The 144012-nt window shown below is 42.3% G+C and overlaps 2 protein-coding genes across 8 annotated transcripts; both read right to left on the minus strand.

Moving 5' to 3' along the window:
- Positions 1 to 12450: 12450 nt before the first annotated feature.
- Positions 12451 to 46551, minus strand: Il18r1 (interleukin 18 receptor 1). Of its 7 annotated transcripts, none has more exons than XM_052745005.1 (11): positions 46154 to 46550; positions 40025 to 40110; positions 37042 to 37288; positions 33244 to 33409; positions 30671 to 30815; positions 27313 to 27375; positions 24777 to 24894; positions 23198 to 23337; positions 21234 to 21392; positions 16960 to 17118; positions 12451 to 15154 (listed from the first exon to the last, which is right to left on the minus strand). In XM_052745005.1, exons 1-11 carry the CDS (start codon positions 46291 to 46293, stop codon positions 14799 to 14801), a joined length of 1779 nt encoding a protein of 592 aa, XP_052600965.1. In that variant the 5' UTR covers positions 46294 to 46550; the 3' UTR covers positions 12451 to 14798. The 7 variants fall into 7 exon arrangements, with proteins under 7 accessions (XP_052600965.1, XP_052600966.1, XP_052600967.1 ...); XM_052745006.1 differs by lacking the exon at positions 46154 to 46550 and adding an exon at positions 45683 to 45872; XM_052745007.1 differs by lacking the exon at positions 46154 to 46550 and adding an exon at positions 40675 to 41753.
- Positions 46552 to 48085: 1534 nt separating this feature from the next.
- Il1rl1 (interleukin 1 receptor like 1) lies at positions 48086 to 86713 on the minus strand. Its single transcript, XM_052743947.1, has 12 exons — positions 86595 to 86713; positions 82545 to 82755; positions 65199 to 65402; positions 64474 to 64684; positions 63317 to 63491; positions 63043 to 63205; positions 61510 to 61578; positions 60023 to 60164; positions 59378 to 59523; positions 55744 to 55890; positions 54088 to 54255; positions 48086 to 50410 (listed from the first exon to the last, which is right to left on the minus strand). The coding sequence occupies exons 3-12, from the start codon at positions 65257 to 65259 to the stop codon at positions 50007 to 50009; spliced, it is 1686 nt and encodes a 561-aa protein (XP_052599907.1). The 5' UTR covers positions 65260 to 65402; positions 82545 to 82755; positions 86595 to 86713; the 3' UTR covers positions 48086 to 50006.
- Between the last annotated feature and the right edge of the window lie 57299 nt (positions 86714 to 144012).

Genomic DNA, 144012 nt, shown 5'->3' on the forward strand with positions numbered 1-144012 from the left:
CATCTGAGCCTCTTTTTCCTTTCCTATAGACTCTGATTTCAGAAGTTGTTCCAACACGTCATCATTTTTTATGCCACTCATGATCCATTTTTTCTTTTTATTAAACTTTTAGTAGTATTTTAACTCTATTTCTTAAAGAGTTTTAATATTTCTATCCTCCTCATAATTACCTAAATCTATTCATGCATTATTCCTTTACTGTGTGATCAAATTCATTTTTTACTCACTTGTACTTTCCTCTCCTTTTGCATAATGTTCTCAGATCTTTTTGTTTAACTTTGTATAACTTTCTTCCCCTTTCTTCTCACTCTTTCCTTGCTGTCTTGCCTTACTTCTTTCATTTGCTATTTTTACTTTTGTGTAAAATAATAATTGGCTTCATACCATATTCTACATTAATATTGTGCCATTTTGTGTTCTATGGTTATTGCTGGTGTAGTAATTTGTTTTCATTGATTTTAAGTGTATGGCTACACTTTTCTCTGCTTTGTGGTTTGTTTACTCCTCTTTGAATGGTCCTAGGGAGACTTCACCTCAGGAGATCCTCAAATAAAACCAAAAGAGAGATCTAAACCAAAAAATTAGCAAATTACAACAGAGAAACTCAATAAACATGACTAGGTATTATTACACACCCGAGTAATGATAACATCTCAGTTACTAAACATAAGACCAATGAAATGATTGACATGCTGGACAAATAATTCAAAAGTCAGTGTGTAAAAATAATCAATTACTTCAAAGAGGAAACAAACACTAAAATGAAGTAATAAATTCAGAATGCAGACAAGAAAGTGAACCTTGCAAAAAGAGAAAGTGGAGATAGGTAAGACATTCAGAAAAAAATCAAGGTTTTGGGAAAAAATACAGAAATGAAAAACTCAGTAAAATTTTGGTAGTAGAAATCATAGCCAGTAGACCAAATGAAGCAGAATATCAGAGGTAGAAGACAAGGAAATACGGCACTCAGGCATTAGCAGAGTAGAAATATATAGTGTACAACAAGATACAGAAAACATTCACAAAAATTGGAAAAAAACAGTTGCTAATTACTATAAAGGAAAGGACATGTAAGTCCAAGACATATTTAGAACCCCAGACAGACCGAAGAATGAGTCACAACATTGGATACACTGGAGTCAAAATGGCAAAGTTCAAAAGAAAGAAACAATATTAAAAGCTGCAAAAGAAAAGTTACCAACTTGTTATTAAGGCAAATATACCAGAAAAATATTGAATCTCAGTATAAACTCTGAAGGAAAGTATGTGATGATGTATCACAAGCAGTGAAAGGGGGTACATGGCAATAGAAATTACCACTTTCAGTACATTTATCTTAAAATCAGGAAGAAATAAAACAAGCCAAGAGAAGCACACTGGAAAGTAACTCGTGACTTCTAGATCATCATTGTGGAAGACACTTAGAGGGATCCTACATGTTAGAAGGAACAATGAGTCTTAATAATGAAAACACACACAGGAAAGAATAAATTTCATGAGAAGAACAAATAGACAAAGGAGAATTAGGAATGGCTCAGCTGATAGCTCAGCAGTTAAGAACACTGACTGCTCTTCTAGAGGACCCGGGTTCAATTCCCAGCATCTATATGGCAGCTCACAACTGTCTGTAACTCCAGTTCAAGAGAATCTGGCACCCTCACACAGTCATACATGCAGGCAAAACATCAATGCATATAAAATAAAAATAAATCTGAGAGAGAGAGAGAGAGAGAGAGAGAGAGAGAGAAATGGCTCAGTCATTTCCAGTTCAGCAAACCAACTAATCTCTAACACAAAAGAGGAGAAAAACAATTAAATCAACAGGAAAACAATCAACAATAGCATAAGAGTCAACAAATCATTTTCAATAATAACCCTAAGTGAAAATGGTTTTAATTTGCTAATTAAATCACTCAAACTGGATGAAGAGATTAAAAAGTAGGAGCCAATTATTTGTTATCTCAAAAAACACTCCTGTATTAGCTGGGTTTTTTTGTTTTAGTTTTTGTTTGTTTTTTTTTTTTTCTGTGATAAAACACCATGACCAAGGCAATATACAGAAGAGTTTATTTGAGCTTATGGCCCCAGAGGGTTAGAGTCCACAGTGGCAGAGTGAAATATGATGGCAGGAACAGGAAGCTGGGGGCCCACATCTTAAACTATAAGCACAAAGCAGAGAACATAAACTGGGAATGGCACAAATCTTCAAACACTCAACGACATACTTCCTCCAACAAGACCACATCTCCTAAACCTACCAGAGCACCACCATCAACTGAGGATCAAAGAGTCAAATGTCTGAGTTGGTATCTCATGCAAACCACCTCACTGGCAAAGACCACACACAGACTGAAGGTGAGACAATAAAAGTCAATGTTTCAGGCCAATTGAAGCCAAAAACAAACGGGAGTAGTTACATCTGATGAAGTAGGCACCATTGCCATAATGAGAAAATATAAAGAAAGTTAATGCACATTAATAAAGAAAGTGATTCATCATGAAAATAGAATTACTGTAGATGTGCAGAACATTGGGGTACCAAATTTCATTTTAAAAAATTACTGGACATACAGAAACAGACTCAATTACAAGAAAAGAGAATTATTTGAACATCCCATTTTCATCAATACTAGATCATCCAGTATTGGATGATATAAAACATCAACAAACAAACCTTGGCATTAACCTGCAAGGGCTTAGTAGACATCTATAGATTATTCCATCTAAAAGCTTCAGAATATACAGTATTCTCAGCAGTTATAGTAGTTACCACCATTGCTGTTGGCCACATAACAACACCAGAACAAACCCATTTTGAATGGTCCATTTACATGGAACAACACTACAAGCTCTTATCTCCTAATGTCTACTTTTTTTTTTTTTTTTTTTTTTTTGGTTTTTCGAGACAGGGTTTCTCTGTGTAGCTTTGCGCCTTTCCTGGGACTCACTTGGTAGCCCAGGCTGGCCTCGAACTCACAGAGATCCGCCTGGCTCTGCCTCCCGAGTGCTGGGATTAAAGGCGTGCGCCACCACCGCCCGGCCCAATGTCTACTTTTAAAAGACCTCCTAATATCTAAGTATTACTTTTCATTGTACCATCACCCAAACACTTCAGGGATTCAGAAGAAATCATTCAAGTGTAAAGTATCTTACTTGTTGAGCATTGGCCAACTTAAACCAAACAAGGCTGCAGATTCTGATCCTGGGAGTAAAATGATTGACAGGTGGCACTGAACGTATCACTTATTTACATTTGCCATTCTGGAAAACACATGTGATGTATTTCTCCTTTCCCAGTGGATAACCAAAGGTCTCATCACTCATAGCAATGGTGCCCATTATTAAATGAAGACCACATACCTGTGCAGTAGTGGAAGAGAGAGTCATATCTAGATGGAGAGGCTTTCAAAACTTCTCATTTCCATCCTTATATGCCATCCTCCATGGAAGGAGGCAGGAGGCCAATGGGATGATCTGGAAATCTATAAGGTCTCTTTCCTAAAAATTTCCAGGAGAGCTTTATTTAAAAAAAAAAAAAAAAACGAAACTATCTTTTTCTCAGAGGCATAAGATCTACCCTGAAGTCATTCAAAGACACACACTCAACCATATTTTACAGTAATAGTATACTAAGTCTTTCAAAGACCAAAGCTATTGCTGAGAGGAGAAAAGTGAAAATGCTCAATAAATCACCAGGAAAAGACACTCAATCCTGTTCACACCCTCACAACACAAACTTAAAAAAAAGAGATGTGGACTAGTCAAATAGTTCCAGTATTCAAAGAATATTAGGATGATGCTCACATGGTCCACGGTAGCTTGTTCAGCACTTGCCTTCAAGGGTAGACAAGTGAGAGTGGTCATTCAAATTTGGCATGCATTTTGAATCCCTCTACTTATAACCCTTCCAGTAAAATGCATTGTAATTAATCATTTTTTTCAAGTGAAGATTCAAAAATACACCAAGACACAAATGTTGCACATTTGTTATTAAAAATATTCCATAAAACAGCAATTTATTTTTAAAGTCATTTTAAAAATTATTTGAGGTCAGGAAATCTAGCGAAAGAATGTTCTATTGTCTTACCTTTATTTCCTGTTCTTATAAACACAAAAACAAGGAACTTCATGTCTTTATGTCAGTGACTGCCGGCTTGTGCATCTGAAGAAAAGTGTGAAAAACAGCCATTTTCAAAGAATTCTACTATATATTTTTTTCTTAGCAAGAGAGTGAGTCGGAGAAGATGGAAGAATTATCCAACTCATACAATCTGGAAATAATGAGTTACCTGGACAGAAAAAAGAAAACCCTTGTAGTTTGTAAAGGACCACTGGCATTGGAAAAAGCACGGTCATAATAAAGGAAAATCAAGTAAACTACCTCTGTCCACAGAAGAAAAGCCCCTGAAATGAAACATTTAAAGCTGTTCTCTGGCCAGCCTCCTTGACAAGAAAAGAAAAGGCTTGTGGTTAGGTTTAGTTGAAATGATGAGTAAGCCTGCTTCCTTTACGGGAATTTCCTGTACAGAATCTTAACTAACACTCAACACCGCTTCTCAACAGGGGAGTTCTCTTTTTCTCTCTCTCTCTTTCTCTCCTTCATCTTATAAAATTAGGATCACCATCATTGCCTTTACTTTCAAACTTAAAGGCTTTCTTCTAACAAACTTTTAAGTGTCTGTCTCACCAATATTGCTTATATAAAGCAACAATTCACTAATAAAGAAAGTGAAATAATCTTAAAATTGAAAGTCATTAGAGCTAATTTATGTACTTGTGCATTAAAAGGAAACCTTGGAATGCGTAATTAAGAACTCCACTATAATTAGAACAATTTGGAGCACCAAGAGACCACACTAGTCACAAGGAATACTATCTGTAAAGCATCTTAATTAACCACATTATCATCCTCCCTCAAGAGACTACTATTGCCATGAAGATAAAGCTGAAGCAGCTGAACACAGCAAGGCACAAGGGCTATGTCTGTACAAGACTGGAGGAGAGCGTTGAACATAAACAGAGACGAAGCTCGTGTCAGAGTGAGGGCAAAGAGAGTGCTTACCTGCAGTGAAAGTGGAAGGCTTCAAGAGGAACCTGCAACTGAAAACAGGTCTAAGCCATCAAAGACATGTGTCCATGTTAGTCATGGACCTATCTAGAATTCCATGAGGATGTGAGATTTTCTTACAGCCTACTGCAGTGTGTAACAGTTTCAGCAGAAAAGACATGAGGGCACATGAGCTCTAGGCTCACAGGGTTCTGCAGAGACAGTACTGGGAATAAAAACCTAGAAGGGCTTGAAAGAGGAATAGAGAGGATAAAGGGAAGAGGAAAAAATAGGACATTGTTCATGATGGGTGTTTAGTAAATGTTGAAGAACATTAGAGATACCCGGGGATTGGGGAGTGTCCTCATCAAATCTCAGAGACCCTGACATAGACCTTAAAGCTGAGTCTGAAGTTATTGTCCAGAGGGTCTTCTAAAGTGAATCTATCAACAGCTCTTTTCCCAAAGTTTAACATATCATTCATAAATTGCATTTGGAAGAGAAAAGCAGGAAATCACTAACAAGAGATTTGAGAAGAGATGAAGGGTTAGTCACTACAGGAAATTTAAATATGTTTAACACATTGTACAATTGAAACATTGTGGTGCTATCTCATGGGTAGAAAAATGCCATTGGAACAGAATAGGTGATGCAGAAACACCTAACTATACATGGAAATTTAGTAAAAATAGAAAAGGGCATCACAAATTAGATGACCTTTGATAGCTATAGTGTGGGTAATGGGGCAGCCATATGGAAAACTAAGCAATGAATCTTTTCCTCACACTATACAACAGACTGTGTTCCAAATGGACTGGGATTTAAAGTGTGAAAAAGTTAATCTACACAACTATTAGAAGCGTAGTTTAATTCTTTATGACCTGGGAATAAGTAAATACAAAAATAAAGTAAAAGGATAAATGATAAACTCTGGAAAAGATTTGTAATTTACATTACGAAATCTTGTCATCTCTAATGTGGTAAGATCTTCCAGCAGTGGAAATAAGATCGAACATCTCCAAAAAATGTTGGCAGAAGGCATAGAACCTGTTCATTACATTGCTGTCGGGGATGGGAGATGGCACAGTCTCTGCAGGGAGAAATAAGGCAATATGGACCCAAATCACATATGCGTGTTTGCTGACACAGCAATCCTGCATCTTGGACATGACCTCAAAAATATTCAAGCAAAAAAATGTGAAGAGGTGTTTGGATAATATTGTCTTTCATAATGTCCCATGTAAAAGCAAAATACTGGGAACACTTAGTACTGGTTGAATAAACAATAACATAAGAATGTTCCAGGTACTTGCATGAAGTAGTGAGAACTAGTTTCATATATTATTATGGAGTAGTTACTAAAATAGTTTCAAGAAAATTAAGTTGGAAAACTGGTTGTTATCATTACCATTTATCTGTGAGAGATGAAATATATAAATATCCATGCATATTTATTTATATTAAAATATGGAAATGTAAGTCAATGTCAGTTTTTTAAATGTTTACTATCAGGTGCAGAATAAACAGGTAATAGAGAGAGGACAAAGCTCCACAGAGAAACCCTGTCTCGAAAAACCAAAAAAAAAAAATTAAGAAACAATCTCTACAAATAAAAATATGAAGAATGAACTAAAACATGGAGTCAACAAAACACTATCTAAAGATAATTTCAAATGACTTGAGAACACAACACTTGACTTTATCTTTTAATGAAATCTTCTCAAGGGGGAAAACATCTTTAAAAAAAATCTCAAATTGCTTTTAGTTAAAAAAAACTATTGTTGAATTATTAAGTTGAAGTATTGAAATTATTCTGAGGCTATTATATCTACTCTACATTAAAGGAAATTAATAATTATATTAATATCGTCAAGAACTGGAATCTTCTGCATGCAAATGATACCAATATAAAATTGATGACTAAAACTTTCAGTCTTGAATGAAATTGTCCTTTCAGTGTTGATTCGAGATTCAAAAATTCATTTCTCTCTCTCTTTCTCATTCACTCTCTCTCTTGCTCTCTCGCTCCCCTCTCTCTCTCTCTCTCTCTCTCTCTCTCTCTCTCTCTCTCGTGTGTGTGTGTGTGTGTGTGTGTGTGTGTGTGTGTGTGTGTGTGTGTGTGTGTCCTTGCTCTGTCTACTTTAGAAAAACTTGGTAAACTAAGACTCACTAAATCTAAGGCTGGTTCGTGGACTCTGAATATGATTTTCCCCCTGGAAAGAGATTACAGCTTCACAGAGAGCTGTCTAAGAAAAAGGCTAAAACAACTTAAGCCCAGAGCGTCTTCTGGTGTCAGTAAACCACAATAACAGAAAAAGGAAGTGATTGAAACCCAGCAGCAATCAATACCAAAGGACACAGACATCAACTTGAAAATGGTCGAAGATGGACAATTTGAGTGTCAGCAGACTATTGTCAATTTGTAAAGTGCTGTATGTAGATAAACACTCATTTCTTATGATGCATGTTGTGGTGTGCATGGTGATATCATAATATAAAAAGACAGAGCAAAAACAGCCCAGGATACACTGCGAGACAGGCTAAGCACAGGAAGTTATTTACATTTTGAATCTGGATTTTAGATATTTGGGTATTTGTTGCATGTTCCTCCTGCTATCTATGTTTGAACTGTTTTGTTATCAACCTTTAATAAATAAAGGTAAAAGCTAGGTTCCTTTTGTTGCTCTTCTTTAATCTAAGTATGGGTTTCATTTTTGCCATATTTTACTTTGCTAATTTCATGATTTGAATGAATTGCAATAACAGTGAATACAAAGAGAAATACTTTAGAAAATGTAACAGGCTTTTTCCTTTTTGGACTACCAACCAGCTCCCAAATCATGACACGGAGACTTCTTATTAGTTATGAATATTCGGCTTTATCTTATGCTTGTCCCAGCAGCTCTTATAAGTTAATCGGTTTCTCTTCGTCTACATTTTGCCTCAGGGCTTTTTACCTTTCTTTCCTTCCATATACTTTGCTTCCACTGCTTCTTGTGTCTGGCTGGATGGCAGCTGCCTGGCTTCTCACCCTGGACATGTTCCTTCCTTTCTCCCTTGTTCTCGCCTCTTCTCCTCATCCTCTCCTATTTATTTTCTCCGCCCACCAGCCCCGCCTATCCCTCTCCTACCTAGCTATTGGTCATCCAGCTTTTTATTAGACCAATCAGGCTCCTTAAGCAAGGAGGTAAAAACAAATGCAGGACGTCTTTACATAGCAAATGCAACACATCTTTACCTCCTGAACCAAGGCAACAGAAACAAATGACACTCCCTCCCATCGTTAAAGTAATATTCCACAGCACAAACCAACGTAACACATCTTTGCCTACTTAAAGTAATAGTCCACACCAAGAAACCATTTTAGAAACTGGGTGATCTGCTTAGGCAGGTAGTTTGAAGGAGACAGCCCCTACCCAAAAATACATTTTGTGTGTGTTTGTCGAAAACTCAGCTTAGGATGTCCACATGAAGGTGACTAGAGCAGCTACCTTAACCAGCATGGAATTCATGTGGTGATATTGTGTTCCCCAATATACTGTGCACCTTAATAAATTTATCTGGGGTCAGAGAACAGAGCAGCAGCTAGACAGACATAGAGGCCAGAAAATGGTGGCACTCACACACCTTTAATCCTAGCATTCTGGAAGCAGAGATCCATCCAGATCTCTGAGTTCAAAGCCACACTGGAAATAGCCAGGCATGGTGACATATGCCTCTAATCCCAGGAAGTGATTACAGGAAGCAGAAAAGCAGAAAGGTATATAAGGTGTGGAAACCAGGAACTAGAGTCTGTTAAGCTTCTAGACTTTTGAGCAGCAGTTCAGCTGAGATCCATTCTGATGAGGACACAGAGGCTTCCAGTTTGAGGAAACGAAATCAGCTGAGGAATTGGCGAGGTGAGGTTAGCTGTGGCTTGTTCTGCTTCTCTGATCTTTTCAGCATTCACCCCTATACCTGGCTCCAGGTTTGTTTTTATTAATAAGACCTTTTAAGATTTGTGCTACAACTTCAGCTTTTCCTGGTGATGGTATTCAGGTTGGTCCACAGTGAGGACTCTGCAGGCCTGCTGGCATGCACAGCAAGAAATTAAAGATGCAGAGTACCACAGGGCTGCTGCTCAGCTTTCAGACTTTGTATATCCTGAGGGTATTGGCAGGTGTTTTAGGAGTTCATCCTGATTACTGGTCAGTGTTATTTAGATATCTACATTGAAGGAAAGGACTACCTCCCTCATCCAATGTACAGCAGCATAGTCTCTTCCCGATCAATCTTCAAGCTAGTGTTAATAGGCTTAATCATTGCTGTCTAAGATCCCTTTGCTTTCTCCAGCATGGAAGCTCCTAGCATCTGGCAGTGGGTCCAAGCAAGTAAGGTCTGGGCCTTTATATGATACTTTTCTTTCTGAGTAACACAATTAAGAATCAGTGTAATGTCATCAGGTGCAAATTGAGATCACTTTAAATGATGTACCCATGTGGCTTTAGGTGGCTGTAGGTGGAGTCTGGTCATCTTTCATCATGGAACAATGGTTTGACGAGCATGTGGTGCACTTGCATGGGTGAGTGTGTGTGTGTGTGTGTGTGTGTGTGTGTGTGTGTGTGTGTGTGTGTGTTCACAGATACCTATGCATGTGTATATGGTTAACATCAGGTGTCTCCTACAATCAAAGCCTATTGACATGTATATGATCCATTACTGAGTTCACACACACCAAGTTGTAGGAATTATATAAGCAAGGAGCGGTATTCTCTGAGTATACATGTCAGCCACAAGAGACAGCAAAAATATATTACAAAAAAAACCATAGGTGTTGGCTGAAAGCTCCCAGCCCAGGTGTTCTGATTGCTATCACTGTGGCATGCAGATGCAGCAGAAGGGGCCCCTGTCCTTCACACAGAACACACATATATCATTTCCTGTTAGCTCTGTGGCTTGGTCACTCTGAAGAATCCCCCTCCCTCAGCCTGCCCTGCTGCGCTAGAGATCTCACACTCAGGGCAGTTTCTTCCTGAAAATATGACTTTTTCCAGCTTTGGTCTCTTCTTCAGAGACACACTTCAGGAGACAGTGATAGGTCTTCCTTACCACCCTCTGCACTGGAACATTTAAAAGTACAATTCAACTCGGCTTTGTTAACGTTCCTGTTCTGACAACATGTCAGTGCCTGCCCCTTCTCACACTTTTTCAAAGCACCTTAGCCAGTCCACCTGGCTTGCCACTGAGCATCTGCACAGAACCTCTCTGGTCTTCCCTCCTTTTATCTTGGAGAAGCTATATATATGGTCATGCCTCAGCCAAAGGTGTATTTCCATCTGGCTTTGTCTTTTTGTCCCAGTCTGAATGGCTTAGAAGGCATCCTGAATACTCTCTTGCTCTTCCCCAACTCTGGGCCTTTCCTAAGCAGCCAGCTTCCTATTTGTGAAGCCTACTTTGTGCATTTGTGGTATATGCTGCCTTCCCAGAAAAGTGCCCAAAGCCTTCAAAATGTTTACCTACAGCCTCACTTTCCAACAAGCAATGCTGAAGCATAAACATGTCCCTTTCTGTCTTGGCCTCATGGGAGAGTCAGGCATGGTACTGTGATAATGTTCCTGGACATAACAGGTCTCAAGTTCCATGAAATATGTGGATCATGGAACTTCAGGATTCTTTGAGTGACTGTCATTCTAATTTAATAAATACTTCTAATAGAGCAATAGATGAAGAGTTCCTTGTATCCTTGAAAGAGAGGGTCATTTTGATAGTTTAAAATTGATTTCCCAGATTAAGGACATCAGAAATTATAGAAGAGAAAGATGCTCAAATACCTAAATTAATTTTAAAAGATGAACACTTGTTAACTGGCATGTGAGGGTCAACTATGTTTAAGTTCTTGAATTTAATATTGTGTGGCCTGGGGAGGAATGGGATAGAATTCTGTCCTTACTCTGCATGAAAGTTAAAAGTAAAAGTTATACACTTACATTCCACATTATAGGTATAGAAATGTCAAAGATTTGAATCCAAGATCTATATATAAGAAAAAACATGAAGCATTTATCTTTCTAGATTTGAGGTACCTTATTCTTCCTCCCTAATGACCAGTGTTCATGGTGAATGGTGCTATGCAGACTGCTGTAGAAGAAAAGACATAAATACCCTTACCCAGTACTGGAACCTACATGCTAAAATACTGACATACCACGCAAAGTCTGACTACTGATGCATTAGTGGCATAAGTGTATGGAGTAACCAACCACTTTCAGAATGTATGTGAAGATCACTCCACAAGAGGGAATTCATACCTGGTATTACCAGCATGGTCAAAAGCCCATGGCAGGGGAGGACATAGTACTTGAGTAGAACCAATTATTGTCATTGCTAAATGGCTATATTGTCAAAATTTCTTCTAAATATCTGTGTTTATGCTTATAGATCTGGGCTTCTCTCAACCTTGATCAAAGAAGGTTGTTTTTGTTGTTGTTGTTGTTTGTTTGTTTTGTGTTTTTTGTTTTAGTGAGTGACAGTCAATTCAAAGATTCATAATGGTCCTTAGAATAGGTGACTAAAAGTGCTCAGCCCTAAATAAGACATCTTTAACTCCTCCCTGCCTCTTGCCAAGGCCCAGGGGACATACTGGAAGAGGAAGCAGAAATAATGTAAGAGGTGGAGGATGGGAGAGGAGAGCTATGCAATGCTGTCTTCTGGACATGACATGGCCATTGCACTCTGAATCCACTGCAGCTGTGGATACTTGCACAAGACATGCATAAGATCGAACCAGTGAAAATTCCAGCATGGATCATGGAGGAGGTCGTGAGGATTTAGCCCTAACTGAAGAGCTGTTGGCAGTTGATAGCTGCTAGAGGAGAAAGAATCGTTCTTCTTTGGGGATGTGGTTACTAGTAAGCTTGCACACATTCTAGTAGATGGCCCAATCCATGTATATATGGGTAGCATTAACTGAACTTAGTGAGTTATTTTTAAAATGAGGACAAGAATTGCATGAGAAATGTGCTGGAGAATAGGAGGAGGTAGAGGAAACAAATTATATTTCATTGTGTACACATATGAAACTCTCAAAGAATAAATTTTTCAAAAAGATACACACAACATAACTGGCATTAAAACATGATAGCTGGCCAGGTGGTGGTGGTGCACACCTTTAATCCCAGCACTCGGGAGGGAGAGGCAGGCAGATTTTTCTGAGTTTGAGGCCAGCTTGGTCTACAGAGTGAGTTCCAAGACAGCCAGGGCTACACAGAGAAACCCTGTGCTAAAAAAAAAAAAAAAAAGATAGCTGTGGGAGGGCCATGTTGAATTTCCCTTGTCTCCTTAAAACCAGTGGGAATCTATGTTGTGCATGAAGGAGTGGAGTCTTAAAATAAATGAAAAGGAGTCAAGAGACATTTCACATCTAATGAATGCATTTAGCAGATTTAATGTAAAATATATTTCATATAAAATATACTTCATGTGTCAGAGCATGAGTAATAAAAAAAATGAAGCAAAGCAATTTTATTTACCAGAAATTCTCAAAACAACAAAATTGTTTCTGATTCTGTACTTTCACACATAGGACATTAAAGCATTTGTTGAATTTATCCTTTTTTTGCCAGCCAATTAGCATGTGAAGTCATGAGATACAAATTACTTGAGAATCCCCATTCTTTTTGGGGTTTTTTTCCCCTTTATTTCAAAATCTACTATGTCTATTCTAAACAGTCTTTGCTCTAGACTTTTCTAGAACATTCCTGCTGTACTTGCAAGCTTGCAAACAGACAGCTTTGGACTTCCCTGAATCTTCTTTGTATCTGCCCACGCAAGGTCAGCCAGCATCCACACACAAACACACACACACACACACACACAAATAATTCCCACAGACACCCATTGTTTTGAACCACAAGAAGGCCCCAGGGTGACAGCTCCCTTTAGAGAGAAATGTCTTCCAGTGCCCAAGAGATGTGCATTCCAATAGAGAGATGGGGTGTGTGTGTGTGTGTGTGTGTGTGTGTGTGTGTGTGTGTGTGTGTTGTTGTTGTTGTTGCTGTTGTTGTTGTTTTGCTATGTCTCTACTGTGCCCTTCTCTCAATTTGCTACTCAAGCCAAAGAGTCCTCAGTCCTGGTTTCCCACCTTAACTCGGGCTCCCAGTTGCTCCAATGTTAAGTCACAGAGTCAAGCATGAATGAGGGCAGTTACTGCCACCAACAGGAAGAGCCACACTCTGGAAAAACATGAACTGTGAACCAATAGTTGAGGAGCCCCCAGCTGGATCAGGCCCTCTGGATAAGTGAGATAGTTGATTAGTTTGAACTGCTTGGGAGGCCCCCAGGCAGTGGGACTGGGACCTGTCCTTGGTGTATGGGCTGGCTTTTTGGAGCCTGGGGCCTATGCAGGGACACTTTGCTCAGACTTGGTGTAGGGAGGAGGGGACTAGACCTGCCTCGACTGAATCTACCAGGCTGAGCTGAATCCCCAGGGGAGTCCTTGCCCTGGAGGAGATGGGAATGGGGGGTTGGATTGGAGGGAAGGCAGGGGTGGGTGGGAGGAGGGAGGACAGGGGAATCCGTGGCTGATATGTGAAATTAAATTAAATTATAAAATTAAAAAAAAAAGAAGAGCCACATTCACAGAGTGCTCGTTAGTCCCCTTGTGAAGTAGGAATACTTACTTTCAGCTCTGATTTTAGAGATGAGGAAACTCAAGTATGAGAAGTTGGGTAAAAGTCCAGAACTCATAAAGGAAGCAGAAAACCCAAGATTGTCACTAAAATTTGACTGAACAGGCCAGGTCACACTCTCAACCACCATGCTGAACTGCCCGCATTTGAAAGAGCTAATAAAAACAACAAGCAATTGTTGTTTGTCTGTTTCAGTTTAGTAGCTTATATGGTCCTATATATAAAGACCTACATAAAGTCAACAGAAGCCTTAGGCCACTAAAGTTGAACATCCCACTGAGTTCCCTGAATTGAAATCTTTGTCTGACATGGATGATACAAAGGTGTTTAGGGTTCCCCTTTCAAAGGTTTCATGAAAGGTCTAAATAAGAAGTGAGACATCTTGCCTGATGTCTCTCACTGAACTTCTAAGAAATACCTTGCAACACTAAACTCATCCTGAAGCCAAGGCCCTAGGTTCCACCTTGTTTCCCTGTGTCTACATACGGCTCTTCCACCACCTCCGTCCACCTCCCAAGCCCGGTAGAGAGCTATGTACCCTTGAGATGTAAAAAAGACTGGTTCATTGAAAATGCCTTGTTCTGGGCATAAATCAGTTTGAGTGTCTAGCCCCACCCTTGCTGAATATGGGGTTAAGTGTGTAGATAGCTCTAGGGCAGTGGTTCTTAACCTTCCTAAAGCTGCGACCTTTTAATATAGTTCCTCATCTTGTGGCAACCTCGAACCATAAAATTATTTTCATTGCTACTTCATAACTGAAAATTTGCCACTGCTATGAATCATAATGTAAATATTTTTGAAGACAGAGGTTTGCTAAAGGGTTCTGGACCCACAGGTTGAGAACCACTGCTCTAGGGGAAGGAAGAACAACAGAATGTTTTCGTGCGAATCCCAAGGTCTTCTGGGAGTTTAGGTTTTATTTCATCTATGATGACCCAGTGACAAATCTTATCTTCTAACTGCAAATGGGAGAGATGATCATGGAATTCAGTATTTTGCACAACAGCCCCTGTTGTAAACAGGCACACACACACACGGCCTCAAGCGGTGCCTCCGTTCCTTTTGACACCCAGCTTTGCTGAAGATCAAGGTTCCGAAAGAACTGGTAATGCTTCGGACTCTTCTCTCCATGGCTTGATGGCCTTGGCCGGCATCAAGTAAAGAAGATTCTTCCAGAACCTCGAGTTGTAAGAACGGGACTTGTCAGCTTTCCATTTCAGAACTCTGTAAGGCTTCAGGAGCTTCAGCGATGGGGGCAGGAAAGTGCAGCTGCTGGTTGGAGTAAACTCGATTAAGATGATTTTAATCTTCCTCTCCACCAGCGCTTCGTGGAGTCCACTCTCAAGTTCGAGCCTGGTCTCGTTAGTCAGGTAGCTTTTGCTGAGGATGATGATGAGCCTCCGACTTTTCTCTATCAGTGAATGGATCTCATCAACAACAGCTGGAAGAGCAAGATTGGCGTCAGTTCAGCCAACTACAGGTTGGGCATGGAGGAAAAACTATCACACACTCTTATTTAACAATGTTTATCTTTTGGCTGCACTAACGGTTTTCTTTAAAATAAGCCATTTTTTGTCTGTTATAGACACCCAGCAAAATAACCATCTAAATAGCAATAATAGTGAGCACCCGCTTAGCACTTACTGACACTATAACGTCTTTAAAGTTTTGTGTATGTTGATTCATTTCACCATTACAACCACCTCATAGAAAGGTATTGTTGTGGCCCCCATTTTGCCAAAGCACAGAACAATGAAGAATTTGCCAGCATCACACAGCTGGTGAGTGACAGGCAGACTTAACCCAGATGAAACAAAACAATAACCTAAACTAGTCAAAAACACCCATTATTTTAGACCAGAGGCAGGTCTTCTCCCTAAAGGGGTGGGAAGTAAACACTCAGGCACATTCTTCTTTCCTACACCAACAGCTCACAGAGATAACGCACAAATGGCTTTATGTGACTGTGACTAGGTAAATATGGCTAACCATACATGCCAAAGCTTGCTCTAGACCCCAGGGAGTTCAACCAAGCCTCATGACAGTTCACCATAAAAACAAAACTGTGGGAGCCCGTTTTCGGGTTCCTCATGGCTTTACCCAGCAGGTCCACATAGAGGATTATTGGACCACAGGTCTGAGTGCAGGTGTCTGAGATGGTCTGCACTTGGCTGTGCTGGGGGGGAGGTCATTTGCTCCACCCCTTGGTGTCTCTATAAAAACCCTGGGGCAGAGACAGTCGGGGCCCGTTGGAATAGGTTCCAGGCCCTCTCGAGACTACTCTTTATTTTCTGTTTATCTCTGTAATATTCTCCGAAATAAATCCTTCTATCTAATATTTCCTGCTGCTCGCACTCAAGAAAACTCTGGGGAGCTATGGGGTTGGTAGGTAAACGCTCCACACAAAACAAACAAACAAAAACTTGCATTCTTCTTTCCTTAGGAACTTAGAAGAAATACAATAAAATGGTAGTAAAACTATGGGCCCATATTTTTGAAATAATGATGTACCTTCTAGATACCAAACATACCAGTGTGGCCTGTGTCTCACCTAGGGAGAAGTCGTTTACCACTACAGTAATCTAACCTGTGCCTACACTTCTCACTTAAAGACATTTTCCCTTTCCAAGTTGTGGTGTGAGGAAAAAGGAAAGCCATTTCTTATTTACTGCCATATTTTCTTTCTGGTCTAACTGAATATAGGCATGACACACAATAAATATGGGATGGATAGTGACATAATGAAATTGTGTTCTTCCCTCTTCCTCCTCCTCCTCCTCGTTCCCCTGCTTCTCCTTCTTCCTCCTCCTTTCCTCTACTTCCTCTCTTCTTCCTCCTCCTCCTCCTCAGTTAATGTTTTAACATGTATATGTGCCACACGTGTACGTGCATATGGAGGTCAGAGTTCGACACTGGGTGCCTTCCTCTGTGGCCTTCCACTTTGTTTATTGAGGCAGGGTCTCAGAAAAGGAGATGCCTGTACCTTTCCTCGGGTGTCAGACCTGCGACGCAAAATGAAAAGGGTCCAAAAGGAACAGCTGGAGTTATTTTCTCAATATTTCTTACTGTAATAGTGAAAAGTTGGTTAACCAGACTGACACAATTCACTAATAACTAGTCATTGACTGACTGGCCTCTGCTGCCTTAAAGGACTTTGGCCATTTGCACATTTTTAAGGCAAAACGATCAATCATCTCATTAAAAACTTCTCTCCATTAGCTGTCTGTCCAGGATTCCCTTTCTTACCTCCTCCAGGCACCACATCTCTTTCAAATATGCATAACTTATACCCAAATTGTTTCTCCAGGACCCTGGGTAACGTCTCCACAGCAAAAGTGTATTCTTCTCCATTTTCAGGATGACACTCTTTCAGGTAAGACACAAAAGCATCGTATGTTTTGCCATCTAGGAGATAAGGTGGACTCTTAATTTATGATTAAGAAAAAAATTTTAAGTAAAAATTTGTGTCAAAGTCATATATAAAGAGAGTAAAATTATTGGTTTTCAAATCTCAGATGCACACCAAGCAAACAATTTTCTCAACATCTATTCTAAGCATCTGCTTTGAGATTCTCACTATGGAGAGAGGTGGGGGATAGTGATCAGGACATTGAGGCATGTAAACACAATAAGATATTACAGAGCCCAGAAGACCCTCATTCCAGGACTGGGAAGTAAGTCACACTTTGGATTGTACATTTCATTCAACTCTATCACACCACAACCTTGGGTTTTACTCTTTAAAAACCTTTGAAAAGTAAAGTCAAAACAAAGTAAAGTAATGCAAGAGACACAAATAAAACAGAGACCATACCCCACAGAGGGGAAGAAATCGTAAGTATACTTGGAACAAGATGCTAGCAACAATGGAAAAAGAGACTATGGATTTAAAAGAGAGCATTGAGAAGTATATGGGAGAGTCTGAAGTTGTAATTATATCATAGTCTAACACACACACACACACACACACACACACACACACACCCTAGGGTATCAAATATCAAAAGGAAAACCTATGATCCATTGAAAGCTTGGCAGTGCTCCTCAAAAATTCACACACACACACACACACACACACACACACACACACACACACACACACGCGTGCCCCTAGGGTATCAAATGTCAAAAGGAAAACCTATGATCCATTGAAAGCTTGGCAGTGATCCTCAAGTGTGCTCCCATCAAATAATTCTTGATACAGGAGAAATATTTAGATGGCTGAGAGAACAATGAAGGAGAAAACATGTTGCCTAGCTAACAAAGACAATTCCTTCTCCCCTACCGGGTAACCGAAATACGTGTGCGACATCCTTTTAGCTTCATGCAATCTGTTGAGGAGACAGAGGAAACAAGTACAACTTGAGAAGAATTGAAAGCGACACATTAACAGATGAAAAATCCTATGATGCAGACAAAGATGAATGAAATAGCCCGGCTAGTGGAAGAGGAGGGACCTCAATGGTCATGCTTTCTGAACAAGGGAAGTTTTGAGTGATGTCTTCAATAATGCAGTTGTTATAGATGGGGGAGCAGGGTGGTGGTATTGTTTGTTTTCTCTCTATCACATGAAAACTTAGGAGTTGGCCAAGGAGTTGGATCTGTACTGACTGAATTGAAGGGTAAACATATTTGGGTTTTTTATTAAAATAAGATGGGATGGAACAGCTCTGGGTCCATGCATTTATATGCCATGCCCAGTGGCCCAGCCCTATTATTTCATGTTCAAGCTTGAAAAACAATGCTTTCCCTTTCTGGCAAAAGCTTGCTCAAGTCTTTTCACAGTACCCTGCTTCACCGATTTAAGTCAGGATCTAGAGCTGATATAAAGCAACTGTTTGTGCAGAATTGCATGAATTACATGGATGAGAAAACTTTGATAAAGATTACAGAATCATATGCTCATCAAAGGTATCTTACTGTGTTTATATGCCTCAGTGGCCTGATCACTATCCCCCACCCTTCTCCATGGTGAGAGTCTCAAAGCAGATGCTTAAAACAGATGTTTAGAAAATTGCCCCTTTCCCAGAAGGTATCAATTGCAAGCAGCACCTTGGTTAGGGGTGGGACTTTGTGTCCACTTCCCCTTCTCAGTGTTGGGACTTTGCCTGTTTTGAACCCATGCAGGTCTTCTGTGTGCTGTTGCAGTCTCTGTGAGCTCATATATGGAACAGTCCTATTAGGTCTGGAAGACACTAATAATGGAATAGTATTTTTGATCTCTAATTAATGAAACTATCATTATATAATTGACTATTTAGGATAATAATGACTCAGCTGGACAAACTATGTCCATCAACTGGCTGTGTTTTATACTCTTCGGTTGATGGGTTCTTTTCATCTCTGTTCCTTTAGAGACCAACACCAAGCATCTACAACCATCTACAGCTCCAGTTCCAAGGGATCTGATGCCCTCTTCTGACTTCTGCAGGCTCTTGCACACATGTGGTGCACATTCATACACTCAGGCACACATATAAAACAAAACCAATGAGCTTAAGCAATTAAAAAAATAATGTGTAAGTTGGGTCAAAAATATTACAGAAAATCAGAAGGAAAAGGGGTATTCAATGTCCAATCAAATACAAATATTAGTCTTTCTGAGCAAAAACCATTCAGAAAATATCGTATACAGACTTTCCACTTCTCTGCCTCAAGTCTTTTCAAAGCAAGATGATACACCCAGACGGACAGCCAAATTCCCTGTGCCTGCTAGCTATTAATATTAAAAGCTCTAAGCATAAAAACGATGATGTAATTTTATTATGATCTAAAAAACTAAATAAATAAGTTTTAAAAATCCCAGAAGAGCTGATGTGAGAATCACTTTATATCATGAGGTTAACGGGGGAGTCCTTTGTATTTACAATCCCAAAATTAGGTACCAAAAAAATAAAGATATATTTGGCTCTCCCACATAAGCACACCACACCAAACAAAGACACATGACAACATGGGGATACTTACCTTTCACATTATAGATACTAGGGTAACCCCACCTATGACGTAAATAATGCCAGCAAATGAGAAGGAAAAAAAGAAAGCCCAGTGACAAAATGGGCCAAGAGTGGATATGTTGAAAAAGGAGACACAAATAAATTTTAAATGAATGGAAAGGTTGCTTGTGTTTTGCAACATCACAAAATGAAACACAAATTAAAACCACTCAAATCCTCATCTATCAAACAGGCAGGAATCCAAAAGTGTGAGGGTGAGGCTATGAGGAAAAGTCGATGTCGCCCTTCGTAGGTGGCATGGAATACAGCAGTGTGGAAGGCAAAAACAGCAAGACCTATCGAAGCAGCAGCTGCACCGCCCCGCTGTGCATTACCAAAATTCCATTGAGAAAAACTTCCCTCTGGCAATACAGCATGAGTAGGAATCCATGAATGGATGACCTCATTCATCCCAGCATCCCCATAATAGCAAAATAAGCAAGATCCCCAACACCCATTGGAAGGAGAGTAAATAAAGAGTAACGCTTACACAGAAATGAGTTACTGAGGACCACTGAGTGTGAGAGCACACACCGGGAACCCCTGCACTTGGGAGATGTAGGAAGGATGATACACAATTATAGAGAGGCCAGCTGGGACAACATGAGACTCTGCCTCAAAGACAGACAGGCAGGCAGGCAGGCAGGACTTGAGCAACCCTAAAAGATGAGGTATTTCTTCAATGACATGGAGAGATACACAAGAAATCATAAAGCAAAACTGAGAACAGTGACATAGGGGAACTAAACCAAGATCTGTTTTTTGAAGGCAACATGAAGGAAGAATCCATGTCAAGAGTCTATTGGATGTAGTAGTAGGTGGAGACATTATGGGAATCAGAGACATGGACAGGACAAGAAAAGGTCTCCTGCTATATATTTACAAATTTTGAATTTTATCACTATAAAGGTTGTTATTTTTCCCCTATAAACACTCACAACACATGCATACATAAACAAAAACAATGATTTAGGCTAACCTTTTAAGGACATAATTTATCTTGAAATTTGGAGATTTCTCATCACTTTTAAAAATACTGATAAACATAGCCCAATAGACACAGTAGCAGCTAACAGCTGGTGGGTCTAGCAGACTAAAATTGAGATTATTTGGCTTCCAGAGCTCTGCCAGGTACAGTATACAGCCTCCTTTTCCCAGTTAAAACAATGAACAAGGATGACAGAAAATTCAATGTAAACCAACTTTATTGAGTGTGTGGGGGATATAAAGTATGCAGCAGTGTGTGTATAAACACAACCAGATCGATAGCACAGGGTGTCTAGGAGAAGACAGTGCACAAACACGAAACACCAAAAGAAAAACATCTGGAACATCACAAACAAGCACAAGATTGCACAGCACCCATGTTACCTACAGAGTAACCCCCGCCCCCAGACTGGGAACCTATCCCACAGATTGGTAACAGTGTGTCGTCAAAATTAGACGAAGATTCATGTTTCCTTTATTGGATTTAGGCACAAACATGTTACACAGGATGGATGTCCTGGTTTCACAGTATGTTACCTGTTAATGTCTCATCTCTTTCCACCAAGCGTCTATAGAATAGAACCAAGTCGACTTTATAAATGACACACAAAGTCACCCCACACACGACTGCCACAGAGACGAAAACTGCCATGATTATTCCTCTCCTAAAGACATGGCCTGGGATATCAACCATTTCTGCAGGGAAAAAAGAGAGGAGGGAGAGAGAAATAGGAAATTATGAATCAAAGAAATGTGGTTAGCATTTCCCACTATCACTTTGTGGTTGTCAGTTTCGCCCTGCACTCTGATTTGAATATCTGTCTCCCCAAGTGCTTCCATGTTCCCCCTAGTCCCCCACACTCCTTCTGGTAGTCTTCAGTGGGGGTCTTTCTACTCCAACTTATAAATGTATGCAAGGATACCCAGAGACATGAAGTAAAAGCATGGCCACTCAGTCCATCTGTATCTGTGGAATTTCGATTTCTGAAGCAATAAGATGCTAGGGTAGGACACAAAGGACTACAACATGAATCACAGTTCGTGGAATGAGCAAACAGTACATGATCTTCAGCTGGGATGTACTGGACAGAGAAGTCTGGGTTTCCACTGGTTCCATCAGATCCTTGAGGCTTCTAATTCCTAATATCTTCATGTGCAAAGTGAAAATAATAAATGAACCTCCTGCTTCATTTACAGTTGCTGATGAACAAGACACTCTATAGAGTGCTTACCAGTGCCTTGTACACAGCACTCAGGGTTTTAGAAAAATTCTAGGCAATATGCTCTTCAAGACAAGTATATCCCCTGGATTGATTCAGTTTGTATTCACCATAGATAAACATGAAAGACCCCAGAAGAGTATAAAGAATAAAATAATTCTTAGCAGCCCTCCAAGAAGTTGGTAACGGCCTTACAGTATCAAAACCTTCTGGGGAGGCTGGAGAGCTGACTCAGTGGTTAAGGGGACTTGGCACTCTTGCAGAAAACCTGGATTTGGTTCCCAACGTCTCCATGGAGGCTCACAACCATCTGTAACTCTAGTTCCAGGGAATCTGACTCCCTTGTCTGGCTTCTGTGGACATCAGGCTCAGGTATGGTGAACATGTTTACCACTCATACACATAAACAAAAATAAATCAATCAATTTTGACCCTGAAATTTTTATTTAACTGAGATTATATAGTAATCACACTTTATTTCCTCATTAGATCAAAATCATTTTACTGATTCACAATATACATCTTTAAAATGATTCCAATTATTTATGTTTACACAATGCTACAGTGACTATCTATATATACATTACCTTATTACCTCTTTTTCTTTCTTTTTTCCTTTTTCTCTTTCTTTTCTTTTTTTGCTTCTTTTCAAGAAGGATACTAACGATGTGGGGATTTCCACACCAGACAGCATAGGCATGACTGAAGCTTTTGCCCTCTTATGTAGTATACTTTTTAAGAGATCATTTTTCCAGTAAAACCAGCCATTCTATTAAGTATGCAATTATGCATATTTAATTAACTAACTCTTAGAAGCCATGCACTGGGGGTCCTCCATCTTTGAAAGATCTATGGATTCCTGATGCACCAGACATAGGGAGATCTCATTCTCCAGGTGACATTTGTGAATTAAGAGGGACAATGAGGGGAGGGCAGGAGCTTCAGAGGTGGGCCAGACTGGTCACAAGGATGTCTGGTGTTGAACAGTGCCCAGGAAATACAAACATAGCATCAGATAACCAAAGCAGCAGGTTGGACTGCCTCTGCTTCATAAACACACAGACCAAATAATTGATGCTCAGGTGACTAGAGGGACAATGGAGGCAATCCCCATGAAAAGGAAGCACGTGGGTCCAGACCTACAAGCTGAGAGATTCATCACCTTCTCTTGCTTTGTGACCTTGGATGGGTTTCTTCACCCATGAAAGCTTCTTGTGGAGACTGGGTGACATCCAAGAGAGAGCTAGCAGAAGCTGTCAAGAAGAGCAATGTATCCCTTACCTTTCCTCACCAACCTGAAGCTTTTGGTGTCTGTGGCTTCTTCGTTGGCCACTGTGCAATTATATAAAACACTGAGATTTTTTTCAGTAATATTCCCAATTCTCAATATTTTAAAAGCATGTAGTTTGCCTTCAAAAATCCTGTAATGTAAGAAAATAATTGATCAACAGGCTTAGTTTGTGACTGCAAATCTACTGAGGAGATTTATATGTCTAAAATATTTAAAGGAAGCATCAGCTATGTCTTCTGCTTCTGGTATGGATGAAAATTAGCTTTTCCAGTCCCCCTAGGAGCAACAGAACTCACAGGAAGGCACTCCTCCCTGGCCCTTCTGTTTTTCCCTCCTAACTACTTGGAATTCATCCCACACTGTTACCTCTTCTAACTATGGCCAGCCAGTTTTGTATTCGGAATCTTTCATGGCTATAAGTGAATTCTTGGACAGCCAGACTCTATGAAAAAAAGAGGTTTATGACATAGGCTTTGGCAGGGCCCCTGAGGTAGCTACACTATATCATGGCAGCCGCAACTATGTATTTGTGGATGGTCTCTCTCTCTCTCTCCCATGCTATAAAGCCATCAGAATTCAATCACAGGAACTCCACTGTTGTGGTGGTTTAAATAAGAATGGTCCCAATGGGCTCATACATAGATTTGAATAGCTGGTCACCAGGTAGTGGCACTATTTGAAAGGATTAGGAGGTGTGGCCTTTTGGGAGGAAGTGTGTCATTGCGGATGGGCTTTTAGGTTTCAAAGAGCTCATTCCAAACCCAGAGTTTCTGTCTTCCTGCTTGCTGCCTGTGGATCCAGATGTAGAACTTTCAACTACTTCTCCAACACCATGTCTCCCTGTATGCCCCTGTACTCCCTGCCATGAAGATAATGGACTAAGCCTTTGAAACTGTAAGCAAGCCTCAATTAAATGCTGCCTTTTTATATGAGTTTTCATGATCATAGTGTCTTTTCACATCAATAAAACATTAAGACAACTATATAACCCAGTCAAACTACATTTTGAAGGACTCACCCTCTTAATGACACAGTTGGTTTAATTCTCCATTCTCAATACATTTGAAAGACATTGGGGGGTCACACTCCTGAAGGAGTTCAAGTTATAACAAATCACATCCAAACCATATCAATTGTGCATTGCTCGGTGGTTAAGAGAAGGGACTGCTCTTACAGAAGACCTGAGTTTGATCATGTGTGCCATTTGTACTTTTGTGACACATTAATAAGAATAAAGCGCTTGACATCATTTTCAAAGTTCAAGAAACGATGGCCCCATTTGATTGCTCTTTTAGAAGAAGCTTGGTGACTTAGGTCATGACTAAGCAGTACCTTGATAAAGTGATGCTAAAAATTTTCACTAACATTCTCATGAGTCTTCTTTTTCAAGCTTAGATCCTAACAGTAAATGTCTGCATGACCTGTCACCTTGTAACATGGTAATGATAATGATAAGCTAACTGAAATATCCCAGCAGCCACACAGGAGCCCAGCCTCTCTTCTGTTGTATGCACATGAGAGTTTTTACAGCATGCACCACCACATCTCTTACATGTCACATACGCATACCAAGTTGTCTTGTTCACATCTTCATGCACATTAGGATCGGAATTGTTGTTCAGGATGTTCCAATAAAACATATCATTTTTATTCAGTAAAGCGGTGCAGTTAAGTTCCACATCTTTTCCTAGGTAGAAGTGGACAATCTCAGCTTCGAATTTAGAAATGCACTAAAAGTTTCAAATACAGTCAATGTATGATAATTGAATGTAAAAATACCACCACATCCAGAAAAAATGGAAGAGATGCTTCATTTTAGGTTTTTAAAAATTACAATTAAGGAGAAGAATTATGTAGCAATGACTAGTCTTCATCAAGCAATAAACTAACTTCAATTTAAATATTCTCTATTAGATCAATGATTAAAATTTATGGGGTCAGTAGATTTTTTTTCAATCTTCAATTTAGTAGACAGTGTCAAACTAATGTCTCTCTTGAACTACTAAGAAAACAAAATGGGTATAGCATCCAAACCAACTACTTAATAAAGGAAAGGGATTGCAGCCCAGGGAAAAGAATGAGAAATGTCAAAATTAAACGTGTGGTTAGGAAGGATCCCTTCCATGTCAGTAAACATGAGCAGTCATCGTATTTTTACGGAGTATCTTGGAATTGAAATGAGCAACAGTCTCATAAAGCATAGTCCAGTCCTGGAGGGTCTGGGGGCAGCTGCATAGCTCACAGGAATATCAGGAAGAGCTTGGTTAGCATGAGGCTGCAGAGACTTGGTGACATTTCCCATGGGCCCATGGACCACAGGAGAGCAAGCATTGATCTACTAGGATGTCCTAAACTTCCTCCATTCACTGCTCCCTTGCAGCCAACACATTTTTGTGGTGACTTGAGTGTACAAGTCTAGTATATAAATTAAGCATTGACTGAAAATAAGACATGAGGAAATTTATTTTAAAGTGATTCTTTGTTATGCACATAATTTTACCATTTATTAAAGACAAAAGCATGCTAATGAGATGGTATGCTTGTTTTGTTTTTATGTAAGGAATTAAATATTGGCTGAATGATTGGTAATTTGTGATGTGAAAAATCTTCAACGTTACTTTGAAATGTTCAAATTTTGATTTTATCACCATCAAAGCTGAGACCATTTTATATAAATATGTAATACAAAATGACAGAAGTATATTTAGGGTCATTCCAGCAATTCTATCCTGATCCCAAACTAAAATTTAAAATTCCTCCAACAATTTTTTAAATAAAATTCAAGTCTGCAACTCAAACAGCCAATTTTAAAACAAAACACTCTGACACAATATAGTCCAAAGGTTTAGCAGTTTGATACAAGCTGAGAAATGGCAAGAGGGAAACACTAAAGGCTTTTGTCTTCTGTAATTAAGACCAGAAACCTTTATATGCACAGTAAAAAGATTGCACCTCCTAACACATGCAAGGCTTGAACCTGGGACGAGGCATTTCAGTCCTCTTCCATGCGGTACTTGGGAAGAAGGCATGCTCAGAGCACAGTGTGCACGTTGTGTGTTCAGAGCTGAGGCTGCAGTGGAGCTGTACAAGACAACTCTGGTGATCGCTCCTGGAAACATCTCGGCTCCTTCATGCCTTTGATTTCAAATTTTCTGCCACTGTGTGTTCAGAAACCTATTACTTTTGTCAAGATTTTCAGGGCCCCTACATTCCTTTATACACTCTCATATGTGGTCTCAACTCATGTGTTCTAGCAGCAAAGCAAGTCTGCATCCAACATACCTGCAGTATTCTCTCCAAGCCCAGTTATTTAAATGCAAGGTGCATTGGATATAGCACATCCAGCCACCCCAGCTAAGTTCTCAGCAGACTGAGATAATTATGGGTACTTGACCTGTGTGTCAGTTATTCCACCCATACCATGGAGACACTATCCCTCTACCTCAAACCACTTAGCTCAATATCTGGTTTAGCATACGCAAATTTATTTCATTCCTTTTTGCTTTTATTTTTGAAAGAAATTACCTAATTGTGCACACTGATTCTTAAGCTCTGTCTAGACCAGTGGTTCTCAATCTATGGGTCATGACTCCTTCGTACCATCCTGTACATCAGATAACAGTAGAAAAATTATAGTTATGAAGCAACAATGAAAGCAATTTTATGGTTCAGGGGTAACCACAACATGAGGAACTATATTAAAGGGTCATGGCATTAGGAAGGTTGAGAACCAGTTGCCTAGACAAATCCTAACAGTACAGCCAATTCCATCCATGGCCAAATATTCAAACTATGGAACAAGTTTGAATCATACCTCCACAAAATTTTCCTATCTTGAAAGGTCAATAAAGAAAATTAGAAAAGACATGGCAGAGACCCTAGTCTACAAACCACAGACAGTCCCATTGACTTTTGAACAGAAGTGTAATTTAACTAGTCTAAAAGTAGAAATAGTCAAACAATGGCATGCTTTTCCTCATTTTGTAATATTCTCCAATAGGTATATAATGGGCTGTATCAATCAACCTAGGGAGCAGATTCGGTCTTTGTAAATTCAATAACGCCTGCATTCACAAATTCAGAAAACACACATTGTAAAACATACCTAGTTCTACTTCAACAGTCTCAAACTTTCGTCCCAAAATAGCTGGAGTTATTTTACTGTTCCCTAAAATCAAAGCAAAACAAACAAATGAACAAAGCATTAGAATTAGCTTGAGCTTATCTAGGGCACACATACATTGTAACATGGTCATTTCATGTAATAAAGATTCCAACATAGCACCTCTCACTTACCCATGATTATATTTTCTTCAGTTTAAGTTACTGTAAGCCAACTGTGGCCCCAAAATGTTAAATAGAAAAAAAAAACTTAAAATAATCAACTTGTAATTTTTAAATTGTACACCATTTTAAGTTTTTCCATCCTACTCCATCCAAACTGGGCCATGAATTACCCCCTTGTTCAGCACATTCATTCATTGTATACTATCAGCCCAATTATCATGGTATCGTGATATTTAGGTTCAAATATCAGTTACTCTATTTCATCATGGCCACAAAGCAATAAAGTAGTGATACTGACAATTTTGCTTCAACATGTTAAGTTTTATTATTAATTATTTTTGTTATTCTCTTGTTGTGTCTAATTTATAAACTAAATTTTACTACAGGCTTGTGTGTATACAGGAACAGAGCATATATCAGGTTTGGTTCCACTCATGGTGGCAGATACCTGCTAAATCTGGAGTTGTATCTGTGGGCAACTGCAGTCATTGCTATATATTTACTTGTGCCATGCTTTTATTAACGTTTTATTAACCCAGCTTCATTTTCCGTACTGAATGTATGAGATGGTTCCTATTAGAGCAGAAAGAAGGTGCCATCCCTGGAGAGTGTGCATGTTAATGATGAAGATTCTTATCATTTCTTCAAGGAGCAAAAGTGGGTGGGAGAACTTAATGCTCTAGAATAGGACCTGGGTTTGAATCTCTAAAACCCATGTAGCAAGCTGAGCGTGAGTGTAGATACCTGTTACCCCAGCCCTTGGGGAAGAGACAGGCAGATCTTGGAAGCTCCCCAGCCAGTTAGTCTAGCCATATTAGTAAACTCCTTGTTTAGCTAAAGATCCTATCTCAAAGCAATGGGCAGGGTGATAGAGAAAGACATCCAGTGTCCTGAACCACACAGCACATCATAGATATACACTCATAGGTGGCCCTTTGATCTGAGATTTTCCAGAATGGCCAGCCAAATAAACTTCTATGGTTTCTAATTTACTCAGTCCATGGCACTCTGTTCTAGCAGAAGAATATGGCCAAAAGAATTTTGTAGCTGTGATTGCTTAAGGACCTGGAGAGGGGGAAATTATCTTGCACTATCTAAGTGGGCTGTTAATGTGTTCTCAAAAGAAAGTCAGAAAGGTCAGACTCAGGGAAATGCATGTAATGATGGAATGGGTGCGGGGGTGGGGGGAGAAGAAGGAGAAGAAGAAATAATAATGAGAAGAAGGAAAAAATGAAAGACTGGCAGATAGTGTGTGTTTGGTTTTGAAAATGAAGTACAATATGGGCAGCCTCTGGATATGGGCAAATGGCAGAGGAATATATTCTCTCCCAATACTCTCCAAAACTCTATGATGCTGCTGAAGCCTTGACTTCAGCCTAGTGAACTTATTCAGACACATGACCTCCAGAACTCTAAGTCCCGGTGTGTTCAGGACACTAAGTCTTGGGATGGTTTGCTGTAATCACAGCACATGGGCAGCAATGCAAGCTTAAGGTGAAGTACTGAATAAAGACGTCACTGGAGTAGACGTGTTGGCGCATCTGTGAGCTTGTGGATCTGGTTAAATGTGTCATTGACACTGGTTTTTTCTGGTTTAGGGGGATGATGGTGGAGAAGGTCATAATTATGGTCATGGTCATACCACAGATCTTCGAACAACTGGAGGAACTTTCATACAGGAAGGGAACAGATAATCTGTGAAGTTGTTGACAGTAAATGAAAAGCAGTCAGTACAAGCTAAAGAAGGCAAAATGGACTCTAGGGAAAAAAAACATAAATATTGTTCCACGCTCAGATATTGAAATCTGTACTTAGCCGTGTTGTGATTTGATAATTTCCCTGTAAGTTCCCAAGAAGGGACTGATGTTGAGTTATTGGCTGTTCCATTGAAGGATATCTCCATGGGGTGTGGTTCAATTAAGCGACCTCTCAGGTCACTGCTACAATAGAAATCTAGCTCTTGGTTTGGTCTCTGGGCTCAGGGCAAATCAGACTACGTGCAATACTCCCCCTTCAGCTGCCACCCTGTGACCTTGCTTTGCCACGGGGACAGGTGTTCTGTCTGTGTGCTCTGCCCCTTCATGATGCTGTCCCTTCCAGACCCAGAGCTGACCAAGTCCTCACCGTTTGTCTTTCTTTCACCTCCACATCGCATCCTTCACCCTCTCCGACAACCTCTGTCATACAGTTACAGCTTTTGGGCTTACTGTCTCTCCAGATCCTTAGAAAACTTCTCGAGTACACTGTATTCCTCACTGTAGGACATTTCTTGTGTCCTTTGCCCCTGAATCCTAAGTACAGCTTATTGAATAGAGCCACCAATAAATATTTGTAATCACAATAAATATTCGTTAAGCGAAAATGTGAGCTTCACAAGACTCTACAGTTTACTCCAGTTGTAAACAAGAACAAGCTGCCTTATGCAAGGTTCACCCATGTAAACTTTCATCTGCTCCTAAAGGGAATATGTGTTTAGCCAGTTTGGTGGGAGCCCAACAAAGATTTTAAACCTAAGATTTGAAGTAGCGTTGTGTTCTGTTGGGGGACATTCAATCACACCGTGAACCCTGAGTTTGCATTTGCATTGATTAAATAAAATTAACCTTGGGTCAAGAGGCTTCATTAGCCACTAGTTGACAGAAAGTAATCATAGAGCCTCAGAGGGCATCTGGGAGAGACAGAGAGACACAGGAAATAGTAGGATGGGATTTGGAGTGGTGTAGGTTTTTCTGGTGTGGTAAAATGGAAGGAAGGGTCTTCTGTGGATACCAGCAAGCAGAGAGGGTTAGCTAGCTAGTTGCAACTCAGCCTCTCTGAGCTCACAGGTTTTCACCCCAGCCTTCAAATCTCAAGTCTTATTCATAAGTAGAATGAAAGAGATTTAGTTAAAGCTACCTTTAGCAGCAACGATAGGGTCAGTGCCTGCAGGAGCAGAATTCTTGCCAGGTTGCCACCTGAGCAGCCAGGCCACTGCTAGAGAAGCAGGCTGGTAACTGCGGAGTTGGAATTGCTGGCTGAGATAGCAGTAGATTGAGTCACAGCCACTGTGCCAAAGTTAAAACAACGATGTTCTCAACCCCAAGGAGATACCCTCTCCATCCGCAAGTAACTTCACAATGAAAGAAAGCTTCTGCTTTTCTCATACGCATTTATCTCTTCCAAAAACTTTCTTTTACCTTCAACAACTGTTATATTGATGGTCTTGGTGATGTTGTACTGTTTCCCATTATGGAGGACAGAAAACACACAAGAGTAATAACCCGCATCTTCGAATTCAGCATCCTTCTGGATCATTGGGGGATTGATGATTTCCTTGCAGTTCTGGATTTTTAAAGGCAAGTGAAAAATACTTTAAGTTAGGAAGGGCAGTGTTCTTGTCAAAATCATTCACATTTCCAAGATCTTTAGAGATGAAGGGAAACAAAACAGAAAACCAGAAGCCCGTAAGCTCATGTCCCAGCAACTCATCCTCCATCTACTGCAGCGGTGATGTGCTCTGTTATCATCACTGCCACTAACACCGAGAGGGGCCTTACCACCACTATTATCGTTTTATCTTGATCTGTTGTTCACACACATACCAAGAGAGAGACAGACAAACAGAAACAGAGACAGAATACTCAAATAACAAAGTCCTGCTTAGGTGAAGGATGTCTATGAAATACAACTCTACTGCATGACAACTTCGGGTCCAATTCTATATTTAAGGGGTTGGACCATGGAAATGTGGACAGAATGACCCAGAGGACTGAGTAGAGGTTGTCCACTCTGGATTCTTGATGTCCTATACCTAAGGGCATAGATGACCAAATCCATAGGCATACTTCAATCTTTCCATTTCTTTCCACATATATCACAGTAATCAATAATAACAAGAGTAAAGCCACTGTCTACAAACTAGCCTTCGGTCATCCACTTGCAAATTCTGACAAGTGTAGACGCTGTGAGAAAAGGAAAGCTGACTGGCTAACTTTGACCATGTGACTCTGTTCCTCCACATGCCTAACAAGGAGAATCTAATGCCCACAGACTTTGCCTCATGCTGGCCACTGCTGGTGGCCTCCGAAGCTAGGCCCAAGCCATTAGCCAAATGTCTTCCAAAGTGCCCATGTGTATCTCATATCAGCAAAGTGTTTCTGAATATAAGTAGAATCTTCTAAACCTAAGCAAATTCTTTCCAATGTAGACAAAATGCCAGAAGGTCTTCATTTGCAGTCCCAATCAGACCTTTTCTGATTCACCTCAATAAGGTCAGGGACAGTCCACAAGCTGAGCATGCTTGGTCTTGTGGTCAGCTGTTCAGCCATAAATAGACCCAGAACATACATCTTCTAAATTTAGGTATCTGTATATTGGGGTTTCCTCAATCCCAGCAACCAAGCCTCCCTAATTTACATGTACCACAAAGTGTATATATTTGACAGGAAAAGAAGGCAAGTCAACCCAAGACTGAATTATATGTTTAGAAAACATTTCAGATAAGAAGTCTCCTTGACAACTCACACATAAACACTGTTACAGCAAGAGCTACCAGCACACTTCAAAGAAATCATCAATAGCTCAGCTTGCTGGAGTTCCCCTGTCCAGATTTTTGATGGGGTCAGAAGCTCAGATTTGCTCTTCTACACACACAATATAGATCATGTTGCATGTGTGAATACATACACAATTTTATACATGATATATATGAGACACAAGTATGAGTAGCTCCCCCATGGCACCTTTTCAAAGAGCTCTTACAACCCAATAAGGAAAAGGCCCATCAATGAAGCAAACAGAAAACACACAGGCTATCCACAAAAGAAGTCCTACTATAATTTAGTTCACACACTTAACATTTCTAAGAGTGACAGGAATAAATGCTGAGTTTCTGAAACGTTTGCTGTCAGATTTTTAACTTTCTGGAAGTATTGTTTCCCATGTTGGGATAGTGTAGGGGAGAGGGGAGGCAGAGTTAGGTAATGTGTATCAAAAGCCGATCAATTAACTTCTCCCTGGTCCTGTAATCCTACATCTAGTGATTTTCATGAAGGGTTAATCAAATAAGCACCCAAAAATTTATATAAATATCATTCATTATAATATGCAAATAACAGTAGGACACAGGAAACTCGCCCATGCCTAATAACAATGAGATAGATCAGTTAGTTTAAATCAAATCCATACAAAATGCAGTTCCCTGTTTGAAAGAAAGCTGTGCAAAGGTATGGGTGAATAACCACATCATTTCAATCAGGAAAAAAAAAGACCATCAAACAAGTCACTTTTACGGAAAGATGTTTATCTAGGTAAGGAAACAAATACAGCTGTGGGATTAGGGGTGATTTTTCATTTTTTTTTTCATTTTCTGTCTTCCAGCTTTATAAAATGAACTCATATATTCAGAAAATATATGCAATTGTGTTTGAATGGATGTGGCAAAAGAAAATGAAAAATCCTAAACTAGCATTCCCAGAAATGTGTGTGTGTGTGTTTTTAATAGAAGGAGAATGAAGGAAGAGAGTTAGAGAAGAAGCTGTCATCGTGTACTGAAGACCTACTACAATATAGGGTGGCTACCATGCTACACACATTGTACAAATCAGCGCTTTACAGCAACCTTATGGGACAGTTTCTCACACAGGTAAGCCATGGGGAGTTGGACCACTTGCTTTTGATGAGGGCAAAGTGGTCCACAGTCTTCCTATCCTCCGTGTGGATTGCTATCTTTCCTATGGAGTCTTAAGTGGAAGTGCTTTCAACTTGTTACCTTATATAGTGATGTGTGGTTGATCAGCTCACTGTAGTTAGGATTTTCACATGGTATGTGTAAAGCTTTCTTGACTTCCACATTTCTATTTGTCACAAGTTTTTCAGAAAAACAGCTGTGTTCATTTCTTTGGATGACAGTTAGGGTCCAATTTTGACAATCCTTTCTATGAAACAAAGGTACAGAGGGACTTTATAATTACTAGAGAAGTTTTGCAACTACTTCCAATCTTGTAGTTTTACCCTAATTTCTATAGGAAGAGATTTATTCATTGGTGTGTAAACTTTTCTCTGCCACCCCTTAGCTCAGATCAGAAAGTTTACAATTGTCATGGGGTGAAAGATTACACTCCAGAGCAGTCTAGACATACACTCACCATCACAACACACACACACACACACACACACACACACACACGTGCATATGACATACACACACCACACATACATACCAAACATACTACATACAGCCATCCATACGACATGGATGGTAGAGCAACAAATGATGTAAACTTTATCTTCAGTGCTGGACAAATTCAGAGACTCACGAACCAGGATGGAAGGGTAGCCCGAGTTTCAAGAGAACTGTTGACCTAGTCTCCTCAATGTGTATGCAGAGGCACTGTGTGTTCCTTTTCTCAGGGTGGTTTACTCTGTGGTCTTTCTCCTTACCATTGAATAAACTGGAGGTTGGCACAGCCCTTGCCCAACTGAACAAAGGTGAACTTCAGTATCTCTTTTGCCTCTGAGTTCTCAGCTCAGAAATCAGCCATCTTGAAGACGGTGATAAATGGCTTATCTTTAAACAACAGTGTTTTAAAAAGTAAAAACATGGGCAATTTTATGTTTGTTCACGCCATGCATAGGACATGTCAGTGCACATCCTAAAAATAGCTATCATGCTGTTACAGTGTCCTGTGACCTGGGAAACATGTACCCCTGAGCTTTTCCAGGTCCCCTTTACAACTCTGACAAGCTGGATAGAAGAGAATGAAGTAGTCTGTTGCTCACCGACTCCCAGATATTTTACAATGTGGGTAAAGGGGAGACTGACCATTTCCCTCATGTTCAGATGAGAAAGGCAAGTCTTCAAGGAACCAAATAACTTGCCCATGGTCATACAGGTGTGTGTGTGTGTGTGTGTGTGTGTGTGTGTGTGTGTGTGTGTGTGTGTGTTATACTGGATGGGAAAAGGGTGTAAATGCACATTGGTTTAACCCTAAGGGGCAGGAGTGGTTGGCGGGCATAATACTACATTTTCACACTCCACGCAGTCTCGCTCTTTACCTTGTGTTGAACACAGAGAAAACCAGGCAGGAATAGAGAGGGTAACTGACTGTCCCATGCTGAAAAGCAGTGAGTAGGTGGCCATGGAGCATAACCGAGCTTGGCCTTGAAAGGGGCTCACATTCCCATTGGCAGAATCCTCTTCTTAAGATTCTTCTTGGCAGACAACATTGTTTTCCACCTCTGTGATTCTCAATTCCTAACACTCAGCAAATCTTGACAGTGCCTGCCAGGTTTGGGTTCGGGAACCCCTTAGGAATGCAGAACCAAGCAACCCTCTGCACTTGCTGGCAAAGAGTGAGCATCAAGACTGGAGTGAAGTTGAGACCAGGGGAGTCAAAATCTAGGATCCCCACTTCCCTGTAGGCACTCTGATTACAGTGGCCCCTCTGGCTGAGTTCTGAGTGGGTTAAAAAAAAAAGAGCCACCACAAGCAGGCAGATCTCTGTGAGTTCGAGGCCAGCCTGGTCTACAAATAGAGTTCCAGGAAAGGCGCAAAGCTACACAGAGAAACCCTGTCCTGAAAAAAAAAAGCCTAAAGACTGATTGCTAAGTTGTAGAACACCTGCCTAACATGTACATAATATTGGGTACCAACAGCAGCAAGCTAAAACAAGATGAAGGAGGAAAAAAAAGGAGAGGGAGAGATAAAAGAGAGGAGGGAGGGAAGAAGAGAAAGAAAGAGAGAAGAGGGAGGGAGGGAGGGAGGGAGGGAGGGAATAAAAAGGGAAGGACCGCTATTTTCTTCTCTCTGGCTCCAAGATAGGCTTTTTGTGCATCAGCCTCGGCCTCCTTCCTTTATTTCCCCACCTCTACCACAGAAAATTCTCTCTTCTGTAAGACCTTCTTTCTTAGTTGATTTTTCTCCCGTTTTAAAAGCTTTCAATTTTTAAAATTCAGTGTGTAGGCAAGCATGTATGTCTGTGCATACAGAGGTATCGGTGCCTGCACAGCCCGGAAGAGGGTGTTGGTGCCTAGATCTGGAGTTACAGGTGGTTAGGAGTCACCCAACATGGGTGCTGGAAACTGAACTCGGGTCTTCTGCAACAGCAATGCATTTTCTTAACCGCTAAGCTCCCTCTCTCCAGCCTCCAGGGCTCTCAAACACACCGGGCCGTCTCCTCCGCACTGATTTCCTTCTTAGACTATGGCACAGACATGGAGTTCGTCGTTTCCTTGCACTGTATCTGAAGATGCTCAAGGCTCCTGCTTCCACGCGGAAGCTCGATGACCCTCAAAGCCATTGTCAAAGCCTCTTCTTTGTCATGAGGTCGTGCTCATCTGACTCACTACCTTCCAACATACTTCAGGGGTTGTCTCTGAACTCTTCTTGTGTCTCCATGCTGCTCTCTCGTCCTTCTGTTGCTTCCTAACCCAGGCTGTGCTCTCTGCCCTCCACATGAGAAAAATGGAGAACAAACTCCCTCTGTCTCCATCTACTCCCCACAATGACCATAGGTGCCTCTTCCCCTCAAATGGCTCCTTCCACTTTATCCAGGACACCCGGGTCTTTAAGTCATGTCTGTGCAACTAAAACGGCGAGGACATGAGTTGTTTTGCTTCTTCATTCATCTTTTTAACTTGCTCTAGAAAGATCCAGTTGCTACCAATTTATTCTAATTATCCCTCTTAAAACAGTGCATATGAACTGCACTGTTAAAAACAACAACAACAACAACAACAGTTCTACAACTTATTTCTGAGGCTAGGAAGCTTCTGTGTCTCATAAACATCTATGACCTCATTTTGTGAAAAACCACAGGAGTGAAAAAGAGGCTTTGCTGCGAAATCTCACTTCTCTCTCTAAGGCGCACTGATAACAATCAGGACTCACCCTAGAATAAAGAGAGCTTTCTCAAAGAAATCTTTGACATCTCACAGCACAGTGGGTACCACCCTGCTAGCCCTCAGTGAGTTTTTACAGGTCAATGTCAAATCTTTATAAATAAAAGATGTTTACCTACCCACATGTGCATGTGCCTCTATGTGCATAAATATGTACAGGCATGCTCTCTCTCGGTCTCTCACTGATTTTGGCTCTTAGCTTGTGGCTGGGTAACAATGATTCCTTTTCCCCAATGACCCTGCTTCTTTTTTCCCAGTAACCTCTGAACACTAGACTAAAGTTATTCCATAAATCCTACCCTTTCTCTAAAGTCTGATGAGTCCATGTGGGAGGCTGCCCCTGCTGCTCCTTTCTCAAGTGCCATATCATCCTGAAATCCTTGCTACAGAACTTTAAAACATGCCTGAATCCCACCTCTACTTATCATTATTTAGGATCCCCTAAAAGGATTAATCATTAATATAATCGTGCACTAAGGTCACTAAGAAGATAAATACAAAGTGATTGGCTCAGTTTTTCTGCAATGAAATGTTTGTTTCCTGTTGAAGTAAGAGCAGGGGAGAAAAAAAAATGCATGGGTTATCTGAGCTTACAAATGTGTACTTGGGTTGCTAAGCCAAAGCCAAGAGGCCTAGGAAATATGTTGAAACAAAATGGTTTACTCACCCCACTTGGGAAAAGTATGTTCCCTTGTCCTCCAGCTCAACTGGCCAGAATTCCAAATCATAACCATTGAAAGTAATTCTGGATGAACTTTCAGTGTTCAACTCCACATGCTCACGGGAAGCATCGCCTTTGAACCATTTTATAGTGGCTGTTTCATTCTTGTGCACGGGTGAAGATGTTTCACAGAACTTCAAATAAAAAGGTTCTCCCTCCATTGCATGAATTTGGGGGCGGCGAATGCAAATTTCTACAGCAGATTAGTCAAGGAAAGAGAGAAAGCAGGACAAATGTGATTTTTCACCCTTCCAGGAAATGTAAGATCAATGAGAAAGCTACAAGGAATCTCAGCATCACATGCCTGTGCTGGCATTTGTCTGAAAGAAGACTTCCTAGAGATAAGACACTTTCAGAAGAGGGATGAAGATAAAACAGATGCCTCCCTAGACAGAAAGCTAGCTGTGAGAGCATAGCCAGCCTTCCTCACTCAAGACAGTGCACTGTGGCCACATCTTAAAAGCATGATGCTTTACAACTTACTGTTAAGGAAAGACACAGAAGTCCTAGCATCACCACATTGCCCCCAAATGTCACCACTGTGAACTCTCCACGGAAAAGACAAGACATCTATATGTACATTCTCCACCTATATCACAAAAAGCCTCATGTCCCTTGTGCCCAACCAGTCTGTCTACTCGATTTTAGGAAGGTTCGGGAGACATAACAGAGCTCTTGGGCAGCGAAGCCCCTACAACATGTTTCCATGTGACTAACCAAGAACTGATTAATGTAGATCACTCCTGATACTGGATCTCTTTCTCTTTCCATCTCCCTGTTTGTCAGCTCAGATACGGTCTTTAAAATTTTAACTTTTTTTCCATCTACACAGAGTGGACCTCCATTCTAAATTGGAATTGTTGAACAGTTCTCAACCCCATACCCTCATGGCTTGGAATGCCCTTAATTTTCATTTAGAAAATTACAATCTCTTAAGTAAATGGAATATTTCCTTAAGATGATATACAAAATGTTGTCTCTGTAGTTAGAGTTGATTGCCCTGAGCAACATTCTGGCTTTAACATGACACTAACCACAGCAGAAAGAGGAAGTGTCTCAAATGTCAGATCTACTTCAAAGCGCATGAACGATACAGAACAGCTTCTTGCTGGTGGTTGTAACATCGTCTATTTTAAATTTCAATTCCCCAATGCAGTTTTTCCTTGACAGTCAAAACAAGAGTAAGTCCTTAACATGTCAGTAACTTTCCTGCCTTACAGAGTCGTGTGTAATAAAGTATACAGCTCATACGGTGCTCTCCTGTGTTTCTCTCCTTTTACACGCCATCAAGTCTACAATGGCCATTCAATTTCCTACATGTAGCAGTAATGTGTTCTTTCCTCTTCATTCTTACATGATGCTCAGCCATGCTGTGGTCTAACTATTCATTGTATGCATGTTGGGGATTTGGATTATTGTAAAAGAATCTATTGGATATCTGAAGTTACTTTAGGTGTCCAAGTGTTGATTCACTTAAAAAAAAAAAACACCAAAAAACCTTCTTATGCTTTGATTGATAAATTGAATTCCTCTTTCAGATGAACTTGGTTTGAAAAACAAAATAATGGGTGGTGGGGAGCTGAAAATCTATAATTACGAGGAACCTCATGTCTTAAGATGCCTTTTCCTATGTTTAGCATTTCAGCCTTGCTTTGTTGATTAATATGATGGTCTTTAGAAATGGTCTTTGATTATATAAATGGACAGAGGTCAAAGTGTGTGGACTGTGAACAGACAGTTCAGTTCTTCCATGGTCAAAGTCAGTGGTTTATAGTGTCTGAAGTAGACAACTGTGTGAGGCCAGCACCAACAAGTCAGATGAATTCCACACATGAATATTGCTGCATATGGCTACAATTCCCATTCCTGAAAGGTGTTCTCTAAGCCCTCAGAGGAACAGGGAGCTAGAACCTGAGCTCCAGACCAGATAGGCTGCAGAGCTGGTTTTGTGCCAAGGTTGTTTCATGGCAATTAGCATCGAGTGACGTTTATCTATGGAGCATGGAATACATGACACACATCTTCCTGTACTTGGCTGTTTTTCTCAGTACTCCCTGACAAATCATTTCATATAAGAAGAGAGGGATGGGCAGTCTTCAACATCTGGGTAGCACTGCACTGGGTGGTAGGTAGCATTCCAACAATGCTTGGGTCTGTTCACAAGCACACCTCCAGACTGGACATGTAGTATGTGAAAGCATTAAAAGCTAATCTCTGTTTTCTTTTCAGAGTGATTCCCAATGTAAGGGATATGGGCCCCAGTGTTCCCTTTGATGGATAACATTCTGAAGTAAATTAACTGGCTTGCTCCCTTTCTCCTCCAAGTCCTGTGCAAATGGTCCTCAACTGTGGAAATTCTCTCCAAGAATAGGACCTTCAAGCCCTTCCCCATGAGGAGAAGAGCACCAAAGGACCACGACTAATAAATGAAAGTTGACATTCGGCCTGCTGTGATGCCTGCTGTAGCTTCTAATCCAGCCTGTCTCTTTCTTATATTTCTAGCACTTGGTGAAGGATTTTTCTATTTACTCTCTTGAATTTCCTTTTAGAGATGAATGAATCCTTTCAATCCTGTCAGGAAAGAGAAAATGTGTAAAATTGCCTAAAATCCATAAAAAAGACAATTGTTTTCTTCTTCTATTTCAAATGAAATGAAGCAATTTTCTTCTAAAGTGTTGTTGATATGCCCCTGCCTCTCTGTAGAGTGCTCTGCACACCTTTATTTGGCCCATTCCTAACACTCTTCCATTCTCTAGCCCAAGAACACCAAATATTTCCCAATCTTCCAAAGTAAAATTTGAAGTCATGAAATGTTAAATAAATTCAACATCTTCAGTAACCATATCAGCTATAAAGAAAAAAAAAAACTCCACAATTTCCCTCTAGCTTTCTAATGAAGTCTATTTGCAAATGTTTATAAATCACTTACTTGAGGCACTTGTAACAGTGAGAACACAGAATACCAAGAATAATTCTCCACAATGCATGGTTAGGTTTCTGCTTCGACTAGTGTCCCTAGACAAAGAATAATACAAATTTAAACTTAAGCCCTCAAACAAACCAATTCCACCTTAAAAAGAAAGTTTAAAAACTCTCCTACACATAAACAAAAAGCAGACTAGCAATGTTTCATATCTCTTAAAATAGTCACCAATTTGCCAAACTTTAATGCCACACAGTGAATAAATTTTAAGGCAACAAATTTTAGCTCTCATAAAACATAATTTTTAACATTTTTAATAGAATAGAGCCCTTGACATTTAGCTTGATGCACCAAATCTTGCCCCTGGAGTCAAAGTAAAAGTCTAGAAAAAAAATATGATTCTACAGATTAAACAATCCATGGCGTATTGAGGAATTCAGTTCCACCTATGCAGGCACATGTACATTTGTGCATGCGTGCATGCATGTGTGTTTGTTCATGTGTGCTTATGTGTGTGTGCATGAGAGAGAGAAAGAGAGAGAGAGAGAGAGAGAGAGAGAGAGAGAGAGAGAGAGAGAGAGAGAGAGAAATTCCATAACTGTTCTAAGTATGTGAGATAATCACCACATAAAGAGAAAATCCTCACTTTGACTCACAGTTTCAGAGATTTCTGGCAAGTCTCACAAGTCTAAGAACTATGCTTTCCTGCCCGTCAGTAAAGCTCGCACAATGCCCGGCACACAGTAACCACCGTCATTGAAGAAGAGGTGTGTGGACCTGCGGCATGAGTCAGCATGGGCTACCCCGGTGCTGTGTTTCCTTTAGGGAAATGGAGAAAGTAAGTGGCAGGCCCCCGTAGTTACACTGACCCTCCTTACACTGACTGTGACCCCAGGTCATGGATCTTGCTGCTTTGAACACTGATCCTAGAACATCCCAACCTTTACCTTTCTGATTATGAGCAACAAGAGCGGAGTGGAAGAAGGCTCTTCCTTGGTGGAGTCCCGCATGAAGTCTAGACATTTCACAAACAATCCCACATCTCTTGTTTACTGAAAAGCCTACTGCCTCCACCCCACTGCCTCAAAGGAACACCGGTAACACAGAACACAGCTGGACAGAAAGAGGTTGGTTTCTTTCCAGAGGCATACAAAACTGACTAGAATCCCCGTCAGTAAGCTGTGGACCTTGGGCAAATAAAATAAGTAGCTCATTGCCAAAACACCAAGGGCAAACCAGTTTCCTCCAGAATCTTGAGGAATCACAGTACCTAATGCTAACAAAGACTTTTGAGGACATGACAGCCTCGGAACCTAGAACAATACCCCAAGTGCTGCTCACCTCCCATCCTAACTAGCCAACCTGGGAGAAGGCTTTTATGATACAGCTACCAAAACCACCTACTAATCTGCAAGAGATGATACTGAATAGTCTAAAAACCAAAAAGATATCTGTTCATGGAAAGTACCAACCATTCAGAGTCAAATTCAAACTTCCAGTCACCCACTCCCACGCCTTTTATCACTGTCTAATATTTCTGTCTCGAACAGAATGTGATGTGTGATTTCCTCTATACCATTTCTGCAACTAAGGCTATCACAGACTTGCAAGAGGAACTAATTTTTCTTTTTCTTTTTCAATTTTAAGCCCTCACAAGAAATAAAATCACATAGTTATTCAGCATTCCAATAAGGTATGATTTTTCAGTGTGAGTCAAGTTAAGATCTCAGTATTAAAAAAAAAAAAAAAAGATGCTATCCACACAGTTGTGTGAGTGGAGGAGTGCATAGTACTTTCTCTGTGTAGTTTAATGCCTGTCCTCGCTCTGTAGACCAGGCTAGTCTTGAACTCACAGAGATCCACCTGGCTCTATCTCCTGAGTGCTGGGATTAAAGGTGTGTGCCACAACCACATGGCTTCTTTGGTGTTTTACTAACTATCAAAATTCACTTTCAGATAAAGAGCTATTGTGAAAAGTGCTGTTATGACCTGTCACAGGCCAGCTAGCAGAGCAATGATAAAGCAGATGTGGTGGGCAGGGACATTACATTCCTTGCATGTAGGAATTTTAAGGGTTGTTAGCTTTCGTGTCCCTTGTTCCTGAGTTTTGTTTTGGTTTGGTTTGGTTTGCTTCCCAGTAACCTTGAAGCATCTTTCCTTCCTTCTTCAATCAGTTTCTTTTTTTCTAATTTGCAAAGCAATGTCTGTCCAACATAGACTATTTCCAAAACAAAGACTGAGGAAAAAGAAGCCATTCTCAACATGCCTAATATTTTCACATTCTTCTGGTACTTTTTGTAATACATTTACAATCATGAAATGATGTCTAATCAGTTTCTCATCTTGTACTTCCTCTTGATAATTAAGCCCTGAAGGTTTTTCCTACCTTACACTTTTCTCTGTTCTCGCTATTCTCATTGCCACCTCAGACTCCCTCCTGTGCGTGTCCAATCACTTCCAGAATGAACTGTATGACACAATAGCCCGTGACCGTCTTTGTTCATAAGGCAGTATAGCTCAGTTTTATGGAGCCCAACTGCTGGCACCAGCTTGACTAGATCTGAATCTTCACTCTTTCCTTTACTAGCTTAGCAATCATGGGCACCACCTAGAGAGCTGTACTCTGAGTCCTTGATCCACAGAAGGGAATGGCAGTTCTACCTCCCAGGGTTGATAGGGAGCTCCAAGTGATCCTACCCAAAATGTCCCGAGAATAGTAAGTGTCATCTAAATGCTGGCTGTTACCGTTGGTTGTTTTTATTTCTTGTCATTTTATTGGTGTTGTGATATGGTGAGACAGGGGAGGAGTCCAAGGCAAGAAGAATGCATGCTGCCCAACCACATTCCAGAAACCTCTCAGCAGCTTCCATTTCCTCACTCAAGGGTGCAAAGCACTTTCTACCACGCCCAGGACAGCACACCTGGCCTTGATTTTTCAAATCTAACTCGGCTGTTTAAGTGGGACAGGGCCTCTTATCTATTTGAATTCGTGTTTTCTTTATTTTTATAAACAAAGCAAATAATCACATAATACTAACTGTTTTATTTCATGCTTATGAATCTTTTCATAGCAAAATGTTTGGAATTTTATCCAACTTGTTAAGCTTACTTTTAATTTCTCCTTTAGCACATGAGCATTTGGAAATTTTTTATATCGGTACACTCAAGCCAAGACTCTTGTGTGTGTGTGTGTGTGTGTGTGTGTGTGTGTGTGTGTGTGTGTGTGTTTTCTATTACGATCATTCCTTTTCTTTTTCCTCAGAGGTAAACAAATGATTAACGATATTCTCTTCACTTTTATGGCCTCATTATTATTTTTACATTTGACTTATTTTTAAATTTACAAATATTAATTTTGTTTACCATGAAAATAGAACCTAAATAAATTTCCACTTCCAAAATAACTATGAATTATTTCTCTGTCTAGTCAAGTATTTCCCAACTTCTCTTGAAGTCTGCGGATATCTACTTACAGTGTACAAGCTCTCTCAGTATCTGGGAAAAATCCAGCACAAGATGCTTGCCCAGGGGCAAATGTGTGCAAGCATGCACATACCCACTTTCTCTCTGTTCTCGCTTTGCTTATCCCTAGTAATTGCTACTAATTGGAATGTGCCACTTTATGTCTGCTTGCTGGGTTATTTGTTGAATTGACGAATAAGCCAAATGCATAAAATACAGATAGATGGGAGTCCTGAGTGATTATTCAACTCATTCCACACCTGAATCATCTTCTACATTTTAAAGTATGACATCTTCAAAAGTTTGTTTTGACAAGTGATGCCCAATAAGCATAGCATGGATCTTTTAAAAAGATAAAGAAGCCTGGGCTCCACACAGCTGTCAGGGGACAGCCTGGGCCCCTGAATCTTCCACACTCTCTGCTGATTCCAGTGTGCAAACAGATGGAAAGCCACCCATCTAGAGGACTTACCTGTTCACTCAGAAAAGTACATTTCATAAGAGATACATTCATTCAAAGTTAATGTAATATGAAAATATAAAGTTAATACATGTGCAAGTATGTTTGTGTGTACTCATGAATACAAAGAGTAGTTACAAACTCAATTACCCAATGATATAAAATTTTCTCTAGACTAAAGAGGTTCTCTTCCAAAAGTTATTCGACCTGATGGCCTAGAATGAAGGCCAGATGCAAGTTGACCAGTATCTTTGCCCCCACCCCCACCCCCAGGCAAGGGTGCACTTTCAGAATAACCTTTCAGGATTTCAAAATGGTCATGTGCTAAGTTCCTGATTCTGTCCCATCCCCTTTTGGGGCCTCACCATGAGGAAACGGACCATATTCTAGAAAAACAGTCCATCATATACATGGATGTTAAGCCCCTTCAAAACCTCCCAGTGAGGAACCTGTTTTCCAGAGTACGAAACAGCCAAGCTCATGACAGCGAGTTTCACTGACTCACAGGTCAACACATTGCCTCAATGTCACCCATTCATTAGCAGAACCTAGCCCTGACAGATCCCTAACACAGAGTGCCTTGATGAAAGTTGCCCCATGAAGTTTTTCATTTTCTCCACGTTGAGAGCTGGAGATAGGCTAGGCAAGCAGTCTAGCACTGAGCTGGGCTATCTGTGATTTTTTTTTTTTTTTTTTAGCACACAATCTATATTTAGCACACACACTATAGTTTCAAGTGCATAAGTGTTTGACTTCATCTACAAAGAGGCGAAACAGCCAGATGTAACTAGCAAACGTGATCTTGAGCACATCCAGAAAATCACTGCCACCTCACAGTGCTTGACCTAAAAAATTATCTGCTGCTATTATCTCCACAACTTTTCCCAAGTGTGGATCCAGACACACAGACCATGTTCCCTACCCCTCCTCTTCTCCAGGACCCCTATAGTCCTTGCAAAGTGTTTGGCTTCCCCAGGAATTTGCCAGTCCAAGCCTACCCTACCTCATGACAGCTCCATCCCTCCCTCCCGGACCAACCTCCACTTTCTGCAGAGGTCCCTGTTGTGTGTGTGTGTGTGTGTGTGTGTGTGTGTGTGTGTGTGTGCGCGCGCGCGCGCGCGCAGGCAAATGCACATGAACGCATTCATGGGCTTGCTATCCCCAAGGCCTGCATCCATCAGCTCTCCCCCTCACCCCCCCCATTCCCCCACCCCCCCGTCATTAATTGATGTGATAACTGTGATGTAACCTGCTGGGACTTCTCACCTCTGGAAGCCCCTTGATTAAACACAAAGATTTTGGAATCAAGAAAACATAATGTGAATCTCCAATCTATTACTAGATGGATGTCCTTTAGGTAAATCCTGAATCTCTCTACCGCCCTCATTTATTAAACCTGATGATGATGCCTATTTTATTCCTTTCCTAGGAGGATTAAGCAACTGTAACACAGCCTAAGAAAGGCTTGGTGCACTGTCAGCAGGGGGGTAAGCCCTAAATAAAATCAACTGTTGCTGTATTTCAGCTCTTCACATCTCTCTGCAAAGGAACTATAAACCTGTACTCTAATTATCCGTGTACACACACACACACACACACACACACACACACACACACACACACACACACGGCTCACAATTGATCTTGTTTTCAGGATCTTTGCCCCCTGAGAGTGGGTCGCCCCTTCCCCTTGCTCCAGGCAGCAGCAAGGAGTGAGGAGGGCCATCAGAGCCTGTCCTTACCTTCAGAGAGGTGTCTCAGAGGCAGGGCTGGGCAGTGGTCTGTCCTTCACTTATATTTGAGAGGCAGAATTCACACAGCAGGTGAGAAAGAGTGATCCCTCCCAGTCTACAACTGTGATACCAGAAAGAGATGGGGGGGTTGCGGGTGTGCAGTGAGGCTGGGCTAGGAGAGCGTGACTAAAGAGATCAAACAACCTGGATGGCTGTGGGGGGGTGGGGGGGGAAAGCCAAAGATGCGGGGGTGGGGAAGAACAGAACAGTGAAAAGAAAAGCTAAGGCTATAGGTGGGCACCGCCCGGGGTGGAAGGCGCTCCAGGCTCCGAGTTGTGAGCTGAGGACTGAAGTCTAAGGCTCTCCCAAAAGTGGGCCGCTCCACTCAGGAGCTCTTGAGGTTTCCAGTCTGGGATGCCCCGCGCTCCCCGCTCCCCGCCCAAGACTGTGCTGATTTCCCTCTCGCCTCTGCTCACCTACCTATAAGCTCCCCAGTTCCCGGAGCTAAAGCCCTCGAGGCGATAGACCCTGCCGTGGGAAAGTCCGTGGAGCGTCCTGGTCTCCACGGACTCTCCGCCGCCCGGGACCTCCCGAAGACGCATCGCCGCCACCTCCAGCATCGCCGCCACCTCCAGCTTCCGGGGACCTGCGCAGCTCCATCTACTCTCTACCGGTGGTAGAGTCCATAGCCCGGGGTGGTGGTGCACGCCTTTAATCCCAGCACTCGGGAGGTAGAGGCAGGTGGATCTCTGTGAGTTTGAGGTCAGCCTGGTCTACAGAGTGAGTTCCAGGATAACCTGAGCTATTACACAGAAAAACCCTGTCTTGTAAAACAAAACAAAGCAAACAATAAAGAACCACCTGAGCACACCGCACCCTTCTGGCAGAGGGCGCTAAGAACCCAGGACTCCTGCACTGAGGGGGAGCGGTGAGGTCTGGAGAGAAGAGAGGGAGGAGGCCCTTGGAAGAGAGTCCTTAAGACTGCCAGGCTCCCAGAGCCAACAGGGAACCAGTACCAGCTCAGGATGCCCAGCCTCCGGAATGAGTCGGAATTCACAATTGGGACGTAATGGAGAAATTTTAAATTGGTCAAAAGAAAAGTAAAACGAACGGTATTTCTAGGTTTTTATAGTAACCCTAGAACTCTTCAAACACACACGAAGAGAATGCTCACAGAGCCAATGACACAATTATTTTTGCCCAATCAAAAAATAATTCAGCATATATAAATAGGAAAAGCATAATTTTGCTGGGATAAATGGAAAACACGTCTTTAACAAACTTTAACACTCCTACGACACAAAAAATTGGACACAGAAAGGGTCATTATTCCCTTCCTAATCTGATAAAGGATGTTAACAAGCAGCCGCGTGGAGAAATGTTTTGTTTTCCTGTGACTAGTAACCAGAAACTGATGTCTGCTCTCACCTGCACAAGCACTTTGAGGAAAAATTTTGCAACTCTAAGGGTAGGAAAGGGTAAAATGGAAGTACTGGCTTCCACGGAAGCTGTTTTTTAGGTGGGTCACCCTTTAAACCTATCAAAACAATTCAATAAAACTACTATCTTGAGTTTCGCAAAATCGTCAGATACAGGTTCACTTCAGAAATATCAGTTATGGGTTTCTATATTAGTGATAGGACTGAAGCAGGAAATCTGGTAAGGGAGCCAATTACAGCAGCGTGAAACAACAGCATTAATCCTTCGAAAGACTCATCCTCTGTGCTTGGGCAGCTGAAGAGCATGCGAGAGCAGTGAAAAAGCTGCACAGATGTAGATGGACACCAAGGGCATGGACTGAAAGTCATTTCTGTCTGGTTATCTACTTTCAACTCATGGTTCAATGTTGTGGGATAATCCTTCTGTACAATACAAAGATGTGCTGCTCTCACTGTGAGTAAAGAAGTGGCTGGTCAATCAATAGCTAGGCAGGATTCTCAGGGCAGAGAGAATGCTGGGAAGAAGAGTGGAGTCCTTGAAGATGAACTTGCCTTACTGAGATAAGGTACCGAGTCACGTGGTAAAACATAGAATTATGGGTTAACTGAAGTTGTAAGAGATAGTTAGCAACAAGCCTAAGCTATTAGCCAAGCATTTATAACTAATAATAAGCCTCAGTGTAGTTATTTGGGAGCTGGCTGGTGGTACAGAGCCCACTGCCTGGACACAGAGAAACACTGCCTACAGTTTAATTGATATAGAACACACTTCAGACTCTATGTTAAGGGTTCTACATACAATAATATCCAAATCCTAGGTAGAATTTTCTAAGAAACTAAGAATATGTCTCTAAAATGTATATATGAAAATACAAATAGTTTAAAATTGTCAGAATAGTCTTGAAAAGGAACACTTTCTTGGGTCACTTTAGGTGGGTGAGGTAGCAGGGATAATGAATCATCTATTCCCAGGTAGGAGACTGGAGAGAATTTTATTTTTAGAGGTCTTCATTAAGATAAATCATGGAATACAGTCAACTCACATGGTGTACAATGAGATTTTATAATTCCAAATATGAGTATTTACTGAATTGTTTCTGAAGTCCAAATTCTTCTATTTTCTATTAGCAAAAGAATCTAGTGTGGTATTGCATTTCATCTGAGCTAAGAAAACTTTTATTTGAGGACATTAAGGAACTTACTCACAGTCATGGAGCTGGTTATCCAAAACAAGGATTCCTTCCTGGTCCCACATTCTATTGTGTGAACTAGTTATATACACAGCATGCCTTTCATGGGTCAGTTTCGGGCAAGTCAATAAAAGTAGATAATGTTATGTAAGAACACAGCACTCTACTACAATAGAGCAAGTGGATATAGCATGGACAACCACAGGATAGATGCAGAGGTAAATTTGAATTCCAGATCATCTTCAGCTAAAACTTCAGCCTTTATAATTGAACTTTAGGGAATGTTTACCTAGCAAGAAAATTTAAGAGTACAGATTAAGAGCATGGAATCCCTAGAAAGAGGGGTTTCTAGATACTTTACACAGACTTCTGGGTATATGATTTCTCTGCAGCCAGGACTCTGAAATATATGTTGACCATGAGTTCAAAATTGCTCTCCATTTCAAGAGTCTATATATTTTGTTTTCATTGTCATTTTAGTGTGGAATCCCATCACTTAGTGAGTAACCCAACTAAGGCATGGCTCATCTCTACCAGCAAAACTCGAGGTGCCAATAAGACACCTGCCTTGGCTCTGGATCCACTCCTGGGTGTCTATGACCCCAAAGTATGTGTGTTCTCCTGAAGAAGACTTTCCAGAGAACCTTTGACTACAGATTGTCTGTTCTGTCCAAATTCCCTACACATGTCATAGAAATATCACAAAAAGCAAGTTGTCTCATGGTGACAAACGTATTTGAGTCATTAGGTAAAAGATGCAATCATGTAACATGGCAGACTTGTTTCTCATAGTGGCCGCTTTAGCTGGAGTCTGCAGCACAAGCTAAGATGAGACATTCTGAATACCTGTGGTGTTAAGGAAGCTCAGTAATGTACCATAGATTTTCATTATGGTGAGAAATAGGAAAAATGCAAAGTCAGTACTATACAATCCCAGCTATACAAATCATATATATATATATATATATACATATATATACATTTTAATCATATTTTAAAATACAGACTTACTTGCCAAAATTAATCTTAAGATGACAGGGTTATAATTGCTTTTTATTATATTTTCTTTCATACCTTCTGTTTTCAAATATACCTTTATTACTTTTATAGTGAGAAAATATTTCTAAAGAGAATAAAAACACATAAAAGACATTTACAACTGAAAAAAAAACTTGATTGTAATGGCGATTTGGACAAGGTATTCTAACAAATTTGGCAATATTGACATGACAAAACTGTGTATCAAAAAAGATAAGAAAGAAATTCTGGTGTGTTGGGAATGTTCTCCATCTGGGCATGAGAATGCTCTTTGAAATGAATCAGAATTTTATGCAAGAACATCAGCTTGATACTCAGAAAGTAAATTACTGTTGAGGATTAAAAAGAAGGAATATTTTTGGTTGTGAGCCTAGCCTTTAACGACTGAGCCATCTCAAAACCAAAAAAAAAAAAAAAGAAGGAATAAAAAGAGAAATGAAAGAAAAGAAAAGGCACAGGGGATGATGTTGTGCCACAAACAGATGACATGGACAAAGGAAAGCACAGAGAAGGGAGGTATGGCCCCATCCACAAATAGGAAAACGAACTAGCATAGTCTGTTAGCTGGGACCTGACGCTGCAACGCTTGACATCCCAAGTCTTCACAGCTCCACTCCACTGCCTGCTCCTGGGACACACCCAGCTCTGGCTGGTCAGGTCCACAACTCAGAAGTGTTTCAGGTCCAAGCATGTCTTGTCACGCAGAGGAGCCGCACCAGATGCCAACTTGGGGAGTCTGGTTGGCACTGGCATTTGGTACCTCACATGCTTCCAAAATTTGGAGCTTAGAGACTGCTTGTTGGCCACGTGGTCTTCCCTCCACTTGATGGTCCCCTGAATTTTCACAAGGTGCTGGAGCGAATCTTGAAGGTCCCCAACCTGCAGTCGGCTGGCTTTACCCAGAGGCTCCATTTCAATAAGAATCACCTTGGAGTTGTTCTGGATGAGGGCGCTGTGCAGGGCAACCTCCTGTTCGTAAGCAAACTCTTTGCTGTGCATCATGCGAGGGGCCAGGACAAACATCTGTCTTCTGCTGCTCTGGATACTGCTTTCCACTACAGTGGCTGCATCTACAGTCAGGAGATGGATAGAGACCTCCTATCATTCCTTTTGTACATTTAATGTCTGAATCATGAACGTCCTGGATATTTAAAAGTTCTTTTTGTTGTAATCTGTTGGGAGATTCTAAGCTGATGGAGTCATATTCAGAAACCAGAAATGACATTACTGATTTTTACTACAAGAATATCTGTCCAAGGGCCTTCTGTTTAGCCAGATAAACCAATGCTAATGAAGAGTCCTTCCGAGCTACCTGGAAAAGTGAAGGTCTCTTAATCTACCAATTCATGGGGGTCTTAGAATTCATTCACTAGAATTTAATTCTTAGTCTCTTATCATCTTAAGCTAGCTATTGGCATGTTGTCAAGATGGTCAACATTTTAATTCATGCTCTGTAGGGTGCAAACTCAGCAAGCATTGGTCCTCTCAACTGACCAATGCTACAAGAGAAGTCCTGGGTCACTTTACCCCACAATGATCTCTGTTTGGAGAGCTGATTCAATTCGTGCTTTAAAAAATAATCCTAAGAAAAGTCGTATCTCCTTTCAAAGTCAACCTTTGTGCCTGAGCCAAGGCCAAGGTGATGGAGGCAGTTAGCTCTGAGTAGACTTTAAAAAAAAAAAAGGTCCCACCTAGCACTCACTGCAGAGGGTGAAAGTACATGAAAGTAGTGAAACCGTGAACAACTCAAGATCTTCTTAGAGAGCTGTGGTTACTTCTAATCAGCTGGAATGAGAAAATGTTGTGAAATGGTGACAGATGGATCCTTGTGTTGGTTGGAATTTTTCTGGATGGAAAGAGATGCAGAGTGGACATCAAAGGAGAGTGGAACATATCTAGCAAGAACCTCTAAGCACAGTGCACTGGACAGCTACCAACTTTCTCTAAGGGAAGAGTGGTGTTCTGTGGGCTTTGCTGTCCCTGGGTTGAGGAAAGATCAGTGTTCATGCACTGAGGGAGGGGAAGAGGAAACCATCCAAAGGACAGTGCTGCCATCCAACAAGAACAATACAAGCTGGATCCCCAGAGAGCATCCAAACTTCTGAGTTTGGTTGATAAAGAAGTGTTAATAGAATTTAGCTGGATGAAGAGGAAAGAAGAGATGAAGATCTGGCAGCTAGGCATACCACCATAGACAGGTAGAGGCCCTACAAAGCCTTGAACAGATTTGAGACACAGAAAGGGCACTAGTGACCATTGCCCACTATTTTCTATCCATGCAACAGTCTGAGGCAGAGCTGGCAAAGCAGGGAGGACCCCCTAAGAAGATTAAGTTTGTACCCTCATAACTTCAGGTCTTTTGTAACAGTGTCAGCATTGATCAGATATTTGAGAAGAAATCAGATTGCTCTGTGCACATGCCTGTTAATCTAGTGTACTTAAGCTCCTCTCCTTTAGTAGACACATTAATTTAAAAAGTTGGTAAATGTGAACTTTACTAGGCAATATGCTTACAATTTTCTGTCCCCATTCTCACTCCAAACCACGGTTGACCTCTGAGGAATCAAAGAAAAGTTGTCAGGGAAAATTAGAAAACTCTTGGCCTACATATATAGAGGGAGGGGAAAAACAATCTGTTGAAATGGCTGGTGTTGTGATAAAACAATCGAAAGTATGTGAGATTGGCTAAGAACACTAAGAAACAGAAGCCATTGTTCCGCTGCCCTGAGAATACAAATTTGCAAACTGTTTCATCAGCTTGAGGAAAACCAGCAGGACTTTCTCAGCTCTTTCAAATATCTTCGCTATAGGCTATGGATATCAGAGTCAAAATCTTTTCCTTGATTTTTTTGTTAGGTCTCCTGGAGAGAACAGAAAGTTTCAGAGATGGTTGTGCCCAATGGTAAAAGACTGTGACCTTCTCCCCACTTCATAACTCTCGAGACTCCAGACCCTTCCTGCCAGAGATCCTCTGGCTAGCCCATGGGACACAGAAACGTAGTTGGAGACCATTATAGGAAATTACAACTGGTCAAAAAAATAGAGAGCAAGCAAGTGTGGGGCACCAAGCCACAGTTGGAAGTCTACATCAAGACTCCATCCCCTAAGGCTCAGGGGATATAAGGGAAGAGGGGGTGGAAAGATTGTAAGAGCCAGAAGACCAGGTCAGCTTCTGTGAGGTATGTCTTCTAGAAATGACAGGGCAGCTTCACCCATGATACCTCAACAATATGGCTGCCTTGTTTAAAGACCTGAAAATGTACAACGTGAATAGATATGCTAGCACAGAAGGGGAAATCTTGTGGGGCCCCAGTCATAGACAAAAACAAAAACAAAAAACAAACGACAAACAAAAAGAAAAACCTAAATGGCAACTAAGGAATGTTGAGAGTAGAAGAGCTCCTTGGGATGAGCCTTCTGATTGATTATACTATACCAAGTGGTCAACTCTGAAATCATTTACATACAAGTAACACGAAATGGGACAGGATGAGTTATATTCTCTCTCTCTCTCTCTCTCTCTCTCTCTCTCTCTCTCTCTCTCTCTCTCTCTCTCTCTCTGTGTGTGTGTAAGTATGTATGGGTGTGTGTGCAGCAATAACAAAGAAAGAAAGGCCATGATTTCAAGAAAGAGCAAGGGGGAAGGATTGGAAGGCAGGAGGAAAGGGGGGATGATGTAATGTTTCAATTTTGAAAGTTTCACTGTTAGTCTAGTGGAATGCAAAGGAATGAAGCTGGGGCAATGGCAGCTAGTGCACAGGTGAAGACCCTGACTGATCCCACCATGTTCCATCCACACTGCTGTGAACATCTCACTGTCAGGAGAGGGCTGGGATGAGAAGAGAAATGATGAGCCTCTCCCGAGAAACAGTCTAAAAGCTCAGGAAGGAAAGGTGCTTGACATCAAGTCTCAGGACCCGAGTTTGATCCCCAAGACCCACATGGTAGGAGGGAGAACTAGAACTGGCCCTTTGCAAGCTGACCTCGGGCTGTCATACACATGTGTGGCACACACAAAATTAATGTAATTAATAAATATCTCTGGTCTTAGCCAAGCATGGTGGTTCATAAGTCATAACACATGTCATGTGTTTGAAGCCAGCCTGTGCTACATGGTGAATTCTAGGCCAGCCAGGGGAACCAGAAAAGACCCTGTCTCAAAATAATTCATCAATCAATGAAAGTCCTTCACCAATCACCTAGGAGGCCAAGTCTCTTCACATGAATTCCTTTTGTTCATGTATTTGTTTATTACAAAGTAAATAGTCTAAGCTAAATTCCCTATTACAACTCACACATTATGAAAATGAGAATTACCTCTGCTCATTACTATGAAATGATCTTCAAAACAGAATGCTAAGTTTAAAAATGCAGCGTAGGAAATGGTGCATATAGTTCACCTGATAAATTAAAATGCTAATGCAAACATATAGCTCTCACTACATACGTCATATAAAGTTTTTTATACTTAAAATTTTTAAACTGTTGTGTAATATGTCAGATGCCGTAACAACATGTTTTAACAAAGTGTGTTTCTGTGGCTCTCTCTCTTTTCCTCATCTCTCCCACCCCTTTGTGTCCTCACACCCCTTACAGCTGTCCCAGGTTCTTCTCCTCTTTTCCATTCCATGTGCCCTTTCCCCCACCCCCATCCTTCCTCACTACCTAACATTACCCTCTCTTGGTCTCTTTGCCAGAATTTTATTTTCAGTGAGTTTCAATCCTTGACCTGTGGTGGCAGCTTTACCTTGTCCGGGCAACAGGTCTCTCCCATAAATGCATAACTTGTAGCCACATTTATTTTCAAGAACGTCAGGCAGAGTGTGATGAACAAAGTACTCCACAGAGCTGGTTCCTGCTGAGCCGCCCCTGAAGACCCGTGGGTAAATGATGTAAGCATCATAAAGCTTGCCATCTGAAAATGAAACCAAGAAGTACCACTTCGTTACTGGTTCTAAAAGCTCTCATCTGGCTGTTGAGAGACAGTTCTCACCAAGTTGTATGGCTGTTACTGAATATGCTTCATTCTCCCAAATACTCTTAAAATCAAGAGATACTAACAATCCACAGTTATAAAATGTGACCAGGAAATAATAGGCCTGGGCTAAAGGTTTGTTTGTCTGGTTGGTTGGTTGGTTGGTTGGTTGGTTGGTTGGTTGGTTGGTTGGTTGGATGGTTGATTGGTTGGTTGGTTGTTTGGATGGATGGATGGATGGATGGATGGATGGATAGATGGATGGATAGATGGATGGATGGATGGATGGATGGATGGATGGATGGATGGATGGATGGTTTTTAACATCTTAGTTTCAATGATAGAGAACAGAGAGTCTGTTCAGGATACTTCAAGATTGTTTATAAGCTATTAGTATTTATCATCATGGATGGCACCTCCTGTGCCTGTTACATTTTCCCCACACAGCATTTCCCACTTAAGCACATGGCCCAGGTTCAAAGGCCTCCAGTGGATACCCAAAGCCATGGATAGTACTAAGCCCTCTATTCCACATTGTCTCCTACACACACATACCTAAGACTAATTTATAAACTTGGCACAGTAAGAGTTTAACAGCCATAACTAGTAACCAAGATGGAACAATGGACTACAACAAAATTGGCAGAATCACTGGTCTAGCACTTTCTGACCCTTATCTCAAAGGAAAACAACTGAAGCACTGTGGTACTTCAATAGTAAACCTGTCAACTAATATAGTCACTGACTAGTGGGTGGGTAACTGAAACCCCAGAAATCAAAATCAAGGACATATGGAAACCACAATACTTCATCAGAAGAAGTTCATATGCTCAAGCTAATATTGACAAGGAAGTAAAATTTCAAAAGGGGTCTGAATTCCCCACAAATCAAACAACCACCAGCTAATTGATTGCTTCATCACAAATACCTGATGTATTAACGTTCAAATGAAGGCAAATGTTTCCGTTTCACCAGAACTCTTTTTGCAGGTATAAAGTTTGTGCAACTGTGTATGCATGGAACTCATGGGAAAATCAGCATGCGCTCTGTGCTCATCTATAACTTGCTCAAATCTGAAAAGCAGGGATGATTTTATTGTTGTCCTTTCATTAAGTTTTCTCAATACATATTTCCCAAAACATTGAAACCTATCTGGGTCTCGGCAGAGTCTGTTATAGGGAACTCACTAAGAATAGTAATTCTACCAAGGAGAATATTTAGGACTAATGCCAAGAATATTTGAGATGAATATCAAGAGTACAAGGAGTGACAGGAGAAACATGGAAAATGACCTGTGTAGATGCCAAGATCTTGATGATGAGGTTACAAAGAAAACGGAAATTGGGTTAAGCAGCATAACATCAATAGACAAATAACAGTCACTGTGGGACTTTCTCTTGTAAAGAGAATCTTGAACTTGATACTCACCATTTTGAGTTTTGTAAGGTGTTGCTATGTCCCTCCAGAACAGAGCAATCTCAATCCAGAACACTTTTAAGACTATCACCAAGACATTGACAAGCATTAGCAATACACTACATCCCGCAACTATGTAGTAGGTGCTTTGATGATCAGCTATCAAGAGATGGGGAGATGAGAAAAACTATCATTAGTGTTAGTAAAATAAGATAGAATGGATGGATGCATGAATGTTGATATCCCTTGAAACCACGAGACAGTCTCACCCAATAAACCAACATGGAGTTTTCATGAATACTTTCAAAATCAACAAATCAATTTTTTTTAGCCTATCCTCTGTGAAAATCTTGAGGCTCGGTACCACAGTGTAAGGGAGACATACAGACACTTGTGAACCCAAGTAAGATAGGAGATAAAAAGGGATTTCAGCTGACAGAGACATTTTGAAGCGAGCTTGCTCTATGCTAACATAAGTAAAGAAGGCTTCCTGAAGAATGAGATCACTAAAGGATGGAGAGGATTCAGAAAGATCTAGAAAAGGCAAACCCCTCTAGTCTAGAGAGGATGCCGAGGACATATGCAGAGATGGGAGTGTGTGTTCTGAGAACTATAGCAATTCAGTTTGGGGAATTAGTGAAAGATGTGGTCAGGCCTGTGTTTGATCAGAAACTCTTGCTATGAAACTTGTCATAATATGAAGGAATGGAGGGTTGAAGATGAAAGTTCTTTTTACCAAGATTAAACTGATAGTAGTGGAAGGCTTGTTCTTATGGGAAGAGAAGGCACATTGAACGAATACAATAGAGTGAGTACCTGAGGGGAAGATGAATATCTGAACTCATGAAATAATGAGAAGGGAATTGGCAAGGTCAGTATTCATTGGCAATGCTAAGGAGCGTGAGTCAGTAGGTCAGGGGCTTACTGCATCTAGAGGGTGGGGCATATAGAAAAGAGGGCTGCTAGGCCAGGCAGTGGTGGCGCACGCCTTTAATCCCAGCACTCGGGAGGCAGAGCCAGGAGGATCTCTGTGAGTTCAAGGCCAGCCTGGTCTACAGAGCAAGATCCAGGACAGGCACCAAAACTACACAGAGAAACCCTGTCTCGAAAAACCAAAAAAAAAAAAAAAAAAAAAAAAAAAAGGAAAAGAGGGCTGCAGGTCACTGAGTATCTATAATGGAGAAGTCAGATGGCTGGGGCCTTCCCCTGTTGAGAACTTCCTTCGGCTATCTCTGAGCTTGGTCCCACATTTCTTGTTTCACAAAACACACAAGCAACATGGCTTCCAACTTCAGGAACTTGTAAGACATGTGTACAAGTTACCATTCATGGTACTCTTGGCAGTTTTAACTTTATGATCATCATAGACTTATTAGAAGTGGTGCTACTTACACCTGATTAGGAAAAGAATCTCCAGTTTGACCTAGTAAGTGGTTCTTTTTTTATCTTATTTGTAAGTCCCCACGCAGAGGCTCCAAGATCTGACATAAACATCTTTACTAATAGCTACCAATTCCTCTACCACCTCTGCTAGTTCATCATCTGTGTGTATCCAGGACAATGAACTCAAGACACCAAAGTCTGGTGATCCAAAGATGAGGAGAGAGCTCAAAACAGCCCAGAGGTTGCTGTATTTATTTCTCTAGACTTAAGTAAGAACTTCCCAAGGAGCTCATTTGGAAGAACTGTCTAAAAGTCCAGCTGGATAGGTGCTAAGAAGTCTACTTCTTCACGGGGACTATTGTTGGTAAAGTATCTATGTAGATACCTGAACATATTCAACAAGAGGCAAGCCTTTAATTCAAGATGTCCCTGAAAGTTGATGTTCGACATCTGTCTAAGTGCTTCCGAATTTGTAATGTCATCATCAATTTTCTCATCAATGACTAGACACAAAGGCTTCTTGTCAGTGTTTATAAACAGGAAAATGTCATCTGTGTTGAGTCCTGGGTCTAGGATACTTGGCAATCCCTTAGGGTCACTCTACCCTCGCTTCCTCACTTAGTGAGTGACCTTAACAGATAGTACAGGTGTGGTGCCGAGAAGATAAACAATAACTTCAAGGGAAAGTAATTAGATCCAGCCTGAACACAGGAAACACTGAATATGTGCATGTACTAGACCCTAAATTTGCACCGAACAGTGTTTAGGAATATGCAGAGGGAGGCTTTTTAAGCTTTTGTTATTTAAATTTAAGAAATACCAGAATTTCAGAAATAAGGAATTCAATATGATAATTCAACAACAATAGAGACAATTTTATTTAATATGCTGAGTTGTCGAAACAGTATAAACACGTTGATTTGAATGTTAACAGGTGAATTAAAAATAAACTAGAGAGTACAAAATCACACACAAACAAAACAAATATAAAACTCCAGATAGCACAAATATAATTCCAATAGAAACGTAACTAGAAAAGATTCAGAAATCTAGACAAAAGATATTGTTAGCAGAGGAGAGCACTAAGGACATAAAGTCTTGCTGGGTGAGGACAGGGATGTGGTTTCCCTTTCCCTGTGGAATTCACTGTTCCCACAACCACCCTATAACACAGTGCTATGGTCCGTGGTCATCCTGAGCAGCACCATTATCGAGGCAGATGCGTAACGTCTTGCTGAACACGATAGTACTGAGAGTTACCTATGAGTCTGGTCATCACAACTCTGGTCACCTACGAATCACAACTCTTTTTTTTTTTTTAATTTACAAGTCAGAGGTTAAAATCAAAACCAAAACAAGAAAAATTCTGATTGAGTACAGTGACACATATCTTTAATCCCAGCACTTGGGAGGCAAAGGCAGGTAGAACTCTAAGTCCAAGGCCAGATTGGTCTACATAGGAAAATTAACAAAAATCCCAAGTACCCCATCAGGCAGAGACACAGCATGACTATATCAAATTGGTACCCCCACCCTATCTTTTTAATCAAAGTATTCATCCAAACGAATGCTCCACATATTGCTATGAGCTTAGAGCCAATATCTCTCTCCCTCCCCTACCCTCTAGATATTTTTTTTACCTTAGTTGTATTACCATTAAGGGAGTGGTAAGTATCATAAAAGAGAGTGATAAGGGTAAAAATGTTTTCTCTCCACTCTTAAGGAATCAAACTGATCATCTACCCATCAGGATGACTGTAGGTGTAAACTCAAAGACCAAGCAAAGAAATTGATAAGTGCTCTGGATGAAAAGTTTGTAAGTTGTTTTCTGTGACAAGATTACACAAAGAGACACAACAGATTTATTCCTTTGAACCCAATAGAAGCACCAGTGTCCCTTGTAGACTGTGCAAAGGATGACTGAGGAAGCCACTTACAGGTGAAAGGAGCCTAGAGAGAAAGGGAGGGAAGGGGGAGGGAGAACATGCAAAGAACGGGGAGGAGAAGAAAGGACTATGGAGAGAAAAAGGAGGAGGGGGAATACAGTGGCCCAGAGTCCTCCTGGGAGACAGAAACATCCTGGAAAGACCAGATTTAAAGAGCATCCTCAACAAGAGAAGCACATCTCATGAGACTAGCCAACTAGTCCCGTGATCGTGATGGATTCCCCAGGACCAAACTGCAACACACAGTCCTCTGAGAACTGCAGTTTACAGTTGATTCAGGCAATTTAGTCCAGCTAAGTGTGAGCAACATTCCTTACTTGTCTGTTTTCTTCTCAGTCTCACAGTGTGCCTTATGATGCCATGATGGTTCAGGGCCATACAGTCATATTTCAGGGACAAATCCTTGTCTGTCACATCAGTTATTCTTAACACTGAGGTTAAACAATCCATGTCATTGCTGGAACTGAGAAGGCAGTGTGTTACTGATAATGTTTTCCTGGCAAGTGCCAGCCATGAGGAGGGAGCGGGGGATTTTCAATTCCAAGATAGAATTAGCTGGGCATGGTGATACAAGCCTCTAACCCCATCTTTCAAGAAGCAGAAGGATCTCTGTGAGTTTGAGGCTAGCCTGGTCTAAAGAGTAAGCTCCAGGCTAGCCAGAACTACATAGTAAAATCTTGTCTCAATAGATAAATAGATAGATAGATAGATAGATAGATAGATAGATAGATAGATAGATAGATAGAAGGATGGATGGATGGATGGATGGATGGATGGATGGATGGATGGATGGATGGATGGATGGATGGATGGATGGGAGGATTGGTGGGTGGATGGATGGATGGATGGATGGATGGATGGATGGATGGATGGATGGATAGATGGGTAGGTGGGTGGATGGATAGATAGATAGATAGATAGATAGATAGATAGATAGATAGATAGATAGACAGATTAAATACCTTTGATTTTGTTCTTTCTCCTCTTGAATTCTTTCTTCTCCAAAATTTTCAACATTCCTTTTATTAATCTGCCACAGGACATCAGTCAAGAACTGAGAGCCTTTACCGAAGCAAGCTGAGCAGGTGATGTTCACTGTTTTTCCTAGATGTGAAGTGAAGAGATTCACGAGGAAAATGAAATTCTGCAAGTGGCATCAGTTTCACCGAATGTAGTAACCTTCTGCAGTTCTGCACACTTCCCTTCCTCAACTCCTTCCGGTGCCTCCTTTCCTCCTTTGCTCTCTACCCACCCCTGCCCCCCCCCCCCCCCCCCCCCCCCCCCGCTAGCATCTCCATTTTTCTCATAGCCCCACCACCCTCTCACCTCAGGGAACACTAAGCTTGTTCTGCCTTCACAGCCTCACATCATCATGAAGGAGTTGCTGGTAGTTGAAATGTGAGTTTCTTTTTTTCCACTGGTCCCTTCCATGTCTTTCTCTTCCTATAGAATTCCCCTTGTCTCTCCATGAGCTGCCGTTGGAGATAAAACTGCTCTACCCAGCCCAACTATTATCCTGGATGTAAACATTCACAAAGAGTACTCTCCAGTGTTCCATCCCAAGCCCTTCAACTCAAGATGTTCTTTCGGAAGTGAAAACATCAGAGCTGATTTTGGCCACAGTTACACATTCAGCCCTCCCTCCCTGAACTACAGTACAGGTTCCCACCAGGAGCTTGTCTAAAATGACGCATATAATTGACATGAGGACCTGAAAGTCTCTGGAACAGCAAAACTAAGGAGAAAGGACTAGAGGCTACCACACTATAGATGGAAATGGTAGTAGCCAAGACTTGAGCTGAGGATACAGAGTCAAATGTTGTTCTTTGGCCAGGAAGAGGGTGGCAGGAAGGATTACAAACAAGAGGTTTTATATGATCTTACTCTCCAGAAATGAGGAATAACAGTGTGGGCATAATAAGAATGCAGAAACCATCGCTCATGAGAGAGTGATACACTGAGGCCAGGAGTGTGGTATTTATAGTTATAGGTTACAGATGTGCGATGAGAGAGGCATGACTCATCATGGTGTTTCAGGCACCAAGTGGCTGTCCTTGTATCCAGCTTCGGATGGAAACCAACGAGAGAAGAGACATAGAGACTCAGACATCTGTATTCTTATTCTTTTGCTGTCACTCATCTATGACCTATGGGGAGCCTTTGAGCATCTCTGAACCTAAGTTACACAAACGTAAGTGAGGACATCTGCCTGTTGGGTAGACGTGACCATAACAAGAGATGTTTAAGCATGAGCCATGAACTTCAGGACTCAATACAAATGCAGTGTTGCATTTTGCTATGACGGGGACAGGCGTTTCCATACTGCCACCTCACATGACCCTCAGGTTCCCTTCTGCTAATTACATGACCCTTCTTCCATAGGAAACCAGACCCCAAATCATAAGGAAATAATTTCCGGGTTAACAGGGAGTTATTTAAAATTTCTTACCCATTTCCACTTCTATTGTTTTGTTGTGTGGAGGAGCAGTAATTACTGGAAACACAGAAAAGCCTTTGTCTTAAAATTAAAAACAGAAATAGAATATAAGTATTATTAATACATTGATTGGTCATCAACACAAAGCTAGTCTTTTTCATATTTCTATTTCGTTTCACAGCATTGTGTCACCTGTTTTGAAAATAACCTTTGGCAATGCGCGCACACACGCAAATCAAACAAATAATTTAAGCAACACTTTTTCTGATTGCTATGATCCTTTTTGATGTCTTCTATATCATGAAGACAAATACTGGTCTAACCCACTAATTGTGTGACTTAACAATTATGTGTAAACCATGATTCTGTAGAATAGGCATGAACGTACAGAGAAGAGGAAGCCAATGGACTCGTGGAAGGGACACATTCATGAGCCCACAGGTCTGCTGCTCACCACCCTCCACCAGTGTTCATCCTCAGGAGGTCTCCTTCCTATGACCACTGAGGCTGAGACAGAGGGAAGCAGGAGTTCTCTTGGAGCATGGATGAATCCTTCATCCCTGGGTGCTCATTTATTTCTGGGTGCTGAGATTAAGAAACATTGCAGGAGCTGACATTAAACAATGAGAGACAAACACAACTGTGGTCTGATGACGCTTCTGCTCCCGCAATGGAGTACTGAAAAGGCTCTAAACAAAATGTTTTCTTTAGTGTTGCTTAGTCCTTTTCCTGTTCATTACCATTTGGATGGTGAGACCCTCATCTCCTCTGTAAAGGAAACTATGCCTAAAAGACCTCAATTCTGGAAATTCCCTGGGATGTGATTAGGAAATCCTCCCCTCAAGTGGCTTCTATAATACTGACAATATATTTGGGAACAGTTCTTTTGTAAACAAATGGCCTGCTTCGAAGATGCTGATGATATCAAAAGCATCGTAAACCATGACTGAAGTCCACTCAGCACCATGTATAAAGGTCACTGTGCCTGTTACGCTCAGGCCTCTGTCTGTGGCTTCTACATCCATGAACTCAACCAGCAATGCACAGACATCAGCCACTTCTTTGCTAAATGCTGTGCGAACCTTCCCCTTGTCATTAGTCCCTCCCAGGCAGTACACCTGTTTATGCAGCCTTACACGGGTTATTGCCAGCAATCTAGAGATGAGGTAGAGCTTAGGAGATGAGTAACTTCTGAGAAAATGTGTAAATTGGAGCATCCAGTATTTAGTTACATCCACATTCTGGAAATCAGTCCAAAAAAAAAAAAAAAAAAAAGGAAATTTAGACTGGGTTGCCCTTGAAAATCAATCTCCAAAAAAAAAAAATTAGCTATCCATGGCTTTGGTTCAATAATATCATATCTTTCCCTGGAGTTCTCGAATCTTTTGTGCAGCAGCAACTTCCTGTCACAGTAGAGTATGTGGACGGGAAACACAAAGGAGTGGAATATGGATAGTGGATAGGAAAGGCAACAGGAAGGAAATACTCAGCTCTTCCTTCTTGTATTTGTTTGAATCTTGAACCTGGTTGAAGCCAGGAGCTTACCTTCCACTGTGAATGATCTGGTTGCGGTCACAATGTAAGTGGTTCCATTCTCAGTGTGTGTGAATTTACACGTGTAATCTCCTTCATCATCTTGCCTCACGTTGTTAATGAACAAGTATGCTCCATGCGCCCTGTACCTTGGTCCTTGCAGAGCTCTGCAGTTCTGAAGCAACAACAAGAAAAACAGTCCATTCCTCTTCCCCTGACCTTTTCACTTTCAACTACATCGATTGTGCAAATTCTATATTTTTTTCCCCAAATTTCAAACTTTTACCTTAAACCATTGAACAGGTGCTGTCCTGGTATAGAGTTTAATCGTTGGACAAGTTATCTTGGAATTTTTTTCTGATCCAGCTACTGTTGAGTACATCAAATAATCAGGAATATTGCAGCCTGGTAGCTGTCTATGTATGGTGACATTCATGTATCCAGTCGTATTCAAGTTGGGACTATTGAAAGAAGGCAAGCATTTAGAAAGGGATACTTACTACTGTGAGATAGTTTCATCCAACCCTATCCCTTGCACAATCTTGCTCGGGCCAAAAATGATGTATACGGTTCTTCTCTTACTGAAAAATAATCATTAAAATCTCGAGCCTTCAAAGACTGCTTTTGTTACCCTTGAGAAGAAGCAAAGCTCTGGAAACAGCTTCACCAGGTCCTCATGCATCACACCTACTGTAATGCTAGGATCCTAAATCAAATATATGTTAGTGTTCTTGAGCCACATGCAGAGTTAAGCATGCTTCATGGATTTCATCACGTTATTCTCATAGCAAAGTTTTGGGGATCATACTGATACAACTGTATGAATTTTAGAGATGAGACCCTGAGAGACAGAGAAGTCACATGGTGGCACCACACACCAAACTGGGAGAAGGGTATGGATTGGAAACTAGTCTCCAAACCTAGGCATCAAACTATACCTAGGCTATTCTGACACCGTGTGAGTACCAAAGATGGTGTGAAATCTAAGCATGGGGCAATTACAGTTCAGACTGAGGGATTTACTTAGACCCTGGGTCTCTGCAGTCTACCTCTTTGTCTTGGGCTCTGGCATCTAAACCTTTTCACCCAACACAGATCTTTGTGATGCCAAATGTCCGGGCTTCCATTTGTTGTGCTAGTTTGTTCTTACTCCCAGACAACAGTTAGCGATTACTCCTTGTTCTTGGGTCACTAGAAAAGCCAGGCATTTTTCTAATTAGGATATATATATACATATATATATGCCCTGGCTGTGGTATATTCAATAGCTCATCTCCTGTCAAGCTGCTGGTCTTCTCTGGTGTACTTTCTTGTTCAAATCACTTTATAAATTTAACCATTCCACTGAGGGGCAGAGCAGAGAGAAAGCAAGGACAGCTGGGCTGTCAATCATTAATGAAAAGGGAGCAGACACAAAGCTGCTAATGGTTTCCTGCACAATACCTTCTGATAATGCAAGCATAAATCCCCGAGTCCTCCACTCTGGCTGGTAGGAACTTCAGACGATCTCTTGAGACAAAGATCCGATTTCTTTTTTGAGTAGGAATACTTTCATTTGTATTTAAGTAATACCATTCCACGGGATAAAGGGAGCCACTGCTTATGGGGCATCTCACAATTAAAGCCTCATTTTCCAGACCCCAGAATGGTTTACCTACAGATAAAGTATGAACATGATCCTGAAATGACCGTGTGAAAAGACCACAGTTCCTTTATCCAACTTGATGTTTCCATTCACGATTAGATTATTAAATAGATCATCTGTTGCGATGCTTTGAGAAATAATAAGTCAACAATTAAAAGCCTTTACTAAATGTGCTACATGGTACAATAAACTAAGGAATCAATTTCAGGTTATGTTCCCTTTTGTTCCAAGAAGAAAGCACCTATATGTACCCGAACACATTGTAAGTCAATAAATGCCCATAATGCTTCCCACAGGCAGGTACTGTGCTAAATCTTGATTTATGTAACTCAAATATTACGACCCACTCACCATAGGGAATTCCTTCTAAGAGATTTATGATAAAGACTGAATGAAGAGGAAATCACTTTGGAGCACACAATTCAGCCCCAAATGACCTAAAGCAAGCAACTGAAATGCAGCAAATGTGCCCAGAATTACTTAAGTTCAAAAATGCACAACTTCTCTGTGAATCAGTACTTACTGCTCTTTGTTTCTGTGAAATACATGGGAACTGTCAGAATCGCCAAAGCCCAAAGCCCCATTCTCTGTTTCTCAGTCGCGGGCTGGTGACTGATTGTGGAGGTCCCTTGGACGGGTCAGTGACACAGAATGGAAATGCTGTCTTCACGACGTGTTTGGTGAGGGCTGTCTGACTTAGGGTCCAGAAGAGAAGTCAACGTAGCTACTGAAAAGAAATCATATACACCCACAGTAAAATATTTATCTTGCCCTGTTTTTACTTACTTAAGACCATAAAGGAGAATCAATTAACAGATATTTGTTAAGTTCACTTATGCATATGAGTAGGTTTCAGGTATATGGTGTTACATTCATTCCTACTGAACTTGGAACAAGAGAAGGGCTCTCACGATGACTAGATTATTTCACAATTGTATCTTACCAGTCTCTTGAGCATTCCCAGAAAGAAGCTAAATTAAGAGGAAAGAAAACAAATTTTTACATTTGAAAAAAATCAGAACCATAAGATTGAGTAGATGCTAGAAAACACAGTGTTATGCAAAACCACAGGCAGGTAGCAGGCTGGAGGCAACATGCACATGTCTGTTGTTTTACACGTCAGTACACAGAGATAGCCATCACCAAAGAACGAAGAAAGGAAAACTTTGAACGAAAACTTCAGCCAAAAAGCCATCCAAGACTGTCCTCCAAAACTTTGAAAAACTTGTCACTGCCCCAGCTTGTTCTGGAGCCACAGAGGTTTGCTGGAGGTCTAAAAACAGCAATTCACCCCCTTGCTTTTGCTTTTGGACAAAAGAATCAATTAATGTAGCTTTTCTCTTCAGACACCAGGAGAGGGATACAGGTAGGAATAAATATGAGAATCTTCAGTAATTTCAAGAGAGTGCATTTCTTTGAATGGTAGATACTTTTTCTTTTACAGACTTCAGATAGTCATCAATCCTTACCCCAAATGAAGGGCTGGGAAGAGTAAGTTCAGGGCACTGAGACTACCTCCCAGCCCTTGGAGCTCTGCTGTCTCGTTTCTGTGGAGTACCCATGTGGACACACTCCCTCTTTCATTTTAAATACACCGACATCTTGTAATTTTCTACCCCACCCACCATGAAATTTGAATTACAGCCAAAATCCATGACTTGTCCAAAACTGCTGCTGTGTCACTCACTAAGAATTCTTAAACTTACCACATAAATATTTAACCATAAGGACGTTATAATCCATTTCGGGAGAACTGCTTAAATTACTTCCCCCTGTTTTAGCTAGCATGGTCGCTCCAGATGAGATAAACAATGCTGTCTCTTTCCTCGATGTCTCAACATTCAGTTCAAATGACACACGCACACCAGACTGTCCTTCAGATACTCCCTGACATGACCTCTGTCTGACACAGTCAGCTTTTGTGGTGTGGGCAATTTCACAAACCACCACAGGTGGTAGGTAGGGGAGGGCAGGGGTGGGAGGTAAGCCCTGAGATGAAGGAGGACTTCCTGCTTCATGGGTGCTTAGAAATGTTCTCAAAGAGCAGGGCAGTGGTGGCACATGCCTTTAATTCTAGCACTTGGGAGGCAGTGGCAGATAGATCTCTGTGAGCTTGAGGCTAGCCTGGTCTACAAAATAAGTTCCAGGACAGCCGGGGCTCTTACACACAGAGAAACTTTGTCTTGAACAAAGAACAAAAGAAAGAAAGAAAGAAAGAAAGGGAAGAAAGGAGGGAGGGAGGGAGGGAGGGAGGGAGGGAGGGAGGGAGGGAGGGAAGGGAAGGAGGAAGGGAAGGGAGGGAGGGAGGGAAGGAAGGAAGGAAGAAAAATGTTCTATAATGGAGAGAGTACCTCGGGCTCAGCTGAAAGCATGGTCTAGCACCTCAGATTTCAGTTCATGACTCTCAGCTGGAATATAAATAACCAAGCTTCAAGGTCATCACCTTTAGGGACTTCACATAAAACAAAAATTGCTGGTTGATTTTGATTTTTACTATGCATCATTGCCTTGGCTTTACTATGAGGCTTCCTTTGAAGTCCTCATACAAAGGAAAGATTAGAGGACCATCCCCAGACCAGCCCACCAATAGAAAAAGAATTCAAATCTTTATATGGAACCTCGCTTATGCCTTATGCAGCTCTCTGTGACTCTCCTGTATCATCAACTCCATTCCCCAAGGGCAGCCAATGCCACACTGTTGTTCTCAACACAGTTCAAGTGACGACGCTGAGGCACTGAGATCAAGTAAGGGGTCCAAACGACACAGTGTTAAGAGAACTAAAACCCAAGCAGGCTGGCTCCAAAGACTAGACCCAAATCGAACTGAGCTGGGTGCCGATCGTGGAGGTGCTGTTAGCTATGAGTCAGTCTTCTGTGGGTCATCATGGTGGCTGGAACTACCTGCCCCTGACCTCTCTTCTCTGCCCAGAGGCTTAGTCAGCTCTTAGGCACTGGTGACACACTCTGCAAGGCGGAGATCCAAGCCTTTTGCTGGCTGGGAGACTGACCTTGAACCTCATCTGCTCTTTGCTACACTTGATTCTTATTTTCAGGATTGCACCACGAGTCTGGGAAAATCCAAGACTGTATTATTTGGTACTGAAAGGACCAAGCAGACGCCATAACAGGCTGCTCAGTCTTCTCTCAGAGATCAAGCCTCAATTTCAGTTTCCTGAGATTTGAGGAAGCAGTTCCTGGGAGGGCCATGAACAAAAGACATAGTCCTTGCAGTAGCTCCCCTTCTGCACATACTCTGACCTCTCAAGGTGCAGCCAATTGTTTACTGTCTGGGACCCCTCACCAATTTAGAACTACGAGCATGGGTCAATGTGAAAGCCTGGGCCACTGAGTCAGCCCCCACAGTCTAGGCCAGTTAGCCTCCACAGCAGCTCAAGGATAAAGGCACATGTAAATGAGGAGGGTCTCCAATCAATAAATCAAACAGGATAGTTCAAGTAGCCAAGTTCATCAGAATCGGTCCAGCATCTGTCAACTTTTCTGGGGGAAAAAATGCCCACTTACGAAGTCTGCAAATTACCTTGCTTTCAAAATCAACCTAGTAAAAATCTAACATAATTATGCACTAATTCCCTTGATTTGGGGTTACAGTTTTGAAACCATATGTTTTGAAACTGTTTTCGATCTGCTTCCCTGACATTTCTGCTATGAAGCCAATTAAAACAAATCACTCTGATATTGCTGGGGGAGCAGTCAGTCCCTTCCATTTAAACTGTGACACGGGCACATTTTCTAATGAGATACTATGCAAAGCTTATTCATTTGACTTGACCAACAGAGCAGCCAAGTTTAAACTACAAATGTTGTAATCCCCCTGAGCCGGCTACATGTACCCTGATCTTATTGTAGATCCACTGTAGGAGCTGGGAACTTTTTTTTGTCGCGTTAAGCATTTCCATTTTTTTTTTCTTTTCCCAGTGAAACTATATGGAGCTGTCAGCAGCCAGCCACAGAGCCTACATCACCTGGACTGGCTTGGTCAGCTGCCATCACGGTCAGTATGCATTCTCTCCTGGATCCCTTGGTTCACCTTCTCCAGGGCCACTCAGTCTCTGGTGCTTCCTGCCATTCTTCTTTCTGCTGCAGCTGGCACTCTGCTTCAACAGCCAGAAGAACAAACTGGAGGAGTAAAGGCTTCCTGTCTGTAGAACCTAATACCCTATGTCTCCCAGGCTTGTCTCCTGCCCCTGTGAAAACTGGCTTCTCCCTGGCTTCTCCTATATCAGCAATGAGCACACCGTCATTGGCTCAGGCAAAATTGCTCATGCATGATCCACCTTTCCCCACATATCTGGTGGACAGTCAGCTCATGTGCATGAGTCATTCATTTCACCTGTGAAATCTAACCTACCTACACTGGTCCCCTACCTCCATTATCACCTTTCTCATGCGCAGCATCATCTTGCATTTTGGGTTTTGTTGATAGCTTTGTTGAGAGTTTTCTGGTGCCTCATCAGGCTATTCTGAATGCACAGACCCCAGAGAACCCCTAAGAACCTAAGTCAAATCATGCAGGCTCTCTGGTACCCTTCTACTTTAGCAAGAGGAAAAACCACTGTCCTACAGTGGCCATGTGGACTCATTGACAGGATGCTGTCACCTCTCTGGCCCTGTGTCTTTTGGCCCTTATTACTGTTCATTAAAGGTATAAGGCAGACCCTCTTGCCCCATTGCCCCTTCTCCCTGGACACCTCATTGCAGATACCCAGGGATTAACTCTTCTCCTCCAACCTGGGTCTAAGACAGACCTTACCAATAAGACTCAGCCTGACATCCTAATGTGATTTCGGTTGCTGTGATGGAACTCTCTGACTTGGGGGAAGGAACAGGTTTATTTGGTTCACAGGTTACAATCCATCATTGAGGGAAGCTCCAGAAAGAGCTCAAAGCAGAAACCTGAAAGTAGAAGCATTAGCAGAGTCTATAGAGGACTGCTGCTGACTGGCTTGTTTTTCCTGGCTTGCTCAGCTATTCTTATACAGTCCGGGCCCACCTGCCCCAGGAGAGCACTACCCACAGTGAGTAGGGGCCCTCCTGCATCAAATAACAATTAAAACATTCCAGGTGACTCTAGTTTGTATCAAGTCAAGAAAAACTAACCAGTATACCTCGAGACTCCATTTCTTCCCTTTTTTCTCTTTTCTCTTCTGTTCTTCCTTCATTTCCTTTGCTTCTAGTTTTATTGTGTATTTATTTAATCATTCATGTATGTATGTATGCATGCATGTTTGAGGAAGCATGAATGCCATGAAACACATGTGGCAGTCACAGAATCTCACCCAGAAGTCAGTTCTTGCATTCCAACATGTGCATTTTAGGGATCAAACTCAGGTTGTCAGGCATGGCAGCAAGAGCCTTTCCCTGCTGGGCCACCTCACCAACCCTTCTGGTAATTTTTTTTTTTTTTTGGTTTTTCGAAACAGGGTTTCTCTGTGTAGCTTTGTGCCTTTCCTGGAACTCACTTGGTAGTCCAGGCTGGCCTCAAACTCACAGAGATCCGCCTGGCTCCGCCTCCCGAGTGCTGGGATTAAAGGCATGCACCACCACCGCCTGGCTCCCTTCTGGCATTTTTAACCCTTCATTTTTTTCTTTTGTTGCTCCTGATTTTGAGGTGGATTCACATAACATGAAACGCAGTGCTTAAGATGCACTACCCCCGGGCACTGCCCTTACAGCGTTGTACAATCATCAACACTAACTCCAATGCCTTTTCGTCTCCTCCCAAGTAAACATTGTACTGTAACAGTCATTCCCTGTCCCTCTCCCTCATCCTTCAGGACAAGCTCTAACCCTTTATGTATCTGCATGTATTTGACTAGTCTGACTGTTTCCCATCAACAGAGTGATACAATGTATCTTCATCTGTCCGGTTTCTTTCCACTTAACACATGGTTTCAAGATTCCCCCATGATGAACATGGATTAGCTGCCATTCCTTTTAATGGATAGATAACATTCAACTGGGCTTATGTAACACATTTGATCACCTATATATCCAGTTATGACATTTGGACTGTTTCTGCTTCGTGGAAACTCTGCAAGGAGTGTCCCAGTGTCCTTTTGAGTACCTGGCCCACCAACTTTAAATTGTCATATCCCCCTCATATTTCCTATCTCCTGACCCACTTTAGACTTTCTCTGGGGCATTTGTCACTTTCTAACTACCCATGTATGAGCTGTATTTGTTCATTTTCTGATTACCTTCCCCTGGAATATGAGCTCTAGAAGGCAAGGTATTTTGACATTTACATTACTCTGTGTGTGTGTGTGTGTGTGTGTGTGTGAGAAAGGGCTTGTCACACCAAAAATATTGATCGACTGAAAGAAGACAGCTAAGGAGAGAGAGTTTGGGGTCTGAGCACTAAAGCCTCGGTGTGTAGATCACAGCAGGAAAGTGGTACCTGATGGGTAATGTCGTTCTGTATGCTGTGAATATGTGTTGCTCTGATTGGTTGGTAAATAAAGCTGTTTGGTCAATGGTGAGGTAGAATAAGGTTAGGCAGGACATTCTAACTAGAGAGAGAAAAAGGAGAAAGACAGAGCAGAGGAGACGCTGCTAGCTGCTGCCAGGAGAAGCAAGATGTAAAGATACCGGTAAGCCACAAGCCACATGGCAAAGTATAGATTTATTGAAATGGGTTAATTTAAGATGTAAGAGCTGGCTAACATGAAGCCTGAGCCATTAGGCCATGCAGTTCATAATTAATACAAGCCTCTGTGTGTTCATTTGGGACTGAGCATCTGCAGGACTGTGGGGCCACAAGAGCCAGGTGGGACCAGGAAAACATTCAGTTATAGGTACCTCTGCCCAGCAATCTTAGCTCTCCTGGAACACTGTCTTTTCTATTCTCTCATGTTAGGTCAGGCCTGAGTCATGCTGGGAAGATTCATTGGGAAATCTTGGCAAAGGGAAGTGTCATCAGCAAGAAAGACCTCTGTAGATTGAATGGAGTTGGGGTGGCAGTCATGTGAAAAACTACCAGCAGTGTTAAGTGTTTGCATGTGTGCAGTGACTAAGACATAAATAAGAGCCTTACAGGCCTCAGGGCAGTTAAAGCCTCACATACCCCTCACCATCTGTTACCGGGATATGAATTTGTCATACCCTAATCGAGTTCAGGTGTCTCTTCCTTTGCATAAAGGTCATTATGGCTTTGATTTTTCCCAGCATCTGAACTGATTTTCTATTTTTTGTAGTATTGAGGGGAATTAATTTTCATAAAAAGTCTAAGTATTTAGAATGTCTAAAACACTGTCTCAAAAGAAAAGGAACACAGTTGGAGAAAATGAACAACCTGACATTAAGAGCTGAAATAACTGTAGCAGTGTGGTGTTGGCATAGAGTTAGAATAGTGGCCAAGGATCACCTAGAAATAGACTCAAGTGGAGGGTGAATTGGCATTTGCTGAAAGTATACAAATAATTGTATGGGAAAAATAAATTTTTCCAACATGTGACAATGGAAAAATTGGCTATGTAGAAAAATTGCATGAAGAAAATAAAATCAATAGTATTTTATAACATAAAATCTCCATAACTTAGAACAAGAAAAAAATAAACCGACACATAAATGGTTTCACTAATCAGGAAAGAAAAATGAGTCACTTGGACCTTGCCAAAAGTTAGATTGTCTGTTCTTCAAAAGATATTGAAATTTAAATATGTTAACCCAAAGTTTCTGATAAATTAAGATCCACACATCCACAGAATGACTTGTATACCCTGTAATTCATAAAATTCTCTTTTAAGCCAATATGAAGAAAATGAAAAAGTCAATTCAAAAGTGAGAAAAAGATCTAAAGTGAATTAACAAAAGAAAAACCTCATCATTTGACAATCAACTCCCGAAAACAAGTATTCGGAGTTGTCAGTTGTTACAGACATAATGTAAGTAAAACACTGTACAATTCTATTTCAAGTCCAACATTTAAGAAAACGACTGGCAAGACCAAGTGTTGGCAAGGCTAGAAGCAATCACAGCTCTCAGACACAGCACCTGTACTGCTCATGAGAGTGTAAAGTCACACAGTGACTGCAATACAATTCAGTCATCTATGAATAAGCATTTGCTTTAGAACCCAGGAATCTTCCCATGCATTGACCTAAGAAAAAATAAAATGTATGCACACAAAAAGACCATACTGAATGCTCAGAGTGGCTTGATTTTATGTAGCAAATAGCAGACACGCAGCAATGTACACCAATATGTACATGAGTAACCATCTGTGTTCATGGAACACTGCTTAGCAGTAAGAAAGAACAAATCACCACTTTGAGCAACATGAATTAATCCAAGAAACATTATACTGGATGAAAGAAACCGCACCTACGCTGTGCAGCCCATGGATATGGTGTTTCAAAACTACAAAAGATTAGGTGGTGCGGGAGATGAGAGGGGCTGATTATCTATAAAGGAGGATGTGAGAAATACATGGGGCGACATCTTAATATGAGGCTCATAGCTAGACATTTGTGGAAACTTATCAGACTGCAAGCGTAAAGTGTATGTATTTTGCATATTAGATGAACTAAGATGAACAAGATAATACTGCTAACAAAACCATCTGCCGCGTTTCTCAGTACTTTAATTCCTAGAAAATGAAATCACATGTCCACAAATGAGCCCCATCTATAACACCAAATCTGAAAACGACTCAGAAATCTATCAACAGAATTGGTAAGGAAAAAGTATAAATAGTCAGTAATAGAAGGAAGGAATTACTGGTGTAAGGATATGATGAACTGATGAATCTTAAAGACAGCATGTTCTAAAAATATGGAATTGTTTCAGAGTAAAAAAAAAAAAAAAAGGGAGGGGGAGTTCTTTCCCAAGATATCCCAAGCACAGTACAAGTACTATCCCAAGAACAGTACGTGCTATCTTTATGTGATTCTGAGCAATGGGGATGACAGATTATTATGATGGAAACTAGAGGCTGCATGGACATTTCACTGGAACGCAGGGGTGGGGGACAAGGGTCTGTTTCCTGGGAAGAAGAAATATAGCCTGTGCTGGATGTGAGCTCAGTGGATAGAGGCAGGGTCAAATTTCATTCAACTGAATGTTTTACTGGATTGGAGACGTTCTTCTCCACGTGTGACAGGAGGTCATAGCACTGAAGTCATTTCTGGGATCTGTCACAGCATGAGAAACCCCCACGGGTGATCTCAGCAGCACTTTACCTCCTCTCCTCACGGTCTCAGGAGGAAATTGGGGTGACTCTTTGCATAAAAATTCCACAAACAAGTTGTTCTAGGATGACTGCTCTTGACTCATGTTTTTAATTGATTATTATTGTTGTTGTATATGATGTGACAGCATACGGGAGGTCGTCAAAGGATAACTTTTATGGAGTCAATTTATTTTCTCCACCTTTACCTGGGGACTGGGAATTGAACTCAGGCCATCAGGTTGGGACAACAAGCGCCCTCGCCTTTGGAACCATCTCTCCAGCCCCTCTTGATCTGTATTTTCCCTCTTCAAACCTTTGGGTAAGTTTCCCCTTACATTTTGTTTTCCAGTTTTCTCCTTAAAATTAAGAGCAATCAGCCAGATTGCTGATTAAAATACTCACCAGGTCCACCAGGTAAGTACTGAGAAGCCAGAATGACAACTCTCCAGGGTAAAGGACAGATCTCATCCATCAGATGACACCCAGAAGGGTACAGATGAGACTCCTGAAGAGCACACTGTGCCTTTACTGTGATAGAATCCTCAACCTGCTGCTCTTTAGGATCAGATTTAAGATGGTCATATCAATTCCTCAGGTTGAAGCCTGCCAGACTGACTTATGGATTCTGTACTTGCAAGATCCCATATTCATATTAGTCAGTTTGGAAAGAAAAGGAGGGCACAAAGTGGCCGATGCTAGGTAGACAGATGTGTTTCTATCAGCTCTGCTGCTCCAGAGACTACTAACACAACATGTATCAGTAACCAAACGAATCTGACTGGAGTTGTTTGGTCTCAGATTATTAATGTAACTGGTAAATCATAGACTAATTACTTTGAGCATCTGATAATAATGTAATTTTCTTCCAAGTCTTCATTTCCATACTATACTGTTGAAAAGAATACATGCTTATTTTCTACACATGCTGATTTTCGATGGCCTAGGTTGACTTTGATTTCTATAAGTTACTTCATTTGAAAGATGTAATGATTGAGGGATCTGTGATTCTAAATAGGGCATGCCTGGTTTAAGAGAGTGACTCCTCTATTTCCACCATGCTTCCTTCCTATGTTGGTGCCCCTCAGTGTTGTGGTGGCTAATAATGACTGTTAACATTAGAAGAGTTAGAGCTAGCTAAGAGATGAGCCTCGAGGTACAATCTGGATACTTCCTAAATTGGGTTAATTGAGGTGAGAAGACCTGTCCTAATGGAAACAAGCATCCAAGCATCCACTTTTAGTGACTCCACATATTTAAAAGTCAAATATGCTGAAATAAACGTTATGAGATAATAGGGAATGGAAGGAGATATCAGCCATTATAAGGGAGTCAGATCAAGCCACGCCTATAGCTTCCAGATTTTGATGTGGTCCCAAGGGAGGATCTTGGGGAGTATTCAGAGACTGAGCAGGACTAGTGTCTCAGGGGTAAGTCAGGGTTTCCACACCTTAGCCTTTTGTGCAATGAAATACACCAACTCTGCATCAAACAAGCTTTCAACCTCAACATGTTCAACCTCAGACTGCTATGGGGGTTATAAAAGGGTTATTGTTTCAGAAACTGCAGTGTATCAGACACAACAGAGGAATACAAAACCTCATGCTGTTATAAAGTTTATGCCCTAGAGAAAAGAGATAATAAACAACTAAGTAAGTAAAAGGTACTTATGAAAGATTTAGCTCATGGTATGTTTAAGGGGAAAGAGAAAGGGCTAGAGGAGTGGAATTTGGAGACAGATGATTTGAGAAGAGGCTACCTAGAGAAGTGTGCTTCAGAAAACAACAGAAATGTAGCCCAGACGGGAGGACCAGGCCAACCTGGAGCCCTGCTGAAGAAGAATGTCCCAGACTTGAGAATCAGAGAGGTCCCAGTGAAGCAAGGAATGATGGAGACATAAAAGAAGGTCAGAGAAAACCGGGCGGTGGTGGCGCACACCTTTAATCCCAGCACTCGGGAAGCAGAGCCAGGCGGATCTCTGTGAGTTCTGGGGCCAGCCTGGTCTCCAAAGCGAGATCCGGGACAGACACCAAAAGTACACAGAGAAACCCTGTCTCAAAACACCAAAAAAAAAAAAAAAAAGAAGCTCAGAGAGTTGTCAAGGTCAAATCTCTTGATTCCCGAGCACGTTCACACTAATTTAGGGGAGAGAAACCAAAGCAGATTTTAGGCACAGGTTTGCATTTTGATGTAGGTTCTAGAATATTCCGAAGGATGAGAGTGTTTTTAAGGACACCAAGATGAAGGTTAGAAGTAAGTGTGGAGGCAGGAAATATATTTGCTTCGTGGAGCAAAAGGAAATAATGTAGAACAATACCCAACTCATCAACATTTAGGAATGCAGGTTTGCTTTGAAAATCTGTCCTCCGACAGTTAGTTAGAAAAAAGATGAATAGAAAGAGAAAAGACTGTCGTTTGCATTTGGATTGGTTTTATTTAGGGATGTTGGAAGTTGAACAGGTCATCAGATGTGATAAGCATGTGCTTGACCACTGAGCATATCCCCACTTCCCAGAATGTGTAAGAATATGTAGCATATAAAAGAGAAAAGAGCCAGGACTGTAGTGTTAGTACCTGAGAGGCTGAAGCAAGAGGATCAGCTGTTCAGGGTCAGCCTGGGATACATAGCAAGGCTCTGTCTCAAAATGAAAGGAAAGGACACAGAGAGATGTGGATGGAAGAGAGAGAGAGAGAGAGAGAGAGAGAGAGAGAGAGAGAGAGAGAGAGAGAGAGAGAGAGAGAGAAGGAGAGTGGGAAGAAGTGAAAGAGAGAAGGGGAAGGACAGAAGAAAGGAGGGAATGAACCAACCAACTGAACCAATGAAAACACAGCAGATATACATCCAAACATTTATAAAGACCAGAATCCATCATGTACTAGTTTTACTAGTGTATGGTCAATAGATATTTGTTATCATTGGGGCAATTAAAACCAGAAACACACCACTTCTGCTCATTACTCTTCCTGTAGATTCGATTGAGCTGTGGGTCCACAAAAACGTAGGCACCCAGGTAGGGAAACACCTTAGGACCAAACTCTTCCCCTCAACAACTTAATCAGAAATAGGGAGAAGCCCATTTCCCTCTGGGAGATCCATAGCTTCAAATCAGCAGCTCCAGCACCCAGATGGCTATACAAATAGATGAACATGGCCAGAGCAGGAAAGGGGAAAAAATACCAGTGATAAATTCTGACATCACTTAGTGCTCACTGTTAGCACAACACTAAGGACTCTTTGTCTTTAGAAACCCACTTTGTCTTTAGGAACCACCCACTGAGCTTGGTGCTAGCACCAACATGCTCGCTTTCAAGAGAAGGAACCCAAGAACTGACAAAGAGAATCAAGTTGCCTAGAGTCCTACAGCAAGTAAGTACAAGAACAGGGGTTAAACACTGAGGTGTGGAGTGGCTCAGTGACAGAGCACTTGACCGACGTGCATGAGGTCCTAGGTTTACCCCATACACACACATAGTGGACATAAATAGATAGATAGATAGATAGATAGATAGATAGATAGATAGATAGATAGATAAAAATAAGAAAACAGGGATTAAATGCAGGTTGGCATACGTGTCTGTCTCAGCTACTATCCATAGATAATGGTCAAGGTGGGATCCAGATGTGCATAGGGGGATTATGGTGTGCCCATAGTCTGGCTTGAAGATCTGGTAAGAGACTTGCAGATGCAGAGAGGTGCACTTCCTATCTGGTTTCTTGTTTGTTTTTAGTGTTTGAAAAAATCACAATGGAAAATAAATGTCCAATGGGAAAGTTTTAGGACCAGTTCAGACATTTTTTCTGTACACACACTTCCCGACAACCTCAGCAAAACAAGATGGGGGCCTGTCAACCAGGGTGTCGAAGCAGGCACAAGGGATTTCTCGGTGATTCCCTGACTCCTAGATAGACTGGTCCACACCATCCCACCTCCTCACCATCCCTCGTTGTCCCTCTTAAATCCATCCTCCTTACCCCACAGCCTCTCACACAACGCTTTCAGACAGGAACACTTCATCACTTCATTGCTAGAATATTGTGGGTTCCAGGGGTGATTCAGGAACCCATGCACACTCTAGATGTGTGCTCTAAAGTTTCCTAGCCTTTCACAACTTCATCCCAGCCCTCCTCGCTACTTTAGAACAAAAATCCCATCTCAAATGCTAGAATTCAGGATCTCAATCAAGTTACTCTGTAACTTGGGGTTCCCCCCATTAATAATACTGTTTTTCTCACAAGCAAATGACCTTTTCCCTTTGAGATAAGCCTATTTTTTATATTAAAAAGCACCTCCAAGGCACTCACCTTTAGCCAGAGATTCTAGACATCTTTCTTCCTCAGCTTCCCACCACCAAAACGTCTCAATTCTAAAAGGTAATTTCTCTAGTAGCTTTATGCAAATATGGTAGCCACCCTATCTTTTAAAACCTCCCAGTTTTCTTATCAGTTAAGATACAGGAACCCAGTTACTGAAAGGCAGAAACTGACTCCTGTAACTAAGAAATAGCTGTTACCATCCCCGCTGGTTCTCCTGTTTTAGAGAGATTTGACCCCAATGTACTTCCACTTTTAACCTTATCTCCATGGATGTTCACATATCATCTCAACTGTATATTTGCATTCCTTGGTGAGGACTCAGGAAAACCAGCCCAGTTCCTGCTAGGTGGTAGGTCTCTCGATGTCCTTCGAGAGCAGGTAGATAGACACGAATTCCCTACAGTTGTGCTCTGAGAGTGACAGTGAACGTTTCTGCAGCTGGTTTTACCGTTGACACTTTTGTGTCAAGGTTTTGAAGACTCTGGCACATGTCAGATGGAACTTCAGTGTGTGCAACCAGCTCTTTGCGAGCTGACTGGGCCCATGCTATCCCTGGCCATTGCCGCAGGATGCTCAGAGGGTAATTATCTTACCCAGGCCACTGGCTTACACAAGCAGAATCAGAATCTGAAGCCCGCATACCTGGGCTCTTTCCACCTTTTTCCCAAGTGGCCTCTCAAATCCTTGCAGTAAAGATTTTATGGATTCACTTTAATGGTTCTAGAATATTGGATAGGCAGACTTTAATTATCTAGACAACTGTTTTTTTTCTGAAACAATAGTAGCTTTTAAGCCATTGGGATGTATAATTAACCAAAGTCCTCCATATGGAGAAAGAATGTGAGCTTTAGGTACAACCTGGTTTTTCTTTTACTTTATTGTGTAATTCGGGGGACGGGGACCTTTTTTATCTCTCAAAAAATCTCTTATGCAAAGGGTATTGTTGCTATTAAAAAACTTGTGTAAATGTAATCTACATTAATAAATACTAAAAGGTTTTCTGCCTTGTACATGTACATTCCACTTGGCACAACTACATTTTAAAAAAACTAACAAAATGAAACACATGGACAAAATAAAAACCCTTTGAACTTATTTGACCAGGCTGAGCTCTTGAAAACTCAGCAGATGTCACGTCTGGTCAGTAACAAGTCTGGGGTAGAGCCTGAGTTTTGATCTCACTCAATTCTTTTGCCCTTGTGTGGAGAAACCAGTTACCCCCATTTCAGCCAAATCACCTCTGCAGTTAAGGGCATCATAAGTAAAAGCTGATAAGGCAGCAAGCAAATGATGGCAGAACCCGACTGCTTGCCCCATGTCTCCACGTGCAGTGTGACCGTTTGTGGCATCACCTACCATTTATTCTCCACTGCTAGAGAAATGGAGAAATCACACACAAGCAATTGACCACATACCACCCACTAACTGATATGCCCAACATTGTGCCAGACATTCAAAGGTACACAAGGATGAGACACATTCTTGCACTCATAGGATGCAACACCATAGAATTGTGTGTGGAGAGGGATATTTCATAGGTATGAAAATTTAGAGTTCAAATTAAGATATTTGCAACAACCAAAATCTTTTTAAAATTTAGAATGGCTTGTTGTAAAACTATGGTTGTATTGGATAGTTTTTGTTTTGTTTTGTTTTTCTCAACTTGACTCAAGCTAAAGTCATCTGTAAAGAAGAAACCTCAAATGAGAAATGCCTCCATCATAGAGGCCTGTGGACAAGCCCAACCAAAATCTTTTTAAAATTTAGAATGGCTTGTTGTAAAACTATGGTTGTATTGGATAGTTTTTGTTTTGTTTTGTTTTTCTCAACTTGACTCAAGCTAGAGTCATCTGGAAAGAAGAAACCTCAAATGAGAAATGCCTCCATCATAGTGGCCTGTGGACAAGCCTTTGGGACATCTTCTTGTTTAATGATTGATATGGGAATATCTAGCCACTGTGAGTGGCATCACCCCTGGACAGGTAGTCCTGCGTTGTATAAGAAAGCAGTCTGAGCAAATACGGAGAGGGAGCCAATAAGCAGCATTTCTCCATGGCCTCTACTTCAGTTCTTGCCTCCAGGCTCCTGATTGAATTCTTGTCCTGACTTTCCTCAGTGATGGACTGTGACAGAGAAGTAGAAGATGAAATAAACCCTTTCCTCCCCAAGATTCTCTTTGCCGTGGTGTTTACCACAGCAACAGAGAGCAAGCTAATATGATAGTCTTTCCTCATGAGGGGAACTTTACCCCACCTGCTGATGTGGTTGACCTATGGTTCCACCCTAATTCTAGGTCTCTTTATATCATTTACTATCATAAGAGTATGATAGTAACAGTGTTTAAAAACCTGGTCCATCTCTGCTGTGGTCATTTATCTTCAAAACAGTCTTTATTAATCCTTCACACTTACGTGTTTGATACTGTGTACATGAGTAGTGGTATTTTAAATGCCTTCATCAAAATCCAGAGAGAACAATGTTGAGGTCCCCCAGGACTAGCAATAAAAGGTCATATTGGAAAAAAAATATATGTTAGAAACCTAATGTGGCTTTGGTATGTGTCTATTTGTAAAGGCTTTGAAAAGTGTAGCTCTCAGAGACTGCTGAATCATATCCACCTCACAAGGAGGGTCTAGCCCAGCTACCTTGGAAATTTTTCTCAGACCAGAAGGTCTTAGATGCCCCTACCCAGTCTGATATACCCTCATTTTTCCATCCAGTAGAAAGAACTATAACTCTTAAAGCTAGCTCTCCTTAATGAAAACAGAAACAATCAAAGACATTTCTGAGGATGGTCAGATGGCTCAGTGGATGAAGGCACTTGTCCCTAAGCCTGAAAACCTGAGTTATAGCCCCAGGATGGACATGGGGGAAGAAAAGAACTGACTCCTCCATAAGCTATCCTCGGGCCTCCCTAGGTATTCTGTGTATGTATGCATGCATAAGCAAACACACACACACACACACACACACACACACACACACACACACACACACACCATCTTAGAATCAAAAACAAACAGTCGAAGACACAACCTGGCAAAAAAAAAAAAAAGCACAGACTTAATAAGTGTCTCAAGACCAAATATCCTTACATCAAAGATAAGCCAGGAGTTTCGGGGGTTGAGGGAGAGAAAACACAGCAAACATGCATCTGTAACAAATCACCAATTAATGACACCCTCTCCAAGAACGTTCCACAGAGAATCAAACCTCGGCTCTGTTTTGTGCTTACAGCGGAGTAGTAAATTTATCTGGAACTGTTACAGTTCCACAGTAGGGGGACATCTCCCTGCGTTCAGGACTTGAACTGGCTTTCCTTGCCTTTAACGGAGTCCTTCCTTGCTTTACTGAACTCTAGTTTGCTAACCTGATCTTCAGAGGAAAGAATGCTCTGCAGTAACTCCTTCCCCCATCTTTAAAAAGTTACAACTTACAACCAGGCAAGAAATCTAGGGCTCCACTCTTCGCTCATACTCCTGCTCCAAAGTTCAGAAGAAATCCTGTTGAATGTGAGTTAACATAGGCACTTCTTGTGAGTTTTGAAGGATAGGAGTCATGCTCAAAGGGCATGCTCACTTGGAAAAAGATAATCTCAATCTGAAATTTTTTATTTTTACATTCTCTATCTCGAAGAGAGACAGAAAGAGATGAGGAGATAGAGAGAGGGTGGAGGGGAGGGGAGGAAGGAAACATATGGACCTCTTCAAGTTTAATGGTTTCTATGAATCTTGCAAAAATCTTTCCACATTTTAATAAAATTCTTGTCTCTGCCTATTCTTAGATTAAGGAAAGAATGAGCACTTGGGAAGCTAAGCACGAGCTCTCCACGAAAGGTGCCTTTAACAGGTGTGTTAGCAAGCCTCTAAGACAATTCCAGATGAATTCTCCTGTTTACTCCTTCTAGCCACCTCCCCACACTGTACCAGAGTACGTCAGTGTGACCAATATGAACTGAAATGCTTGACCATCACAAAGCTGGGTTGCAGCAATCACATGAAACCATCTAGTCTCCCTCCTCTGGCACTCGCTCACTCTCAGAGATGCTCCATCTTGAGATCTCAGTGGAGTGCTTGGACAGGCAGGTACAAGAGCTTCTGAGCTACAAGCTTCTCTATGAGCATAGATGTGAATTCTCCGGGTCCACTCAAGTCTTCAGAGATGGACTCTGAGGGCAGAAACACCACCTAATTCACTCTAATTCCAGACTCTCAGGAACTGTGTGAAATAGTAATGTTTGATGTCTAAGCTGCTACATTTTAAAGTAGTCGACGCTGTCGCAAGAGACAAGTAATGAATCCTTGTTCCCATGGAAACCCACAGCTGGTTTCCTTGTGGATGGCCTGGGATGTAGAAGCCAAGGTTACCTGCTAGGATGGAATGACTTGACTCCTCTTTCCTTCTTGCTTTTTTTTTTTCACTCTGTTACCCTGACAACGAGGTCAAAAGCTCAACTTCTACTCAGCGGGCCTTGTGACATCTGTGGCCTCAGGAAGCTGGCAGCATTGGGGTTTCTGTTATCAGAGGCTTCCGTTCTCGGCGGTTGGTCCACCCCTCTTCAAAGGCATCTGGCCCACTCTGATGAGATAAAGCGTGCTCTTGTTACGTGTTTGTTCTACATATTTGACAGGAACAAATTCATTTCATCGTGGAAAGAAGTATTGTATCATGTGTCCTCTACCACCTGCCATACCCTTCCAAGTGCTGGAATTGCAAGCTTGAGCCCTCACACTTGGATACTATATTCATTTTTCTCAAAGTAGATTGTGTGTGTGTGTGTGTGTTCTGGAATAAAGAGAGCTACTAAATAACGATAAAGAGTCAATCTATCTAAAACTATAATAAACATACATATTTTGGTCCTAATCTCAGAGCTTTGAAATAGGAGTAGAAAACTCGAAAAGTTAAAGGAAGATACAAGAATCTTGAATCACAGCCAGACATTTTAACATTCTTCTTTTAATAGCTGATAGACTAGATAGAAAACCAGTATGAATATAGAAGATTTAAAAACACTATCACCCAAGGTCGCATAACTGACATTGATAGAACAAAATAGACAAAGAATTCTCCATACAATAACTGCAAAAGATGTTATGAGACAATAGTCCACTTAAGTCATAAAATCAGCAACATAAGGTATACACAAACAGAAATATTCATAAATTAAATAACATACCTTCAGCCAATAAGCAAAAAGATGTCAAATCATAAAATCAGTAACAGAAGTGTATATACAAAGGGAAGTATTAATCAAACTAAATAATATAGCTTTAGCCAATATGCAACTCGGAGATTGAAGATACATTTTGAATTAAATTGAAACAAAATCTACACAGGTATCAAAAATGACAAGATACAATGAGGAGGAAGTCACAGCACTGACTGCTGGGATTAAGAGAGAATGGGGGGTGCAAATGAAGGATACTGATTACCATCTAAGACATGAAGAAAAACCGTGAATGAAGAAATTTCAAAAACATTAGAAGAAAGGAAGTAGTATCAGGACAGAAAAAAAAAATCAAAGAGGACACAGGAAAACAATTGATACAAATCAATGACGCCCCAAACTGGCTTGTTTTGAGATCATGAAAGTTGATCAGTCCCCCTCTAGCCATGGTGGTCGAAGAGAAAAAAGGAGGAAGACACAAGTGTCCTGCATCAGGAGGAAAAACATCACCAATATTCAGTTCCTAGGGGTGTTGAAAAGAGACTACCACAAACAGTAAAGAGAACAGAGAGACACACTGATACGTGCAACACATTGAGTAAATTTAAAAAATAGCGATCGGGAATGAAAGAACCAAATGAGACAGAGAACATGCTGGTGTGGTCCCTTCCATAAAGCTCTGCAAAATCCCTACTGACTTACAATGACAAACGTAGGTGCTTCAGTGGGAGACAAGAGGAAATGAGTTCTTCACAAAACTATGTGGAAACGTCAGAGCAACTTGTCTCCATCATGGTGATAGTTTCACAAGAATGTATATCTGTGTCAAAACTGGCCAGATTGTTCAACTTAAGAATGTGCAACTTACCATGTCAGTTATATATATCTCAATAAAGCTGCATATCCTACAAATATTTTAAAAGGTAGCTTATGCCATGACCTTAATGTATACAATACATACACGGGTCAACAAATGCATATGTACAGCATATGAACACTTACATGGTAGAAAATGTCTAAAAACCAAGAATCCCAAATTGATGGCAATGTCCATCTACAAGGGTAAGATGGTAGGTGGATTTTTTCCCTTGATTTCACTGCTCTGGATTTACTATTTCCAAAAATGGATTGTTCAGTGTATAAATATAGATTCCAGCAAATGTGTTTATGCCAGCAATTTGCTGGCATTTGCTGTTACACTCAAATTTTTATATTAGTTCTGTAGAATGGTAATGATGATCACTTCCAATCTCCAGTGTGGAAAAACAGATCGTTATTACTTTGTCAAGGCACACTCTAGAGCACAGAAGAAGCCCACAGTTAACACTTCTCAAGTAGAGTGTCTGGGGAGATGCTCCGCAGCAGAGTGCTGCTGTGTGGGTGAGACCCTGATGGGCATTCCCGGAATTCAAAGCAAGGATGCATCCCTGTAAAAACAGCACAGACTTCAAAAGTGACTCAAAACCAAATGTCCTAAAGCCAGAGATAAGACAGAGGAAGGGAGCGAGACAGACAGACAGACACAGAGAGAAAGAGACAAACAGAGAGACAGAGGAACAGAGGCACAGAGACAGACATTGACAGAGACAAAGAGAGAGACAGAGACAGAAGAGACAGAGAAGGACTGACAGAGAGACAGAGAGAGGGAGAAGAGAGATTTTTGAGACAGGCTCAGTGAGACTTATTATTGACAAGATTCTAAATTTGGCTCCAGGATTTCAAGGTGAACAGATAGCCATGTTCCAGATAATTCCAGGGACTGACAGGTTTATCTAGCTCTGCCTCTTGAGTGATGGGGTCACAGACATGTCCTGTATTCCTGGCCAATCTTTTTCCTTAGTAACGTTTAGTGTAATTCAGTGACTCTGGATCTTTAAAGAGACATGGAGAAGAACTATGGTGTAATGTGTGCCTCAGTACACACTCAAACATCTATTCTTCCTGGGACAGAAGTGCTTTCCCTGGCAATGTCTTATGACCATTTATGAGAATTCCATAGATGTGATCTCCAGTTTCTCTGTGTAACTTTAACATGGACTGTCCATTGCCAGTAGTCTGCATCTCAGATGGTCCCAGCCTCCATTTGCAGAGTGCAGGTATGAACATTGATCCCAATTAGTTAATCAGGGCATGCAACAGCTAATCAATACATTTGCTCCCCACATGCTCTTTATACTGTAAACTCGTGTGTGTTTGTGTGTGTGTGTGTGTGTGTGTGTGTGTGTGTGTGTGTGTGTATACATGTGTGTATGCATGTATATGGAGGCCAGATGAGGTCAGAGATCAACTTCATATATTGTTCCTCAGGACATTGTCCACATTGGTTTTGAGACAAAGCCTTTCTGTGGTCTGGAACTGGCCAAGTAGGCTACGAGAGGCTGGCCAGTGAGCCCAGGAATCTACCTACTTCTCTTCCTCAGTACTGGATGACAAAGGTAGGCTACTATTTGCAGATTTCTAGGTGGCTAACTCAGGTCCCATGCTTGCTTTACCACTGAGCTATCTCCCATGATGGCGTTTTGCTGTTTTTGTTTGAGAAACAGTTATAAGCATGTTTTGCATTTCAAGTCATGTGCCTGAGATTAAGATAGTGATGTGAAAATAGCACATAATTCCTGCCTTCATGGCACTAGGCACCTAGACAAAGAAATGTGATAAAATATACAAGAAATCATCAAAGAAAACGTATAGTCTTTCCACGTGATAGTTTTAAATTCTGTAGGTTAATAAAAATCTTACAAATAGAAATCTTCCTCCTAGAATGACTTAAATAAATTCTTACACAAATTAAAGCTTATATGACAGCTGGAGAGAAGTTCTTGATCTGTGTCAACTTTTAATACCTCTAACAAATTAAGAGATTTGTGTCAGTCAATAAAAAAGTAATGATAAAAAACACAGTATACAAAATAAAAATCACAAATGGCCAAAAACACCTTAAAATTCTGTATACTCTGCACCCTCATAATAAAAATGCATTTTAGACTCTTACTATATTTTCTACCAAACTGATAAAAAAAAAAACAGAAGGACTTTATGTTCAGCTGCTGAGCAAATGAATTTATTTTCCAGGTCCTGTATTTGGTTAGAAGGTGAAATCGGAGAGGAATTCTGAGGCTCCTTCACCGAAGTCCCACCGGCCGAGGAGCACCGGCTAAGAGCGTCTATACTTCCCGTACATCTCCTGGCACATGAGGCCAAAGGTCAGTATCAAATAGCATCCTGTCGATAAAAAGTAACTACTTACTTTTTGAAAATCGGCCGATGTGTTGCCAGATGAGATAAGTTTCTCGGTAGCTGGTGAGGAGGGTTAGATCAGTTAGTGCAACGTCTGCGGCAGAAGTCAAAGTTGAGAGAGCTAAAGGGCAAACGCGAAAGGAAAGAGCCACGTAAGAACACATCCATCTCTGCCTCCTTCATTTCGTCAGGGCAGATACTGATGCCTGAGAAAGCGGGATGGGGCATGTCCAAAGCCACACAGACAATTCACAAGCAACTCAGACACAGCCCAGAGATAAGAAGAGACCTTCACATAAAGTCACTCATTTTGTCTTTCAACCCATTTCCCTCCTAGAACCACTATTTCACCCAGAAGACTTCTGTCCAGTCTTTGGGAAAAATCACATAAATTCTAAATATGCCACAGGTGCTTTATCTGCAGAAAGATCTACAAAGTGTTTAAGTGGTGTGAATGTAATCACATTGTGACAAGCACTGACAACGTTGGGCAGTAATAGATCCTTTAATAAGAAATCATCCCCAAATAACTGTGTGCTAACCATTCTGAAACTTAGATTATAGAGTCAAGCTAATGACTCCCTATGGTCCCTCCACAGAAGACAAAAAGAAAACGTTGGGAAATAGGCTCTTTAAATGATTGTCAACTTGATTGGATTACTAAGAAATGCCTAGATTAGGGAAGCACAGCTCTGAGTGTGTGTGTCTATGAGGGCCTTCCCAACAATAGTAAAATGGCAAGGACTCTGGCCTCATTGACGATTAAATCCTGGGTCCATTCATAGTATGATGGCTTTATTGGGAAGATGGTCACACACAGCGTCTTTGGAGGAAGTAGGTCCTTGGGGTATGTCTTTGGAGCTACTTCTTGCCTGAGGCCTTTCCTGTATCCCCCTCTGTCTGTGTCCTACGAATGAGGTGAAGTAGCATCTCTACCACATATTCTTATCACCATGATTTTCTGCCCAAGCACATGGGGCCAGACACCCATGAGCCAAAATAAGTGTTTGTTCCTTTCCATTACTCAAGGAGATGGAGACATAACGAATACGTGCAAGTGGAACAGTTAGTGCTAGAAATGCAGATGAGTATTTTAAGGAAAAGCTCCCTTGGCATCCAGTGCAACAACAGCACATGGATCTTACCTCTGGCCAGGCATAGGATAGTTTCTCATTCAGCAACAAAAATCTTTGTTCTAGTCATGGAGCTATACAAGAAGCACATCTTGACTGAATGTATTCTCCTCTTGAACACTGTAACATACTGACCTTGCCAGGCCAGTTTCAACCACAACTATAAGGGCCACACTCCAAAGGAATGAGGAGCAATGAGCTAGCAGGACCTAGAAGTCTGAGTGACCTCATGATCCAGCTCCATCTACTATTCCACAACCACCTGCCTACCCAGGCCTGAGAGGAGAAAGTTAGATTGAAATCTTGTTTAAGCCAATGGCTTTACACTGCCTTTCTCAGCCCAGACTACTGCACAAAGTATCATGTAGACACAGTGACTTGAGATTGCTGGTCAAGACTGACAATATGAAGGACAGTTTTCCCAGCCACTGTCTAGACTCTTCTCCCTACTTATGTGTGCTAGAGGAAAGGAAATGATTGTGACTTAGGAGATGAAAAGAATGATTTATTCCATAATGTCTCATTCTCCTTCCCACCTAGTTTGAGGGTTTGTTGTTGTTTTGTTTTGCTTTACTTGGCTTTGTTGAAGACGGACTTAGCTATGTGCTTCAGTCCTCAAACTCAGGATCCCCCTTCCTCAGCTTCCTGAGTGCTGAGGTTACAGGCAAATGCCTCCAGGACAGACACAAGCTACCTCTGTGAGCACTTGGTTTTTGTGGAAACTTTGCAAGACCACATTAGAGGCCGTGCTGCTTCAGCTTCTAACAGCCCAAGGCACGCTGCATGTGGGTGGTCCGCAACCTCATTTTGCTTGTTCTGTGCTAACATCTTGATTCTAAGGTCACATGGTGTTCGGAAGATCTCTGAATACCTTGAAGATAGTAGTCAGTAGAGATAGTAGTCAGTATCTCAGTCAGTATCTCAGTGCAGTAGCTGGGCCTTTTCTAACTCAAGCTATTATGTAGGATTCAAAAGGATCCACTAACAAAGTCTGAAAATGTGCTAAAAAATAAACAGTATGGGAATACGATGTACGCTTTGTGAAGTTTTTTAATAGAATTATCTTGTTATTTTTTTAACTGACTTCATTTTTATTTATGTGTGTGAACCTGCATGAGTTTATAGACACCACAAGAAGGGGCCTTCAGAGACCAGAGAGGGCACTGAATCCCTCTTGGAAGTGGAATTACAGATAGCTGTGAACTGCCACGTGTGTGGGGGGACTTAAATTTGGGTCCCTTGCTAGAAAAGCAACATGTGAGCTATCTCACAATCCCAGAATTGCCTTGTTTTATAACAACAGTGAAAATAAATCAAGAAAATTCCATCCCTGTCTCCTTCAGATCTTCCTTTTTTAACAGTGTAATTAGATTTGCAGTTTTAAATAAAATCCTTACTAACTTTATATATAATTTCTAAGCCTATCTGTAACATTGAAATTCCCAAGGAAAAGTAACTTTGTAAGAATTAATTCATAACCTGGGAGGGTTTTGGTCAAAGTACTTAAGAAGGAAAAATCAGATACATTAAATTAATAAGTAGTGTTTAAATTAGTTAGAGATGTTTGGCCTAATAAACTTGTAAATGGGATAACAATGTGTTATAAGTATTTTTAAATGTGCTAGACTTAAAATTGTCATATTATTACTATTATTTTTGTTTTTTTGAGACAGGGTTTCTCTGTCTAACAGTACTGGCTGTCTTAGAACTCACTCTGTAGATCAGGTTGGCCTCGAACTCACAGTGATCCGCCTGCCTCTGACTCCCGAGTGCTGGGATTAAAGGTGTGTGCCACCACTGCCCAGTTGCTATATTATTTTAATCTGATCTTCTGCTTGAAATTTAACTTTGAAAATTTGAGTATTAATGTTGAAACTAAGATAAATCCATGTTTTCTACCTCTAGGTCTGTCCTCAAAGGAACTTACAATATTTATGTACTTATTTATGTGTATTGTGTGCCTGAGTATGTATGTATGTATGTGTACCACATGTGTGCAGTGACCCTCAGAGATCAGAAGACGATGTCCAATTCCTGGATAAGCACAGGGTCTGTCTGCTCCCCATTTCCCAACACTGTGAAGATGGAGTCAAACATAACTCACCAAAACTCTGCCTTTTTGCTCCTCCCATCAATGGCTCTGCCCCTGTGGAGCATTTCCTATTGCCCTGCAGAGAGGGCAGGCACTGCGTTTCAGAGCAAATGCTCTTCACATCCAACAGCAGGGGTCGGTTTTGATACCAAACCCTCCAAGACAAAAGCTTGAAGCTTCAACGGACAGGAAGTGCCTCTCCCTGATGATATCACATTGCACTTCCCATGCAGCATACACCACAGGACTACTTCCTCTAAGAAGTCAGTGGTTGGCTTAGAATCCTTCAGCTCAAACACGGCTTTGTAACCTGGGGATTGCAGTACCTCACTCCACTCTGCTGGAAGGTTTCCATCCACAGCTCACCTGGGCTCCCAAGCTGGCTCTCAACTCCTCTCCTACTACATCTGTTCCTCTCTTCCCTCCTAGATGGCTGTTATCATCCCCTACACACACCCCCACCCCTCCAGCTGCAATGTCTGGCTCCCTTTCTTCTATCCCTTATCTCATTTTTTCAAAGTTGCTAAAAAAAACAGCTGTCCTTGCTCTCCGTCATACCTTTCCCCAATAAAAACACAGTCATCTTTCTCAGCCTGAATTTAGAACCTATACTACAAATCTGCCTGGGTACATGAGATACAGCGTAACACTTGAGATTATGATCTCTATGGAGGAGAAAATGCCTGGTGGGTTAAACGTGGTGGTTCTTAAAGCAGGAGGAGGAAGGATGAGTCTGAAGAAGTTTTACCAAGTAGGTAAGTAACCAAGTCCGAGGAAACAGAAGAAACCGAAAGACTTCTTAGTTCAGAGAAGAAATGACTGGGGCTGTCGCCCTGGCTCTGCCAGACAGCAGAACAAACGACTCTTTCCAAAGCAGGGTCTGCAGTAGACAGATGATGGAGGTATCCCGAAGAATATGGAGAAAGGTGTAGTGATGCCCTGTACAAAGAACACTTTATGAAATTAGAGTTGTGTGGTCATGGGTGTGGCTACTACCTCACTGCCTTGAAAGAAATCACAATTGACGAACGATGCTGGTATTTTAACAAATGGGGGGGGGGGGGAGAAGGTGAGCTTTAATCAAAACAACCTTTTCCTGTTGGAGATAACAGTTCCCCATCCCTCACAGAGCACAAGCTGTGCTTCCCTCTGTCACTTGGGGACCTCACCAGCTCCTCAGACATGAAGGTACATCCCTGCACAAATGGAACTAGGCATTGTGATATTGTCAGGATCTGTTCACATTCACATTCTAGTATGAATTGCTCTGCCTGACACGTTCTTTGTCTAGATGAAGGAAGTGTTGGTGGAATGGACTCTCGGAGCAGTATTTCTCAACAAAATATTCTCAGGCCAAGGGAGATCATGTGTAAGAAAAAGCTTCCTGAAAAGCTTCTGTTCCACAACTCTGCCTCAAGCCTGTCCCACACTAAGCATTTCTAGGAAAAGAAAGATCTCATCAGTGGCAAAAGCAAAATGCAACCAGAGGAGGCGTCAAACTTCCCAGCCCCAATGTTACTTTGAAGAAAACACTGAGCTGAGCCAACTTTCTTCCACAACCCCCCAAAGCCTCAGCCCATAGCAGGCCACTGGCAAGCACCATCCTCTTCCCTGCTTGGACTGGTATATACGTGGGGTTCAGGACCTAGGGAGTCGTACACACCACAGATCTCTTCTTTCTAGCATCATTGATCACAGGAACTGCGTGTTCTCCACTTTAGGAGGCATTTCATCTGAGCAGAGGTAAACCAGAAGGGACTGTGGGTTCTTCTTTGATGAAGTAAAGTCTCCCTAGGATCTTGGCAGGCCCTCTAGGGTTTATCTATGCACAGAGCATAGGTTGGGGGTAGTTGTAGCAACTGGTTTTAAAGTCTCTCAGAATGCCTGTGTCAAGGTGGGTCCTTGGAGATCTGCAGGAGGGTGGGTGCTGACCCACCTGCCCTACTTCCCTCCTAGTGGCTCTGCCTTAGCTGCTTTGTACTGGTTATCTCCATCAATCAGCCACCACATCTGACTCTCCTTTGTTTTATCTCTGGATGGAATCCTCATCCACATTTCTTCTATCCGCTCGAGCACCAAGCCACACCCTATCAGCAGGACCAGCCTGCATCTGCTTCTATGGGATTAAAAAAAAATCCACATTTCCCTGCATTTTTCAACTCACTTGCCTCTTTACCTGCTTCCTCTTTTTTATAAGGTACTTTGCTCTCTTCTCAGAGGTTCAGGCCACCTGCCACTGCGTGTATGTGAGACTGACTGTTCACTACTGTGTCATAAATCCCTGACTGTGTTGTTTCAGTTTTTCAACCTTTCTCCCTATCTCTACTATGGCTTCTTAATCTCTATTGCCATATCCTCAAGTCCCCTGGGTTTTTTCTTCTGTGTAATCTAACTGTTGGTTGTCTTACCCTGTCTTCCAGGCCCTTAGTATTTTTCTTCTATTCAGTTTCACTGCTGTTTCCCCTAATCCACTTTCTCAATATAGATATTGTATTTTTTTTAGTTATGCCAGTTTTCATTTGTTTTTGGGTTTATTAACTTCCATTTCTGTTAGATGACTTACATGAACCTTATTATCATTTCTTTGAATCTTCAACAGAATTAAAATACATATATACAATTTTTCTCTCCTGATTCCATTATCTCTGTGATCTGTGTTTGTTTCCACTTAATGGTTCTCTTGACTTAGGAATCATATTCTCCTGCCTCTGAATGTCTAGTGATCAAAATTGCATGGTGGGTATTTTGGATGTGGAGTTACTGTATTTCTGAATTCTGTTGTTCTCTTTGCATTTTGAATCTTAGTCTAGTAAAGACCACTCATCACGGTCCTCTGAAAGCTTTTGGACATGGCTGCACCAGGGTCTAGAGTACTCTGCCTTGTTGCCCATTACCTTACCCTGTGAACGTCCCTATTCCATTTTCCAAACGTTTACAGTAACAGGTCAAATGTAATATCAGTTGATCTCCTCTAGGTGCCAAGGGCTTCACTTTAATCACGGTACTCTCAAGATTATTTAGGAGATCACTACTGCATACAAACAGGGAAAATTGCAAGCCCTGAAAAGGTAATCCAATACCTGATTTTTGTCCCCTATTTTTCCACTCGCAATCAGGTATTGCAGCTTTTCCATTTTCATTTGTGTGTGAATTTTTAATATAAATGCAAGATGTAAAGCATTAATGCAAGCAAAATGTTTCAGTGAACACATTTTAACAATTCAACTTTATAACAATTATAAATAAACCTGTTAAAATTTTCTGGACAATGCCAGCATTTGGATTATTTTAAAATAAGTAAATTTCTTATTGATGGCAACTAAATTGTGTTTGTAGCATTTTTATCATACAGTAGATTCCATCTATTCATGATACTTTTCTAGCTGAGTTGTCCTACATGCAAGTACATGTTTTTAATGTTGTCTGCCTTCTGTGCTGTTCCTGTAAGCTTGCTATTTAAATACATTAAAAATATATATATTTTATAAAAGGTATATATATACCTTATATATAAAAGGTAATATATATATATATATAAAGTAATCCAACCAGCTTTTATATATATATATAAAATGTTATATATATATATATGTATATATATATAAAAGGTAATCCAACCTGCTTCATTTCCTACTTCTCCTCTTCCCAAAACATGGCGTGCAAAAAACATCACCCTGTTCTCATGCCAGTTATTCCAATAAAATTCCATGGTTCAAATCATGCCTAGCCACTTAGTAACTATAGAATCCTGGTCTAGTTATCTGATCTCTGTAAACCTCAGTTCTTCCATTGAAAAATAAGAATTACAGGCCGGGCGGTGGTGGCATACACCTTTAATCCCAGCACTCGGGAGACAGAGCCAGGTGGATCTCTGTGAGTTCGAGGCCAGCCTGGTCTACAGAGTGAGATCCAGGACAGGCACCAAAACTACACAGAGAAACTCTGTCTTGAAAAACCAAAAAAAAAGAAAAAAGAAAAAAAGAAAAAGGAAAGTAAGAAAGGAAAAAAAGAAAAGAAAGAAAGAAAAAGAAAAAGAATTATAACAGTTCTTGTCTGGTTGGGATTCGGAGAGCAAACCGGAAGAGTGGAAGTGCCCATCACAGTGACTATCAGAACAGAAGCTTAGCTAGCCTGGAGGGCTATTTAAAAATCTGTCTTATTTCTCCAACGAGACAGCAATTTCCTCAAGAGGATACTTATAGTTGCTTCATCTCTCCGTCTTCCCCATTCCTCAAGCTACTAAATATAGCCCATTAGTTAAGAAGTCCTTTTAAGGAAGGGCCCTTTCAGTTGCCTGCTAAGGCTTGTTTATTCCTACAAATACATTCTGTTATGTGTAACGTGCACTACAACAAGAACATTGCTGGAAACAACACAAAAATAGCCATGGCCTCTTCCCTAGAGATGCTGACTGCCTATTATGGGAAACAGACGTCAATCAATCAATCAATCAGTCAATCAGACAAACAAACAAGCACCTGCTATTGTAAGATAACGGTCCCCCAGAGAGCCATGTGTTAAAGGTTTGATCACTAGTTGTCTGGCAGCATGATAAGGAGGTACTAGAACCTTTTTAAAGGTGTTGACTGGAGGGAGGGAGTCATATCATGGAAGACATGCCCCCAATGGAACTGTGAGATGCTGATATACTACCCATTTCTTATTTTGTTTCCCAGGAAAATGGCCAGATGTATGATTATATACTGACTCATGAGCTGTAACCAGTTGTTTGTGGCTTAGAAGAATGATTGGAAAATTGATGAGCCATGCATATGGAGGAAAGGTCCAAGGGTAGCAAATGGTCAAAGGATATAAAGTTACTTGCGTTTCATACGAATGCTATCAAATGACCATCCCTGTCATTTCCCAGTGGGCCTATGAACAAGTAGCCATGGTGGCAAGGTTGGGGGTTATACATAGAACCAACAACATGGACTTCCACTTCCCAAGGCTGACCAGGCTACAGCCAGATCTACCAACAGCAGAGACCAGTACTCAGCTGCCAATCTGGCATTTTACACAGTTCCTTGTCAGAAACTTGGTGTCAGGTTGACGAACTTAGCCCACTTCCGCCAAGGAAAGTGCAATATTTTGTCTTCACCGGCACACTTATTCTTGGTATGGTTTTGCCTCTCCTGTGTGTAATGCTTCAGCCAAAATAACCATCCATGGACTTTACCGAACGCCTTATCCCCCACAGTGCTATTCCATACAGCATTACTCCTGAAAGAGGAACTCGTTTCACAGAGAAGTACAACAGTGGACCCATGCTCACAGAATCCTCTGGCCATCCTGGAGCAGACTGTCTGAAAGAATGGTGAAGTGGACTTTTAAAGATATAGTTACAGTACTGACAAGTGGCGAAAGCCTGGAGGCCCGGGGCAGATTCTCCAAAAGGCTATGTATATTCCACATCAGAGTGCTACACATGGTGCAGCTTCTCCTACAGCCAGGAGTGAAAATGAGAATGATGCAACCCATCACCATCCTTAGTTACCCACGAGTAATACTTTTGCATCCTGTTCCTGTTGGTATATGCTTTGCTGATGGGGAACTTCTGTCAGGGGGACAACGAATATTCCACTGAACTAAAAGATAAGACTTCAGACTTCCTCTAGCCACTTCAGGATCCTGATAGCCAAGAGTCAACCAGTTAAGAAAGGAGTTACATTGCTACCAGGAGTGACTGATTCAAACTACTGGTGGTAAGAGGGGGAGGGGAGAATTGGACTGCTTCTCCACAAAAGAATATCTGGAGTGTAACAGATTCGTCAGGGGTTTTCCATGTCCTGTGATTAAAAGCAACAGGAAAACTACAACAACCCAATCCAGGCAGGATGGTAAATGCCCTAGACTCCCCAGAATGAATGTGTGTGCCACTCTTCCAGGCAGAGAAACAAGATCTCGCGAGGTGCTTGCTAAAGGTGGAAGAAATACACACTAGGTAGTAGAGGAAGGGTATTATAGATACCAACTAACACCACATGACCAGTTACAGGAAGGAGGATTATAATCACCCCTTTTGTTGTGTCTGTGCTTTTTCTATACAAACATTAAGCAAATGTGTGTTTTCTTTCCCCTAATTCTTTATCACATAATGTGGCATCAACTGAGATATCGGTAGTTAACTGTTATGAATCTATTTCCTCAAGAGCCATCTGGACTAGAGAGAGAGCTCAGTGGTTAACAGTGCTTACTACTCTTGCAGAGGACCCAAGTTCAGTTTCCAGTATCTATGCTTCAGTGCTATCTGTGGCTCCAGTTCTAGGGGATCTGATGCCTCTTCTGACCTTCTTGGGCTCCTGGACATATGTGATGCACATGCCATACTCTCAGGCACACACATGCACATAAAAATAACTGTGTTTAAAAGAGATTTTGTCATCTGTTCAGAAGAATTGTGCATCTTTTGGTTACAGGTAGTGTTATTAGATTAGATTAGATTAGATTAGATTAGATTAGATTAGATTAGGCAGAATGATGACCTGATTTTTTTTTTCATTTGAAAATTAAGCAAAACACATGGAGATGTTGTTGGGTATCAAGCTGACATGGGAGTGGACTTAGCTAATTTTAGTTGTTAGTTTTATTGGATATGGTATCTGGGATGGTATTTCCTGGAAGGATTAACTGAGAAGTGAAGTCCTTCCCTGAAATGGACAGAACCTTCCAGCAGATATACAGAGGTCCGAGGGAAGAGCTCACCTTTGCTCCTTACTACTCAGTCCATCTATACTGCTGTTGTTGCCATCCTTTGTTGCCATGAGAACCCAGCTTCTTTGGTCTCCCAATGGAGAAGGAAAACCATTGGCTCTCCAGAAATCCTCTAGGTCGGTGGTTCTCAACCTGTGGCTCTCAATCCCTTTGGGGTCACATATCAGATATTCTGCATATCAGATATTTACATTACAATTCATAACAGTAGCAAAACTACAGTTATGAAGTAGCAATGAAATAATTCGATGGTTAGCAGCCAACACAATGTGAAGAACTGTATTAAAGGGTCGCAGCCTTGGGAAAGTTGAAACTACTGCTCTAGGTCTTTAACCCCAGATTGGCACTGATGAGTCATCCATCCTGGTAGGCTCCTGAGTATGTTATATCTCCACTCTGTAGAGCATCCTTATTAGACTACTCAGCCTGTATCACATAAGCCAATCAAATCCATCTCCTTTGTAACATATGTCCTTTCTATTGGTTCTATCTCTCTAGAAAACACCAACCACCATGACCTAAGTATCTTCTTTTCCACCACGCTCCCCACCACAATGTGCTCCCTCACCACAGTCCAAAAGCAATAGCACCAGGCAGTTATACCTCAAATCCTTGCACAATAATAGACCTTTCCTCCTTAGGAACTGATGATTCAGGTATTTGTCACAGAAACAGAACGCTGAGTAGCAAGAACCCCCAACGTGTAAAAATATATTCATGATTCTTAATTCAATGCATTTTATATCCTTTCAGTAGACTAATACAACAAATGCTGAATACGAGCCATTCTGTGTCCTGCTCTAGCCTTCAGGGAGAAGTACAAAGTCCCTGCAACAGTGACAAGAGTCGTGCTGGAAAGGCACAGGGGACCATGAGGGAAAACGACAGGGACATCTGACCTTGAGTGTGTGGTCAAACAGGCCTCTGTGCAGAAGCCTGACTGATCTGGGATGATCTGTGTTGGGTGGACTGTCATGAAAGGTGAGCACGGGGCGCGAGGAGAGCAGCGCCCAGAGGAATCGTTAGGGCAAAAAGGAGCAGAGTCGATTCAGAGAGTTGAAGGAAAGCCGGCGTGGCCCGAGAACTGAGCAAAGGCCGTGGGTATGCTGCAAGACGAGGGTGGAGACACATGGCAGTGTCCTGGGTATCACATTCAGAATTCTGATCCTGCCAGGTGGCGGTGGCGCACATCTTTAATCCCAGCACTCAGGAAGCAGAGGCAGGCAGATCTCTGTGAATTCGAGGCCAGCCTGGTCTACAGAGCGAGTTCCAGAACATCCCAGGCTACACAAAGACACCATGTCTCTGGAAAAAAAGAAAAAGAATTCTGATCCTTAGCCAAGAGTAGTAGAGCAGTGAGATAGACTTAGCAGTTTCAAATAAGGAGGTTACTCTAGTAGGTTAAAAATATGTGAAGATAAACGAGATATGTCCACGAGTCAGTTACTATTGCTGCATACCAAACTGCCTCCAAAAGTCACCAGATTAGAGTAATTTCTTTTTATATCGTGCCAAAGGAGTAAATCTTCCTGGGATGTAGACAGGCATCCAGGGCTGGAACACAGGAACAGAGAATGAATGACTTAGGGCCACTGTATAAGGTTAGGAGCTTTAGGTAGGAAGAATGGAGTGAATGGCTGGTTAAAGGATAGAATCACTGTCTCACTCACTGCTTGTGCCTTGGTGACTCAGTGGCTAGAACTACCACCTAGGTTGTCCACATGCTGTTCCCCTATGTGGCTGGATTGTCATGGAGCCCAACCTGAGTAGCCCAGCAAACAAAGCAAGGCTGCCATGCTTTGGTGACCTTGCTCTAAAGACACCTGGGGCTACTTCAATAATGCTTCTTTGGCCAGCACACTTGGATTCTCTGAGATTTAAGAGAAATGGGCTACAGACCACTATTCAGTGGGAAACGCATCCGAGACCGTGAGGCACTGTTTGAAATAATAAAATGGTTGGTAAAATCCCTTGCCATGAGATGGTAATAAGTGAGAGAATCTTGAACTAAGACAGGCGGTAGCAGAGTTTGGGAAAGGGTACTAGGTACATAAAAGTAGCAGGACTTTCTGATTAAGTTGATGGCAGAGAGAGAAAGGGTGGATGGTAAGATGGACGACGTCTGTGTTCTAGGCTTTAACTACAAAAAGGATTGGCATGCTTGGTGCTACAGAATGGGGAATAGGGTCTGATTTGCCAACTGTAATTGGTGGTAAGGCTAATCTGAACTTTGCTTGAGAATTGTTGAATGGAGCCGGGCGGTGGTGGCGCACGCCTTTAATCCCAGCACTCAGGAGGCAGAGCCAGGAGGATCTCTGTGAGTTCGAGGCCAGCCTGGGCTACCAAGTGAGTTCCAGGAAAAGGCGCAAAGCTACACAGAGAAACCCTGTCTCGAAAAACCAAAAAAAAAAAAAAAAAGAGAGAGAGAATTGTTGAATGGAAATGTTTAAGACATCTGAACCAAAAGTCTAGTAGGCGGCTGAACATAGGACCTCAAAAATAAGCGTTATAGATGTCAATGTGGACGTCATTGCTGTTTAAAACTGTGTCCGAGAAAAATAAATAAATAAACACACATAAGATTCGGCCCAACTTTTTCAGTCACAGGGAAGCAGGCGAAGAGGAGAGGTAGACTAGAGGTGGCAGAAAGATCGATGAAGGGGTTCAGAGAGATGCAAGGGTAGCATTAGATTTCAACTCAAGCCAAGGGAAAGACAGTTAAAGAAGATTGGTGCCTTGCTGACGCTCAGCCAGCCAGAGAAGTCCGAGGATAGAGTGCTGTGAGGTGACCCCGGCATTGCTCCTTTAATGTATGTACCATAGCAAGTGAGAAACGGAGGAAGCCTGTGTGCAGGGAACCTAGAAAGATACTCAACGCTTTCATCCTATGATGATCAGTGGATGAAAAATAAATAAATAAAAAGGAAAGGACATGACTGCTCTTACATATGGGGAAGGAGGAGGTTTATTGTCCATAAAAGGGAGAGAGTGGCCAGAGGCAGGGACATGTGGGAGAGTCCTGAGTGGACAGGACCAGACTGAGCTGCGCCATGTGGGGATGAGGGGAGGGGGAGAAATAGGTGCAGCAGCTAGAAGGCCAAAGGTCCCAAAGGGGCGGATAACCAAAATGTCTAGATTATATAGGGAAGAGCCTCTAGGGGAAGGGCAGCCCAGCCCCTGGGCTGGAGAGTTCAGGGTAGAGGGCAGGGCATGCCAGCCATACCTTGTAACAGGGAGAGACTGGAGGATGTTGGGAGAACCTGGAGGTCAGGTCGACTTTGATATGTTAAATAGGGAACTCAGCCTTTTGTCCCAGGTTTGAAACTTCATAACCAGTGGCCCCAACTCAGCCAAATCCATTGAGTGATATATCTACTGTCTTCTTATTTTACCCACCCTGCCTTCACTAAAGACTGTAACTCTGTTTTACCCTTCATAGGTCTCTACAACCAAATATTTCCCAGGCAATTTTCATCCATTTCATTTCCTGCTTTTCCTCTACCTTCCATTAACCTGTGAGTAAACCTCGGGGTTCCATTAGTTTGGTATCCACTCTGCAGCCCCGTTCCCTCCTGTACATGCCCCAGGCATGGCCATACTTACCTTGGAATTTTCACACCTGCCTGGTAGACACTGTCCTGAGCACTTCTTCATCCCAGGTACTTTTCCCTCTTCCCAAGCCTCCATTTCTAGTTTAAAGATCCCACACACAGTTGCCTGCTGGAGCTAGCAAGTTAACACATCCCATGCTAACTTAAATCATTCTTGCACACTGATCAGGGTTCTCTATTTCTAGTTCCCTATAGATCAGAATCTGATGTCATCTTCTACTTCCTGTTACCTCCCTGCTTCCTGAGTCACCCATCCTGCTTCTTTTCCTGTGTGCCCACACAGGGAATCTTCCTGTATGACCCTACTATTCTATGGTCTTAGTTGCCACATCCAATGTCACACATAATGCAATGCTAAGAGCCACAAGCAAGGCTCCCTGTAGTACTTTGTCATGTTACTGTACTACAGTGTGGTAGGTTGCTTCAAATAGAAAGAGAAGACTAAAGAAAATAATGACTAATGCAATCCCACTGTTGCCGATTCTGATCACTTGGTGATGATGCTCTTGGATTAGTGCCTAGAGCACTGTGATGAGAAGGCTTCAGGAATCTGTGGCTTCAGAGCACCATGATTGGTCAGCGCTATTTGCAGTATGTCAGGAAGAATGACCAGAAACCCAAACAGCAGGTCAAGTTCATTCCTTGGGAACAGAATTGGATTATCAATAGGTTTGCAGTTTAATTCCAAAGAAAAAGCCACGTCATCCATGCTAATCTCAAGAGTTCTATGACGCACAATTTTCCCAAATGTGTATTAAAAAGTGCTCTGGCTAATGTTTCCTTTTTTGTATATTATTATTATGGTGTTCCTTTTCAGAGTTATTTCTGTTACAAAGAGCTCTTTAAAGGAATGCCGAACCTAAACATCTTAATCTTTATGAACCAATTGTCATTCACCAATACCACCAACACCTCTTCTGGTTGTTCCAGTGCTTTGCCTGAGTTTATATCTACATGTTGACTTGGAAAGCTGAAAGTCAACTTAGAGTCATGTGCCAACCATTGATCTGTGTGACATTCAAGCTAGAGAACTGCACTGCTTGGTTTTAATTTTCCATTGAGCTGTTCATGTAGAGACCAAATTTTCATCTCCCTCTAAAAACTTTAGACCCAAAATTTTAAGTTTCTATTACCCAAGAAATGTATCAAAGTATCATGCCATTGCTACTTTCTGTAATATCCCAGTTGTTTTATTAATTAAATTTTTCCTGAATATGAAATGATTCATACAATATATAGAAATAAGATATGGAAGTTAGCCATGTCATAAAACATAACATAACATATGACACTCATGAACTCCATATAAAAGAGGAAATAAAAACCAATTGCTCACCAGGGCAGTGGTGGTGCACTCCTTTAATCCCAGCACTCGGGAGGCAGAGGCTGGCAGATCTCTGAGTTTGAGACCAGCCTGGTCGACAAAGTGAGCAGAACTTCCTGCCTCTGTCCTTAAACACAAGCCTGGAATTCTGAACCCCTCCCTGATCCATGGGAGTGATTAGATTCACAAGGGGGGAGTTAGGAAAAAGAGTGTAATAGCCCCACCACTTCAGTAAGGAGATGCTCATCAGGTCTCAAGAATAACAGGAGCCTCCGTGGGATCCAAGAAGAAACAGAGATGAGGTCCTAACAGTCCTTCAAGGCTAGTTCTCTTAACTCATTGGGCTTACTAGCCCAGATTCTCACTGTCTTGGCTATGATTGTCCTCCCTGGGAGAGGAAAGCAGCAGCTAATTGGAAAGTCATACTCCCTGCTTTGAGGCCAGAGAAGCTCCTGCTTCACCCCTGCTCCAAAAGAGAAGAGTCCAGGTTCGTTCCACAAATGGCTCAACTAGCAATTGGCACAGGACAAATCATCTATATCCCTACAACTGAGACAGCCCAATCTCCTTCTAATCCCCAAGAGTGCTCAATTCCAGTCTACAGATGAACCAAAAGAAACTGAGCAACAAATCCAATGATGGTATAATACTACCCTATTCCCCTAAGACAATCCAACTTAAATGTCTTACACCATTAAAATATGAAAGGGAAATTAAAGTTGTGGCTGACTTAAAATTACAGGTGTCTTAAAGACCAAAGTTCTCTCCTCCTTGGGTATCATTGGGGAACTCGGCCAGATGAGCCTTGAATGTCTTCAGTCTGTCTTATCCCTGCTAAGGTTATTTCCTGCAATCCCATTCTTTGTGCATTCCGTTTTCCCCAGATGTCCCAAGCATTATGTCATTAAGCCCACTCATTTCCAGGGAAGTCAGAAAATAAATTTAGAAAACTCTTCTCCCAGTCAAGGCCAGACGTTAGTCACAGTAGTTGTGTACATAAGTTGCCATAGGCACCAAATGACTGAATGCTGTACCACAACACCAAGGAGGCATGCCGTATTAGGTGACTCTGAGCCTCTTCACCAGATGTTGACTAAGTGGTTAGTGTGTACACCTGTTATAGTTCTTATATAGTGTTGATTTCTTAGCATTGGATTTGAAGCCAGCCAAACTACGTAGTCTCTCCATGAGGCCAGTTGTTGCTTAGGAACGTGAGACAGCACTTGATGCTACTTGAACAGTTAAATCACCAACAACAACAACAACAACAGAAAAAAATACAAATAAAGTAAAACAAAGTGGGTATGAGAAGGAGTTGTTTACTCCATAAAGTTGAAACAAGGGTCAGGAACTTCCCCAACTTAGGCTGAGAATAAGCGTAGTTGATCAGCTCAGATTGCTTGCCTTTCTCTTTGCCTATCCATAGCCATAGAAAGCCCTGATTTATGGGCTGTAATAAAATTTACACACTTGTAAATATGGAAGCTATGAATAAAGAGGATCAAGTATAAGACCCCAGAGCCAGGGGCCCACACATTCCAAACACACACCTTCCAAAAGCCCTAAAAAATGGTTCACTCGAGGGAAGGAGCGTTGAAAGAAAACGCTAAGAAAAAGTGACCATCTCTTGTTGTCAAGACACCAGTGTTAGGGACCCTTACTCTCTGTCATCAGCCTCTGAACTCCACTTTAGGGGGAAGTCCTTTCTATAGAGGGTGATGATGACATGGCACTTGCCACAATCTGGAGGGGAGAATAGGTCCAAATGTGCACCTTATCTTTGAACTCAGAGAGCTCTTTTAAAACTCTATCAGTCATATAGATCATAAACTATGTCAATCAAAAAATAAAACTGACAAACAAGTGACAAATGAGACATTGGAGAGACAAAAACCTTCTGGAGACAGCATGGCCTGGGTATATGGACCCCTAGGAATCCACACCTCACAGGTGTCACCTTTAAACTTCTTTCTGTGAGACCACACATTCCAAAATCAGTAGGATGTATTTCCTGCAAGCGCCTCAAAATGTTGTTGCCTGCTCCGCCACCTAGGAATGATAGGAGAAAACCTAGGGTCACCAGTGTGAGAAACATGGGGCAGGAACCTATTTAATTTCTCCTTATTCTGGGTCTCATGAATGGGTTGTTGTAAGTGCCATAGGGCACCAGTCCTTCTGCTCCATCCTGGCAGTGGGTGGGACAGGAGATGAGCACAGGCAGTGCTGGGTGTCCTGCCCATACTCTGGGCCTCTTTTTTTTTTGGGGGGGGTGCAATTCTTTATTGGAATATATATTTTCAATTGTGTTTGCAAACATTGAACACAAGGGGAAAACAAACGGTCCTCCTCCATTCTTCCAACTTCTAGGGCGAAAACAATCAGAAAAAGATGTCTGGAGACTTCGGCAGGGATTAAAGATCACTGCCTCAATTCATCCCAGACTAGGCTGGAACTAGGGACCTCCTGCCTCTGCCTCTGCCTCCCGGTGCTGGGATTAGAGGTATGTACATTTATCCTGGCTGAGTCACCTTTATAAGGTGGTAACTGGTTCCCAGGCAGCCTTTGGAGGCTCATACTAAAATCCAAAGACTGCTGGGCTCCAGTCTCATGTATCTCCACTAGACAACTCTAGGTACTCTCCCCAGGTACATCCCCCATCCCCCACCCTCGCCCACCCCCACCCCCACCCCAGCCAAGAACCACCTCAGAGAACTCCACAGAGTGCTGCTGGGGGCGGGGCGGGGAGTGGCAGCCTCACAGACTTCAATGGGAGACTGCTTAGTGACATCCTGATGGGCCTCGCCTGAAGTGTGCATGGTGGTACCTTCACTAGCCTCCTCATGAACCGCCACAGGACCCGGCTGGATGGCGGCATCACCATCCTCCACAAGAGCTACCTGGGTGGCAGCATGGGCCTCTTTACAATAGAAAAGGAGGGCTTCCTGTTGGGAGAGGGATTCCGGTTTCAGTGTCTGCACACAAGGTCCTGCTGAGAGGAGTGCTCTCTGCCTTACAACCCGGTGTTGTTCTAGACCACCAAATGCGTAATTTCTGGTAAAGATTGGTTTCAGGAACCCAACCTGTGGGCTCCGCCCCTGGAGGCGGTTGTTCTTTTATCTCAGAACAGATAAAGAGTTTGATGACATTATCGCATAATAAGTCAACTATCTTTTGGGGTCAAACAAAAGAAACATGCAAAAGGAAGAAAACATCAGCAAGAACTCTAAAGGAAATCACAAAGGATTTGCACTGTTTCTTCTAATGTCGCTAGCCCGGAGACTAAGAAACAATGGCACTTGGTAAGCAAAGTCGAAATCAATAAATAAGGTGGGTGACATTGCTCAGCTGGTAGGGTGCTTGCCTTTCCAGTACAAGGACCTGAGCTAGATAGCCATGTTAAAAGAAAAAAAAAGGTTTGCTAGCACAGACTTATAATTCCATAACTCAAAAGACAGAGACACGTAGAACTCTGGCGCTCATGAGTAGCCAGCCTAGCCAGTTAACTGGCTACAGGCTAATGAGAAATCCTGTATCAAAAACCATGGACATCCCCTGATGAAAGACACCTGAGGCTGTCCTTTGCTTTTCACATGCATGTTGATATGTACACCCAACTCCATGCCCACCAACACACAAACATGCATATATATATACACACGCACACACACATACAAATAAATAAACAATAGGTAGCATTGGAAAATGGGTTATGGCCCTGTGGTCAGTAGAGGTATAGATAGCACAACAAATTATTTTTCTTTTTAAGTAATGCAGGTCTCATGGATATGCTGTTTAAAAAAAAACAGACGGAAGTGAAATTTGTTAAAGGGAAGGGTTAATTTTTATAGAAGATAGAGGAAGATGCATTAGAACTAAATGATCAGGACCTTGTGCCCAAGACAATGAAGAAAGACAGAAATGAAGATTCCAGAAAGACATGAGTTGACTGCCACACAAAGACCACAACACCAAGAATGGCAGGAGACTCACTCCTTAACCAAATACAGATTTGCCATACCATGTCTGGGAAATTTCTACTTGAAGCTATAGCAGGTGACTACAGTACCTGCAATGATCTCGTGCCTAAGGGGTGGAATAGAACCTTTCTCACGTCTTCCATCTGCTTTCATGCTCTCCGAGACGGCAGAATTGATCATGTACTCTGAACATGCCCAGAAACTGTGAAGATTTTCAAAACCCCTAGAGAAGAGAAACAAATCCCTGAGCATCAAGGAGAACATCCAGCCCTGAACCACAAAGGTGAGAGTGTTGCCTTTGAAATTATATATTTAGCAAAAAACCAAGGAAGGTGGATACGTTTCAACACCGTAGATATTTTCCTAAAACACAAAACATAACAACAACAAAGTATGGAACAAAATTTTTGAAAAAGGAAACATAACCAGGAATTCCTTAAGCCATGCTCTTAGTTCCTCTAAGTACAGGAATGACGGGGAACATGTGCACTAAAGACGAGGCATGGACTTCAAGTTCCACTAGCTCCACTTTACTTGAAACAGATAAATGTACACATGTTGCTATGGATTCATTTTAGTACAGGCAGCTTTCACAACACTAGTTGGAAAAAATACTTAGAGAAGTTGAGCTCATGTACTTAAATTCTGTCACTGCCAAAATGTCCTCTTGAAAATCTGGAGATGCTCCGAGTTTGTACGTGCCGGTGGTACCAATACCCTGGATGAAGCACCAGTTAGCTCCGCCTACTGACATTTCTGTGGTTGTTTTTGGAAACCCAAGGTAGCTATGTTTTACCGATGTAGATCAAAGCATTTTATTTTAGCTTTTTTTTTTCTTTTCAGATCTGATATCCTTTAAGCTGCCCACAACTATGCAAATTCTATTACATCATCTTCAGTTCTCTGACCTACCTCTGAGTTAACCTGCAAGAAGGGAATCTCCTGCAGATTAGAACAGGAAATGTCAAAGAACAGGAAAGTCTAAGGGAACTTGAGCTCTTGGCCACACTCAGCAGGAGCTAACAAGCCAGTCAGCCAGGTGACCTGTGCTAGAATCGCATCAGGGTTTTCCAGAAGTTTAATCTCTGTTTACAGCTATTCAGCTGTCATTTCAGCTATTTCATTCAGTTATTCAGCTCTCTAAACTTCTGTTTCCTTATCTGTAAAATGGACATCACCATTATGGCTTTGCAAGATTATCATAGTGATACATGAGGAAATGTGTGCAAAATGTTTGGCCCATAATGAAAAGTGCCACCAAGAGGAACTACCCTTTTTGATGCAACAGGAAAACTGTTAATCCTGAGATGTTTTCAGTAAGTCTTCATCCAAATACCTGAGCCCAAGCAATTTATGAAGTATAGATGTTTATTTAGCTCAATTTTTAGAGGTCCAAAAATATGCACAATACTGGTAAGTGTCTACAGCAGAGGGATTCAAAGGAGGTGCCATTCTCTCTTATAACAGCCTGTGCTGACAGCAAGAATCTTGTCCCACAAGAGTTAGAACTCCCTTGAGAAAACATTGATCCTTTCAAAAAAATCTACCACCTCTTTTAAAGGCCACACCACCTCAATACCATGACAGAGAGAAATTGTCTAATGGGAGTTTTTCTGGAGATGAACTCAAACTACAGCACAGTCTAAGCTCTCCTAGGAATAAACAGTCCTAGGAGGTAGGGGAAGCCATATATTCTCAAAACTACACTTTTAGTTCCCAGAACAGCACGATCAACTGGGACCAAATATTCAAATATGTGGGCCTAGGGAAATATTTCGCATTCAAAGCACCACACTATTTGATTTTGCAGGATCATCCAGTTCCACTGAGGAGAGCTCCCTTTTACAGCAGGACCATCCGGTTCCACTGAGGAGAGCTCCTTTTTACAGCACCTTCCCATACTTTCAGCTTCATTCCAAGCACTCTCTGCAGCAGCCTTACACCAATGTCAGATTGCTGAACCAACCATGGTGGACAATGGCCTCTCATTTGCGCATAGCACCTTGAGACCGGCAAGCCTACTTGTCAGATTGAGAACACCAGTAACGGGGACGGCAGAACTCTGTCTCCAGAGCAGAAAGCAGCTGGGGCATGGAAAGCTGAACTGTCCCCATTTTACATTTGCCGACATTAGTTCACACTCATCAAGCAGAGTCGGTTTCAGGGATTTACTAATGGCCAATACTTGAAATATATTGATTGAAAGTAGCTTGAGAATTTATCCGGATGAAAGACAAGAGTACAGGTTTCTTCCTATGCCCATTTTTAAAATTACCACTGAATAGCAAGAGCCTTTATAGAAACCGGGGGAATGGAATGGCAGGTTTCACCAAATATGCTTTAACATTGATGATGAGAGGGCATCAGAAAACAGTACCTAAAGTATACTTGGGCATGCTAAACACTTTGGATGAAAAGAAACTGGAAAGCCTTGGAAACTACCTTAGAATCCAGGAATCCAGGCCTGTCATACCTCGTCTTGTTTCTCTCCTATCCCAGTCTCCAAGCACAGAGAGGGGTTGGTTCTGAAGCTACTTCATGTGACCTATGAAATTCTGGAAGAGAGGGAGGGATGCAGAGAGAAGGAGAGTGAAAGAGGAAGAGAAGAGATATGGAGGGATGGAGGGAGACAAACAGGGAGATGGGGGAAGAAGAGATGGGAAAAAATAGAAGAAAAGGGAAAGGGAAAGGGAAAAATGTAAAACCATATCTTTCATTAAACACCAGAAAAGAAATGTTGAGTGGCCAGACAGGTCTAGTCTAGTCTTCAATCCTATTCATTGCCTCCCCAGTAATTCCCTGTATTTCTAAATTGCCTGCAGTCATTCATTTCCCTCTTGCCTGTCCTTTGGGTAAGATGAGCAGAAGATGAATAATAAAGAAGCATAGCAGGGCCGTCTAAAAGGCTCCCGGCCTTCTCCGTATTGTCTCTCCATCGGTTCCAGTCTGGAACTGGAAGGAAATGTTATGGTTCTCGGCTGTTGTGGTTCCCGATAGCCTGTTCTGCATTGTTCTGGGACTTTCTGAGCAGGAATTTAGTCCTCCCTGCTTCACTTCTGGGAACATCATGAATGATGAGCCAGCTCTGGTGATCTACAGACTCTCATGGTTAGTGCTTTGTCTCTGCTATTACAGTAAGCATGTTCATCCTTTGACTGTGGCTGTTTTTCATTGCTGTGGTAAAAATGCTGACCAAAACCAATGACTGACCTGGGGGAGAAATGGTTTTATTTGGCTTACAACTTACAGTCCATCATGGAAGGAAGCCAGAGCAGGAACTCAAGGCAGGAGCCTGGAGGCAAAAACTGAAACAAAGATCATGGATGAATGATGCCTATTGGCTTGTTCTACACAGTTCAATTGACTTTCTTTTTTTCTTTTCTTTTTTTCCAAGACAGGGTTTCTCTGTGTAACAGCCCTGAATGTCCTGATACTCACTCTGTAGACCAGGCTGGCCTTGAACTCACAGAGATCCACCTGACTCTGCCTCCCCAGTGCTGGGATTAAAGGCATACGCCACCTCCACCTGGCTCAATTGGCTTTCTTATACCCAAAGTCACCTGCACAGGGTGATACTGCCCACAGTGAGCAGGGTCCTCCCACATCAATCATTAGTCAAGAAATGCCCCCATTTTCTTGACCAAGGGCCACTATGATGGAGAGCATTCCTCAGTCAAGATTTCTTCTTCCCAGGTGTCTCCAGTTTGTGTCAAGTTGACAAAATTAACCATCACACCCTTCCTTTAGTGACTAACAGCTGCCCTTCACTCCTTGTCTCTTGTGAATCAAACTAGACCCATCAGTTAAGTCACCCAATTGAGTAACTGTGATGCTCTCTGTAATTGGCCCACACAGAAAAGCAATAACAGGGATCTTTAAGTGTGCTAGTGCTGTCCTTATAACTCATTCTTCTATCGGTGGACAGGGGCACATTTTCTGGACCATCCCATGATGCAATCGTGGGTTTTACATGACTGATCCACACTCACTCCAATTTTCCTGAGATTTATTTATTTATTTATTCATTTGAGATAGGGTCTCATTATGTAGTTCTGACTGGCCTCGAACTCACTGTGTAGATCAAACCAGCCTTGAACTTACAAACATACCAGCCTTGAACTTACAAACATACCAGCCTTGAACTTACAAACATACACTTGCCTCTGCTTCTCAAGTGATAGGATTAAAGGTGGGTACCACTGTACCAATACACAGTTTATCACCACCATCATCACTATTACCATCATCATCGTTATCATCATCATCGTCATCATCATCATCATCATCATCATCATCATCATCAGGGTGCTCCCATAACATGTCCCAAGATACAGGATCCTGTTCTTCCAATCAGTGCCCTCACTTTAACTGCAGACAAGACCTAAGGCTGAGTTTTAAATTACATTGTTAAGTCAGCCAAACACATGATGATGAGGCTGGCAGGAGAAAAGATTCTCTCCCAGAGTGCGCTTGGACATTTTAAGGAGTTCCTGGGTATCTGCACCTGGGAAATTGCATCTCTGAATTCTTTCTTTTCCTTTATCACTTTACTCAAAGATGCTAGAAACAACCATCCAGCAGCATTATATTCCATAGTTTTCTAGAAATGTTCAAGAAGTGTTATATAGAGTAGTGAATACATTCATCTTGTGAAATGCTTTCAACAGTTCACACCATGGCTTACCAGTAGTCTCCATATTATCAGGAAAATCTACAAGAACTGTTAGGTGTAAATAAGAGGGCCAGCTCCAGATACTACAAGCCCACTAGGAAAAAAAAATCATCCTTAAAATTCTGTTTCTCTGGAAATACTGCTGATATCAAAGTCAGTATTAGACAGAGCTCTCTAAAAGAAATGAACTGGTAGTGTGTGTGTGTGTGTGTGTGTGTGTGTGTGTGTGTGTGTGTGTGTGTATGCGCGCGCGCATTAAAGGGGGGGTTTATTAGATTGACTTCCACAATAAGGACTGGGTAGTTCAAACATGGCCATTTGTGTACTAAGGAAGATGGGAACCCCAAAGCTTCTTGGTTCACAAAGCTGGATGCCTCAGCACCCCCAATCCAGCACTGAAGACTCAGAACCTCCTGGACTGCTGCTGTTATTCAGTCCAAGTCGAAAGTAGAAGAAGCTGGAGTCTGGTATCTTTAGAGGGTGGAGACAGCAATGAGGCAAGCATGCACTCAGAAAGTTGAGAAGGCAGGCTGAGGCGACACCGCTGTTTCCTGGGGTTCCTTTAGACCTGGGCCTCCCACTGGAAAACAGCACACATGCAGGGGAGAATCTTATCCCTGGAATTACTCCTCTCTGGACAAATATCATCACCAATTTGCCCAGAGATGTATCTCCTAATTTGATTCCAAGTATATCCAAGTGAACAGTGACGATAGGCCATCACAGTGACCTTTCTTCAGTATTATCAGGGCTGTGGTGGGGGTGGTTCCGGGGCCTACTCAGATACCCAAATCTGTGGATTCTCAAGTTCCTTGTGTAAAATAGCATATATATCTCCTGATGTACTTTAAACCATCTCTAGAGTATTTCTTAAATGATGTGCTGTATTATTTTGAGAAAAATGACAAGACAAGTACTTTGTACAGAAGCGTTTTTTGTTTTGTTTTTTGTTTTTTTTTTTTTTTTTTGTGTGTGTGTGTGTGTGTGTGTGTGTGTGTGTGTGTGTGTGTGTGTGTACAGGTACATATGCTTGTGTGTCCATGTGAGTTAGAGGCCAGAAGTCAGTATTTGATGTCTTTCACTGAAACTGGTGTCTTTCACTGAAACTGGGTTCATCTAAACTGGCTGACCAGGAACTCTGCCCTGTCTGCCTCCCCAGTGCTGGGATTACAGGTACCAACCACAACATGCAGCTTTTCTTACATGAGTCTAGACGATCAGACTCAGGTCCTTGGGATTTGTGGCAAGCACTTTACCCCCTGAGCCATCTCCCTAAGACCCGGGTGTATTTCTGTTCTAAATATTTTGTCCTGTGATGCCTTGAGACCTGCAGTCACTGTCTAGGTTTCCAAATAGAACACAGGTGATTAAGTGCAGACTTTAGAACAGGGGAACAAGTTCACCCATCTATTCTATTCACTCATCTGCTACTCATCCATTCTTCTATCTGTCCACTCATCTGTCCATTCTATCCACTCACTTTCTGTCCTTCCATGCACCTATCCATTCACTCATCTGGCCCTCTACTCATCCACTCAACTATTCATCTAACTCACCATCTGCTCCTTTGCTTGTGTGTGTGTGTGTGTGTGTGTGTGTGTGTGTGTGTGTGTGTGTGTGTGTAACCTGAGGATAACATATTTGTAAAAAAGGATCTAGAAAAAACCCCTAAGAAGAAGGAGATATTTAAGCAGAACCAAAGACTGTAAGGGAGCACATTAGACTGTCCATGAGGTCAAGCACTTAGGCATAAGTGGCAAATGCAGAGGGTTGGCATCACAGTCATTGGGATGCTCAATGTGCAGAAGGGAGTCCCCAGAAGATGGAGGGATTTTTGTTCTAAGCATTTTAATATGTGGTGGCTCGAATCTACAGATGTGAACCCTACACTGTCTGAGTTTCCAACTAGACCTTAGACCAGGAACTGGGGAGAGAAAAGGACTGTGTCTGCATCTGGGATGGGTACAGCAGGGAAGCCCTTGCTGGCTAATAGAAGAATTGTATTAATTTTTGTTTCTGTTGGATGGGCACCTTTAGAGATTTGGGTAGTATGATCTAAAATCTTATGTACTAAAAAGATCATGTTGATTTGACTATCAAGAGGTCAGTGGGGAGGGCCAAACTCTAACTTTAGGAGATATTATGATATTGATTCTGTAAGTCATATAACTACACGAGATCACCAGGATAGAGAAAGTGACAGAAATGGTCCCGGGGCTCTCAGATGGAAAACAACAATGTAAACAGAAACAGACCATTGAGATGGGAAGAAACCCAGTGATGTATAGAGTCTAGAAACCAAGTAAGGAATAGCATAAAGGGGAAGGGATGGCCAACCACAGCAGGAAATGCCAGAAATTCAAGCAGACTTGGAATAACCTTTGAATTTATCAACATGGAAATGGTGGTAAACTTTGGGGATCCAGAGTTTGTGAGATGGTTAACGTGAAACCCACCTAAATCAGTTTTCAGGGAAGTAGGAGAGTAATTCAAAATAGCAAGTATATGATACTGTCTGAGAACCACAGTCAAGGAGCTCCCAGGCCCCAGGTATGAACCTACTATTATTTAGCTAAATAAACATAATATCAAATTGCCCTCTTAACTTTTTCTCCACCACCACCCCCCCCCCCCCCCCCCGCCCTGACACCCATAGATTAGTGCAGCTCTCAGATCTCATCAGAAAAAGTTTCTTTGGACAGTGGACAGTGGTTAATGCAGAAACACACAACCGATCAAAGTGCAGAGAACAAGTTTCTGCGGAGTGTTCAGCCACAAATGAGACATCTAGATTACCCCCCTTCCACTTCCTGGCCTTGAAGTGAGCAATTCTGTGGGATGACACACTCCTGCAATGGTATACTGCCACATGCCCAAAGAAATGGGGACTAGTGTATCATGGGTGAAACCATCAAAACTGTGACGGTATAGTTTTGTAAGTTAATTACCTTAGGTATGTGCTAAAGGAACAAGGAGATAGCACGTCAAACAACCCCTGTGTTACTTGTCAATGATGCCAACGAGCAAGAATAGTGGCCTGGCAATTTGCATACACCTACAAGAGACTGGAAAATGCTTCTTTTAAGAGAAATGTGAAAATGTTCAAAAAAGAAAGCAAACGCTGAGTTAGCGCTGATCTATGGTAAATTGTTCTTAATCTCTTATTGTGCCTAATTTGGAAATTTGGTTAGTCACAAGAATATATTTATATGAGGGGCTAAAGGCATGGTTCAGTGGTTAAAAGTACTGGCTGTTCATGTAGAAGAAGTGGATTCAGTACCTAGCACCCACATGGCACTTTAGAAACTCCTGTAACTCCAGTTCCAGGGTATCCAATGTCCTATTCTGGTCTCCAAGGGATCTGCATGCACGTGTCACACACAAACTCACACAGACACATGTGGACTTATTCAAGAAAAAATATTTTTCAGAAAGGATATGTATATGAAAAAAAAACATAGTATATTCCAGAGAGCTTAGTACTATCCAGGTTCAGGAGCCCCTGGGGCCCTCGTGAGAGAAGGAGACCCTATGGATGTGTACACACAATGGAGGCCACATGTTGACTCAGGAGAAGGCAGACACTTCCAAACAAAGATGAGGGGCCAGAAACAGCCTGTCCCTCAAAATCCTCAGGAGGAGCCAACCCTGTCCGCTCTTTTGTTCTTGAGCATCCACCCTCCGAGGCCAGGATCGAATAATTCTGTTATACAACTCACCCAGTCTGGGATGAGTCCTTCTAGCAACCCAAGAAGACAAGCAGATAGAGCCTTTATGTCAGCAAATGGGAACTCGGGTCATAGTCTGGCCTCTCCCCAGTTGCCTCCCCTTCCAAGTCTTACTTGCAACAGAGAAGACAGTGTTGACTGCCCTCTACATTCACGCACATTTATAGGGAGGGATGCTCGTTTCAAGGCTGCCCTCAAAACAGGCACTGGATGACTTTCCGAAGTTTTGCTTCTACTGGGGCAGCATGGCAGCCATTGGCATCGTGGCTTCCGTAGCTCCCAAGGCTTCCATGACCCCACTCTTTCTTGTCACCACACCACCCAAGTTCTCATAAGCAGCAGTGCCACAAAAACACGCTCCGTTAGTCATGGTGAATCATTTCTCTCCATCCTGCTGCCCCGGGACAGGGGAGAGAGAGCATGAGCCTCACAGAGAAAGTGACATGGCACAAGAAATGCAATTCTGCCACCTAGAAGGAAAGTCACCAGCCTCCTGAAACTCGAAAGCAAACCTCTCCAACCACAAACAGGGAGTGACGGTGTACTTCTCCATACTTGACCTCATCGCTTATAGGTGCCATGCTTATGATAAGTTTTGCTTTAAAAAAAAAACAGATGGAAAAATTGTGCCTCTGGGATGAACAAGAAAGCAGGATGCCTTGGGAGGAGTTCAGACACTTAGACAAGGCTGTAAGGTAGACTTGTGCGTTCAGAGGGAAAGCTGGGGAGAACAGTAGCCTCCCCTTATCCAGACAGGAAATGACAAGACCCTACAACTGCTTACAGGAACCTCACTGGCTAAATCATATCCCCAAAAGGATCTTGGAAACATATAGCCAAATCCAGCAAACCAGAGCAAGGCTGAGATTGCCCCTTGCCAGGGAAGGAAATGTGTGGGTTCCCATGTCAGCTGAGCTCCGGAAAACATCAGCTGCACTGGTGAGCCAGAGATTCTCAAGACAAATGCTCCCATCAAAGCACAGATCCTGGGCAAGGTGGGGGTCATCATTCTTCAAAGACCAGAAAAGCATTGGAGGTAGAGTGAAGGTGTAGTGACAAAGTCTAGGGAGATACATGGGGAATTAGAGGGTAGAAATTAAAAGTGAATAAAAAACTAAAAGGGGAAAGTCTTTTTAGCTTAAAGGAGAGTAAAGAAGAAAGCTACAGCCCCTGCTGAAAGCTAGTCGACCCCACCACCACCACCACCACCACCACCATGGGAGACTATGGATACTTCACACTTACACGTACTGATGGGAGGCTCCCTGGCCACAATCCATCCAAGTCCAAATGTCTGGTCATGCAAACCCCATCCCCAGTAATAGCAATAGTCTACGCAAATGGTGCTCTGCACAATAGGCACACAGCTTAAAGAAAAAGAAAATAGACAACACGAATAGAGTGGAGATTGAGATATTTCCCGCCTTTGTCTTTTGAGGCTAGCAGGGCGAGGTAATCAACATCATTGTCCAAAAGGCCTTGCATTTATCAGTGGATCGGGCTAGCGTTCCCTTTTTGCCTATGTCTTGCCTTTCTCTGGTCTCATTTTCTCTACCATCTGCTAAACGAATACCCGATAGACTTAATTTCGCTAGTCAGCACAATTATGGAATGTATTTATTGAGTGGCTGCTGAGCAGAGCTCTGAGCAAGCACTTTATCCCGTCATGCAGAGGTGGTGTTATTGGAACGGCACACAAAATAACTCTGGATCCTCTCCAAACAGAACTTAGAGACACAGGTTATCCAGCTGTATTGGGGGAGGGGGTGTTGATGCGCCACAGAAAAACCCTTCTGCCTACCATCGTCTTCTTTTCCATTATCAAGAGTCTTTTCCGATGTTCTGTTCAGCCCACATGTGAAAACTCAAGCCCCTTGCTAAGCGTCCCTGGCCTCCATTCCTAGCTGAGAAAAAGGACATTACTGGACTTTTCATCATCCTCCCTTAGCCAGCATGTCCCATGATCCTCACCCATCTTTGCTCCCTTCCCACTGAGAGAGAGATGTCTCCTCCTTTTACATTTAGCTCCTCCGCTTGTGTAACAGACTTGACCCCCTCAGTTTCACAGACTGCAATGCGGTCTGACCTGTTAAAGGAATCCTAGTGTTAGTGTCTGTCTGCTTCCCACATGAGGTCTCTATGCATGGTGTGGTGCCAGTCCCCTGCCCACCATAACTTAAACTCTATCTGTCCTTCACTACCGTGTGACACTGTGACCTCCTCTGTACTTCCTTACTCGGCTTTTCACAGAGGAACTATGCACCACGCAGCTGCCCTTTGGAGCCTTCGGTCAGATTACTGTGGAAGAACTGAAAGAGTCACCCAAAAGACCAGAGCATTTCCTACCGACTTGCTAACAAAACATTCTGTTCTCGGTTCTCGCCTGGTACCACTTGTCATGGTGACCACTTCCTCCCTGATGCTCCGTTCTTGGAGCCTCGCTCCACTCTTGTTTCCATCACCTCCGCCCCTGTTCCCCACTGGTCGGTTTTCTTCTCATCATGCTGGTGGCTCCCTGGGCCTTCCTCATCAGTTCCTCCTGTAAATGGAAGCCTTTTGCCAAGATCTGGGCCTGGTTCATTCTTGAGGGCTCTCGTAGATTCTCACAACTCCAGCTACCAATAAATGTTGATGGTTTCAATCCATTTCAGGTGGAACTTCTCCTCTCCACTCTTCAACTTATCCCACCAGCAAACTCATTTATGCTACAAATGACTCTGCATCCTCTGCATCATGCTTTCTTCATCTTGTTTAGCTTCGTCGTCTCTCACCAGGACCCTAACAACAGCATCCTAATGATCCTCCACGTATACCCTCATCTCAGTGAAGTCAGTTTAACTTCTTTCTCGAAAATCAGCGGTCGGTGGCTCACCCAGCCCCTAGAGAAATGCCCAGATTCACTGCTTAAAACTCTTTACATGCTTGGCACTGCACTGGATGAGCCGAGTTTAGGGAAATGGTTTGCCTTCTTTGTGATTTTGTGTCTTTCGTTGTTCAGGTTACGTATGGATGGAGTATGGTGTGCCCAGCTGCTACAGTAGGAATTAATATCCAACCCCTCCTCCAATCATTGTCAGCTCCATTCTCTGGGCCAAGTGTGAGTTTGGTCAGAGGAGAAAACACTTTTCCCTGCTTCGCACAAGGGCAGAGTAAGGGCTGGGACTTCTCCAAATTTCTCCCTAAACACATTGCTCCCTTTATTTGTCACCCAAACCCAATTTATTTTTAACAAATATGCCTTGTGCATTAACAACTCAGTGCATATGTTTCTGCTGGCTCTACCCAAAGAAATCTCTTATTCTCACGTTGGAAAACCTTCTCATTCTCCAGTGCCTATTGGTCAGGCTCTGTACCTCTCTCCTGCTTGGAATATTTCTCCCAAGTTTATTCTTATGGTGCTAGAGACGGGACCCAGGGTTCCAATCATATTAAGTGTGTGCTCCACCATGAAGGTTCATTCCCAGGCCTGCAATCATCCCCCACCCCACCCCATCCTGTGTCCCACACCTTGGTTACACATTTATTGAACATGTGTTCCTTCGATGGGTCTGTACTTTATATTTGTGATCTGTTGCTGCCATTTGCTTTGGGTGACCTAAAAGTAGTTCAAGCTCAGAATTGCAAAGCACGGATTTGTAGCCAAGTTCTATCACTTGGAGTACGGAAAAACGAATGATTCACAGGAAAGTCTAAAGAATAAGGATAATGAAGATCAAGTAACTGTTTTCTTTTAAAAAAAAGTTAGCCCAGCTGTGAATTAAAATACTTTTCAGTAGTTACAAAATGTTTTAACCTTCAAGCTCTCACATGCTTTAATAGAAGTTTTGTATTTGTTTGAGACTATACTCGAATCAGGCTGAAGATGAATCTAGAAGGAGCCAGACTACAAAATGATTTTTAAATAAATATAATTAAAGCAATGTTGCACAAAGGCCACTGAAAAATAAGATAAGCAAGTTAGGGAAAAATCAAAATGACTTCTCATTTTTCTACTGCAATAATGTTGCATTGTCATTATTTTGCTTTATAGCCCTACAAATGTGAGCTCATATATAATGGATTTTACCCCCCCCCAAAATAATTATTTTACTTTGTTTTTCCTATAATATTTTGTATTTTCCATGCATCCCCATGATGTAGCATGTTTTTCTTTGGCGCTTTTAATTTAATGATGGTGTATAGTATGACACTGCAATGTTTGTACCCTCATTGTTTAGATATTTCCTGATTCTCATTTTCCCTACATATTCATATATTTCTGGGGTCATCATCATCATAACTAAATATTTGACACAACATTACAATTATGCCTCTGTATCCATGAGAGATTTGTTCAAGGATTCCATAGCAGATATCAAATTATACCCATGCTCAAGTCTTATACAACATAACCTACTACATGCCTATAACCTGTGTGCATGCTCCCATATTCTTCAAATCATCTCCAGATTTTTACAATATTTAAGGAACTCAAATGATCTGCAAGCAGTTGTTCCTGTGGTGGTTGAAGATTGATGACAAGAAATAGTTCAGTGTCAATGCATTTTCCATGAATACTTTTATCCGTAATTGGTGGGCTCCATAGACACACACACACAAATACAGAAAAACAGCTGTAATTAAAAATAGCTATGGAGCTGGAGAGATGGTTCAGCAGATAAGAGAACTTGTTGCTCTTGCAGAAGACCCAAGTTCACTTCCCAGCACCCACATGGTAGTTCATAACTGCCTGTAACTCCAGCTCCTGGGGGATCCCTAGCCATCTTCTGGCCTCTATGGGCATTGTATGTATGTGGTGCATATACATACAGGCAAACACTTGTATACATAAAATAAAAATAAATATTTTTGAAAAAAAATAAATAGCTAGGGTATAGGGTATAGTGATAAACTTACATAAGTCTACGACGTGTGAGGGTGAGACAAGATGATGCCAAACTTGAGGCCAGTCTGAGCTACACAACAAAATCCTATCTCAAAAGGATATCATAAATGAATAAATTCTACAAATAAGACTGTTGGGTCAAAGGTTAGGTTAATGATATCTATAAATACACCATTTCTCAGAATCATCACACCAACCTCAACATTTCATTTGAGATCAATGACTTGACAACATACTGCCATCACCCGCAGTTGCTGTCAGAACACACAATGTCAACCACGAAAATAACCTGGAAGGTTGTCTGTACCCAGAGTCTTATACTTGCTGCCCTGGACCCAGCCCAGCCTCAGATGTTTCCTTAAACTCTCCTCATTATTCTGTGCAAACAGTCTCAAGAGCCAACAACATAGTCCATACACTTCCAATCTAGAATTGGAAGGAACTACAGATTAGAAATGGTGACCAGTAGAAAAACAAAAACTGGAATATGCACAAAAGATAAAGGAAACGAAAATTAGGAATTTAGATGAAAATCAAGCTGTATTTGTTTACAGTCAATTATCCGTGAGAAGACTGGGTATTAACACTTAAAATTCTGTCCTAACTATACAAACCCAGGACAGAAAAAAGGAAAGGAAGAAAGGAGGCAAACTTTATTCCATTCTGTGAAGCAATAGGTCTCAGAAAATCAATTCATATCCATATGTTCATTTTTTAAATTCTATCTTTAAAAATATTTTTATTAGGAAGTTGGGTAAGGAAATCACAATCGAAAGGAAAGCGACCCCTGATGGTGCAGGCCCAACAGCTGCTCCTCTATGAGAAAAAGAAAAAGATAACCCAGTTGCAAACTAAAATACTCTTTTGTGGGGAGGTGGGCACAAAGTCCTTTACCTGGTAGTGATAGCTACTGGGAGACAGGGGGTCTTTTCTTTAAGAGCATTGCCCCCATGCTACACTCCACACTCCAGCAGAAGGCCGTGCATCCAAGAATGTTTGGGCAGCACGAAATGGGTTTGATTGGTGAATAAAAAAAGAGGACACCACAGGGCTGGAGAGATGGCTCAGAGGTTAAGAGCACTGGCTGTTCTTCCAGAGGTCCTGAGTTCAATTCCCAGCAACCACATGGTGGCTCACAACCATCTACAATGAGATCTGGTGCCCTCTTTTGGCCTGCAGGCGTACACGCAGGCAGAGCACTGTATACATGGTAAGTAAATAAATCTTAAAAAAAAAAAAAAAAAAAAAAAGCCGGGCAATGGTGGCATATGCCTTTAATCCCAGCACTCGAGAGGCAGAGCCAAGCGGATCTCTGTGAGTTCCAGGCCAGCCTGGGCTACAGAGTGAGTTCCAGGAAAGGCGCAAAGCTACACAGAGAAACCCTGTCTCAAAAAAAAAAAAAAAAAGGACACCAAGTTGGATGGGTAGGGAAGAGGGAATGGATCTGGGAAGAGTGGGAAGAGGTGAATATGACCAAAACACACTGTACAAAATTCTTAAAGAACTATTAAAAAAGCCTGTCTTGTAACAACATTGTATACAACCTTCTGGCTCTAAGACACTCTAATGAGTGGAGAGTTTGGTATTTACCAGAAATGACACTCATTCTACATTAAAGAAAAAAATCAACAATCCAAGCTTGATGTATGTTCCCTCACTGTGTGTTTGTGTGTGTGTGCATATGTGTGTGATGCAGAGGAGTATGGATCAGCTGAGGAGCTGAGGGATCAATATTTACAGTTGCATGTCTTCTAGAGAGCCGCTGAATTAGCAGTTGTGACCAATGATTGTTTTTTTATTACCACTTTACAAGAAAAAGTGATTTTCACGCTTTTTTTTCTCAGAAGGGAAGTAAAAGCGTTTCACCTTGTCCTTTGAAGCTCTCAGGAGATGCACCCAATGTGGTTTTGAGAGTCTAACTGCCTGTCCCTAAATCTACCTTAGCACGGCCAGGTGTGAAAATGTGTAGTCATTTCTTTAGTCTTGGTGGATGGGTGGGGGATTCCGTAGGTGAGCTCTATAGCACAGGCTGTATCACCAAATGCTCGGAGTACAGAGAGAAGAAGTCATAGATGACTCTCTCAATGGAGCATCTCCTACTCCAGGCAATGAGGTAGTCTCATAACCGCCCTTTAAAGAGATATCTTTTTTTCTTTTCTTTTTTCTTTTTCTTTTTTTTTTAAGACAGGGTTTCTCTGTGTAGCTTTGCTCCTTTTCCTGGAACTTACTCTGTAGCCCAGGCTGGCCTTGAACTCACAGAGATTCGCCTGGCTCTGCCTCCTAAGTGCTGGGATTAAAGGCGTGCGCCACCACCGCCCAGCAAGAGATATCTTTAAAGTCATTTAACTACTGTGTCGCCAGGCTGAGCTCTGAACTCAAGCTATTTATATGCTTCCTGATGTTGTGACAAGATGTAAGGACTAATAATAGGCAGAGACATTTTGAGCACAGTAAGACATGGAGATTACAGAGTAAGCCAAGATGAGTGGATTTCCTAAACTTTGAGCAAGAATGTGAAGTTTAGGGAAAGAGCATTCAAGGATGGTGTGGGGGGACCCACACGATATTAAAGAATACTGAGTAGAAAAGCAGCTAAAGTCTAGGCTAGAAGCTCCAAGATGTGTAATTATTAGTGGGCTTAACAGAAAAATTCTGGGATGTTTATTTATTATTATGTAATGAGTGACTCTACCAGAGAGACATCCAGCCAGAAAATGAACTTGAAGACCCCACCATATAAGGATAAGGGATCTTTGGACGGTCTCTGAGGCTCCATCTTTGTTCATATTCCATTGAGTCATGGGAAGTAGCTTCCTTTAAAGAGTTGAGAGGAGGAAGATAAGAGTAGATACTGTCCAGTCATGGGGTTACCTGAGGGGGAGTCCTCATAGAGGTTAAGGATAATGGCCAGGAAGTAAAGGCAGATAGGAGCACAAGCCTGGAGCTGGCCTGAGTTAGTGTTCATTATGGAAGCCAGGAAGGTATCACAAGCCTTGTCTATGACATTCTGGGCATGTCCTCCTCCACATCTTTACTTGTATGGTTGCCATAGCACCTGCCTGAAGGTTAAACTTCACTCCCATTCTCTCCTTGTCTCTTTCCCCCAAAGGATTTAAACCACCACTACTTACACCACGGACTCTAATGTTGGTTCCCCAAGTCCCAATCATCCTGTGGCCCTGAGGTGATCACACACTTGCTCCTCTTGAGTAGTAATGGGAACAGAGAAGTTAGGAGGTGAAGTTCCTGTTCACCTCTGCCTCCTGGAATCAACCATGTGACCACACTCAGGCCTGTGTCCCAGGTATGCTCAGCTCAACCCAGTCCTGGGTACTTAACTGGTGATTTAAGAACATGTAAATCATACATGAAGCTAAATGAGGGAACTTATATCTGGCTTCTAATGTTACTTGAGTGACCACAACTGTCCCAAGATATTGTTTAACTTTATAGTATATTACGACTGGTAAAGGATTTATTTTCATTTCATGACACAATGAAGCTAGATAGAAATAATTTTTGAAAATTATTTGACAAGCGAATGACATTGGATGAAAATAAAATAAAATAAAATCAGAAATAAAATTAAATTGCACATGCCCCAATCTGATCCAACAAGAATATCTCATGTCAACTTACGGTACCATTAGAGAGTCACTTAAGGGGAAGTTATTTCCTTCTGGTCAACGGCGTGGGATCTGTCTGACTTGGTGGAGCCCTAACATTCTAAACTATACAAAACATAAGAGTTAATGCAGTTGGGCCAGTCAACCGTCTAGCTAAGGGGTCAGCCTTTGGGAAAGGGAATTCACATAAGTAAGGCCACGCCGAAGAGCTGGGAGAAATAACTATCCCTTTGATGAAGTAAGTTTTTTTCTCTTTCCTTCCCACAAAGCCTACCCCAATGCAGTCACTACAGAGTTACTCTCAGGCTCTGTTAGGTGTGTTTGGCTTTCCAAGTACTGAATTCAAAAAACATCTACTCCTTTTGCATTTTTTCTGTCTCTTTCACATGCTGACAGAGTCCAAGTATGCTTTGTTTGACAGTTTTCCTCAAATTTCCAACTTTCATTATTTGAAAGATAACATCAAATGCATGCATATAAGCCACAGATTGATTTAAAATATTTCCATACCCTAAATGTAATAAAGGATGACCCCCGCTTCTACCATGTGGCTGCTTGCTTATGAACCTCCACCCCCTAACTCAAGAAGCATGGCTGTCTCTCTCCCTCTTCTCCATCACCCTCAGCCACAAGGGTTCACAGCTGGCCTGCCCTGTGAGTAGTCTTTCAAACTCTGAGAAAATTGTTCCCAAGCTCCCTCCTCAGTCCATTCTTAAATCATTTTATAATAAAAGCAAGACTTAGAATCCTGAGAAGGGAACCTTAATTTCCCCAGTCACAAAACCTCCAGGATTCATCCAAAATTGTGCTGTAGAGCAATTTGAACACACACAAGTGAAGTATCTTAATAAGGTAATTAAGTACTTACCTGAGAACCCAGGAAACACTCAAAAATCACACATAAACAACAAGAACAAACAGAAGCAGGAGCGACTCAAACACTAAAAAGGGAGTTGTCTGTGAGCAACTGTGTGTGGTGATGAATCCAGGTAGAATAAGCACCGGGCAGTGGAACAGGGGCATTAACCTGATTAAACCACACGGAAGAAATGAAAGTAAAAGCCAATAAAGTTAGAGACCAATTGAGAACAAGACCATGAAATGCTTTCAGGATTGCTTTACATTTCAGTGTGGTGATGAACTGGAAAGTCATACTACATGCAGAGTTTCTAGATAGCTATAAATGACTAAAGAAGCAAAAACCCAAGTCAATCATCAAATGGGTAGAAATCATGAAAGTAATTTGAGGATCTAGGTGCCTGGCTCCTACCTTGGTTTTAGTGTTTGCTCCTATAGAGAAGAGCAGTGAGCGAGCAGCCTGTGTGGACACTTCCATCACAGCCCATTAGGACAGAAAGCTTCAGGGCTGGAGAGATGCCTCAGAACTTTAAAGGCTGTACTACTTTTCCAGAGGACCTGAGTTCGAATTCTACCACACGTATCGCAGCTCACAACCATCTGTAAGTGGCTCACCTCCTGTGGCTCCAGATCTGAGAACCCTAGCTTCAGTAGGCGTGCACACACACACACACACACACACACACACACACACACACACACACACACACACAAACATCCAGGGCATATACTCACACAGACATACACATATACATATGATTAAAAATAAAATAAATCTTTTTTTTTTTTTTTTTTAGGCAGAAACTTCATGACTCCTAATAAAGCAGCAACATATCTACAGGACATTTAGAAAGGTCAATTTCACTTGCAAATGAAATTAAAGTTACCAAAAAAAAAAAAAACACATATAGGAAATATACAGAAAAGCATGAGTATACTGTAAACACAGAGGTATGTGGAATATGTGGAGGAGGATAAGCTGGCCCTTGGTGAAGCTGGGGGTGGGACAGCTCAGAGGCCAAAGCCGGAAGTCAGGTGACCTGCTCTATCACTCTCCACCTCAGTCACTTGAGACAGGGTCTCTCACTGAACCTAGATCTAGGCTGATGGCCAGCATAACCCCAGCAATTCTCTATTTCTGCACCTCCCCGCACCCTGCGAGTGCTGGGGTTTCTGACAAGGACCTGGTCATACCTAGCCTTGTACATGGGTGCTAGAGATTCAAATACCAGTCTTGATGCCTGTGAGAAGAGCACTGTTACCAACTGAACCATCTCTCCAGCACCTCGTTTTGTTTTCAACCTTTCGCCTTACTCCAGATATGGGGAGCCATCCAGCACAGCTTAGTGCAAGTCTTCTGGCTAGGATTCTGGTCACAGCATCTTCACTCTGGGTGTCTGTGTTTTGGGGCATCAGAGCTACAGTCATGCACAGCACAAGGGTGTTTCCAGCAAGACATATCCCATATAGGTTTCATATCACATACAGTGAGAGGAATGTTAGGTTTTGCCATGCGTGCTTATGGAAGGACATTCTATGAGGAACCCAAAGTCACAAAGCTCCTAGTGCTGTCCTCAGTGCAGCAGCCCAAGGCACTGTCACATTGCCACCCTTGGTGGTATACAAACTTATCAGTGATTTGGAGTTTCTGTTCTCACGTGGTTCCTCCTCACTCTACTCCCACACCACACTCACCAGCCCCATCTCATTCTAGCTTATACCAAAGTCTAGGTTCTTCAGAAAACTCTCTCTGTATTCCACGTCTTGCCTTCGTCACTCTTCCTACATTATACAGAATTTATACCAAAAGAAAAATGAGATAAAAGAAAATAAATTAGACTGAAGCTGGCATTTCACTGAGGAAGGGGACATGTTTTGTTTTGTTTCGTTTTGTTTTATTGTTGCTGTTGTTGTATTACTTATTTCTCCATCAGGTTATTTTCCAATGTTCATGTCTTAATTATATTTGAAATCTTAGATATAAAACCAGGAGAGATGGCAGGAGGGATGGCCCAGAGCTTAAGAGCACATACTGCTTTTGCAGAGGACTTCAATTCCTCTCCTGCACTCATGTTAGGCAGGTCACAACTTCTTGGAACCCCAGCCCTAGGGGACCTGATGCTTCTGGCCTCTGATGGCACCTGTATTCACATGCACATACTATATACAAACACATTAAAAGTAAAACATTGAAGCAATTTATCAGTTTCACGTCAGAACATTTGAAATAAATCTGTCAGTCCTACTAGGGATGTTTGCAGTCTAGTTCTGCAGTCAGATTTCAATCATCTGCAAACAAAAATGTCACTAAGTAACATGGGGGCGGTAGTATGGGAAGGAGAGAAGGAGGGTCTGACATTCAAAGGTTGGCCTTTTGTTAAGGAAAAGCAATTCCCCGGCAGCTTATCATAGACCTCAAGGTGAAAGAGCCAACAGCAGCAGCATGTAGGTGGCTATTTCCACCCAGTAGGATACACACCCTAACTAAATGAGCCTTATAGCGCCACTGAGTACAATCACTATATAAGCTTTCATGGGGCATCGCCAACCCTGTGTTGGTAAGGGAAGGCCTACATGCTTGTGCCTACAGGTCTACAACCACACTCCACACAGCACGTGCTGATGGTTCCCAAACTTCATATTTAGACACAAGGCCCCCCAGGGGGAGAGTGCATTCAAACGCTCATGTCACCCTGACTCACCGTCATCTTCCACCAATACTCCAGTGAATTCAAGGCTCAGGGTGACGGCTTCTCTGGGGTCTCAGCCTTTCCCCTGCAAGGTGTACCATTCTGTTTTCACATCAGTTAAGAGCTGGCTTTCCCTTTCTTCTAGTCTCCTTCCCCCACCTCCTACCTGATGGAACGTCCTAACCTTAGCCACCTGACTCATGGACCAAGGTGGTAACACATTTAAAACAAATATTTTGTGAAGTGTTCCTAAGAAGGGCCTCTGTTGACATGTCCGGCAGAGATCTGGTGCCAACGATGGCCTTCACTAAGCATGCTTAAATGTTCACAATCTCCTGTATGGCCCCTGCCACCCCAATCCCTCCCACCTCTCAGGTCTACAAGAGTTTCTTCTGACCTCTTCTAATGGTATCTTGTGGTATATTTGTTTCTCTTCCACAATGCCTTCTTATTGGTTTTATTTTGTTTACTTATTTGGCAAAGGAAAACACCTTACTGTGAGCCACAAAACCAAGGAAGTGAGAAAAAAAAATAACAACCCTTTGTTTAGAAACCATGAGAAAGCAAACTCACCTTTGTGGTGTGTGAATTCACAGATGCTCATGGTGGTAAGATCAGGGCTTCCTGGCCAGAAGAAAGACCAAGGGGGCGGAACTGGGCATCAGGCATGACAACAGATACTGTAATGGTTTCAGATCTTCGTCAGGATGGTTGGCCCTGAGTGTCCAGGTTCTCACGTCTCTTTATGATGAACTGTGGAGACACACATGGATAGAAACGGGAAAGGAGATAGGTAGTTCACTAAAGGAAAGATACAGAGGTGTGCCACATCTCACCCTAGCTCCACGGTGGCAAAGAGGGAACCAAGGGTCAAATCAAGGAGGTCCCAGTGACCTTTTATGGCCATTAGCATAGTACCTGCCCCCCCTGACTTGGTGTATTTGGGGTTTTTCTGATCATGCCCCCTTGACTGAATGGAACACAGGCAGACTAAGAACAGCCAGCCTTCCCAGGGATCTGCCCTTCACATGTTAACCTCTGAAATTCCCTCTTCTGTCGTTTCCTAGTCTAAGGTAATCCCAAAGCCCAGTGACTTGCAAAGCTGAGGCAGAAGGTAAAGAGTTTGAGTCTAGCCTGGGCTACACAGTGAGACTGTGGAGGGCTCGGCTCTAAAGGAAGTAGCTATATCACATGTCCTGCCTTAAGCTCAGGGATCATCACAGAAGGGGCTGAAAGACTCTAAGTGCCAGAGGAAGTCAATCTCTGCAGTGAAGTGGTATTGGCTCCTGCCTTAAGCTCAGGGATCATCACAGAAGGGGGCTGAAAGACTCTAAGTGCCAGAGGAAGTCAATCTCTGCAGTGAAGTGGTATTGGCTGGACCTGTCAGCACAGTTGTGCACATGAAGAACTCCCAGCTGCTGACAGTGATGCCCGAAACCCGCACAATATCAAGCCAGACAGACTCCCATCATGGTACATGAAGTCCCATCCCTAGCTAAGGGGTGAGTTAAAATGGATGGCTGCTGGGAGAGGGAAAATCAGTTTTCTTCAAGGATGAAGGAGCTTTAGTAGATGTCTTCCACCCACACTCATGCATGTAACACTAAGCCAAGTCAAGTTTACGTATTCTTCTTCTTTTTATTGGCTAAGAATTTCATGCACACATATTATGCATTTTGATCAGATCTGGCCGCCATTCTGTCACCTCCAAATCATCCCATTTCCAGCACTGTACCTCCTGAGATGATCCTGGAGGGCTCAGTGGACATGGGCACCAAACTCTTAAACCATGGATGCTGAGTGTGCCACCTTGAACCTTCTGACCTTCCTCATGTGAAGATGGATGGCAAAGGATGATGCCGTCAGTGTTTCCCTCTTGTCCCAGATTTTCAGAAGAGCTAAAGTTCAAGCTCAGCTCAGGCTCCGTAACATCCCATAAGAACTGATCCTACCCAGCAATGACCACCAGCTCCACCCAATGGCCATCACTATTCATCTGGGGAGATCAAGGGTTTTATCAGTGTTTAATTCACAACAGAACCTATCTCTTCCTCACTTAACCAAGCCAAACAAGGAAGAGGGATCCCTCAAAGAAATTTTCCTAGAACTGGGTGCCAGGAAGAAAGAGGAACTGGGTAACTCTGGCTTTGTGTCAGCTCAACTGGTGGGTTTGTTGGACAGGCCCGGTGCCTCCAAAATAGAGAACAGTAAACTTCAAAAGAAGTGAGTGTTTGAGCACTGCCCAGGGGATGGGACATGGGCATAGGCAACTGCTCACACCTGGGCATAACCTTTTTGGGTTTCTGAAAACGAAGGGAAAGGATTTTGAGTTCTACTGGTGTATCTGAGAGTGGACCAATGCAGGAAGCAGGATCAGGAAATCCGGGTACATAGAACCACGGGTGGGGACAGAGCTGTACACAGCACCATTAAAGCAAATGTTAAGGTTAGAACAGCAAGGCCAGAAACACTGGGGAAAGAAGAGAAGAGGACTCACAGCTGGGCATGAGCTAGCCAAGCTAACTAGCTCAGAGAAAGGACAGGGTTCTGAGAAAGCAGCAAAGGCAGGCTTGGCAGGCTCGGGCTGCCCACTAGAAAGCCCTTTGCTCTAGCTAAATTCTCAGCTCTACCGGCTGGGACACCTTCATACACAGAAGTTTATCTACTGAGCCTAATGGTAACAGATTGAAGGGTGGGTAAAGACGGCTTCTGAGAAAGCCTCTGCCTTTTCCAGGAAGGATACCATCTCCGACTGTCTCAGAGGTGGGAAAGGGAAAGAGAGGCGGCTGACCAAGAATTATGAGTCCGGATCCTAGCAGCAGCTGGTTACCATTGCCACAGCTCAGCCCACTCACCGTTCTGGAAGGTGCACATTCCACTTCCGCCTTCTTGCCTGCTCAAAGTAACTCTTGACTACTTGTTCACTCTACCTGTACCCTAAATGAATTCTTCTCTTTGGGGAGCACAAGAACCAAGATGGTTGTTGCAGTTAGGATTGGAGGCGTCTCCTCCGCTGTCACCATAGGGCCACCCACAGCATGTCAGCCTAAGCATAGACATATCTCTCCAAGAACCGCCTCTGCTAGAGTTCTGTGCAGATGCCAATTCTTTGAAAGACATGAAGGTGTCATCAAAATCCACCTGGCATCCTTGGCAATGAACTGGGGCAGCAGCTAAGAGTGCCCAAGAGACAGGGATAACACCATGCGTAGTTGAGAACCCAGACTTCTTTTTGCTCTCCCATGGCTCTCCATGGAGAAGAAGAGATGGAGGAAAAGGATTCAAGTATGTGAAACACCCCATCCACCTTCATTTAAAGTACAGTGTCCCTGACAGTAGCTGGAAAGAGACAGTCCTGGATCAAATGACTGAAGTCTAAATATAGAGCAGAGTTGCAACCTCTGAACCCACACGCTCTTCCTCCTCCAAAAGTGGCTTCCAATCTACAAAATGTCACCAAGGGAACTTCTGCACATTGGGAAGGGGTTGATATCAGGATTAGAAGTTTGTTTGTAACTGGCTGCATCCAGGTCAATCCCTTGGCTACATTGTTGTTTTATTGTCCCCCCCCCTTTTTTTTTAACCTTGACTGCCTATACCTAGAAAAGTCTGCAGAAGAACTCATCCATCCAATCACTGGGGTTTAAAGCTATGTGCTGTGTCGGAAGGATTTTTAAACGCCAAAGAGGCATGTAAAGTCAGTGTCAGTCAGCTGAGTGTGCGTGTCCCCTGCTTTCTGCCAAGTCAAGCTTACGTATTCTTCTTCTTTTTATTGGTTAAGAATTTCATGCAAACATATTATGCATTTTGATCAAATCTGGCCCCCATTCTGTCACCTCCAAATCGTCCCCCAGGCCCCACAAATACTTTTCTATCCTAAATTCATGTGACCTTTCCTTTTAAAAACCCACTAAGTCACCTTGCTGCTTCACGTATACACACAGGAGGAGGACGGTCTACTACAGCGTGGCTACAACAGTGGCCCCACAAGGGGCACATTCCAGAAGAAAACAAACTCTCCCTCTCCCAGCAGTCATCAATTGTTGCTAGTTCTTTAGCTAGGGGTGGGGCTTCACAAGCTCCTCCTCCTTATCCATGCTGGGATTTGGCTTGATCTTGTATGGGTTTTGCTCATCCACTCCCAGCCATTGTTTGTCAACAACCCTACTATGCCTGGAAAGCACCATGTCACTGCAAGTGTCCGCCCCCTCCAGCTCTGCAATCTTTCTGGTCCCTCTTCCATTATGATGCCTTGAACCTTGGAGAAGGGGGTGTGGTGTAGATGTCTCATCTAAGGTCGAACATTCCACAATCTCTTATTCTCGATGTATCAACCAGTTGTGAGTTTCTGAATTTATCGTCATCAATTGCAGAAAGTGGCTTCTCTGGTGAGGGTTGACTAATGCACTAATCTATGGCTATAAAGTGGCACTATAGTAGAGGGCAGCTTAATATCAGGATCATCTAGAAGAATAATAGTAATATGCTCACCTATAGGGGCCATGACCTGCCCAGCCACGTGCTATTGGCCCACTTAAGTGTGCCGGCCATGAGTTCTGCCTCGTGGAGTGGGTGGGCCTTCAATCCATCCAGAAAGTGGGTGATTGCTCCTGTAATGTCCACGTCACTATTGCACCAGTGTGCATCTTGCTAATCCACTTATTACTGTAGGTCATGGGTTTCACAGCGGGGTAAGACAAAGGATTAGTTTTCTCCCCCAGGAGTGTGCAGACATAGCACCTTCCAATACCATGTAAGCAAGCCTTGCTCTAAACAGAGTCTATTCCAAGAAAAGCACCAGGGTGCCCCCTGCAGGACAAAAGAAACAACCCTGTGCACCAGGGAAGGGATGGGTTTGAAACCTACCAATAGCACGTCTGCTGGGGTTTTAAGGTCTAAGACTTGACATTAAAATTAAACTTATACGTGACCCCCAAAACTACTACAGAAGGGTTCACAACATGGCAAGCAACCCACAGAGCTGAAGGGGAGAGGTGGTCACAACTGTCCTAAGGACAAGTCAGTATCTACCACTTACTATTCATTCTCAACAATGCAGGAGCCTCAGCCCTAGGGAAGCCACCAAAAACCTGTTCCACAGGTGACCAGGAATCACCAAACATGTTCCTTGTGCTCACCCATTTCATCAGGTGAAAATCTCCCCAAAACCAAGGGGGGAAATGACTCTAAACTACTTACTTGGCATCTTTGGAAATAAATGCTTTGGTGGAGTTAGTGTTGGGTGTAACAGAAGCCAACAGCTTGCCAGAAAACAGAATATGACCTGTGGTGGCAGGTCTTTCCCACGCTCTGCTATTGCTTCGTGGGCTGGGGAGTCAGGCCACCACCGGGCCCCTCTACCAAAACCACAGAGGTGCTGCTGGCCCTGACAGATGGAGGCCACACTTGAGTCAGTCACATCTGTGGCTACTGTTGTGTTTTTTAAAGATGAGAGGGATAAACATTCTATTGTTTCTCTCCCATGGTCATCTCCAGCCTCCCTCCTCCTCCTCTCTGCCCACGTGACTCAGTCTTGTCCTCTTTCATGTAGCGTTCTCAAGGCTGCTTTCACGGGTGCACACATCAGTGAAGCCACCACAGGTCATATTCTGTGGAGCGTGTTTGGGGGTCCCTGGTCACCTGTGGAACAGGTTTTTGATGGCTTACCTAGGGCTGAGGATCCTGCATTGACGAGAATAAAAACTAAGTGGTGAATATTGACTTGTCCTTTGGACAGTTGTGACCACCTCTCCCCTTTAGCTCTTGTGAGTATGTTTACCATGTTGTGAACCCTTCTGTAGTAGCTTTGGGGGTCAAGTACAAGTTTAATTTTAATGTGAGCTCCACCACCTGATGTACCTTCCCATGTCCACTTCAATTACAGATACAAGTGACACTGGGCCCAGGTGTCTTTACTTCCTTAGAAGTCATGGCTACCAGATGGATGATGGGCAGGAATGAAATAGAACTAACCTCTTATTTGCTCTTCCAGCTGGGTTCCCATCATTCATTCCTTTGTCAATCACGGCCCGGGTCATGCTGGAGTCCTCCACTCTAGAGAAGCCCATGACTGTACCTTTTATTGAATGTGCTGATCATTGTAAAATCAGCAAGATGTGAGCTCTTTATTTGCTCACAGAGTTGGACACAAAGAGCCTCCTGACTTTCAAGGGGGTGGAAGAAACTCTTTGGGTATTTTGACAACTAACGTATTCCTTGAGCATAGCGTGTGTGTGTGTGTGTGTGTGTGTGTGTGTGTGTGTGTGTGTATCTTGAATTTGATATTTATAAAACTTAAGGTCTCCCTCTCTTTTTTTTTTCTTGGTGGGGCCATTTTGCTCATTAACTCAGTCACATCAGCTAGCCTAGAACATCCCAAGCTCACATAGAATCAATGGCAATAACCAGTCACTCTGTGTGTGGCTAATGATACCTATGAATATGCCCAACACAGAACCATAAAATCATTTCAATGTTATGAGACATAGGGATGCTTGGCTTTTGTAACTTGACCACACAGTTCTCAGCATGAACTTCATAGATGACATCGTATCATGGTGTAAGAGGTTGGGCACATCTGGCTGTAGTGCTTAAAGGACTCTTCACTGGCTTCACTAGCTCCTCACAACCACTCTCTCAGGGCTGTAATGATGAAACACTGAGACCCCCTGTCTGTGTACCTTGAATCAAAGCACTGTGATTCCAAAGCTGCCTCTGGCACAGTACTTGGCTTCCTCTTCCTCATCTGCAAGTAGAATCTTGGGGCTCCTGCCTTGTAACCCTGATAAGGTATTTTCACGTTTAAAGCATAGAGGAGGATACCTGCCCAGTGAACATCAGCGACCATCATTGTTAATGTCAATGCAGCAATAAAAATAATATTAGTGTAGTAGGAATTATAATTATTTCAGTGTACAGGCTGAGTGTCACTAGCCTCAAAAATCAAGACTCTGAAATGCTCTCAAATCTGCATCATTCTTCTCATTGACATGACGTTACCTGTGACAGAAAAGCTGGCATGCCCTCATGTGTTAAGAAATCAAAATGAACTGAATATATGAACTAAATTACCTGGAGGTTGTTTGTATGAAGCATAGATTAAACATAAATAAAATTCATCGGACTCAGGTCCCAGGTATCTCATCATGCATATTTAAATATTTCAAGACCCATTCCCAACGATCAGAGAGCTTAAATAGGTATGGTCCCAAGGATCTTGCACAAAGCCTACCTTATCTGTGACAGCAACATGTGGGTGTTCTTGGAGGCCTCACTAGTACATTTTCGTACAAAGTATCTTAAATGTGGCATGCTTTAACAGAAGCAGTGTGGCTTGCCTGAGAAGAATTCCACTCCGGCTTAGAAACAGTGACTCATTGGCATCGTGGTCGATTTTCTCCACAGGCCAAAGGGAGGAAAGGCAGTTTTAGCCAGAAGTTCGAGAACCTTCTAGAAGCCCTGTGTCCTGCCTGTCCACCTACCAGGGGAGCCTGTTCTGATGGGTGAAGGTCTCAGTCAGCCCCAGGAACAGAAGCATTTCCATAATCAGCACGAGAGGGCGCCACAGAGCCATGGGGTGATGCCAAGTGGCATCTTGGCTCTGCATTGGCAAATTCAGGTGTGGTTTTCTCCCTAGCCTCTTGACTTTCCTCTTTCAAGGCTCCTCGCCCACAGGACTGCTTTCTCTTCCTCTTGATGTCATCCTTTTACACCGGCAGGAAATTGTGTTCATTGGAAACAAAGTGGACTGGCACGCAGTCGGATAACTAAAAGGTTACAAATAACACCGGAAAAGCAAGAGTTGTTTTTTAAAACAAGTTACTAAAACAAATGGGAACAGAGAGCACAGAAACAATTTTTTTAACGTCCTGTGTTTGCATGGATCTACTGAGTTCAAAATAAGATGCGTATTTTTCCCAAGCACTTCTTCGTAGTTTAAAAACCGTAAGGATGGTTGATGCTGATGTGTTAGCTCAAAACTTGGCGTCTGGCTTCTGCACCTCCATACCGTCTTGCTTGTGGGATTCGTTAAGAGATGAAAACGCTGCCTGTGGCCTGACCACACTGTATGATTTTTGAACAATTACCCAACTCTTCCTCGTCTTAAATGCTTGATTTTTTTTTCATAGTGACACATTTATCGTGCTGAGCAAGGGGGTTAAATCTGAATATTGACAGCAATAAAGAGAAAGGAGAGAAATGAGGGGCTCTGATCCACCAGAAGATACGAGCTTGAGCCTGGAGTGACCCCCAGGTATACAGCAATATGAGTAAGTCCAGCCATGGATGTCAGTGTGAAAAGCAATCCTCTCACAGGGTAGAAAAGCATGCACTGCTTATCAACCTCACTGTTTTCTAACTTCTCTGTCTGTATTAATAGTGCAAAATAATGGAATTCTCTACGACACCTTCATACATGTTTATGTTACGTCCATTAACCACATTAGCTCCCCCTCACTTCCTATGACCACACTCTAATTCCCTTTTTAAGAAATGAATCATCCTGGTGCGTTATGAGAGGGAGGTTCCCTCAGAGCTCCTCAGAGAATCCCAGATACGCAGGGGCCACTCGGCCCCTGTCTTCCCTTGCTGACAGCTGATACCTGTTTGGCTAAGCACTGGGGAGTTCATCCTAGGGTTGAGAAGTCACAGGCAGCCTGCTACATGAAATAGCCCTCTTACCAGAAAAGGAGAGAAAGTCAAGTGCCAGAATACCAATGAGATGAGGCTCGCTGTCCTGAACCAATAGGATGGGACAGGGGACAGTGCTAGACACTGCAAGACTCTATCTCCTGGAAGAACTCAGGGATATAAATACTACAGTTTTGTCCCAAGTCTGCAGGCCGCCATTTTTGCCCTTTCTCTAGGCTAATGCCCGACTTTGCAAGGCTGTGAGATGCACTGCTTTCTTGCCGCTACGCTAGGCTTCCTGGATTCCTAATATGAAGCGAGGGTCATTGTTACCCTCACCTTCATCTTCCCACGGAGTCACCTTTCTGTTTCATAACCTTTTGCAAACTCAAGGTCCCATATGAGAGAAATTCCATGACATTCGTCTTCCTATGTCTAGCTGCTTCCCGAACACCATGATCTCCAGTCCCATCCATTTCCTTGCAAACAGCATAATTGGGTTCTTCTCTGCTACGTGCGTGGTGTGCATTCTGCAACCATTTTGGTGATGAGTGCCTGCTGCCTTTCTGGCTCCCTCCGGCTGCTCTAGCCTAGATTCGAGCAGGTCTGTACTGAGCACTGGCCTCACATCTTCCCAGAACTACAGTCACATATTGAGTCTTGCCAAGCTTTTGATGTGACCACCAGGATAAATGAAATCCAGATGGAAAAGGAGCTGAATGTCCACACTGGCTACTTGCTTGGAGGAGAAATTGGTTCTCACTTGCTAGGCTGGCAAAAATTGTGATTTTTTTTTCACGTGAGTGTCAATCAAGTAACACCACAATTTTTGTTTCCAAATGTGAGGATAGAACCTTCTTTCAGGGACATCTGTCGTTTCTCACAGTCAGTTTAATTTTTCATTGAGGAAAGATAGGGTATAAAAAACAAACACCAACCAGTCCCAGGTCCCCAGCAGAATCCGGGGCTACAGCCATGTGATGCCTCCACCTCCCACCCTGTCAAGCCAGAAGATTTGGGCTATGGGGTTAATGGCAGGGAACAAGATGAACTGGATGTCCGTACTCCAAACCTAGCCTCCCTGCAACAGGAAACAGCACACCAGAGAGAGATGTGTTCAAACAAGGGCACAGTCACTTGTGCGCATCCCTGGTCTGGGCCCAGCTGGATTCTGATGCATAGAATGAGATGCAGGGTCCTTTCCTGGGGTGCTTGGAGGCAGAACTGCACACACAGCTTAGGATGATTGTGGGGAATTCTGCTTCTTAGTCTAAACCGTCCAGGGTACCCCCTGGGCTCCGTTTTCTTATGAACTGTCCCCTTCGGGGTAGTTAGGCAACAGCCTTAAGCTGAACAGCAGCAGCTGAGTGAGAGCCCCATGAGGGGGAGAAACCCAGGGCTTTGGGGTCCTTCCCAAATTAGGAATCTGCTGTGGATAACCAGGAGACTGTGAAGTCGTTGCATTATGGCGACTAATAGGATCTCTAAACGCATTCTGGATAGGTGTGCCCTCAATGTTCCAACCTTCAATGACCCAGAAAAACTAACTCTCTTTGAGCTGAGAGGGCCCTTGGCCATTGAGCTCCAACCACTTGGCAGCATTCAGTGGCCAGGACACGGAGCTGGCTTTGTGTGTTTGTCATCCAAAGAACAGAAAGGAATTTTCCACTTTCTTCATCTTGAAACACATCCTGTATTCACTCACCAGACAAGCATGTGTGTGTGTGTGTGGGGGGAGTTTATAAATGGGAAGCAGGGCCAAGAGCTGGGGAAAGGTCAGCTGTGACACTGCAGAAAGCCATTTGAGTCACTGCAGGGTCCCACACATGGGCAGAAGAAACTCAGATTCAGCCCCCACCTAGAGTTCCCCACTCATCTCCCCAGGATAGCGTGGGCTCAACCAAGAGCTTCCACATAAGCATCTTCTGTTTGTCTATGGCTTGTTTTTTCAAGACAGGGTCTCACAGTGTAACCACCTTGAGCTCACCATCCCCCTGCCTCAGCCTCTCCGCCAATGAGATTATAGTCTGTACCATCACACTCAGCTTGCATATTATATATATATAGATAGATAGATAGATAGATAGATAGATAGATAGATAGATAGATAGATAGATAGATATAGATATAGATGCAATATTATATATATATTATATATCTAAATCCAATTGGTCTTCTGGGGAAAGATCATACCTACCTGGACCCCCTATGGGATATGCCTCAGTCTCTCCTCAGGCCATTTTCATGGACAAACAGGGTGAACAGACCACAAGAAAGTGGGTTTTGTGGCCACCTTAGTCACTCCAGAGTAACCCGGGGCTCAGCACCTGTATTTCACCTCCTCTCTGACATGCTCACCGCTCACAGCCCCACCTCCGGGTCAGCTCTGGACACACAGCAGCACAGAGACTCCCCTGCAACAGGAATTTCCACTGACACCCTGGAGCTCTGCACCAGGTCCCTCTGGCCTAGCATGCAGGAATGAACATTGCCGCTCCCCTTCACACAACCTGCCTCTGTGCAGTAACTTTTGAACACAGGGCCCCTTTTTCTTATGGACATTGAAACCAGCTCCTGGTAAACGGATAGGCTATACTTCAGTTGCAAAGCCAAACCAATTCAAGTACTTGCTTTCTGCCACATGGTCATCCTACTGTGCTGTTAAAAGTTAGCAGAAATTTCAAACATGAATGTCCTGCCATGAAATGGAAAATAACACGGGAATTTCTGAGCATGGAAAATGGCAAGCTTTTGGTGTGAGCTTTATACTTCCACTTCCTGCTCCGTTAAGACATTTGTGTGTGTGTATGTGTGTGTATGTACCTAATGTGTGTAATGTGTGTTGGGGCATCTGTATGTGTTTACAGGTCACAGGACAGCTTTGTGGAGTCAGTCCTCTCCCTTCGTCTTACAGAAATTTTGGGGTGCATTCAGCTCGCCAGGCTCGCCCCCTTTGATTTATCTCGCCAGCCCCACTTCTTCGTCTTTGCCATCTTGCTGTGTGTTTAATCGCTGAAATAGTTTTTATGAGTAATTTTTGGTTAGCAAACAAAATAATAAAAGAAGTTTTATTATGACATTTTCATACATGCATATCTTTAAATTTTGTTCGTATTCACCATCTGGAATCCTCTTCTGTCCCCCCTTCTCCGCCTGCTAGTCACCCCTAAAATAGTCCTTATTCTGATTTTATGGCATATATGTTGTATATATAAGAGAATTATAGATTTCCCCCATCTTTACCCTCTCTTATTCCCCCACACCCACACCCCATAAAGGCCCCTTTCTACTTTTATGGATTATGTTCTGAAAACATGAATTCTGCATGTAAGAGAAAACATGCACTATATGTCCTTCTGGATCTAAATTATTTTGCAAAGCCTGAGAATCCACAATTCTATCCATTTTCCTGCAGATGACATGATTTCATTTTTCTTCACAGCTGAATAATAGCTCCCCTATGAATGTACCACTTTTTCCCCCTCTGTTCATGGGCGTTCGGGCTGCTTCTGTAGCTTGGCTATTGTAAACAGTGCAACCACAAACACGGAGTCTCTGGAGTGTGCTAGCAGAGATTTCTTTGTGTATGTACCCAAGAGTGGGACAGCTGGGTCACATGGTAGGCCTGTTTGGTTTTGAAGAGCCTCCACACTGATTTCCATAGTCATTGCACAAGTTTACATTCTCACCCCACATGCACGAGGGTCCTTTTTCTGCCTTCTCACAACTATCCAAGATACAAGAGTAAAAGAATATGCACTGAATAGCAGAAAGGTGTGTCCTGATAACTGCCTTGTGGACACAATCTAGTGATGGAGTTGCTTGAATGGGAGGAATTCCCAGGCTCTCCCACCAGCCCTCCACTGGGATTCAGCATAGCTTTGGATGTGGTAACTGATGATCTCTATTCTAGGTATAGAGCTAGAAGTATTTCATATCCATGAGGGATTCATCCTAGACTCTCCAGTGTATGTCTGGAACTGAGAATAATACCAAACCCTATACACCCATATACACAAACACACACACACACACACACACACACACACACACACACACACACATAAATATATACATACACACTTTTCTCTATGATCACACCTATGATACGGTTTAACTTAAAATTTTGATACAGTAAGAGATTAATAACAATACCTGACAGTGAAGAAGAACAATTTATAAAATTGCATTTATATACCGCAACAAAAGTCACATGACTGTGGTCTCTCCTGCTCTTTCCCCTGCTACACTGATCCTTCTTAGGCTGATGAGATGATATTTGAAGGAAGAACCTGAATACCAGCATGACTATGCTCGCACTTTGGAACCATCACTAAATGAAGTAAGAATTACAAGAACCCAAGCTATTGAGTGCCTAACTGGTGGGTAGCATATACAGTGAGGATGCTTTATTTAGACAAGGAGGTGGTTCCTAAGAATGGCATGGAGCTTAACAACTTAGTTACTCTTTACTTCTGGAATTTTCCATTTGATTATTTCAGAATGCAGTGACTGAAACCAAGAAGAGAGAATCATCGATGAGAGCAGACCACTCTACAAATGCTACTTGAAGCTTTTCTCGACCACCACGACCCCAAACATGAATGCCTCTGCACCCCTGCTACAGAAACTCTGAAGGTAGCATAGTCCTAAAGGGAAATTGCCAGGACTGCCCTTCAAAACTCTGCAAGTTCTTCCTCTCCAGAACCAAGAGCAAGCAATCAGGAGAGTGGGTGAGAGGGCCACTAGGAATGGAACCTTGTGAATGTCCAGGGGATCAGGAAGAGCTGGGATCCTTACCTAATGGGGGCAGGACAACAGCTATCAGCAAAGTCAGGCAGCCTGCACCCTACCTAGCTCACACAACGTGGGGAAGAGACACATAGCCCATGAGCTCCCATGCAGAACACATTGTCTCCAAGGTCAGGAACATACCTCCTCCAGTGCCGTGTGTGTGTGTGTGTGTGTGTGTGTGTGTGTGTGTGTGTGTGTGTGTGTGTGTGTGTGTGTGTATGCGCAAGAAAGAGAGAAAGACAGACAGACTGACAGACAGACTGACTGACTGACTTTAAGAAACTAGCAGAAGGTCTAAGATTTCCTAAAGCCATGCCTACTAAGTGGCTCAATTCCCCTTATGCAATTATTGCTTTCCCTAACCTTCAAAGTTCTATCAGGCATATCTAATCGATCTCTGAGTGACGCATTTGCCATGTCATACCGTATCTCCCGTATTGCTCAGGCCCGTCACTAAATGAGGAAAGTCAGGGAGGCTAGTCAGCATCTCAGCCGCCCTCATCTCCTCCCCCTCTTCACCTCCCCTTCCCCAGGCTGCCCCCACCCCCTCCCCCACTCGTGTACGTGAAGGTGGTGGGGTTTACCCTGAAGACTCCCAGGAGGAAACAGGGCCTTAGGCAATAGGTGAACTTCAGTTGACTTCACGCCCTATGTTAAAGGTTTGTCTCAGATATGTATCATAGGAACTTGTGCCAAGAGACCAAGAATTGATACACAGTCTCATTCACTGACCCTGTTTATCTTAAAAAAAAAAAAAATCCTTAGCACTCTGGAAGAATGCATTTTATGAAACAAAAGACACATTCGGGGCATTCTTGGACCTAAATATTAAATCCCATGTGTACAGGTACTGCCAGTATGTTCCACCACTGGGCAAGACCACACAGACCAAAACTCTGTAAACTCCCCAAGCTGTGAGCAAATGAAGAGAAATCAGAGGCCACCCTGCGTGCTTCCGGAATTCGGTTTCCAGATTTTTACAGTAGGAGTCACACAGTTCTGTAGTAGCAAAAGCAAATGTTGAAGTTAAAAGACGTGTTGAGGTTCAAACAGCAAAGCCAGGAATGCTGAGGAAGGTAAACAGGAATGCTTGCAGCCGCGCCTGAGGCGGCCACGCTGACCACGCGAGAGAAAGAACAAGATTGTTGGCAAAATAACATAGTCCGTCTTGGTAGGCTCTGGCTGACCCTCACTGAGCCCCCATGAGGAACATGCACAGAGTGTCTTCACAGCTGCAACAGAGAAAAGCCTCCACCGAGTCCAGGATGGCGATCACTCCAGATTACCCTGTGGAATGGGCACCCAAGGGAAATTGTAGTTATCTTGGTAACTGATAGGAGTTAGCTGTTAATTCCCCATGTCCAGAACAGGCAGTGGTCCCTGGTAAAGTACCACCTGGTCAGGTAAATGTGAGAACAAAGAAAGCATGGCTTAATTAACATCTAGAACACCTAGCTGAGATCAAGAAAGAATGAATAAAGGTGACCATGACATAGTAGGATTAGTCCCTAATTGGACAAAAAGTGTGTGGTCATCTCCCTGCGTAGGCCATGGGGGCATGCAAAGAATATGTAGGCCTCCCATTGGCTCCATCTATGGTACACCAGAGAATTAATCACTCTTGATAGAAATCACATCAATCATTACCAATCTGACAGGAGTCCTACTAAAAAAAAAAAAAAACAACCCTTGGGCAAAGAGCTTGATGGTAGCTCCCTCAGGACCCTTCCCACTCTTGAAGTTCCAGTCTTTCTTGCCCTCTTCTTAGGAAAACAGCTTGTGCTTGCTCACTACTCCATTTTCACTGTTTTTGTTTCCCATCTGTATAAAGTAACAAACTTGAGAGTCGCTGTCTCAGGTTGACTTTTGGTGACCATTGATTTTTTTTTTCTAGCACCTTACTCTCTGGGTCAAGTCCAGAGGTGGAGGAGGGAGGCCCCATCACTCTCAGAGATCTGCATAATTCCAACCAGCAGCCCATGTCACGGTACCAGCCTACCTTCTGAGGGATCGAACCTAGTCAATGGTTCTCTGCTGTAGGGTCCCAGGGGTCTCCAATTACTCACTTCACTTCTCTGGGCCTCAGATTTCTTCCCGGAGAAATGAGAACAGCTGGAACAGGGGGTGAGTGTTCTTATCTTTTTCCTGCCCGGTACACACAGTCATGGGTACGAACAGATGAGGCCAAGATTCTGGGCACACCAGGAGGCACCACGATAGCCATCTTTACCTGTGGTCTCGTGTTCTAAGGTTTTAGCTACTCAGTCAACTGAGGCATGGTATCTTCACATGGACACAGATTGATAAGAGCCTTTAAAATGATAAGCTGTTCCGTGAAGAGACAGAGAATCCATGTTCACATACATTTTATGACAGTCTATATCGCTAGAAATGTTGGATTTTGTTCTCACTATTGTCTATCTGTTTCTAAAGTATACATTCAATATATATTTATATATTAAATATGTAAATGTTCCTACGTGTATGAAAAAAAATGTGGCATATACTGAGTTCAGCACTATCCAATTTGAGGCACCCACTGGGATTCTTGGACCAACTCCACTGCAGATAATGGGGGATGCTGTACCCCAGTAGACTTGAAACTCATTTGTGACCCACTAGTCGGGGAGCTCTAGGCTAGATGACTCATCCAACATGACTAAACTTCGAGGCTGCTTTTTTCCAATTAATTCTTAGGAAGATTCCAAATGACTCACTTCCTGATCACTGGCCTATCACACAGAATTCTGTAAAAAATTGTACCATTACCTGTTTTATAAATACAATAGCAAAGGCAAGTTTGGGGTGTGGATCCCATGGGCCTGCTGTAAATCTCACTGAAAGGCTGTAAGAAGCCCACCACCTTCTGTAAGTATAGTCAAGAGGGTATGCACATGGTCACCATGGCTTTCATCAAATGATCAACGCGGAGTCACCGTCAAAGAGAGTGGGGCTCCCTGATGTAGAATGTGCCTTCTCCATCTTTAAAATAGGGGTCTGTGTTTTCACAATTCCCACATCAAAGCAACGGCCTACCAACAAAAATGTATTCAACTCCAGAGCACGTGCCAGATGTTCAAACATACAAGGTGGTAATTCCTTTGAGCAATGGAGCTTCTGTGTTTCATTAAAATATTCTTTAATAAAAATATCAATGTGCTGATGTAACACATTCATGTTTTAGCACCCATAATACAGCTTTTTTTAATTTTAAGCAAAAGGAAAATCAAGGCATGTTGGCAAGATGAAAGCTTTCTGACTGAAAAAGAAAATTAAGGTTAAAAGGATTTGTTAGGATTGGCCTCACAGAAGTCAGGGAGTTTCAGAAAACAGTTTCTTCAGATGAGTTAGCTATATATATATATACATATATATATATATGTCCCATAAACGAATGAAATAAACAAATAACCTCTAGAAAATACATTTCCTAAAATGTGTGGGCAAGGGTGTGTCAAGCAGCCTCACAGAGAAGACACAGGGCAAAGTCTCTCTGCCTGACACAGTCTCAGCCACTGCCTCCCTGAATCTTTCAGAGGGTAATAACGAGGGAAGTAAGAGTCCAAATCTAAATGGGGCGAGATGTCCCCCAAGTCTTCATCAAAGAACCAGTTGTTGATCACTCATCCCAAAATGTCCAGATTGCACGGACTGGAAATCATCCAGGCAGATACATTACCATCTGTGCCTAGAGGTACCCCCTGGTGTGTCCAGGACTCACTAGGCACGGTGTCCTGGGCTCCACACAAGAAAGGCTGAGTCCCATTAGTCAGCCCCATCCCTAGATTCCTCCAGTCCTGCTGGCAATTTCCAGGAATCAATCAGAAGCAAAGACCCATGGAGGGTGAGGGAGACAGAATGAAGAACCCGTTAGCGACATCTCTTGGAAGCACTGAATACCTTGCTGTACTTGAACCAGCAAAAACCTCTGTAGGAAGTTATGATTCCCATGGTGCAAAGAGAAGCCGAAAAGCAAAATATTACAAGCGTGTGACTAGAGGGACCCATAGTGAGCTCATCTCTCTGAGAGCATCCAGAAACATCCATGCTCCTCTCAGCACCCCTTGGAGGAAGGAAACAAAATGTAAAGAGGAAGAAAAGGAAGAGAAAGACAGACCAGCCATAATGAATGAAACAAAAACTGGGTCTCAGGGCTGAACCTTAAGAGCAATTGAGGACACTGTGGTGTATGGAAGAAGTCAGTCATCAAATGAGAAATGCCTCATGATGTCTCTCCTCCTTGAAGTTCCTAGAATAGTCAGATTCCCAAGGATGGGAGGCGGAAAGGTGATTTCCTGGGACTGGGGAGGACGGAAGTAGTTATTAATTGAGAACAGAGTTTCAGTTTGCTATGATGAAAAGGATTTGGAGGAGGATGGTGACAATGAATATACTTAAAGGCCTTAAGTAGCAACTCAACTTAAAAATGACTAGTGGTAAATGTGGTGCTCACATATCTTACCATAATTAGTTTTTTAATAAAGAATATTAAAGTAAAGTGAGATCCAGTGTTAAGTCATGAGCGCCATGATGCCAGCCTGCTTTGGTGAATTCTCACAGCAGAGAGATGGACTTCACATGAGGCCTTCCTCTCCCTGCTCTCCCTTGTGCTCCCTCTCCTCCCAAGCTGTCCTACCCTGCCTGTGACCAGGAAGCCCCTCCCACTCCCTCCTCAATAAGGGTCACTTATTAG

This window comes from Peromyscus californicus, unplaced genomic scaffold, assembly GCF_007827085.1.
Source record: "Peromyscus californicus insignis strain IS unplaced genomic scaffold, ASM782708v3 Scaffold_19__1_contigs__length_69161282, whole genome shotgun sequence".
In the NCBI taxonomy this organism is placed as follows: domain Eukaryota; kingdom Metazoa; phylum Chordata; class Mammalia; order Rodentia; family Cricetidae; genus Peromyscus; species Peromyscus californicus.

What these genes read in the sequence shown, in the direction of transcription:
- Il18r1 (XM_052745005.1), bottom strand. Translation starts at nt 46,293, where the DNA reads ATGCTGGAGGTGGCGGCGATGCGTCTTCGGGAGGTCCCGGGCGGCGGA. An exon ending in GACTGTTGAAGTAGAACTAG is followed by an intron (nt 24,895 to 27,312) that starts GTATGTTTTACA and finishes ACTTCTACCTAG; the next exon opens with GAAAAGATGTGGAACTTAAC. An exon ending in AGATGTGGTGCCTGGAGGAG is followed by an intron (nt 15,155 to 16,959) that starts GTAAGAAAGGGA and finishes TTGCTCTTCCAG; the next exon opens with CTGTTGTTGATGAGATCCAT.
- Il1rl1 (XM_052743947.1), bottom strand. Translation starts at nt 65,259, where the DNA reads ATGGGGCTTTGGGCTTTGGCGATTCTGACAGTTCCCATGTATTTCACA. An exon ending in GAGAAAGAACAAAATCAAAG is followed by an intron (nt 59,524 to 60,022) that starts GTATTTAATCTG and finishes CTGCCTTCTCAG; the next exon opens with TTCCAGCAATGACATGGATT. An exon ending in ACCTTACAAAACTCAAAATG is followed by an intron (nt 54,256 to 55,743) that starts GTGAGTATCAAG and finishes TTTCATTTTCAG; the next exon opens with ATGGCAAGCTTTATGATGCT.